This window comes from Cynocephalus volans, chromosome 1 (assembly GCF_027409185.1).
Source record: "Cynocephalus volans isolate mCynVol1 chromosome 1, mCynVol1.pri, whole genome shotgun sequence".
Taxonomy (NCBI): Eukaryota; Metazoa; Chordata; class Mammalia; order Dermoptera; family Cynocephalidae; genus Cynocephalus; species Cynocephalus volans.
In genome coordinates this window covers 185,122,155-185,266,333 of record NC_084460.1, presented here as the reverse complement: position 1 = coordinate 185,266,333, position 144,179 = coordinate 185,122,155, and the positions used below count along the sequence as shown (strand labels likewise).

At 41.3% G+C, this 144,179-nt stretch overlaps 2 protein-coding genes across 3 annotated transcripts; one reads left to right on the top strand and one right to left on the bottom strand.

Moving 5' to 3' along the window:
• The first annotated feature begins 26,143 nt into the window (after window positions 1-26,143).
• Window positions 26,144-139,529, top strand: ERG (ETS transcription factor ERG). 2 transcript variants are annotated; one of them, XR_010023359.1, is made up of 11 exons: window positions 26,144-26,222; window positions 74,972-75,189; window positions 91,672-91,823; window positions 117,530-117,733; window positions 118,576-118,656; window positions 120,646-120,717; window positions 128,124-128,192; window positions 128,837-128,893; window positions 129,566-129,613; window positions 136,838-138,033; window positions 139,337-139,529. XR_010023359.1 is itself a non-coding variant. In XM_063092840.1 (10 exons), exons 1-10 carry the CDS (start codon window positions 26,205-26,207, stop codon window positions 137,356-137,358), a joined length of 1,440 nt encoding a protein of 479 aa, XP_062948910.1. In that variant the 5' UTR covers window positions 26,144-26,204; the 3' UTR covers window positions 137,359-139,529. The 2 variants fall into 2 exon arrangements, 1 of the variants encoding a protein (XP_062948910.1); XM_063092840.1 differs by having other exon boundaries at window positions 136,838-139,529.
• LOC134387528 (melanoma inhibitory activity protein 2-like) lies at window positions 106,979-116,729 on the bottom strand (the record flags this gene model as incomplete). Its single annotated transcript, XM_063109983.1, is given in 3 exon segments — window positions 106,979-107,011; window positions 107,013-108,062; window positions 116,667-116,729. Coding segments are annotated over 3 exon segments (1,146 nt in total), but the record flags the coding sequence as incomplete, so codon positions are not given.
• Window positions 139,530-144,179: the final 4,650 nt, after the last annotated feature.

The window sequence follows — 144,179 nt, the reverse complement described above, 5'->3', positions numbered from 1 at the left end:
TATCGTACATAACATGAATTTAATGCTTCATACTAAGAACTTTAGCTGATGGGAGGAATAACTGTCCAATTTACCCAGAGATATCTGAATTTCATTCACATTATGTTTTTAATATTCAAACTAAAAATAGCAAATATTTGACCGAGAATATCCCAAATAAAGGTGTCTGGATCTGCAAATGTAACCCAGGATCCCCTTTAATGCTTATTTTATGGAGGTCATAATTGCCAAGGTAAGTCCATTCACCTGGAATTTCAAGTAGCTTAGTTTCTGTCTGCTCTGAGGAGTTTTGTCATCATTGTGTGTAAACTGGGCTGCAAGTTCCTGAAACATTTCTTAAATTGTTTACTATTTTATCATTGTTTCCAAAATCCAAAACCTGAATTATGGTTTTTTGCAAACAAATTCAATGACCTTCCATCTCTCCCATGCTTCCCTCTCATTTTGGTCACACCGTGATGAGCCACCCTGTATCTGTATGGAGATGCCTTTCCCTGTAACCCTGAATATCACTCTTAATTTAAGTTCTACACTTTGTCTCTTTGTTCGTTTCCTTTTATGCACTTTTTCTGTACCTTTTTCTTTTTCTTTTTTGGAGATGGCATCACATAGAGTTTTAGGATGTGAAGCATGTGCTTAGAAAGACTTTGGTCTGAAGTCTTCCTTGCTGTGACTATGGGCAAGTTACCTCTCTGTGCCTCCATACCTGAAGCTATAAAATTTGGCTTAGTAATAGACATACCTAACAAAGTTTTGTGATGATTGGCCCTGGGCTTGGCTCCTTATATGGTAGCTGCACTTTGAACTGCTGAAAGTTGCTTGTAAAAACATATGGAACTGTGCTGGCTGATCTCGCTTTAAGTTTGTGACCACAAGTCTCCAACAGGCACTCACCAAAGCCTGGAAATCTTCCTTCTCTACCCTGGCTTCTCTGCTGGGCTCTTAATGGACATGATGGACGGTCTCAAGGCCCTGCTTTAATTGCTGTTTCTTGGTTACCTACACTCACCTCTCCCTCTGAGAAATGAGATCCAATCACATGGCTTAAAAACTATCCACATACGTATTCCCAATCTTACGTCCCTGTTTACCGCCAGCTTCGAACTGACAAGTCAACATGCATATCTGTGAGCACCACAGACTTAATGTACACATCCTGCTCTGTTCTCCCTAACCCTGTCCTTCAGGTCTCCCTCATCTCTGTGAAGAGGAAACACTATCTTCTCAGTTGTTAAGACCATAAATTAAACAACAGCAATCACCATCCCCAGTCATCACTGATTCTTCTTTTTCTTTCTCGGTACCTCCATTCTGTCACTGGTCCTGTCAGTTCTTCCTCCAGGAGCTTCTGCTCCATCATCTGTCACCTGGATTGATGCATCTTAGCTGGGGTCTCCCAGCTTCCCTTTGTGTGCACTGACAATCCTTTCCTGTACATGGCAACTGGAGAATCTTTAGAACATCTCACCAGATCAGACAATCCCTGATTAATTTCCAGCCTCAGTGGCTTCCCGCCATGCTGGGGATATTTTCAGACTCCTCAGTATGATCTGGCTCTTGCCCACCTTGTGGACATCTGTTCCTCTGATGTCCCCAAGCCTAGGAATATTGAAGCAGCTGGTCTTTCAGCCTAGGGGGCTGTTTTTCTGGTCCTGTAATTGGCCAGCTCCTACTTGCTGTGCAGGTTTTAACTCAACGCCACCTCCTCAGTGCAGGTACTTCTCAGCGAGGGCCACCCCCTCCAGACCCTGGCCCTCCCTGGGAAGTGATGAGGGTCTTGACGAGAACTTGGTGTGCTTCATGTGGCTGCTTTCCACTCCTTCCCACCCAGAGAAAGTGAATTGATACGTTACTGCAAGGCAAGATTATCTCTTCTCAAAGGCCAGGAGAAAAATTTTGATCTGCTGACCTTAGGAGAAAACTGGCCCTGGAGGGTTTGTCTGTGTGTGTTTTTGTTTTGAAAGCGGGGAGCATCATGCAAAGAGTATTATACAAAGTCCTTTTAACGACCTGGTCTGAGTTTCCCTTATTTGGAAGCTAATCAGAGGGCAAAGTGCTCCTCCTCTGCTCCTTTCTCCCTGTGTGGCCACGGTCTCGTTCCTAATCTACTCATGTAGCAGATACGGGGTTGAACTGAGAGAAAAGAGAATGCATTCCTAATGTCTAATATCTCCTGGCTACACACACCTTTTTATCAATTTTTTTAAATTCACAAGATAGCATATATAGAGGAGTACCTAAAAAAAATCTATGCCATAATTAATTATAATACAGGAAACAGCCCCCCCATGCACTTCCCCAATTCTGACCCCTTCTTTTCTCCAAAGGTAAATATTATCTTCATTTTTATGATCTTTGCTTCTTTGCTGTTGTTCATAGTTTTCTCTACTAAACATGTATACCTTGTCATTCTAGTTAATTAAGCTTGGCCTCCTTTTTGATCTTTATACAAATGCAACCATACGTTATCTTCTGTTGTGTGGATTCTTTCCCTCAGTTTTATGTTTGTGAGATTCATCCACCTTGTTGCGTGTAGCTGTATTTCCTTCATTTTCATGGCTGTGCAGTTCACCAAGATACAGATATGCCACAGTTTATTGATTCATTCTACTATTGAAGGGCATGTAGATGTTTCCAGTGTCAAGCTGTGGCAGATAACTCTGCTGTGAACATTCCTGTAGGTGTCTTTTGATGTACATATGCACACATTTGTACTGTGAACATATATATATATATATATTTTTTTTTTTTTTTGTCTTTTTTGTGACTGGCTGCACCGCACTCAGCCAGTGAGCGCACCGGCCATCCCTATATAGGATCCGAACCCGCGGTGGGAGCACTGCTACGCTCCCAGCGCCGCACTCTCCCGAGTGCGCCACAGGGCCAGCCCGTACTGTGAACATATTAAATAATGGAATCACAGAGTCTTGAATGATGGTGGATGTGCTGGATTTCCCCTGTTTGCTTTGTCAGTCCAGTGTCCATCCTTCTCTGTTTCGTGCCCCAGGAGTTTGACTTTTGTGGATTACGTCACATGGGCCCCCTTGTCCTCTGTCTTCCATTGGGTCAGCTGTTGAGAGGCATTGGAAGGAAGGCAGAGGGTAGGAAGAGAGAGAGGCCAGAGACATGTCATCCCTTTCTCCCTGTGGCCATGGGCTGGCAGCTGTCCTTTAGTTATGGTTACTGCAGCATCACCCCTGCCTCTCTTGCCCTCTGTGCTATGATAGCTATGGCTTCCCATTCTTGGTAGTCCTGGGGACTTCATCACACTCCAATTTTTACTAATTTCTGCATTCACTATCGAAGTCCTTTCATTACGTTCCCTGAGTTACTGTGTTGAATATGCTGTTTCCTGTCAGAACCCTGAGTGACAGATAAAACCATTTTTCCAACTCCAGCTGTGTGCGAAAGTTCCTCTTGCTCCACATCTTTGCCAAAGAGTGCAGTCCGTCTTGTTTATTATAGACATTCTGACATATATGTAGCTGTATTAGTCCATTTCTGTTGCTTATAACAAAACACGCAGAACTGGGTAATTTGTAAGAAAATGAAATTTATTGCTTACAGTTTCAGAGGCTGGGAAGTCCAAAGTCCAGGGAACACTCAAGGTGAAGGCCTTCTTTGGTGGTGGCTCTACAGCAACAGTGGGGTCTCACATGGTAAAAAATGGTGGAGCAAAGACCAACCTCCTCATTCACTCTTCTTCAAAAGCCGTCCAAACCATGCCCATGACCACCATTATTAATCCATTCATTATGGCATGGGATGGTCCTACAATCCAATCACCTCTTCAAGGCCCCACCTTTCAATAACCATAAAAGGATTTCTCACTCTACTCACAGGTAGAGTGCAGATTAAGTTTTGGGGGGACAGTCAACCCAAGGCAGTAGTGTTACCTCATTGTGATTTTATTTTTTTCTTTATTTTTTATTTTGTCAATATACAATGTGGTTGATTATTGTGGTCAGTTACCGAAACCTCTCTCCATCCTCCCTCTCCCCCCTCCCTCCCAACAATGTCCTTTCTGTTTGCTTGTCATTTCAACTTCAAGGAATTATAATTGTTATGTCTTCTTCCCTCCCCCACCCACGATTTTGGGGTATTTATTTATTTATTTTTAGCTCCCACAAATAAGTGAGAACGTGTTATATTTCTTTCTGCACCTGACCTGTTTCACTTAATATAATTCTCTCTAGGTCCATCCATGTTGCTGCAAATGGCAGTATTTCATTCTTTTTTATACCAGAGTAGTATTCCATTGTGCAGATATAACACATTTTTTGTATCCACTCATCTGATGATGGACATTTGGGCTGGTTCCAACTCTTAGATTGTAAAGAGTTCTGCGATGAACATTGGGGAACAGGTATGCCTTCGACTTGATGATTTCCATTCCTCTGGGTATATTTCCAGCAGTGGGATAGCTGGGTCATATCTATCTGCAAATGTTTGAGGAACCTCCATACCATTTTCCATAGAAGCTGCACTATTTTGCAGTCCCACCAACAATGTATGAGAGTTTCTTTTTCTCCACAACCTCACCAGAATTTATCATTCACAGTCATTTGGATATTAGCAATCCTAATTGGGGTGAGATGGTATCTCAGTGTGGTTATGATTTAAATTTCCTGAATGCTGAGTGATGTTGAGCATTTTTTCATATGTCTGTTGGCCATTCATATATCTTCCTTTGAGAAATGCCTTTTTAGCTCTTTTGCCCATTATTTAACTGGGTTCCTTGTTTTTTTCTTGTAAAGTTGTTAGAGTTCCTTGTATAATCTGGATATTAATCCTTTGTCAGATATATATTTTGCAAATATTTTCGCACACTCTGTTGGTTGTCTTTTAACTCTGTTAATTGTTTCTTTTGCTGTGCAGAAGCTTTTTAGTTTGATATAATCCCATTTGTTTATTTTTCCTTTAGTTGCCCGTGCTTTTGGGGTCTTATTCATGAAGTCTCTGTCCAGTCCTACTTCCTGAAGTGTTTCTCCTATGTTTTCTTTAAGAAGTTTTATTGTTTCAGGGTGTATATTTAATTCTTTAATCCATTTTGAGTTGACTTTAGTGTGTGGTGAAAGGTATGGGTCTAGTTTCATTCTCCTGCATATTGATATCCAGTTCTCCCAGCACCATTTGCTAAAGAGGCAGTCTCATCCCCAGTGTATTGGCTTGGTGCCTTTGTCAAAGATCAGATGGCTGTAGGTGTGTGGGTTGATTTCTGGATTCTCTATTCTATTCCATCGATCAGTGTGTCTGTTTTTATGCCAGTACCATACTGTTTTGGTTATTATAGCTTTGTAATATATTTTAAAGTCAGGTAGTGTTATGCCTTCAGCTTTAGTTTTTTTGCTCAGCATTGCTTTGGCTATGCGTGGTCTTTTATTATTCCATATAAGTGTCTGGATAGTTTTATCCTTTTCTGAGAAAAATGTCATTGGAATTTTGATAGGGATTGCATTGAATTTGTATATCACCTTGGGTAGTATGGACATTTTCAGAATGTTGATTCTTCCAATCCAAGAGCATGGGATATATTTCCTTCTTCTTGTATCCCTCTCTAATTTCTCTCAGCAGTGGTTTGTAGTTCTCATTATAGAGATTTTTCACATCCTTGGTTAATTCAATTCCTAAGTATTTTCTTTTTTTGGTGGCTATTATAAATGGGCAAGCTTTCTTGAAATCTCTTTCTGCATGTTTGCTATTGGAAAATAGAAATGCTACTGATTTTTGTGTGTTTATTTTTCATCCTGCTACTTTGCTGAAATCATTTATCAACTCCAAGAGTTTTTTTGTAGAGTGTTTAGGCTGTTTGATATATAGGATCATGTCATCTGCACACAGGGACAGTTTGACTTCATCTTTTTCAATCTGGATACCCTTTATTTCCTTCTCTTCTCTGATTGCTCTGGCTAGTACTGCCAACACTATGCTGAATAGGAGTGGTGACAGTGGGCATCCTTGTCTAGTTCCTGTTCTTAAAGGAAAAGCTCTCAGCTTTCCCCCATTCAGAATGATATTGGCAGTGGGTTTATCATATATGGCTTTAATGATGTTGAGATACTTTCCATCTATACCTAACTTGTAGAGAGTCTTTATCACGAACGAATGTTGAATTTTATCAAATGCTTTTCAGCACCTATAGAGATGATCATATGATCCTTGTGTTTGATTTTATTGATATGGTGTATCACATTTATTGATTTGCATATGTTGAACCAACCTTGCATCCTTGGGATGAATCCCACTTGATCACGGTGTATAAGTTTATGTCTGTGTTGCTGTATTCTGTTAGCTAGTATTTTATTGAGGATTTTGGCATCTATGGTCATCAAGGATATTGGCCTGTAGTTTTCTTTTTTAGTTATATCTCTACCTGGTTTTGGTATCAGGGCAATGTTTGCTTTATAGAATGAGTTTGGGAGATTTGCGTCTGTTTCAATCTTTTGGAATAGTTTGTAAAGAATCGGTGTCAATTCCTCTTTGAATGTTTGGTAAAATTCTGCTGTGAATCCATCTGGTCCTGGGCTTTTCTTTGTTGGGAGCTTTCTGATAACAGCTTCAATCTCCTTTATTGTTATTGGTCTGTCCGGATTTTCTACGTCTTCATGGCTCAGTTTTGGGAGCTTGTGTGTGTCCAGAAATTCATCCATTTCCTTCAGATTTTCAAATTTGTTGGCATATAGTTGTTTATAGTAGTCTCAAATGATTCCCTGTATTTTAGATGTATCAGTTGTAATATCACCTTTTTCATTTCTAATTTTTGTTATTTGGATCTTCTCTCTTCCTTTTTTAATTAACCTTGCTAATGGTTTGTCAATTTTATTTCTCTATTCAAAACACCAACTTTTTGATTCATTGATCTTTTGTATTGTTTCTCAGGTTTCAATTTCATTAAGTTCTGTTCTGATCTTAATGATTTCTTTCCATATGCTAACTCTGGGTTTGGATTGTTCTTGTTTCTCTAGTTCTGTAAGGTGAAGTGTTAGGTTGTTCACTTGTCATCTTTCTATTGTTCTGAAGTAAGCATTTAATGCAATAAATTTCCCCCTTAGTACTGCTTTTGCAGTATCCCACAGGTTTTGGTATGATGTATTATTGGTTTCATTAGTGTCAAGAAATTTTTTGATTTCCTATTTGATTTCTTCTTGGACCCATATGTCATTAAATAGAATGCTGTTTAATTTCCATGTGTTTCTATAGTTTCCAGAATTTTGTTTGTTATTGATTTCTAATTTTAATCCATTGTGGTTTGAAAAAATACACAGGAGAATTCCAATTTTTTTGAATTTGTTGAGACTTGATTTGTGACCTAACACATGATCTATCCTGGAGAATGATCCATGTGAGAAGAATGAATATTCTGAGGCTGTTGGATGGAATGTTCTGTAGATATCTGCCAAGTTTGGTTGGTCTAGTGTGTTGTTTAGGTCTTGTGCTTCTCTGCTAATTCTTTGCCTAGATGATCTGTCGAATATTGACAGTGGGGTGTTCAGGTCCCCTGCTATTATGGTATTAGTGTCTATTTCCTTCTTCAGGTCTAATAGCGTTTGTTTTATAAATATGGCTGCTTCAATATTGGGTGCGTGTATATTCATGATTGTTATGTCTTCTTGCTGGATCAATCCTTTTATCATTATGTAGTGGCCCTCTTTATCTCTTTTTTTGGTTTTTAGTTTAAAGTCTGTTTCATCAGATATAAGAATAGCTACTCCAGCTCGTTTTTCATTTCTGTTTGCATGGTAACCTTTTTCTATCCTTTCACTCTAAGTCTATATGAGTCTTTATGGGTGAGGTGGGTCTCTTGAAGGCAGCATATAGTTGGGTCCTCCTTTTTAATCCAGTCAGCCAGTCTGTGTCTTTTGATTGGGGAATGTCTTAAGTGTCTTTTGTTCCTTTCTTTCTGATTTACTGTTTGTTTTCTGTTTTTGTTGGTTCCTTGGGTTGTAGATAGCCTTTTGTTTGTTTGTTCATTTTCTCTTCATAGATGCCGTTTTTATTATACTAGTGGGTTTAGATTTTTCTTGGTTTTTTATGGCAGTGGTAGTTGTTTTTCAGGTACCAAACCCAGTTCTCCCTTGAGAATTTCTTGTAAGGGTGGTCATGTGCTAGTGAACTCCTGCAGTTTTTGTTTGTCTGAGATATATACTATTTGCCCTTCATTTTGGAAGGATAGCCTCATGGGGTATCATATTCTTGGCTGGCAATCTCTGTCTTTTAGTATTTTGAATATATCATCCCATTCCTTTCTGGCTTTTAGGGTTTGTGATGAAAAGTCTGATGTTAGTCCGATTGGGGCTCCCTTATAGGTGATTTGGCGCTTCTCTCTTGCAACTTTTCAGATTCTCTCTTTGTCTTTGAGTTTTGCCAGTTTGAGTATAACATGTCTTGGAGAAGACCTTTTTGGGTTGAATACATTTGGGGATCTTTGGGCTTCCTGAATCTGAAGATCTGTGTCTTTTCCAATAACTGGGAAGTTTTCTGCCACTATGTTGTTGAATATGTTTTCAATGCAATCTCCTTTTTTCTTCCCCTTCTGGAATACCCATGACTCAGATATTTGAGTGCTTAAGGTTGTCTGATATCTCTCTTAGATTTTCTTCAATGTTTTTAATTCTTTTGTCTTTATTTTTTGTCTGCCTGTGTTATTTCAAACAGCCCATCTTCAAGGTCAAAGTTCTCTCTTCTACTTCTGCAAGCCTGCTGGTTAAATTCTCTGTAGTGTTTTTTATTTTGTTGAATGAATTCTTCAGCTTGGCAAGCTCCCCTACATTCTTTTTCAGGGCATTGATTTCCTTGTACAGTTCTTTTCTCAGGTCCTGTATACCTTTCTTCATTTCCTCATGTTGTCTAGCTGAGTTTTCCTGTGTCTCATTCAGTTTCCGTAGAATTATCATTCAAAATTCCTTGTCAGACATTTCAAGGGCTTCTTGTACTATAGGATCTATATCTTGATAGTTATTACTCTTTGGTGGTGTGCTTTCTTGATTTTTCATATTTCTGGTATCTTTCCTTTGATGTTTAGTCATTGTGGCAGGGGTGTCACAGTCTATTGGTTTGACACGATTGTCTGGCTAGGATATTGCTGGGGTTGCCAATTTTGTATGGCTACCTCAGTGTCTGCTCGGTTGGCCACTAGTGCCTTGCATGCATGGTTGCCTCGGGTCTTGGGCCTCTCTAGGGAGCTGCCTGTCTGGTCAGCATGCACTCAGCTGGGCTGCTGGGTCATGCGCCAGCACCGCAGGGTGTGTGGTCTCTGCGGAGCTTCCACCTTCCCTGCTGGATGTCTCCCTGCTTTGCACACACTTGGCTGGTGGGTCACATGCCAGCACCGCAGAGCGTGTGGTCTCTGCAGAGCTCCCACCTCCCGTGCTGGATGGCTCCTTTCTCTGCATGCACTCAGCTAGACCGGGGGTGGAGTCATGTGGTGGATGTGAGGCCTACCTACTGGGTCGCGGGCCTACACCGCAGGGTTTGTGATCTCTGCAGAGCTTCCACCTCCCCTTTCTGAAGCAGTGGAGAGAGAATTGGAGGAGTTTCCAAGAGATTTAACTTTTCAGTTCTGTGTCTCAGCACTTCTGTACCTCATTGTGATTTTAATTTGCATGCCCGGGTTACTAATAAAGTGGAAGACCTTTTTATGTATTTAAAGGGCATTTGGATGTCCTTTTAAATGACTATTCAAGTTTGTTCCCTGTTTTTCAATTGGGTTGTATGTCTTATTGACTTATAGGATTTTGTTTTGTTTTGTTTCCATATTCTAAATATGAATCGTAGGTTAGATGTGTTCCAGATATCATCTTCACTCCATGGCTCACCTTTTTATTCTCATAATAGTGTCTTTTGATGAAAAGAATTTCTGATTTTTTTCCTTAATTTTAATGCTGTTCAATTTATCAATCTTTCCCTTTAGATTTACTGTTTTTGTGCCTTGTTTATAAAATCTCCCCCATCCCAATATCATGAACATATTCTTCTATACTATGTTTCAGAAACTTTATAGTTTTTGCCTGTTGTACAATTCACCTAGAATTGATTTTTGCGATGGTATGAGTTACTTGTTGAGTTTCTTTTCTGCATGTGCATATTCCATTTTACAGAATCATTTTCTAAGAATGTTCTCCTTTCTTAACTGCTCTGCTATGCTATCTTTGTCAAAAATCAGGTGTGTTCATTTATGTGTGGATCTATTTCTGGATTTTCTTTTATTTTCTGTTGTTTGTTTCTAGCTGTGTGAATACCACTCTGACCTAATCTCTGTGTCTTTATATAGTTGTGTTTAGTAGAGCAAATTGTCCTACCTTACTCTTATTTAGGAGCATATTGTCTACTTTTGACCCTACACATTTCTGTATAAATTTTGGAATAGGTTTTTCAAGTTTTGCAAACTAAGTCTTTCAATCCATGAATATGGAATATCTATTCATTTATTTAGGTCTTCTTTCAATAATATTTTGTAGTTTTCAGTGTAAAGATCCTATGTTAAACAAATCTATGTTAGATTTGTTTCCATATTGTAAGATATTTTTGATGCTATTGAAAATAGAATAATTTTAAAATTTCAGTTTCTATTGATGATGATATATAGAAATTAAATTGTATTTTTTGTATTAACCTTGTATCTAGCAAGCTTCCCAAACTCACTCATTAATTCTAATAATTTATTTTGAAATTCTTTTGGAATTTCTATGTAAAAAAATACATCATCTGCAAGTAGTTAAAGTTTTATTTATTTTTTTCTCAACCTTTGGCATTTCGTTTCATGTTCTTGACATATGTACCGACTAGGACCTCAAGTACAATTTGTGACAAACATGGTCATAAGTGGGCTTTCTTTGTCTTTGCTCCCAACTTCAAAGGATTAGATTTTATGTTTTGAAATTAGTGTATGTAGTTTACTGCAGGTTTTGGTAGATGCCATTCATCAATTTGTGAGATTCATAATGTTCCCTTTTATTTCTAAATTAGTAAGAATTTTTATCATAAATAGATATTGAATTTTATCAACTACTTCTTCCTCTTTTGTTTAAAATTATTATAAGAATTTTATTGTTTGTAATGTAAATTTGATTAATTATGTTAATTAAAACAACTTTGCATTCTTAGAATAAACCCAACATAATCACAGTGTATATTATTCTGTTTTACATACTGTTAGATTGGGTTTTCTAGGATTTTACTTAGAATTCTTGCATCTGTTTATGTTTGAGATCAGCCTATAATTTTCCTTTTTTCATAATATCCTAGTTACATTTTGATATCAAGCTTTTCTTTTTCTTTTTTGTTATCTAGAAAAGTTTGTGTTAGATTGGAATCAATTCTTCTTTAACTATATGTTGGAGTTTGCTGTTAAATTAATCTTGGCCAGGAATTTTCTTTCTTTCTTTTTTTAATCTTGAAGTTTTCCTTTAAGAAGGTTTCAGATTATTCAGTCAATGTCTTTAATAGTTACACAAGTTCAGATATTGTGTTTCTTCCTTTGACAGTTTTGGTAAATTATATTTTCCAAGGATTTTATCTATTTCAGCTAAATTTTCACATTTATTAGTAGGAAGTTGATGATAATGCACTTTTATCCTTATAATGTCTATAGGACCTTCAGTAATGTTCCCTTTTCATTCCTGATTTTGGTTATTTTAACCTTCTCTCTTTTCAATTGTACTCATCAGGGGTGTATAAATAACTAATCTTTTCAAAGTATCAGATTTGGATTAGTTAATCTTCTCCACCATATCCTCATTTTCTATTTCTTTAATTTTGTTCTTTATTATTTTCCTCCTCCTTTCTTTGGGTTTTTCTAACTTCTTGAGATTGATACCTTTGCCTACTTCCAAAGGGGAATTAACCATAAAAACAGTAGCATTGACGTGTATTTCACCTCATATTTACTGTTCTTTTTTATTTGCAGAACCAAGCCTTATTCAAGTTGAAATTAAAATATAAATGATTCCTACAGCCATCTCTTCATGAAATGCCATAAAATGTGCTCTAATCAGAAGCATTTTATGTCAAGTGATCTTTGAATTATTCATGTGAATCCTCATTGCCCAAATGAATCAACAGCAAATATTTGTTTGTAGATGTCAAGATAGTTCCTCATTTTAACACATTTTTCAGAATAACGTTACCTCCTGTTTTCTTGCCCCTTTTATGTTAAACCAAATCCTTTACTCAAGTTTTTTGATGCCTTATTCCTAAAAGATTTTGCCACTTTCCCCCTACAATCTGAATATGCCCTGTTTCTTTGGGACTCAATTCTTATTTTCCCCAGGAGTCTTTCATTAGCAAGTCTCACTTATTATTTTACTAACAGTATATTTAATAAAGTAGATAATAAATATGCCTTGTGTAAATGAATAAACCTCAATCTCTTTGTATCTACATTAATGTGTATTTGTGAATTATATAGTCTAAGTTGTAGCCTATTATATGTTTTTATTAATATATTTAAATTTTCTTAACATTTTAATATTTCTGTATTAGAATATGACTTAAAAAATTACTTTTTCTGATTACAAAAGTAACACATACTTGTTATAGTCCAACTTTTCCCAAATGTTTGACTTGAAAAGGGACAGTTATCCCATGATCCCAACCTCAAAACTGAAGTTTATATTTCAAAATATTTCCTATGCAGTGCATTTAGATCTATTTCATTCTTCTTAATACTGTGTAGTATATTTATCCAAACTCTGACTGATAGACATGCTGTTTTTTTTACTATTAATAAACAGTGTCATAGTGAATGTTCTTGTATCCATATCTTTGTCTATTGGGAGTATTTCAAAAAAATGGATTTCTAGAATAGAAATTGCTGAGTCAAAGAATAAATTACCATGTTTCCATATCCATGAGTGAGAGTGCCCTTTTCTTCACATTCCTGCCAATGCTGAAAAATATTAAGTTTTTTTCATTTTTGTCATCTGGATAGGTGCAGAATATGGTGTTGTAGTTACATTGTTTTTATTTTTTCGTTTATTGGATGGTTTATAGGTAGTGAACTCGTGATGGTGACTGTGTTCATCCCTGTTCTCTTATATCCTGTTGGTCAGGATGGCCAGCACACTCTTGTACCTGCGCTTCTGTTTGCTTATGTAGTGTCTTTCAGGTCAACATCTTGACATCTACAAACAAACAAGAATGGCGTGTGAGACACATTAATGCTTTCCATTCCTGATCCAACAATACACTTTCCAATTGGCTGACAGTTTGTTACACACACACACACACACACAAACACACACGTAGATATAGACACACAGACACATATACATATATAAATTTAGAGAGAGAGAGACTAATTATTGTGAGGGCTGATAAAACTGAATTGCTTTATTCCAATGGTTCACTGGTCCTCAACTGGGGAGATTTTGCCTCTACCCTCAGGGACAGTTGACAATGTCCAAAGACAGTTTTGGTTGCTATAACTGGGAGTGGGGGAAGTTCTACTGTTATCTAGTGGGTAGAGGCCAGGAATACTACCAACATACTGTGATGCACAGGGAAACCCCCCACAACAAAGAATTAACCAGCCCAAAATGTTGATAGTGCTAAGGTTGAGAAACCCTGCAGTCTATTCCAATTAACATTTTAGTGCTTTCATAATTTGTTCTTTCATCAGTATACCACATGCATCAATTCTAAGGTACAAATTTGCTCTCAAAATTGAGATAAATCTTATAATTGATAAGAAAGTATTATGGCTAAGTTTGGTTGGCAGAATTATTTTTTTTCCTGGTAGTATATTAAATCATGGTGTGCTTTACATCGTACCCCACAGTCTTAGATAGGATGAAATATGATAATATGACTGTCTATTACCTTTGATCTCTATATATGTGTAAATCTAATTTCAGTGTAGGAATAGTAGGTCCCATGTGTAGCATGACAGTGTAATTGCTGCATTTGAAGACATTAAAAAATGAATGTCTAGCCTTACATCTATAGGCATCCTAGTTTATGCCTACTTTAAGGTCAAAAGTAATATTTAATGTTGGAAACAATTTTATATTTGATTTTATGTTAAAGTAGTTTCTCTTGGATTTGGTCACTAGACGTAATATTGATAAAATGTTCAAATTTAGTGCAGAATGGTTGATTTCTTCATTTGGGAGGTTATGAGTCATTCCCATACCTATTGATTTTTCTCCTTCACTTATACTCATTATCTTAAAATTCAGGAAAATTATCAAAAATTAAAATGGCTTCAACATTATAGAAAAATTTGGGGGGTTGCTAGATTCATCACCCTATACCTTCTATGTTTCCTTATATTTATAAGCAGTCTAATCATCCAAGGAATGCTGTATTTCCTAAATTTTGGGAAAAGGTCACGACAGGAATTATACTTTTCAGTATAATTTTTTTCTTTTAGATCTTGGTTAGTTAAAGGTGATGATCACCTAAATGAAGGCATATTCAGATGACAGCCATACAATTTAGTGGAGCAAGCTTTTATTCCTGGCTCTTATCAGAGAAAATCTGTATGTGGTCAGAGAGAAATGCATACTGTCAAGTCCTTTTTTTTGCATTTGTAAGTGAGAAAAAAATTATGTGGTTAGAAGGTGGCAGTTTTGAGTTATTAAGAATGATCCGGATTAGCCTCAACTTCCATAGGTCGCTATGAGGTAGCCACTGATATTTCACATCTGTTTTTGGTTTGCGGCAACTGACAAAGAAGCACGATGTATGTATAGCCCATTGTTAGCGGTCTCCCCACTCTTTGAAGGGCAAACTTCTCCACTCCAAAGGTACAGATATACTTTTAACTCCAATTTACAGATTAGGACAAACATCTTTAGGTTAAGGGTCACTGAAGGCAGTTGAAAAATTTCTTTGTGAACTTCCCAGTTTTCTGGCTATTAAAGAAAATAATAAAATAAAAAGAGCTTCACAGTGCAAGAATTCCATAAAGCAGAGAGTGGCGTGTGAGACACATTAATGCTTTCCATTCCTGATGAAAAGTTCAGAACAGCTTTAAGTAATATAGAGTCAAATATCTCAAATCCTCTCTCAGTCTGGGAGGTGAGATATGGGTTCCCTAGCTATCTGGGATCGGAACAGCAACACTTCATTTACAAGAATTCAACACGTGAGTTTAAAAACAATAACTTCAGCTTCTTTAAAGAAACTTCCCAGATGTTTGGGGAGAATCCCACTCAGGACTGCTGTTATTTTCGTGCTCTCCTTGGGGAAGGAGTACACAGGACCATGGCTGTCAGAAATGGAGCCCTGCTGAGTGTCCCTGTGCATGTCACCTCTGCCCACAGTGAAGTTCCCATCCAGCGTGAGCCAGGCCCACCACTGCAGTCTTCCAGATGGCTCTCATTAGAGTCAAAATCGACCCATGGAAGCCCCCAGGGCACCCCGGGAGGCATAGAGACCATGCTAGGGACAGAGCCTCTGACTTCCAGGAGCTAATGTTTCAGAGAAAATAATAACAGCGCCTTCTAAACACAAGGGCTTTTCTTTTTCGTGACTCATGGTAATGAATCCTCATCCTTTCCCTCTGCTTCTCATTTATCACTCCATTTCTGTGGAAGTCACAGAGGGGAAATTGAAGGGTTCCCACGTCTCTTTGGAAAGTAATCTGAGATTGATGGGCAGAGATGTTTCTAGAGAATGGGAACAGGGTACCAACAACACGGAGCCTGGGGAGTGGGGGGCACTGGGCGGAGACTGAGGGCTCGAGTCGGGACAGAGCAGGAGGGTCTAGTCTAAGGGGTAAAGTGACCCTGAGACACGTGTACATTTAATGAGTAGAGGGAGGAAAAGGGCAGAAGAGGAGAGTGAAGAATTCGGTCAAGGTTCATTTCTTATGTCTTGGGTCAAAATGCTGTTTTAATTTTGGCATATTTTTCTCTCATATGTAAATTTTTGTTTGTTTGGCTGCAGACCACGTCTCTTCTTTTTTGCACCTTCAGTGCCTGACACAATGCTTAGATTATAGCCGATGCCAATAAGATTTGATGAATGGGTGAATAATCACATAGCAAGCATATTTTCTGCTGGAACAGTGTTGCAAAAGTTTCTTTTTAAAAGAGTAGGGAATCTTCTGATGGCATTCCAATGATCTATCACTGCATAACAAATCACTCCAAACTTCATGGCTTAAAATCACAGGGATCATTTTATTATTCATTATCACTCATGGTTCCAGGCATTGATTAGGCTGAGACAGTCTTTCTTTGCTCAGGGTCAAGTGGTGGATGGAACTCGAGCCATCTAGAAGGTTTCTTCACCCACACCTCTCTCTGAGGGTTGGTGCTGGCTGTTGGCTGGGATTGGTGACTGGGATCCCTATGAATGACCTCTCCATAAGCTTGGGTATCCTCCCAGCATGAGGGCTGAGGTTGAAGGGTGGCTTTTCCCAAGAAAACCAGGTGCAAGCTGTATCACCTTTATGAGGTAGCCTTGGAAGTCACACAGCTGAACTTCTGCCATAGTCACAGGCCCACCCAGATTGGAGGAGTTGGGAACATGGACCACACCTTTTGATGGGAACAAAGTCAGAGTCACCTTATAGAAGGGTATGTGTGATGGGAAACCTTATTGGGCCCTCTTGGGAAATACAGTTGCCCTGTGATATGGCAAGTGTCTAGAAAGGTAATGAATCTGCTATTCTGATGGTTTCTAGTAAGTGCATGTGAAACCAGCCCAGTTGCTGAAATAGTTCAGCCAGACGTAATTTTAGTCAGAGTTACTTTGAAAAATTCAAGGACTCAGTAGTATATAAATGGGAGCTATTGTTTTATGTTGAAATCCAGATTAATCTGCTATAAGTTCATCATGATGCAGGCAAAATAGGGGACATATACTCATTCATTCACTCATTCATTCATCCCTTTGTTCATTCATTCAATTTTTTTTTTTTTTTTTAGTGAATACTCACTCACTACCAGCTACTGTTAGGTCAGTCACTGAGATGGAAATCCCATAAGATGTAGAGTCAGAAGGCCTCTCAGACACCATTTGTCTTCCTCGCTTCCTAGTGCCTTTGTTTGGGGAAATTGCTCAAAAAAGCTGCTTCCAAAGTTACCCAGGGTGTGCAGCTGGACACCTGAGAGAAGAGCTGGCAGGTTATTGGGAGAAGGGAGATGGTGGTAGGGCAGACGCATCTATGTATCTGTCATTTACTGTGTGTACGTGTGTGAGAGGAAGGAGGCCTGGGTAACACGACCTAAATACCAGGTACTTAATTTTGAATGAAAATCATCTTGGGGACTGGTCAGCAGACAGTTGAAAGCCACACAACGGCACAGATGCTGGACACATTCTGTTCAGAAATGAGGAAGGGATGTTGTTTTGGCCACAGCTGGCCGCAGCCATCCCTTTCAGGTGAGCCACGGTTGGTTGCTGTGGAACCATGGCTGGGCCTGTCACAGGACTGCCCTCACTGTTGGGAGTAACTCACTCATCCTGTGCAGTCCCAGGTTCAATCCACACTCTGGGCCTCGAGGGCCCTTTCCTGGACTAGCTGCGGACACAGCCAGTACTGTCCTTCCCTGGTACTCCTGGGCTCTGTAGGACATGCTTCATTCATTCATTCATTCAGTCACTCCATTCATTTCTTCAGTCATTCATTCAGCAAATGCTTGAGGAGCATCATCCCTGTGACAGCACCAGGCCTCCAGGGGAGTTGCTGCTCTCCGTCTGTGGGGATAGGGCGGGGTGGGACAGAGGGTGACAATCAGTGCATGCTAACTCCTCCTTTGAACAAACCTGCTAAGTCATTCATTGATGTAAAATGGAAAATTGATGTACATGGATTAACTGACTCCATGGGGTCACTGAGCAGATGGAGAGGCAGCCACGCTGAAGCCTTGCTACCCGAGCCTAGGCCTCTGTGGTCAGCACGCTGCACGGGGCCCTGCCTTTCGAGGAGCGTCATGAACCTTTCTAGTGCATTGTGTCGACTTCACTTGCTGAGACTGAAGTTAGCTCTTGTATTAGTCTGTTTCTGTGGCTTATAACAGATTACCTGAAACTGGGTAATTTATAGAGAAATGGTATTTATTTCTTACAGTTTTGGAGGTTGGAAAGTCCATGGTCCAAAGGGTGCATTTGGTGAGGGCCTTCTTCTGGGTGGGAACTCTCTATAGGGTCCCGTGGCAATCAGGGTGTCACATGGTGAGAATGGGAAGAGCTCTCTCATGTGCTCCTTATATAGCCACCAGTCCACACCTATTCTCGAGGGCACAGTCCTCATGATCCAATCACCTCATAAAGGCCCCACTTTTTAAGTATCGTAATCAGATTTCCCCCCCTCTTAACACTCTTACAGTGGGGATCAGGTTTCCAATATGCGAACTTTTGGGGGCCCCCCTGACCCCTAGCAGCTCTGCAGGTTCCTCAGTTTCTACCTAGCCAGCCTGTAATCAGCAGCTAGCACCATGGATGCCTGCTGAGCTGAGCCTAGCATTGCTTTTCTCTTCTGCCAGTGTCTTTTATCTGCAGCTGCATCACAGCGAAGCCAGGCCCGGGGTCCACTGCTGTGACAGTGTTCAGACCTCGTTCCATCTACTCTGTGATGCCACTTACATGCAAAAGTCATGTTTGTTTCCTTTTAAAAATAGCAGTCGAACTGATGAAACACTGCCTTAATTATCCTTCTGTGGAGCACACTGAATATGAACCTCTCAGCTCTTCTGGCAAAGCGAGAGGAAAATCCATCGTAAACCTGTCACTGGAGGCTCTTCAGATGTGGGTCAGAGCCTGGCCCGCCTGCAACCCTGCCTCGGCCGGCCATGAGCGCACGCAGACAGCTTCAGCCACAGACCTCGCCATTTGCGGTGTGTGAACCGAAGTGGGAGGGGAGAAAAAGGAAACACGGCGGTATTTTTAAGTACAAGTGAGAAGAGAGAGAGGAAAGTTGCAAAACCACTTGTATTATTTGCAGATATTGCCAAGGCACTGTGTTTTGCTTAAGGGTTTAGCATTTTGAGGACCAAAAAGTCAGTGTAATTGTAAAAGATTATTTTTAAGAAAACTCACAGATTTGGTTTTAAAATTTAATTTATGTAATATATATTATACTATTTTAATAAGTGATACAGTATAAGTATATCCGAAAATATTACATTTTAAAAATTAATATTTTTTATTTTATTTTTTAATAAAGGAAGAGACCACAAGGTATCTTTCACATCTGACATATTATAGTGTAACCCATATTCTTCCCGCAACACTCAGTTCTTGAAAAAACCTACTAGTATCTGAGTTTAGGTGAGGTACTAGCACTGAAACCACTATTGTGTACAGAGAAAACATACGTACTCTAAATTTGCCTCTTAATTTGATACAATTTGCATGGGGAATATATTGAACTATCTAGAATTTTTGTGAAGTAGAATATTTTTCAGGGTTCAAAATTATTTAACAGTGATGTAGAACAATTACACAATTTCCATGATCACATCTCACCCAGAAAAATCATGCCTTTAGTCTTTCATGCAGATCTGTGTATTTATCTTTGTTCCTAAAGCAGGTGTATTTCCTTATGTTCTATAGTAATGAACAAAATTAGTGTCACAAAAAATGTTTCCTACATTATGAATGTTGGGTTTTAATTTTAATAGATGAAAATGAGATAGCTTTGTAGGATAATAGTATCAATTTAAGGAACTGACAGTCAGGAACTAGAACTAGATGTGGCATTCTCTCTAAGGGCCTTTTAGAGGGACATTTAGCACCCTCTAGTGACAACATTTCAAGCAGTTCAAAGGGAAAATCCCTGCAAGGCTCACGTCTGGTTTCTAGCTAGCAAATAAACAAAGCAGGGTAGTTCTTTGGGCAGTAGGTGGTTACTTCCTAAAATTCTTGAGGCAGAATTATTTTTGTAGCTGTAAATAAAGGTAGAATAATATCCACCAGGTAACTTCACAGTGGGAAAGCTGTGATTGTTCTTCTGGCTTATCATTGCCAATATGTTCAGAAAGAATGTTTCCAGTTGTCCCCGAACACTGTAGCCTTTCCCAAAACATGGGCTGAGATCTGTGTTGGGATCAGATGCCAACAAGAAATTAACTGACATCATAGTTTCAATTCAATTCAGTGTATTTAAACAGAATTAAACACATTTTCATATAGATGAATTGGAAGAGACCTGGCCTGCCTTGACTCCAATTATATCCCTGTATCTTCTACACTGCTTGCAGTAAGAGATGATACATATAGAGAGGGTACAGTGGAGAGAGGAAACAATGTAGAGAGGACACAGTATAGCAGCTACAGTAGTGAGACAGGCTCCCAGTGTTTCATGCACCTGACTTTAATCAAGCATAGGCGTAGGACTTAGTTAATTCTGCAGGTTGTCTACTGACACTCATGCAAATGTAAATGAATTTATAGCAAACATTTTGTGCCTTGGCTTCATTTTTTATTCCATTTGTGATATAAATTAGTTAGCAACTGATTAATCAAATTGAGTTGATGTCAAAATAAAGGCCATCTAAAACTAAAACTAAAAACTTTCTTTAGAAAGCAGCAGGAGCAATTATTTAATGGAAGCTTCTCCGTAAATTTCCAAATTGAGTGACACTATAGTGTCTTATAAGATTTATTATCTTTCTTTAAGAAGTAATCTCCATTTTCTTTTAAAGAATTTATAAAAGAATTACAGATCAAGACAAAAATAAATGCTCAGTATCTTTGAAATGAGACAGGCACACTTTAACAAAAGTTATTTAAAACTATGACCAGTGGCTAAAATCTAAGTTAATTTCAGCAGCCCAAGATAACTTCTCAGGGCGTCCAAGGATGATGACTGAGCACAGTGTGACAGGGTATGACAGCCTCTAGGCATAATGGCCAGATGCCTTTGTGTGTATCCTCAAATTGTGTGCCCTTTGGGCAGACCAAACTTCATGGTGACCAGTGGCAATCTGATGAATAAAGACCTTGAAATGCAGTTAATGGTTTATAAATTATATATAGAAGCATAATCATTGAAACAGGAAGTTAAAAAGTTCCTTTAAACTAAATTATTGTGTCAAAACAATTAGTCTTTTCTTAGTTTTTTTAATCACGAATAATAAATTGACATATTTAGCATCCCTGTTAATGGTTTAATATCCCTGCATTTAAAAAAATTTTATTTATTTATTTTTTATTTTCTAAAATAACTTTAATGATTTATATTTTTTCCAGAAAAATCCATTTGATAAAAATACTAATTTTAATTAGCATATATATGTAATATTCTAATATACCTTCACTCTTTACCTCTGCCACTATGTTCCTTTTTAAAATATTTTTAAAATAAAATAAGCTTTTGCTTTTCCATTCTCTTTCTTGATTGATGCCCAAGCATTTATCTATACTATCAGTAATGTTTACCCCCCCCAAATCACCTTCTGTACATTTCCACTATACTTAATATCCCTGCAATTTTAGAAGCATGAGAATAAGTTAAGTAAGAGCAAAGTTAGCATGAACTTGAGAGTGTGGGAGATGTTTATGAAATTATGCTTATTGAAATCATTGCTCCATTTGAGCCTGTAGAACTGAGTTGGTGTGTGCTTCAAAATTAAGGAAATTGCAACTTGGTGTTGAGAAGTTGAGGATTTAGTATGTGATAACAATTTCCTTGGTTTAGATTAGTTCAAATAAACCGAGAGGCTGAAGACTCTATTAACCATGTAGAGACAGTGTTGAAACTATAGTTACTTAGATCGTAATTGGATTATTTCATAATGTGCTGCCAGAGGATATGGCAAACACACACACACACACACACACACACACACACACACACACACACACAGAGTTTTACCCAATGGAGTGAAACTAATCATGAGGGATACTGTGAGCAGATAAAGGGTCTTCGAGCAGGGTGGAATGGGTGACCTTGAGGGTTGCATGTGTTCTCAGGCAAATCCTCCAATTGATATAGGCGGAAAAGTTCCATTGAGTGATGTAGTTTTCCATTGTGGGGGCAGCTCCAGATGCTTGATTCTTATCTACAATTTCAGGCATGTTCCTGGCAAATCCTTGGGACATCCTTCTTGCAGCGCTCTCATGAATAATCCAAACATTATGCATTTTAAGATTCATGTGTCACCTTAGGGACAATATACAGTACTTTTGTTGTATTGTTTTGCCCTTGCAAAGCCTGTATTTCATGGGTCAATTCCAGGCTCTACAGTTTTATATGTGGAATTTGAGTAAATGACATAGGCTTCCCGAATGCCAAGACACCCGGTGACTGGACAGAGCCCTGTCATCCTTGCTTCCTGAGTGCCTGCCAGAGTTCCCGGCGTGGAAAAGGCACATCATTAATACTGACTTAACGAATTAATGTTGGATGGATGATTGCTACAAAATGCATGCATGTCTCCTGGGTTTTCTTATTAAAATTAATCAAAAAACAGCTACTCTATTCTTGCTGTAGACATTTAAAAAGAAGTATGTGTTTTGGTACGCACACATAAAGGGTTTGACAACTGTAGGTATTGTGTCCTGCTTGTTATACAGAACATGCCTGTGTTTTTCAGATATTTACAAAAACATAGACCATTATATATTATATATCTTTTACATTAAAATGTAATTTATGTTTATTATGAATGTTTTGAAAATACAGATGAACCAAAAGAGAAGGGGTAAGATACAAAAAAGAAAAGATTCTCTACCATGAGTATCATAGTTTATAGCCTGCAAATATTTTTATTTTGCCTTATCATTTTTAACAAAATGGGTCTGTGATAAAATTCTTCTTTATTACCAGGCAGCATGTCAGAACAGTTTTCCATATCACTAATTATTCATCTACTATGTCATCCTTCTAAAATGTTTTCAATGGTGATAAACATTTCATTGTTATGGATGTTTAATACAAGGATAAATAAAATAAGTCATGAATGAATCTTCTATTGTGTGGTCAATTACGGTGTGCCTCATTATTCCCGTTGCTAGGCTTATATATAATTTTTAGGCTACATTGTTCTTACCTTCTGACCTTCTTCCACATATTCCATTTAGGGAAGCTGGCAAGAGGACCAGGATGCGAACTTGTCGAATCTTTATAGAACGTGAAAATGTGGTTTTAGGAAAAATAAGTGATGGTGCTTCTTTTATTGTTATAGTAAATTGTATGGTCTGTTTATTTTACATTATTTTCTTATTTTTCATTTGGAGCAAAATATGAACAGACTTAGGAAGGGTTTTGGTAGTTCATGGGTGGTGGGTTCCTGATGGATAACTACAAAACAGAAATGTGCAATTTATTCATAGATGCTGCTGTCCGCAGCTACTGTGCGGGACAAACTGGTCCAGTGTGGTGTTCCCTGTGTCTCAAGAAGGATGATGAAGGACCCTGTCCTCACAGGCTTTATGGCAGGATGTCCCCTGGTGCAGGACATCTGCCAGATTACCCCCTAACTGGGTCTGCTGGGGGACCTGAAGGGAAACTTTCCCCAAAGAGGGGTAGCATCAGGTTAGACAGGCAGCCCGGTCCTTAGACTGCTGAGTGGCCTAGGGCTGAAGCCAGTTAAGAGCATAGACTTGAGGCAGGGATGAGAGAAGGATAGCATGAAATTTATACCTTCAGATAATTTTCCCCTTGGATAATGTTTGGGAAATGGTTTTTGCACTACTCTCTTCTAATTAATAGGATATGCCTTACTCTATCAATAGCCAATCAAAGTTTTAAAAAACTTTGCATTAGATATTCAGAGATTACGAGATTTGGATGCTGTTATGTCATCCCAGACATCAGGAATGGGATTCCCGATTTCTTTCTTTCCTTCCTTCCTCTTTCTCCTCCTTTTACTTTATGCCCCCACCCCCCGCACCCCTGAAGACAATAGGAATCAATCAAACATTTTGTCATTAGAAATGAGAAAGATTTGCCTTTTTAAAATTTTGTAACAGGGCTTACAACTCATTATTCCCAAATTAACTCTTTATTAGACTACTTTTTATATTTTTATTCATTTTAAAAATTAGACCCAATCAAACTTATGGATAGAATTCTCAGGAAATAGATTAAATAATAGCATCTGGTTTTCTCTTGGTAAGTATCCAAGCAAAGAAATCAATCTCTAACAAAACAATATTTGTATTAGTTAAAGAAGAAAGAGTCAATATGTACACATACATATTACACATAAATAAATATGAGAGACAGAGATTGACAAAGAGATAGAGCAAAGCACATGATGTAAATTACCAACAGTTGGAGTGACTGGGCCAAGGGTATCAGAAGTTCTTTGTATTACCTTGTAACTTTTCTGTAAATTTGAAATAATTTCAAAATAAAGAATTTCACTGCTCACTGTTTGGTTTGAATTAAGCAAGAACCAAGGAGCTATAAGATCATCATTGAAGAATTAGATCTTCATAAAAATGTCAATTCTTTTCTGGGACAGAGAAGAAGGAAGGGCACTGGGTTAGAGACCAAGAGACAGGGTGAGGTAGGACCACACAGAATTTTCTTCCATGGCTCTTTCGTTAGCACAAAAAGGTCATCTTATTTAAAGCTGGTGTTTGGTAAATCCATAATAGAGTGCTGCTTTGGGGGGGACTACAGTTAGCTTTTTAAATGGATGCTTCTTAGAAGAGAACAAAAAGCAAGAAATCTCAGTGGAGCGGAGACAGCTTTTTTTCCCTCTGCACTCCTGAATTCTAGTGGAAGCTGCCCAGATCAAACAACTCAGTACTTTGAAATTTTAGGGGAAACACAGTTTTAATCAGCCTGCCATCTTATTCATTGTTCAGAGATGAAAAGTGCGGAAATCAACATCCCCTCAAAATGTGGGTGCCGAGAATGTATCAGGTTCCAATTTTTACGCAGAATGAGATTCTTATGGTGTATGTTTCTTTTTCTTTCTTTCCTTCTTTCTTTTTCTTTCTTTTTCCTTTCTTTCTTTGCTTCTCTCTCCTCCTTTTTCTCCTTCTCCTTCTTCTGTCATAACAAAGGGGCAAACGGGGGGCAATAAAAGACAGAGAAACTTGGGCTGGTGTATCAACGCTGACATCTGCAGACCTAAAGTCTGAGTGGAATCAATTCATTGAACATCCACCTCTGAGACCAAGAGTTGCCAATGACTCAGGATCTGGTCTATTGTGTTCTGTGGGTCCCCTACTGAGACCACACCTCTTTACTGCTCCAACTTTCGTGTAGCTAGATTCAAAGCAAAATGTTGTTTCTTCCAGAGAACAAGTAATTTCCTGAAAATGAGTAATTAAAGGCCTGAAATCCTCTGAGGAATGTTCAGGACTGCATTAGCTGTACTTCCTTGAGTAGAAAACAGACGTGTGGCCCTGAACTTACAGCTTAGATTTTAAACACTTAACGGGGTCTTCACGTGGCATCTCTGGGTAGCCAGGCGTTCTCTCAGGATATGTTGTCTGTAGCATTGACGTTCGTCAGAGTAGGACTGGCTTGCTGACATTCTAAAGCATTTGTGATAATTTTGGTTATTTGGATTTTAAGTAAATATTTGAAAATAAGGCTTTGACAGGTTTATTTTTTCCCTTTATTTTCTTGGTTGCTTTAATTCTACAGTCTTTGCATTTTCAACTCATTTGTTGCGGAGCAAATAAAAATTGCATATATTTGTAAGGGGAAAGTGAAACTGTTCTAGAATATTCATTTGAGATATTGAAGAAATGAAGGTTATTAAAAACCAGCTAGCAAATGGCTATTATTAAACATGATCATTTATTATCATGAAATAAGTTCCACCTGCAGAGTTTCTTTTTAGGAGAAAGTAGTTCAAATCCTAGTTGGGTGAAAGTTCTGGGGAGAAGCGGGCTGAGAAGGCCCAGCACCCAGGCTGTAGGGCACCCTCCACGCCTCGGCCCTAAGGTGCTTGCAGCCTGTGTGAAGCCAAGCAGAGTCCTACCACATCTGCATCCTGCCTTGGTCTTGGTGTGGTGTGTCACACCTGCTGTAGCAGTCACAGTCCCAGGCAATTGAAGCCTTTTTTTTTTTTTAATTAAAAAAAAATTCTCCTGGCTGCATATCATCAAGAAAAACAACATTGTTTTCAGGGTCTCTTATCTCTCCACTCCCAAATATCCTGTTTCTTCGGGCTGGGCAGCCAGGACCAATAGAAACCTCTTCCTGCCATTGGCTGACTTCATTTCCCAGACTTAGCACAATCTCATCCGCTCTAAACAACCTCATCAAAACTACTTTCTGGTCAGAGAGAAGCAATAATTATTATTAACATTTATTAACGATCAATAAACTTGGTTGCATTATGGCCAGCACTATTAAGGTAAGGAAAGGGTTCCTTTTAATTTGACAAAACCTTGTTCTTGTTACTCTTTTCTTTGGTTTCCTTTATCAACGCAGATAAGTTAGGGTTGGGCAACACCCCCACTGCCACAATAGAGGACAACAAGATTTCCTTTGCACTGCCTAGTAAATTTCCTTTTTCCTACTCCAACCATCCGCAAGGCTTAAAAACTTCAAACTCAGAAAAAAATTGGGGTTTCTAAATTCACTGTTGAGTGCTGTGGATTACTTTTGAAAGCCTTTTTGGAGCACTTCTGAATTTTCAGATTCTTTAACTATCCCTGATGGTGCCTGGATGAGTGTCTGATAGAAGGCCACAGACTTGGAGAGGTTGAAGGGCAGGGTCCAAGAAAAAATGGGCTGGTAGATGTTGAACTTTTGGATGCTCTTCAGTGACTTTTTAGCATCAGGGATGCAGAACCAGTCCCAGTGGAAATGAAGAGATACTCGGCAAGTGGCTGTTGGTAACGGGACATGCAAATGTTGACTTGACTTGCGGGACTTCTATGCTGAGAACTGAGCATTCTCTTAACTCAGATGGTGATATTTCGGTTTGTTCAGTTATGTGTTTATCTTTAATAAAATACCTATTCCTATATGCACTGTGAGTAAGATTTCTTCCTAGTGAAATTGGGTTTGTGGAGAAAGGTCTGTAGGTTCTCTGTAGGTTCTTGGGGTGTTTGGCTGATGTGTTGTCTTGTAAATGTGTCTCGTAGATAGCATATACAGATTAATATGGAGGTAAATCTGTTTAGCTGGAAACCTAAATGTTTCCTCATTCCTGGAAATGTAGCCAATTTAATGGTTAGTGCAAGCCAGTGTCAGTGAATCTATGAGATGGTCGTCTGTTAAAATATTTTCAAGGCAGCCTTGGTGACATTTGTAGAAATGAGAAAAATCCGCAGCAAAAGCAGATAATGAGAGGAGGAAAAAGAAAGTTTTATTAGTTGCCTGCTTTCCTTTTGCTGCATAAAGGTGAGAAGAATTTGGCTGTCTTTTTGTCAAGGGTTTTAGTTTGAAAGCTCATGAAAATGGAAGTTTGCCCAAAATTGGGCTAAGGCATTTTGAAAAATCCTCCTTGGTTTGGTATCTTTGTAATTTGAAATTTTTGTTTTAGAGGATTTGATTAACACATACCATATAAACTGTGCTTCAGAAGTTCTGTTTAGGTTTTATTTTTCAAGATATGTTTTATTTCTCAAGGTGTGTTCAGTAACATATTAAAATATTCATGCACCAAAGACTTTCACGTTGCAGAGATTTTATGTACCTATCATTGAAAGGAATTTTAAAATTGGGTTTTTTTTCTTGTGCTCCACTTTTAGCTACTGAGTAAAAATTGCTTGATTTCATAACCCAAAGTGCTACTCTTTTTTTCTAATTTTCACCCTTAATTATATCCATATTTTATAACAATAAAATCAAATATTCTTTATAAATCTAGAATAGTTTGAGTACAAACTTCTGTGGATTTTTTTTCCTAGAAAATCAGTGCATGAAGGACATTGAAAAAAACAGACCATCCTTTCGAAGGCAGAGTACATTTTGCAAAACATACAAATGTGTTATACTGTTTAATTTAAAATATATGCTTATGAATATATGAAGTTAATTTTTAAGTTTAAATGTTTTATAACTTTTGGGAAATAGTTTATACTTGTCTAGGATACTGTGCTTGATTACATTTTATTATACTGCATTATATGTGTATTATATATATCCCAAGTGAGCCTTTAAATTCACTTCAAGTGAATTTTTTTTAAAAAAACCTCGTTAAAATAAAATAGTCCCTCTTCATAGGTAACTTCCTTTAAGACATGTTTCCGTTAGGTTTCCTGGGGAAAGTAATGAGATGATTTTACAGCCTTGTTTATAGAGTGGAAAAAGAGGCCGTGAGTCTTTTGAATACAGTTTTAATTATGTCAGTGCAAAGCTCAAATCAGCATAGGGAAAATTACAGCCGGCCATTGAAATTAAGAAATAGTCCCTCCTACAGGCAATTTCCAGTCTCAAATGCACTTTGTGATCTGTTGTTTCAGTAAATCAATCAATCAGTCTATTAGATATCATCAGAAGCTCTGCATTTGTTAAATTGATACTCCACAACATCTGAGTGGGAGTTTTTTTCATTAATATTTATAAGACCGTACAAGGCTCTATGAAAAGCTAAATATTCTTCTCCAGTCTGTGTGATTCTCACCATCATTTTCCCTTGGTGATTTGAAACTGGGTACAAAATGTTTTAAGTGGAAGAAGTAAAGGAATTTTAAGAGCTTACGTGAGAGTGCCCATTTGTCTTTAAGTGTCTGCGGATTTTAAGATTAAGAGTTCTAATAAGAACGTGTAAGCAACAAAGCTGATGTCCCTGTATGTGAATGACTTATGGATCAGTTTGGTGTTTCCACTGGCTTCTGAGCCAGGTAACAGTCCTGAGATGCCTGACGCTACCTACCCCACCTGCCCCACAGAACAGTGCAGTACTCGCTTACAGATTCTGAGGAGCCTGCCGTTATCCTTGTAACTTGATTGCACTTTCAGTTAGCGGTTTTAATCCAGTCCCCCAAAGACTTTCCTGATCCTTTTTTAAATGCTATCTCCATTTGGAAAGTCTAATGAAGCCTGCAGTCTCTTCTCAGAATAATGCTTTTAAATGCATTTTTAAAAAAATACATGGAATGGGAAATATAATTCTATTCTTGGACCCCTAAGGGGATCCATGAACTCCAGGTTGCAAGCCCTGATCCTAGAATTTGAAGATCCTTAATCCTTAAAATGGAACTGGGGTGGGGGGGTTCCCTTGTCACGTAGGTTTGGCATTGAAGGACATAGAGAGAAGGCAGGCAGCAAACAACCCGTTCATTGGTGGAAAGCATCTTAAGAATCAGACACGATGTGGAAAGTTACTAACAAGTCTTGACAGGACTGGAGGGCACATTGTTGCTATTTCAATGACTTATTTAAAGAAGTTACCTTCTTTAACAGGTTGGAGGGTTTGATGATAATTTAAATGTGAAGTGATGGGAAGTAGATTTTATTCAAAAACATACAGCTTGTTTTATATATGTCACTTTGAATGTTTGCCATCGTATGTAAAAAAAACGTATTAAGACTAAGAGTTACATAAGGAAAGTTAATCTCCTCAGGGGATTTTGATGGATGGGATTAATGAATTTCATAGCTACAGATATGTGGTTTTTCATCAACCCACTGGCTCACATGGAATATGAATTGTTTCATTCCTTGTTACTTTGAGGGGATTCTGTGACAGTGGAAAGAATGTCAAGTGCAAAATGCTGCTGTCCTGCTATGTAAATGTCATACCCCAGAGCCGGCTCCAGTTTTCTGTCCTTGTCTAAAAGTGGATTTATAGGCCATTGTCTTAAAATGACTTGCTGCTTGCATTCATGTGCAGTTCTCTGACCCGGGCTGTCCTCCGCGGATACAGCACATCTCTCCCTGCCTCCTTCTGAGTGTGTACGTGTATGTGTGTGTGTGTGTGTGTGTGCACCTGTGCCCACCGGGTACCCTGACTCAGTGCTCATGGAAAGCAGCATTAGGAACGACTGAGCTTGTGGACATATTTTCCCCATTAAATACACTGTGGGACTTTAGTGCTCTTAGAGAATGTTTTGAAACCAAACCATTTCTTAATTATCTATATTTTCTTTAAAGTAAGAATTTCATTAGATTTTCGTTTTGCAAAACAGACCCTTATTTTAAAAAAAGACCCACAAATACATACACACACATACTTGTTAATGTCTTTTGAAAAAGCATATATAAAAAATAAAATAAATAAATAAGACAACCATTCCTGAGATCTTCAGGAAAATATTACTTCTGTATTTAAATCTTCAGGATAAGATTCCCTCTGTGGGGGTAGAGACCCCAAGAATCCCAATAACGGGCATTATTTAACAGCTGGTGCATAGAGAATCATAATACAAGAGGCCATGAGAAGGCCAGACCTATGAGAATTCCTCTGAAATGTAAAAATCTCAGGGAAGGGTATTTTTCAGGGACAGTCTCCAGGTCTCTCCGATGTCTGGGAGCATGCCCTGCTCTGGAGGATCTTTTATTTAGACCTAGCAAACGCCTCAGATGCTGCTAGGGAGACCTCCCTTCCTTTTGTCCCGATAAGATCAAGGAAAGCTGCTCCCCTCCTGAGACTTCTGTCAGATCATCCTGAGAGTTCTTCTCTTACTCGGTGTGGCCACAGACACTGCTGCATTCCAGTCCTTATTAATCTTGTGACTCTGGGAAAGGAGTCTAACTTGTCTGACCTCAGCTTCCTCACCTGTCCAGTGAGATCACAGTGGCGATCCTGTTTTGTGCGAGTTGATGTGCATGCGCCTCTCACAGAGGCTCAATAAATGGCAGGTGCCAGCAGACACCCCAGATTGACTTAGCCTTTCCTTACATGCTGCATTGTCTTTTGAGCCCTGCTGTTCACGTTTTCTACATTTTCCAGTACTCTGACTCAGTTGTGGAGCCTACAGCCACGAGCTCTGTTCTAACACTTTGTAAGAGACAGAGAGAACAACAGGTCACTTCACCATGTCGCTACACAGGCCTCCCGCACTCAGGGAAAGATACACCTGCTCAATCAGGAGGAAGGAGCTTGCAGGGGTCTTGGTGGAAAGGTGGGGTAGGGCAGGTACCAAACATGTGGGCAGGTGGAGCATCCAGAGGGTCGCACCAGGCGGTATTGGTCGGTGTGTGGGCTCGGCTCTGTGCTGAGGGCCCAGGCTGTCTGCTCTGTCATTGAAGAAGACCAGGACCTGCAGCCTCATCTTGTTCCTGGTTAGGCAGGAGCAGGGATACTGGAATACCTCCACTCTCCTGTTTTCTCAATCATTTTGAAAAATGCATTGTTGTTTTGTACGAATTGTAAACATAAAACATTCTCATAGTAGACAAAATGAAACAAAAAAAATTACAAAGTCAATATAAATTGCTCCAAATCACAACCAGCCAGAGGAAATAACTATTACCGTTTGGCTGTGCGTCTTTCCACTGTGTGTGTGTTTGTCCTGTCTACCTGACTGTCCTGCTTTGCTCTGTGAACATTGTTTACAAACATTTCCCCATGTCACTAAAAATTTGTGATAAGCAAAATTTTTATGCTTCATTATATTTCATCTAAACAAGTATTATCATTAAAAAATTTTTATAACTGATATTCTGTTGTAGGATAATACTGCTTTTAATTTTTTGCTAATTACATTGCAATGCATCTTCTATTTAATTTTTTTAAAATTCATTTTATTAGTATTGGTGCTTAGAAAAGGAATTATTGAGTCAAGGGCTATACATATTTTTAAGGTCTTTGCCAAGTTTAAAGACTTGCCAATTTCAAGAACAATTGCTAGTGTACTCTCTAGCAGGGTTGTAACAGTTTTTTCCCTTCTAGCCGTGTATGAGCCAGTTCCACTGCACCCATAACAACTCTGCCTATTTTATTCTGAATCTTTGCCATTCCAACAGGCAAAAAGGGAATCTCATTTTTGTCTGTATTTCCTTAATTTTAGTATCTCATTACTTTTCTTTCTTTCTATTTTTTATGTGAACTACTTTCAATTAGTGGCCCAGGGTGACCTCTGGATTTTTTTCTTTATCGTACTTTCATTCCCTGGTTGATCTAACTCATTTTTCACATATTTCCCCTACTGAGCTTTGCTGAGACATGTCACATAAAGTTTAAGGACAACGCTCATCCTGTTCACTCCCTTTTTAGTGCTGTCCTGTCTACCTCTTCTGTGTCCTCAGTAGTGACTGGTAAAGTGTAGGAGTTTAATAAATATTTGTTGAAAAATAAATTTTAATTAAAATTATTTGAAGTCATAAAGAGAGAGTTAAGATATCAGAGTAATATAATCATTATTGTTAGATTTCAAATAGAAGTCTTGTTTCTTTAGGGATAGGTCTCCTAGTAAAAGAAAATTAATAATAGAAAAATACTTTAAAAAACATAACTGTTGTATCTTGAATTCATAAACCAAATTAACATGTTCCTAACAACTGCTGTTCCGTATCCCACATTGTCTCAGGTGAAACTCACGGTGACTTGGATACTGTTGCTTTCTCACAGGTGAGGAAGGGATAGAGGGCTAGAGAGGTTAAGCTGCTTGTTCAAGTCAAATCTGTGTGTCTCCCTGTCTTTATTATCTTTTGATCTCTTTTCCCTGCTGTTTGCTCTAGCCCCAAATAATGAATTACTGTGCAAAGTATTGTATTAAGTGATATGGTGACACATTAAATAATTGAACAATGAAAATTATTATAACTGACTACTTTGTCATTCTTGTATGAAAAATTCCATAGGCAACAGTTATTATATGCTAGGCAGCTAATCAAAATAGAGTGCTAGAAAATTCATGAGCTAAAACTCTAGTGCCCAGTTCTATATTTGCTCGGCGACAAGAATTTTCTCCATATTTGGCTATCCAAGGGGCATTGGTTCCAGATTCCAGATCAGCTGCTGATTTAAATTTCCTCATCCCAAGTATCGACTTCCTTGCTCTCATCTTGGGCGTCAGTAATGAAAGTGCAGGTCAGAGTTTTCCTTAAGGCTTTACCAAGTCTTTCAGCCGGGTGTTCACGGAATTCAGCTCTGGGAAGAATGGTCATCTGCTGTCGTGCACAGATAAGTGCTGAGACTTTAGAAAAGAAGCGCTAAGGCCAGGCAAAATTATTTATTTGTAAAGTGCCACATCAGAATCCAATCATAACATCATAACATCAACATCAGGGCTATTATTCTCTCATATGCTTTTGTTAAAAACAGCACATGACAAATTCTGGAAAATAAAGAATACATGCAAAGATCTTGAGCTCTTGAATTTAATACATTCACTTTTAAGTCATTTCACCTCGATGATTCAACCTCTCACTTGAAGTTACAGTATTGCCAATAATGCATTCTTTTTTTTTTTAATTGAACAAGTATTGACGAAGAGTCAGCACTGAAGAGAGGACACCCCAGCCCCTACCACCTCCACATTCTCATTTCTCTCAGGGCCAATAATTCAAATTATCCACCAGCAGCAATCACCTCCATTCCCTTTGAGTCTCATTGGGTCCCACTGGGTCTTATTTTTTAAAGCTGGCAATGTGCCTGTGAGGCTCACCTTTGGGGAAGAAGAAACTTTTGAAAGAGCACCTCAGAATGTGTCCACACAGTTAGTCTGTGTCTCAATTTGAGGTGGATTTCCCAAGATGTTGCTCCAAGCTAAAAACAAAAAAAAAGTATGTGGTTTTATATTGCATAGTCCTCCCTGGATCCATATCATATGTATGTGTTACCCGATGTTCCAAAGGTAATCAAAAACACGAAGGCTAAGTAAGGAGAGCACAGCTCACATTTATCTTTTGCCCAGAGAGGCATTTGATACTCTGTTTCCTCATGGTATCCTTAAAATAACCTCTGTGGGGACAGGATGGATCTTATCTTCTGTGCAAGGGAGGGGAGGTGGAGAGGCAGGCCCGGAGCTTTAGTCTGATGCTGCAGGACCTCAGCCGGTGAATTCACCTGTCCTGCTCTGGTTCCTTTATGGGAAAATGGAGCTGTTGTGCACAGCCTTCCGCTCTTTGACACTGATGGCTTGATGCAGCCATTGGGACCACAGGGGCAGTTGACAGCAGTTCCACCATCGGATCTTGGAAGTGGAGAGGAGCCGCATCGGTGGCTGGGGGGAATGCCCGCGTGGCAGTCATCTTGGGGTCAAAGCCCAGCTGTTCTACTTCCTGGCCATTTCACCTCTGACAAGTCACAGCCTTTTCCATCTGCAAAATGGGATGCCAGTAGTTGCTACTTCATAAAGTTATGGTGAGATCAACTAAGCGCGAAGAGCTGAGAACTTTATTTGGCACATATGAGCTACTTAATCAATGTTAGCTAATTTTATTAGTCAGTCAAGTCAAATAAATTTTCCTTCTAGGACTAAAATCAGGGAAACCATAAGAGCTTTCCCCCCACCTTTTTTTTCAATTTCTATAACAGTATGAAAATTGATTTTTTTTCAAGTAGCCAATTTATCCTTTTTCCTCTGACCCACATGGTCTTTTCTCTTTATGGTGAAATAAAAACTCTGACAGCAACAGTGAGTTCCTAGTTATTCCCCAGCACTTTATCTGCATGAGAGGTTACTTTCAACAGTGCTAGGAAGTACTTGCTGTTGTTGGCCAGCAGGTGCACAGCAAGTCGCGGGAGGAGCATTCAGGCCCCGCTACCTTCTCTCTGTACGTTCCACTCTTCCCCTCTCTGTCCCTCTTTGCAATCACTAACAACTCAACAGGAGGTTTGAAAAACATAAAGGATGACAATAACGGTGAGGAGGAGCCTTCCTGAGTCTGTGGAACGCTCACATGTCCTTTTTGGACCTGTTTTCATTCACTCGGAGCTGCCTCTCATAGACTCTGATCAATGTCTCTCATCCCAGGAAATCTGGGACAGTGCAGGTTTGTAAACGCGTAATTCAGCATAAAGGAATAAAGAGAAGATCGACCAGGAGGCTCAGGCTGTGCCAGGTAGAAGTCACCAACACATCTACCTTTGAATTCTATCATTTCACTTTATCTTATGTGAACTAGAATTGGAAGCGTACTTATATTCACATAAAAAATAAGAATATTGTCCAAGGTCAAATATAAGTGATATCATGAGTTATCTGACTTTCTGAATTTTCCATTCCACCAATCTGAGTTAACATGGATAGCCTTCTTGACTTTACCTTCTTTTTAAGCCAAGGAATATGTAGCCGATTAAGGCTGTGTTAAGCTTAGAAGAAAAGAAATTAAATTGACTTTGCTAGGGGATCGTTCCAGCAAAGAAAAGCCCCTCTTTGTTTCTTGTGCACCCCTGAGCAGGTACCTTCTCTCCTGCCTGAAAAGCTGTTCTTACTCACTCACTATTAGAAGGACGAGCCTATTGCAACCCATTTTGATAAAAAGCTTGTTACATAATAAGTGCACATATATTTTTTAAGCCTTGTTCTCTGGAGATGGAAAACATCTTTTTTTAGATCACATGTTTACTGCTTTGGTAAACAGTAAAATGCTGCTACAGCAATTACCTTGAGGATAAAGGGTTTGTAGACAGATACTTCCTGCGTTCACTTCCTACACAGATAGCCAGCCCAACCAGAGCCGCACAGACGCAGGAAGGGCTCCCGGTGGAAACTTCCTTTCTGCAAATGGGTGGTTCGTTATTCATTATCTTCTCTCCAAGGGGAATAAGCCAGTCGCTCTGGATTTTCTGAGTGAATTCTCAGTCTTGAAACAGGTGAAAATATTTTCTAAAGTAATAATTTTAGTCCCTTGTTCTCATCTTTGGTGTTAACTGCTTGCTGTTTTTTAAGGAAACATGTAAGATTAGACGTGTGCATGAATAATAGTGTGCTCTGTATGCACCTCAGTCCCGTTTGAATCATAGAAAATGATACATGAGTCTAATGTTTTTATATTTGGTGAAAAATAAGCCTCCTTGAGATTCAATTTTAGGCCTTTTCTGTGTTTACTTAGTGTAAAGATCATTTTAGATTTTGTTTCCTTTAGTCAAGCAGAGAACTGCAGATTTGGGTACAAAAATTTCAGCTCACAGATTGTTCTCTGTGCTGATTTTACACCAGTTATTAAATTCCAACAAATGCATTGTTTAGGTCCTTTGAATAAAAGCAAATAAAAACAATGCACACACATGAACAATAGGGAATCATCAATTACCCACCTACAGGATGTGTCCTTACTGACTGGCCCCTTTGTTGGAGGAAAAAAAATATATCAAGTCAACAAACAATAACACTGAACAATGAACTAAACAAAATAAATAGCACCTGAGAGCCCCTAAGCTCAAGCACTGGCAAAGCACCAAAGACTGATGTTTACAAACTCCAGACATGGAAACCTACAGCTCCACCCAGATCTCCTGCAGGTCCCTAAACAAATCTGAAAACTGAGCAGCCATTCTGTGCCCGGTCAAGTCATGGCGAAGCGCCTCCTTTGGTGATGAGAGAACACCTACATACAGCCTTGCGCTGCAGTGGAGAAGACAGAGTCTAACAGAGCATTCTGCCTGGTGCCTGTATTCCATGACTATTGGGCAGGGAGCAGAGATTGCATTTGATCCTAAGAAGCTGCCAGACATGGCTGCCAGACATGTCTAAATCTCATGAAGATGCTAATGTATTAATATACTCTAGAGATTTTATCTACACCATCAATATACGACGGTACTTCAAAAAGTTCATGGAAAGATTGTATTATGTTTTAATTCTATTTCTCCACAAACTCTTTGAAGTACCCTTGTACATATCTTGTTTTGGAAATGAAATCGAATTGAAATGAAATTATTCAGAGATATTTTCCTTTAGAAACACATTTGTTTACATTCTTTTGCTTATTTTGTTGGAAGACACAGTGGATAAAATCTCCATATCCTCCTGCCTCCATGAAGACTGCTTTCTTCTTCTGCACCTGTCCCCCCACCCCGACATTTATTGTGCAGCTTTATTACCTTTGAGTGAAACTCCATGAGGCATCTCCCAACAAGTGTCCTTGCAAATGCTACCTCCTGCCACTTCTGCATCTGCATCTTTGTACAATGACTTTCCTGACCTCCTGCATATCCATTGGTCCCAGTGCTTCCTGAATCGCGGTTGTGTGGTGCTGGTGCGAGACTGGACAGTAGGTGGATTCGGCTTTGTTGCCTGATGGATGGCTTCCCTGTTGGTATCCCCTCCAAAAATCACCCCTACTAGCCTAGGATTGCTTTTTGTCTGTTTGTTTTATTTTATTCTTTAGCTTGGAGTGAGCACAGTTTCAATATATCCATTGAATAATATATTGTTGAAATAACAAGAATAAAAACTTTGTTCTTTTCTCTCATTTCAAAAACAATTCTATGGGAGTTTAGAAAATAATGACTTTAAAAAGGAAATTAAAATAATTGATATTATACCATCAAAGCTCTGTTAATACTTAATTTTTTTCTGGGGGAGGGGGTCTTTTCCCCATGTATGCAGATGTGTTCTTTAAAAAGAATAATAAAATTTGAGAAATTGAACTCATTTTTAATAGTCCTTTTCTACTCCCTTTTTTTCCAAGATAGTGAAATGAACAGGAGTAAAGGCTGAACTTTTTATGATTTCCTTTTGAAAGTAAGGCCCCACATCCCTTCTTAAGGAGCCAGTTTCTTAATATGGAGCAAATCCAGACTGCCTGGGGGTAGATCCTTGTTCCTCTGTGCCCTGGCAAGGTGATTTCACTTCTTCGTGCCTCAGTTTCCTCATCTGTAGAATAGATTCGATAATGGTAATAACACCTGCTTCTTGGTAGTGTTGCAAGGATTGAACAGCTTAATACACGTATGTGCTTTGAACAGTAATGTGCTTTAGGGTGCAGACAATATCCTGTTCTCATTCTTATTATTTAATTCACTCTCATATCTTATCTGCTTCTCTGAAGTGATCAGTTATCTTTCTTGATTGTGTTTGTTTCAGTGTTTGTCTTTGGAAAGGAATTCTCCAATACACTTTGATATTTATAGCTTCCTCTAAAGGGATAAGAGTTTTTCTCTCTATGCATTGGGTTCCATCTCATGCTATTCCTTTGAGGACAGTAGAAAAAAACAATAGAGTCACAAGTGTGAGTCTATCTAGTGGCTCAAACAACATGTTAACCAAACTTTCAGCTGTGTTTTTGTAAGCCCAGAAAACCAATAGTTTTGATGATTTGAAGAAAAATTAAGATAGAGGACTGAAAGTGCTCATTGTTTCTTCCCTAGCCTGGTTCACTGGCCTTTGCCCTTGAATGAATGAATTTATTTCTGTGATGGGGAGGGGCAGCTGGTCTCTGTAGTGGTCCTAGGGCTTAAGGATTCAAGTGCTATTTTGAGCCAACTACTGGAGCTGGCCCATTCTTTACAGGAGGTGAGTAGGCATTAACTGAATTGTCACATTGCTGGTTAATGTCCATGATTAAGAATCCATGGAACCATCTTTAAGACCAGAAACCCTCAAAACATTGGTAATTAAAGTTCATTACTCTCTGCCTTAAGTTATATGGCTGTCATAGCGTAATCTTTAATTTGTGCTGATCGTGCCTGGTAAGAAGGAGGCCCTTGGTAAATGTCTATTCTGTAAATAAATAAATAACTGCCAGGATGATAAATGCATGACAGAGTGCATTAAACAGTGAGGTGGTGTCTTACAACATATCACAGAGAACTTTTTTTATATCATGCAAGATGGAGTCCTTGTTTATGTTTTTTCAGGTAGATATACAATTGTAATATAGCACATATTTTGACAAATCCATACTTTTCCCCCAAAATTGGTTTCAACTATGACTTACATCATTTATTTTTTAACTTTTATTGTATATATTTAAGGTATAAACATGATAATTTGATATAGATATAGGTTATTATAGTTGAGCAAATTACCATATCCATCATCTCACATAATTGATTCATTTTTGTGTGTGTTGCAAAAGCACCTAAAATCTACCTTTTTAGCAAAAATCCTGCATACAGTGCAGTATTATTAAATGTGGTCCTCCTGTTGTGCATTAGATCTCTAGAGTTGTTCATCCTTTATATCTACTACTTTGTATCCTCTGACCTATATCTCCCCTTTGCCTCCCCCTTACCCCCATTCCTGGCAACTGCTGTTTTATGCTCTATCTCTGTATGCACCTTTTTTTTTTTTTTGATTCCACATGTAAGTGAGATTATGCAGTATTTTTGTGTTTTTCTTTCTGTGTCTGGCTTACTTCACTTAGAATAATGTGCTCCACATCATCCATGTTGTGGCAAATAGCAGAATCTCCTTTTTCAAAGCTGAGTAATATTCCATTTTACATGTATAGCACAGTTTCTTTATTCATTTGTCTGTCAACAGATGAACAACAACTTAGGTTGTTTCTATATTTCGGCTATTGTGAACAGTGCTGCAATGAACATGGGTGTGCAGATATCTTTATGAGGTGGTGATTTCATTTTCTTTTTTGTCTATGCCCAGCAGAGGGATGGCTGGGTCATATGGTAGATCTATTTTTAATTTCTTTAGAAACTTCTATACTTTTTCCACCGTGTCTGTACCATCCTACATTCCCACCAGCAGCGTGCAAGGGTTTCTGTTACTCCACACCCTTGCAAACACTTATTTCTTGTCTTTTTGATAAAAGCCATCCTAATAGATGTGAGGTAGTTTCTCATTGTGGTTTTGATTTGCATTTGCCTGATGATTAGTGATGCTGAGCACCTTTTCACATACCTGCTGGCCATTTTTATGTCTTCTTTGGAAAAATGTCTATTCAGGTCCTTTGCCCTTGTTTGGAAAAGTGGGATGCTTCTGGGGCTTCCCAAAGTCTAATTGGGTTTTGAGCGTTTGTGGGTATATGTCTGATGAGTCCATACAGTCTCTTCTGGACCATAAATGGAAATGTTCCCACTTTAAAATTAAAAGCAGAAATAATGGTTCCGAGACAACTAATAGACTATTGCATTTTGTTACATGACACTTTAGGCCAAACTAAAAAAGCAGCACTTTCACTTGTATTGAGCAGTAACACCTACACCAGTGTTTATCCAGGGTTTGCACTGGGTCATCTAAATGTTCAGGTTTACAATCCATTATACAAAAAGTCTTTCAGGGCATGAACTAATGAAAAGCTATACTTAATGGGCTAGATGGGGACTATTCATTTTTCTTCTTTTGTTAATGTAGTCACTCCTTTGAAATTTCAGTGAAACTAACTTAATCTCTTAAACATGTATGCTGGTATCCAATGTACTGGTTCACATGGAATTTTTCCATATTCATTGGAATCTGGCAAATTGCAGCTCTGTACTTATATAACTGGCATCTGCAATGGATATGATGTAGCATAACATTTTCATCAATAGCTAAGTTTTTGTTATTTAATTGCAAGATGTTCTCTTTTATAATTTAGATTAATTTTAATAGTAATTAACAACCAGCTTATGTAAGCCAGATAATAAAATTGAATTCCCTACTGAAATTTTTACATTAACAAACATGTTATTTTGGTGTGCCTTACAGATAAAAATATTATATATAAGGCAACAAAAATGTGATTTTTCATAAAACCTGAAGTATTTTATTATCTTGATAAGATTTTTTTATGAAGTGCTTTTTCAATCTAATCTTTTAAGAACTCATCTCACTACTGTTTCCACAGTGTCTGGAACATAACGTGCTACCCCATGATATTTATGAACGAATGCATGAATAAATGATCAAGTACATATTGAAATCTCTCCTTGAGTGAAGCACGCACTTGGCAGTATATATGATTAAAAGAAATCTGACTTGATTCCTCTCCTAGCAGAAACTATGATCTGTTTTTTAAGGAGTCGAAAAAGAAATGACTCTTATTTCAGAGTCAAAATGTTGGAAGAAACTTGATTGGTCATTTAGGAGTCTATTGTTTCTCAACCTAATTATTCTTTGGATCGGTACACTCTTAATTGTTTTTAGGATGATAAAAGAACTCCTAAGAGAACTAGGATTTTGTTGGGGGAGTGAGTATTCATGAAGCAATCATAATTTGACTAATTTGCCCACGAATGTTGGCTGGAAAACATAAAAAAGAAATTAGATTTTAATTTCCATTAGTTGTTTTTTAACTTCTAACATTATTTTCGAACAAATAAAACTTTAAGAGATCTAAAGATGTTTGTCAAAACACCTACCCAAATGCTGGTGATTTCCAGTAGAATGTAAATTAGACACTTTCTCCCAGTGGTACAAGAGCCATATTTTCCTAACCAGAGAAATCAGGGCTTGGTCAGACAAAGGAGTTTACATGAACAATTGTGCAAAATTAGTATTATTCTGAAAAATTTAGTTTATCTGGTCACTGTAATCAGGGAGTAACTTGATTCTTGGCATAAACTCCAGCACTTTGGGAAGTTGTTCAAACTCTATAAGGCAAATTAATGGGCCATATAACGCCCGAAAATGGCAAAATCTTTGTTAAAAAAACAGCATCTATAGGTAGTGTATTAGTTTCCCAGGGCAGCTGTAACAAATTAACACAACCAGGTGGCTTAAGATGACAGAAAATTATTCTTTCACAGTTTAGGAGACCAGAAGTCCAAAATCAAGGCGTTAGCAGAGTTGGTTCCTTCTGGAGACTCTGAGAGAGGATCCATTCCAGGCCTCTCTCCTAGCTGCTTGGGGTTTCCTGCCATCCTTACATTCCTTGGCTTGTAGAACTATCACTCCAGTCTCTGTCTCTGTCATCACATGGCCTTCTGCTCTGTGTCTCTATGTGTAGTGTCCTGTTCTGTCTCTTATAAGGATGCTTTCACTGGATTTAGGATCTACCCCTTATCTAACAGGATCTCATTTTCGATAATTACTTTAATTACATCTGCAAAGACACTATTTCTAAATAAGGTCATATGCGGAGTTTCCAGGTGGGCATGAATTTGGTGGGGGGGACACTGTTCAACCCACTGCAGGTGGGAAGCAGACGAAGCGCATCTCAAGCGTGGCAGCTTTTCTGCACGTCGTTTGCTGATTGGAAGAGCAGGGCTCCTTTCATTGATAGTGCCTAACAGGTGACATGCTGATGTCAGGATTCTCATGTTCCTCCTAATGTATAAATCACTTAGATGCAAACAACATTTTAAAAGGTGTCCATGCAATTAGTTTTATTGATTAAAATATGAAACTTTATAGCAGGAATGTCAACCATTTTACATTGTTAAATCCAGTATGATAATCAAAATAAAATCACTGTAAGGCAAAGTATTTACTCTGCGACTGTTTCAGTTTCATAAGATACTGAGTATGGTGTTGTGGTTTCCCTTATCTCATCATTTTACTTGGTAAATGTCAAGAAGTGCAACAGACTCAGGGCGGCCCTCCCGCCGGCAGAAGCATGTGGGGATTTGCTACCAAGGCAGCTGATCCCTCCTGTTGTCCACCCGGTCTGCACTAATGGACACATGTGCTGCTTGTATCTTATAAAAGTGATCCAGTAGAGTACTTGAGTTGAACCTACAGTTTAAGATGACTGAGCTCATCAATCACTGTCATGCACTAACATTATTGTCAGGTGCTATGATGTCATCTTTGTCCTTTGCCTTTGATATCTGCTTAGGTTGTGTATAAAGAGGATTTGGGCTCAGAAACATGAACTGCCTCTAAATGTTTGGGTGTTATGCCTTGCAAAATGAATCAGATTCCAAGTAAAAACCTGAACTTACTGTTATCGCTGAAAATGAGGGCTCTGCAAGATTGTCTTGGGAAAGAAACAGAAATTTAAGTTAAGAACCAGGTCAAGAGCTCTTCTCATGTTCTCTGTTTGTGTCCCTATTTACTTCAAATGCACATGATGGTTACTCTGGGATGAAAAATTGACCAGCTAACGCCCATAGCCCATCTCCTCCTCACCTCAGAGTAAGACACCAAGAGGCTCCAAGTGGGACTGGGAAAATCAGACCAATGACATCCTTTGCTTACTTCTAGTTTGGATGCAGATACAGAGATGGTGAACCCCAGGGCTGTAGAAGTTAGTCCCACTTGTTTTCCTTTCCCAGCTCCTGCTCTGGAAGGGAAGTGTTTTCTTACCCTCATAAGACAGGAAAGGGCACTGTGAAGCGTATCAACGCCAACTGTGAAAGCAAGCCCCTGTTGCTGGCATATCGTGTCCCACCCAGGGCACAGCAGTTCTTACCCACGCGTTGCACCCCTGCAGCCATGCCATTCTCTGAGGTGGTTGTTGGGGCTGGTCTGGAGACCAGCATGAGTGAGATCCCCCATGGGAATGCAGCCTGGCTGTGTGCAAGCACATGGTGGGGCCTTGGATGTTGTGGCTTACCCACAGGAGAAAGAGAAACTGGGTCCAAGGAAGGAACAAGCCCTAATGTAGGGACAGACTATTTGAGAGCTGTTTTAGGCCATCATGAAAACTGGATTAAAACCCTGGGAGATAATTTTGCTTAGGACATGGCAAATGAATGTTTTCATTTTTTTCTTTTATTTTTTAAAATCCTATTTGCAGGGCCGACCCCGTGGCTCACTCGGGAGAGTGCAGTGCTGGGAGCGCAGCGGCATTCCTGCCGCGGGTTCAGATCCTATATAGGAATGGCCGGTGCGCTCACTGGCTGAGCGCGGTGCGGGCAACACCGAGCCAAGGGTTGCGATCCCCTTACCGGTCACAAAAGAAAAAAAAAAATCCTATTTGCAATTACACCAACAGACAGGCAAGTGACACAGAGCATCTGTTCATTCATATTACTTTGTATATGTACTTAAATATTTTTCTTGCTTAAATGCTAGGTACAGTTATGCACTTCACACTGGTTTGTAGCCACCTCCAAGTTTCAGGGGCCTCTCCTCTACCTTCTTATTGCTGGTATCATGTACATAAACATAACTCAGTGGCTTGGTATAAACTAATGCTCAAGAAAGCTACTGCCTGAATGATAAGTTAAATCACCTTAGATATTTCTTTTCGGTGTTGTAAAAGTTATTTTTAACTGTAGGTTTCCTAGTAGATTCCCTAACCACTCACTATTTCACATGGGCCACTTGGTTGGCTCAGTCATTTATGGCATATGCTGATAAAGGCACGAGCACAGGTTCATTCCTGTGAAAGCCAGTAATTTCTCAGAGATAAAACACACCAAAAATATGCCTTCTGCGACCACAGCTTGCTGCTCCCTCATGCAAGCGCCTACATGGTCAGAAGAGTGGAATTGAGTGTCAGTGAGTGCAAATATTCCTGCTACTGGAAAAGAAACAGAGAAGAAAAAGAAACACCTCCAGCCGTATTCCTATACTAGACATGGGTTCCTGCTTGGAGGCAACTACGTCCAATGCCCCTACAGCTAGAGATTTCATTTAAAGATGCCCCGAGTGATTTTTCATGCTACTAACTGCAGCTCACTCAGGCAGTGCTAGCAGTTACCTGAGTTGTCAACAGAGCCGTTGCCCACCTTGCCCCCTGAACTCTGATGCCGGTGCACATCTGCAGAGAGGCCGTTTACGTGGAATTCAAATCTGGTTGTTTAGTCTACAAGAAGGGGGCAAGGATCCTGTCTCTTTAATGTTTATAACGGTTGGACAGAGCTTGTCGGGTGAAGGTTAATTGCTCTCCAGTTTGAGCAGCTCTGTGCCCAGATGGGTTATCAGGGCTGAACACTCGTTACAAGATTAATCTCATTTCCGACAAGACTTCCCTTTCCTTCAACTGATTTTTGCCCAGCATTGGAGCTGTCATCATCTGCTAAGAGGAGGGTGGATTGCTCCGGGATATGAACGCTGGTATGCCGGGGAACAATGCAGAGCAGTGTCGTATCTCAGGGAACATCTTTAGGAGAACACATTTCAGCCATGTTACGAAGGCTGGGGCTCGTAAACAGTGGGGACAATTGGCCTCCTCAACCGACATGCTTAGAGAAAAGGCCTAAAGCCTCCTGCTGTGCAGGACCCTGTCCTTGTAACAGAGAACGACACTTAGGGTTCAGTTTGCTTTTAAAGATTTTTTAAAAAATTGGACTGTGCTCAGATTTTCATTCCTGAGAACCCCACGTCAGCAGCGGGAGTTTGTCCTCGACCTGCATCTCTACTGTGTGCCTTCTTTAATTTCTGTGAGCACATCAGGCTTCTGTTTAATTTCACAGATTTCAGAGATATCATCATGACATGTTTGCCTAAAAATAGAAGGCAGATTTTTCTTTATTTGATCAAGTAGCGTCATTTCTTTAGTTTGTCTCAAGAAATTCTTCTAAGACCATAGCAAAAGAGCAATGTCATTTATCCCTTTGGTGTGTGGGAATTAACTCATTCATTTATCCACTAACAATTTAGTGGGCACCCCCGTGGCCGTGGGTGCTGGGGGGCATGTGCAGTGGTGGGGGGCAGGCCCCCTGGGTGCTCTTGGTCCCGTGGGGCTGGGGGCTGGGGCAGACGGTAGGACAGGTAACACCAAGCTAGAGTATTCCAGAGGCCAGAAGTGTTAGAAAGAAACATGACGGAGACTGGTGGCTGGGGATTTTGGAGCTCTAGTTTTCATGTTGTGGGCAGGGAGGTCTGTCAGGCAGACACCTGAAGGAAAGAGACAAGATTTGGCTGTCCCATGGAAGTATTTGAGCTGGGGGAACAGCAAGGACAGAGGCCCGGAGGCAGGGACAGGGTTGGAGTGTCCAAGAAGAGCTTGTCCTCTGTGATTTCACAGAGGACGCTGGCAGAACAACCCTGCTCTAGTGAAGGAAGGGGACCTTCTGCTTCAGTTCTCTGTCAGGCACAGTCTCAGACACCAGGACCTCCCTGTTAGGTATGAGAAGATTGGAAAATGCACCTTGGCTATGGAATACCGGTGCCAGGGGGGTGATCTTTGCAGGAGACCAGAGTTAAAGGCAAAGAGAAAAAACTTCAGTGATTTGGGTTACCTTCCCTTCTCCTTTCATCTCATCTCCTATACTTTACCTCTTTTTTCTGTATTCCCTAATTTCCTGTATTTTGATGTGATTTTGCAGCCATTTCCATCCTAGGCCATTGGGTACAATATGTTCAGTGCTTACACCTGTGCACGTTGGAATCAGGCAGCTGGCTAAGAATTCTGGTGCTTACTATCAATCTGCTCTAGGCAACTTATTTAATTTGCAGAGCCTCAGTTTTCTCATCTTTAAAATGGGCATAATGGTAGCTCCTACTTTGAAATCTTGGCATGCAGCTCAGGTGTATTAATTCGCAGAGGCACTTCTCATAGAGCCTGTCCCATTGTGATCATGTTATTAATGGTAGCTGTTATTATTATAAAGGTCCTATGTCTTCTATGATGTTTCCCTTATTTAGATCCATTCATTTTGCTGAGAAGAGTGAAGTAAATGATCGTTAACCCTAGAGACATTTTTGTTGGTTAGAGGCTTTCTATCACAATATTTTCTTCAAAAAACAATTGAGCTAAGTCTTTCATGTCACCCCGTTTCTTGTCACAGCAAGTGCTTTGCCTGTTCCACAAGCCATCATGTGGCTTAACAAGATTTTTAAACCTAACAAAAAGCACATGGTTTTCAGGGCAAAAATCTGAGGAAGAGAAGGGAAGCAGAATTTTGATTCTTTGGTGCAGTGACTCCTCTGGGCCTCTGAGGCATTATGTCAACAAAGTGGGGAGGACAAGCCCCTCCAGAGGACCCCACGGGGCTCTGCTGCCTGAGATCACCTGAGATGAGAAGACTGTGCACAGCAGATGCTGTGCAGCTTCCGACCACCTGGTGGGATTCCGGTCTCCACGTACTGTCTCAGCTCTTAGCTTAGCTTTTGAGAAATTTGCCATTTCCCTTCCGAGGGCTCTTCCAGGGAATATACAAGTAGCAAGTGCTTTGGGGAGGTTGGGGCTGGGAGAGCCAGCAGGAAGTCCTCAGACGTGACCATTTTTGTTGGTGGAGTCAAGGACCAACAATGGCTCTTAACCTCTTACAGTTGCTCCACCAGTGACTCACGAGCTGGCAAGAACAGCCCCTCCCAGTTTCACTGCTGTTTCTGGGAAGTAAATCCTCCTTAAAAGAGAGATTTACCTATGAGTAGGCTTTTTGCCACTCTCACACTGAGAAGAAAAGCAGTTGGCTCATTTTTTCCAACTTACTTCCTCTTTTGATGATTGATATATACATATATACACACATATATATTATTTATTTTATTTATACTTTAGTTTTAAAACCACTCACTTTCAGTAGATAGAACTTAAGTGAACTTTAAAATAATATCTGTACCATCTACTTAAATACAATTTTATTTCACAAAATAATAGTAGTCCCAAAACATATCTTTCAAAAAAAAAATTTTCCCCCCGTTTCCTTCTAGGCATTTCCCAGAAGGATTTGTAAATGCTTCTTAATTTTTGACACTCCCAGATTTGAGTCAATTTCCCATACACCAAGATAGGATTAAGTTTGCATCATTACTATCTCACCACTTTCTGGTATCTACAATAATCATTTTGGTATTTAATGTTTTCTTCAAAAAAGAAAAAAAAGTGAACAGTTTATGTATAGAATTAAATGTATGATCATGTTAAGCTAGAAAATAATGAGCTCAATGTCCTAAAGAACAATGAAAAGCTGACCAGGTTACAGGAAAGGATTTACTAAGGGTAATTTACTGAAGGCTGATTCCGAGGACCCCTCCCCTGCCCAGCCAGAGCCCAGGACATCAAATGAGACTGAAGAAGCTGTCAGTCAAGTTTGGGAACTTCCTCGACGGCTCAGCTCAGGACAGAGTGTACTTGCTGTGTTTGCTCTGCTCTGTAACTTATAAAATCTGAGTCATAAACTCACATTTCTGAGGTAATTAGCACCCTCTTATGCAAACTGAGCAGGCTGAGGTGCCCACAATGGGAGAAAACTCGGCTTCCTGGGGGTGTCAGAGCCAGGGTTTGGACTCCTCACCTGCAAGCAGTGTCATTCTGAGCATCCTCTTGAGAAGGCTGCAGTCATAGCTCAGGGGTCAGGACCTTGGTCCTCCCCTTGAAAAAGGTTCAAGACCTTCTCTCTCCTGTCCTCTCACTTCCCAGGCTGTGGCCAAGATTATGGAGAAGGAATGAGCTGCATCATCCTGGCCAGACTCCTGGTCTCTGGCCTCAGGGTCTGGATGTCACAAGATCCAGCAAACTTCTCCTCTTCATTTACAGCCTTGAGGTTTTCCTTCAGTGGGTTGATCCCCACTTTTGGTGTCATCTTTCTAAAATGCAAACGCAGTCATCTCACTTACCTGCAGAAGAACATCTTCCAGCTGCCCATCACATGGCTTAATGCAGCAGACAGGTCCATTTGAGTCTCAGACCAAGGACTGCATGTGTCCCAACACCTGAAATCTGGAGCCACATTTAGGCTTCTCTAGCATGGTGGGGACTTTCAGAGTCTGGCTCACATGTGCCGACAAACTCCTACTCTCCTCTAAGACCCATCCCAATGTACCCCGTCTGAGAGACTGCTTGCTTTATACATTTAACTCCTGCCCAACAATGTGCTTGGAGAAAGTGTTCCATGACCCTGGGATGGTTTTGATACCACCGTTAAAGAAAGATGCATGCCCGGAGTTATGAATTCTAGTCCTGGTCGTTCTACTCGCTACGATGGCAAAGCGGTTCTCATCTTTATTAAGAGAAGTATGAAGTAGAAGTCGGAAAGCACAGTCAGTTTTGATATTCTGGGATTCTTGAAAATGGGTACCATGACCTAGGTTTCAGTGGGGTCTGTCCAGCCATTTTTATGCGCAGAGGCACAGGGGGGCCACCACTGTCCAAAGATGTGAAGCTGTCAAACTCACCCCAGTCAGCCCCCTATGGGGATCTCTTTTGGAGGCTTAGAAACCCTCATTCTCAGGAATCACATCCTGCTATATCTCCCAATTCTCATGTGATATTATGAGCCTGCCATCTCTCATTCTCTGCAAAGTAAACACAGGAAAGTTATTCATGGAACTGGCTATATCTGTGGGATGCAGTCTATATGTGTGGCCACCTCTCAAATAAATATAGTCACCAGGGGAAGAAGATTCAAAGTAGGGGTAACAGAAGCTGAAAAAAAAATGGCACGCAATCACCAAATTCTTTCTACTTCATTTTAAAAACTCTTTTGGAAATAATTTTAAATTTACAGAAGTGTTGCAAAGATGGTGCAAATAGAGTTCCTGTATTCCCTTCGCCCAGCTTCCCCTTGGGTTAACATCTTACATAACCATGGTATAATGATCAAAACTAAGAAATTAGCATTGGTGCAGGAGTTAGGAAACTCGGCACCCAGGCCAAATACAACCCACTGCCTGCAAATCAGAAGGTGTTGCTGGAATGCAGCCACACCCTCTGTCTGCCTTTGCACTGCCATGATGGAGTTGAGTAGATTCCAAGGAGATCACATGGCCTGCAAACCTGAAAATGTTTATTGTCTGGTTCTTCACAGAAAAAAATTGCCACCCTCTGCTTTTAGATAAACTGCAGACTTTATCCAAATTTCTTAAGTTTCCCATTGGTGTCCTTTTTCTGACGCAGGATAGCACATTACATTTAGTTGTCATGTGTCCTTAGTCCCCTCCAGTCTGGGACAGTTTCTCATTCTTTCCTTGTCTTTCATGACCTGGATGTTTTGAAGAGTATTGCTCAGGTGTTTTGTAGAATGTCTCTCATCTGGGCATTGTCATGCCTGGCCAGGTTTTTCAGAAAGAATATCTCAGAGGGCATGTGTCCTCTTGTTGCATCCTCTCAAATGGGACATGGTGTCAGTCTGTATTAGTGCCAGCCATGCTGACCTGGATTGCTTGGTTCAGGTGGGGTCTGCCAGTTTTCTCCACCAGAGTTATGGCTTTTCCCCTTTTCTGTCCTTCTTTTTCTTTGAAGCCATAACTAAGTGCTGACCACACTGAAGGGGAAGGGAATTAAGATCCGTCTCCTGGAAGGGGTAGCATCAAAGAATTTGTGTGTGTACATTAACGTAACAAGAATAATTAACAGATATTTTGAGGCAAAAACTTTGAAGGCGTGCAAATATACTATTTCTCCTTAAATTGTCTCTGACTAGCTTTAGTAGCCATCAGTAGATCATTAGCAGCCATCAGTAGATCCTGCTTACCGCACTTAGGACCGTGGGGTCTAATGGTGATTTTCCGTTGCCTTCGTTCCTTCTACGTTTATTATTTAGGACTCTTCTCTAAAGAAGAGTTGTTTCTTCTCCCTCCTTCATTTATTTAATTCCATCATTTATTTATATCAGCATGGACATCTGGATATCTCCTTCTTTGGGTTATAATCTAGTACTCTCGTTACTTATTTTGTTGTTCAACTTGTCCCAGCTTCAGCCGTTGGAAGCTACTGTGTCCTTTTTCTAAACCTTTTATGTTTTTTCTCTCCATTTTATTTTGAAGTACATATTTGAAGACTTTTATATTCTGAAAACTTGCTCCATTTCAAAATCTCAACTCAGAAGGAAGTGGGTTCGTCGGCAGGTCCTGGGCAGCCCTCCCTGCTGTGCCTGCTGCCGGCCTGGCGCAGGGTCTGCGGGCTGGGAGCTGAGGGTCTGCTAAGGACCCAAGTACAGCTGTGCAATGGGCTGCAAAAGCCATTTCCTTCGGCCCTCCTGGGGCTCCTGGAAATGGAAAAACAGGAAAGTGCAGCACCAGGTCCACCAAGACATGGCAAACTGAGAGAGTCTGCTGGTCCGAGCTCAAAGTGTACAGATTGCACCATGCAATTATTTCCTTCTTTTAAGGTCATGAAAAAGAGATGAAACTAACTTAGTAGCTGTGACTTCTTTCTTACCCCACCTCTTCAATTTGGGAGTGGTTTGTTTTCCAAAACGTTTGCTCTCTTTCCTTCTCCTTCTGACTCCCAGAGCTCCATGTCCCATGTCTTAAGACTGGGGCCATGCTGGGTAGCCCTGCACCATGTGCTGAGCTCAATGGGGGCAATGGCATGGGCACCTTCTGTGACAGCCCCGTCAACTTCACCACCACTATGACATGTTTCTGTGGGAGAGTTAGAGCGTTAGAAGTTACAAATACCGGACTCACAAGCAAACGTTAGAAATACAACCAATGTCTTTATCTCTAAACTAGTGATCGTAAAATATATCCTATATGCTGTATCGAGTGGTTAAGAGGATCACATGAGATAATGATTGAAAGGTGTTTATTAAACTGTAGGGGGCTCAACATATAATCCAGTAAATGGCTTTGCATAATTGCTAATGTAACATCCATTTCAGAGTGCTAGAATGTAACATTTTATATGAACACCTTAAGGTAGCACATGATAGTGAATCATGTCTGTCTGTCTGTCTTTCTTCTTCTTCTTCTCTCCTTCTTTCCTTCCTTCCTTCCAATATTCCATGTCTGGTATGTGCCAAGAGTTTTTCTAGGTTCTGGGGAAACAATCTCTGCCCTTGCAGATTTTCCATTCTGGTGTAGGTAGTGTTTCATATATTTATCAAATATACAAATGCCCATATGTATTCATTCAGGATAAGGGAACAGAACATGATAGAGAGCAGGCAGGTTTTGGAGGGAGGATCAAGTGATTTGTTATGTGCTCATTAGGTCGGAAGTGCAGTGGAGACATTGAAAAATGTAAAAGTAGTCCACCTTCCTAGCCCAATCCCTATTTTTCACAATAGGTTTGTTGAATACTAGTGTTTCCACATGCAGTTAGAAAAGGAGTTGCTTTCCACTGTTAAGAAATAGATGGGGCTTTGAATCCTGTTCACTTTTTTTAATCTACGAATTCTCAGACCTTCATTCTTAATGTTCAAGTTTAGGTAAAAGGAAATGAAACAAAAAATTAAACAATGATGCTGAACTCATTCTACTTTAGCAAGCTAATTATACTTTGGCCATTGAGTAATTTTATTATCTGCTTAGGATCTTTCTTTGGGTTTATTACTCACTATGAATGCGTAGCAGATTTACTTGGGGAAGTAGAGAGGGTATAAAAAATAAAGTACAGGAGTATTTATATAATGGGATATGTCCCAGAAAGAATGAGACTTGGTCTCAATAGCTATTCCAGCAATTCTCACTCTTTGATGAGCTCCGCAGGTGTTGCCCTTCTCAACAGCAGGTTCTGTGGGGATCTTAGGGGAACAGTCTTTCTTGATTAGGTGGATCTAGACCACATCTTGAAGGAGTCTCTGCTCTTCCCTTTGATTGCCAGACCTCCCCTCATCATCATAACAACCCAGGTCACCCCACCCTGCTTGGGAGGGAAGATGCATTTGCCTCTAGTTAAGAACCAAGAGGTAGTCATTTTGTTAAGAGCTTTCTTTATCTTTCCTTATTTTAATATTTAAATCAAGCCACAGAACTATTTATCCACTTTCATCACTGAACTCCATAATCCAATTTTAGTCTTCATACAAATTAACATATTTTCACAAAGTCTCAAATGCTTATGCACCATTCACTGGCAACTACTCTGGTGGACTAAACTGTAATGAATGTATAAGCCAGAGAGCCAATGTCAGGTAGACAGTGTCACCTGGAGCACAGAGGAGCCCAGGAACAAATTCTGCAGGTTTGCCAATGGTGCTGAGTCACCTTGACCCTGCCCTGGCTCAAAGACCAGTCTTACGAAATAATTTCAAGATGTCTTCCATGTTAGCCTTTCTTGTTAGCATCTGATTTAGACTCAAAATGCACATTACCCAACTAAATCTTCTGTTGTTACCATATGACAATTTTAATAGACTTTTAGAAAAATAAATGAAATAGAATTTAATGGTGCCAACTTTGATTATACTTTTAGTTTTCGTCATTGATATTCTGAAAGCCAGGTCAACTTCATTTGGTTCCTAGTACAGGGTTTTGATTGCTTGTGAAGCAGATTGATAAATGTAATTATAAAATGTAAATGTTGGAGGAAAAGAGACAGTGCTGGACTACGAGTCCAGGTTGGCTCATCACTGAGTGCCCTTGCCATCCAGAGTATATACGGTTGGTGTGTATTTGGTGAGGTAAATGCAATTACAACAGGAAAAGAAGCACAGGGAATCCTTACAAGTAAATGATTTTTTAAAAAACCGTATTAGTAGAAGTAATTTTGAAAACAAAACAAAACAAAAACAAAAAATAAAACTCTACAGCTTAGCTTGGTAGATTACACAAAGCTAGGACCAGGATATAGAATCCCTGATATTTCATTCTTTCAGGCAATTATCTGTTATATTCACTTCCATAAGCCAGCTCACCTTCATGAATTTTTAATTCAACCAACTATAAATAACATCAACAATGGTAACAATAATAATGGAAAACATTTATAGAGTATTTATTATATGCTGCATATTGTATTAGTGTTTTGTTGATGAAAACAGATAAAACAAGTAGGTGCAATATCATTAACCCCATTTTACAGGTAAGGAAAAGCAAGTACAGAGAAGTTAAATAACCAACTGCATTTATTCAGCCACTGTGCAGTAGGCCTTGGAGATGCAGAAATGAATCAGATGTATCCCTGCCCTCTGGGAGCTTACACTTTAGTGGCCTGAGACAGACACATAAACCATGGGAGTGCATAATGGCGTATACAAATTGTAGACAACTGTGTGCAATACAAATGATAAAATTCAAAAGACAAATCAGTGGGGAAATTGTTGTAACAAATACAGCAAGGGTTAATACCCATAATGTGTGAAGATTATATTAGAACCAAATAAGATGGTACATGTGAACACACTCTGAGCTGTAAACAGGAAGGAATGTGAGAAGTTATAATTCCTACTCCAACATTGCCTGGTCATTAACCTGGTCAGTAAGCCTGTAGGCTTATTATCTTTCACAAGTGATAGCAAGACTCGCTTAAGAGCCGCCTGTAAGTTCTGTGCTTTTGCTTCTGAGTTTATTTGAAAATAAAAATGAAAAATAATTTATTATGTCATCAGATGTGTTTCTTACCAATTAATATTGCCTGAAAGGAAAGAAGGAGAATAGCCCAAAGCAGTGAATAAATGATTCTAGGGGAAAGTGAGATACAGTTGATGATATCCACAGGTACTCATTTATTTTTCTGAGTAAGCAGGGTATTCCAAAGCATAGAGCCCAGGTCATGCTTATGAGCATTTGTGGCTGAATTTCTGTGAAATTCCCATCCAAAGAACTGGTAATTCTTCTTAAGATAATGGCGTGCAAATGGCAGGTGGCTAGACCCCTTGGGTTTTCTTTTAAGTGGTATTTACATCGTATCACAGGGTGATATACAGAGCACTCAGTCACCAGATGTTTGCTAAGTTAAATAAGGAAGTCATGGATGGATAGACATCATATTAAAAACAAGTGTATCCAGAGTTGTGAGGATGAGGTTGAACTTGAGCACAAGTTGCTTGGATTCTCTGGCTGAAACAATTATTAGAAATGCTTGTGCGATGGAAAATGAGAAGGGGACCCCCAGTGGGACATCCAGTTCCATCCTGAGCAGGGGTTCATTGGAGCTGTGGCTTCATTGGACGAGAGGCTGGAGGCCTGGCCTTGAAGCCACATTTTCATAGTGAGTGCACTGCTTTCTCCGAGATGGCAGGTTTATTTGGGGTGGCTTCAAGGAGTGTGTGGTGGACACTCCTCTCGGGTTTCTGTTGCCAGGGGGAAATTTAGAATGTTCCATTCTTGCCTCTGCTGTGACATTTGTTTTAGCCTCATCAACTGTTGTGACTGGGGCAGCCAGGCCTTCAAAGTCATCCCATGATTCTCATCAAGGAAAGAAATCTTTAGGGACCGAGGCCAGCACCACGGGAATTTTGAAAATCTTTGCTCATGTCAAGTTTAATTTTTGCTTTTAGAAAACAAACAAGTTCACAGTGTCCATGTTAGTACCAATTTCCCTTTTCGTATCCAGAGAAGTGCACAGCTCTTTTCCATTGCACAGAGCATCAGAACAGTTTAACAGGCCCCTGGCAGCCCAGGAGTGAGGCCGCTGGCCCTGCCCACTAGGAGATGAGCACTGTTGACTGATGAGCTGCAGGGTGAGGGAAAGGTGCAGATCAGGAGGAACCACGGGTCTCTCTCCACCAACGGGCTCTCCCTGGCTCTGCACCACCGGCCTTTCACCCAAAGTACGAATAAGTCACTGTGAGGACTAAGAGGAGTTTCACCTTTTCTCCCTTTCCGTGCCCAGCTTCGATCACTGGCTGACAGCCAGTGAAAGGTTTTAAGGCAGCAGGAAGCTGTAGGAAGAAAGACAACGGCTTAAATCATTCCCAGAATGGGCAACGGACCATGGCATGAATGACATGAGCTAGGTGTGCATGTAACCCACGGACATGAATGACACACTCAGACACACAGTGTAAATGTGCATGTACATTTTGTTGGGTAGGTTGATTTCTACATCATATGCCAGAAGAGTATTACTTTTTTTGTACTCAGACGTCACTTGGAATTCACCTGATTATGGGACTTGAATATGTATTGCCTTTCTGTTGTGTGGGCCCTGAGATACCAATACTAACTAATTCTTAGAAGGTCAAGGTACAAATGAATGGATTTCTCTCTGGCCTCAGATCTGCAACCTTTGAAATCAGTGACATGACAAGTGCACATGTACAATCACAGAATGCTTTGCTGGCTTTGGGGTTCCTGCTCCTATTTCCATGTCTGGGTACCCCAACACACTTCCCCCTGGCTCCCCCTCCACCCCTCCTCCTCCACACCGCAGGCATGCCTACCCCCACTGCACCTAACTTGTTAGTATAACACACTTGTTCTTTGAAAATGTGTGTTTCTGATTCACACTTTGGTTTCCAGATGCTTTTTGGGAAACTGTGTAATGTGTAAAAGATCTGGGGCTGATGAGGAGGAAAGAGATTTGTTGGGGGCAACAGTGCAAGAATACCAGCTCGTTCCCTCAAGTGCACATTTGGAAGTGTGTGTATGTTTCCTTCGAAGCACTTGCAGCACAAGAATTATACATTGACCTGCCTCTTGCCTTTGAACTTGAGATGTGGCATGTTGTTTCTGTTTTCATTTGTTGGATTTTTCTGCTGAACTTTAAGGTGGGATCTCATTCAGATAAAAAAACAAAGTTCTTGATCTTTGACTTAAATGCCAAGATTGGATCCTGATTCTCAGCACATCCAAACATTTCTTCAATTTGTAGAATAGGTGGGTTTTCCTGCAGTCAAAATGACGTAGGTCATCCGTTGCCAAATGAATCCACCTCTTTTGGTTGAGTGGAAATTATCTTCAAGTGACTACATGAGTAGTTAACAAAAGTATGAAGCTCAAGTCCCCTCTTTTCAGGACTTAAGAGTATCTGGGAGCCCTGAACATGTTGGGCCTCCTAGGCCAAGTTAAGGGATTTGGATTTTATTTGGGGGCAGAAGGAGGACATAGTAGGATTATCATTTCTGTAGAGGAGCCCTGTTTTTCAGTTTATACTTGACCTCACATGAACTCATAGTTTGGGGCTCCCAACCTGTTGTAAGTTGTCCCCCATTCAGAGGGAGACCAGAGTCCCAACCAATTAAGTCAGTTATCTGTAAAGTTGGTTTGTACCTGGATTCATGAGTTGATTTTCTATAGACGCTGTGCCGGTTTTGGTTGTCAGCACCATTTTACCATATGGAGAACTGACCATCTGTAGAAGGAATTTCCCAAACTTGACATTCTTTAAATTCCTAACTTTTATTTTTGCTTCCAACATATATCCTCTGTCTTTGAGAGTGCATCTTCCAGGATTGTGAGTCCATGAGAGTCCATCTTAACACACTATGTTAAGTGTGTTACCACTCCTGCTAATGTAAACACAGACTAATTGCACTTTTTAATTAATTAGAATTGTACTCAAGTGCGCCTCACCTAAATAAGAGTGATATTCTAAACAAGATGAGATGGTTATACATACACTTCATATGGTCTAAAATGTTTTAACACATAGACAACTATTATTGTAATGATGAATTTTCTTCAAGGTCCTAATTTCACAGGCACAGGAGTGTTGGTTGGTGGACCAGTGAGTGAAGGATATAAATTATTTACATTATATTATACATTACTTCAACATAGAATTAAAGTCTTTAACATTGGGGACAAATTTAAACAGTAGCTTTAAGAATGTAAATAATAAACATTTGACAGTAGTCCCCAGAGAGACAAAGTCTAGAACAATTCATCTCTCCCAAACTGTGCTAGTTGTAGGCAGAGAGTTTCACACTCAGTCTCAGGACTCCAGAAGAGGTGTCCGCTCCTCGTCCATTCCAGCCCACGCAGCTCTCTGAGAGGCATGAGGAAGTCAGGAGGAGAATGTTCACCTCCTTATTTCACCTTCTCTCTATCAAGAATAGAGAGTGGGGAGAGGATCAAGGAGGGTGATATCTTCACAATGACCTATTCGGTATTGATCAACCAAATTAAAATGGTTAAGGTTGTCATTACAAGTGTGGCAAAACTCATAAATTAATTGGAATGCTTTGTTTTTTAAACAGACTTTATTTTTTAGAGTTGTTTTAGCTTCACAGCAAAGTTGAGCAGTGGGTACAGAGATTTTCTAAATACCTCCTGCCCCCACACATGCACAGCCTTCCCCGCTATCCGCACCCTCCCCCAGAGTGGTCCATTTGTTATAATCAATGCACCTACTCTGACACATCATTATAACTCAGAATCTGTAGTTTACATTAGGGCTCACTCTTGGTGTTTCACGTTCTGTGGGTTTGAACAAATGTATAATGGCATGTGTCCACTGTTACAGTATCATACAGAGTAGTTTCACTGCCCTAAAAATCCTCTGTGCCCAGCCCGTTCCTCCCTTCCTCCTTGCTAACCCTTGGCAACCACTGATCTTTCACTGTATCTATAGTTCTGCCTTTCCCAGAATGTCATATAGTTGGAATCATACATTATAGCCTTTTCAGATTGGTTTCTTTAACTTGGAAAGCTTCATGCTTCAAAAAGTTTCTATGCCCAATCTCTTTGTGTAGTGAACTTAACTGGTGCATTTAAAGTATGATTCAACTAACAAAAATCTATTTACATAGAATACTTCAGGAACATAGTTGGGGGGGGGGTACACTTGTAACATTCCACAATCAAAAAAGAAAGAATTATTTTGAGTCTAGCCTTCCTGTTTAACTAATTCCCTCACCACTTCCTATAGTTGGATAATTGAAGTTTCCCTAGGGCTTGCTTTCCCAGGCAAGAGAGGCAGAGAAGGATGTATGTATAAGGTTGTTTGTAGCACTAGTGAGAAGATTGAGATTTTAAAATGCTAACCCACCCCAAAACATCTTCTCAAAAGTCCTGGCAATAAGATTTTCACGATTTGAGTCACTATCTTGGATTCAATGGAGAAAATCCTACTTAGATGTATTTTTGGTTCTTAGGGTTGGTTATTTACTAACCCATGATCTCATTAGCATCATAGATGGAAAGGATGTGAGAAAACACAGATTAGGAGCAAGAAGATACAGAAAAATGGGAATACCAAGCCTATACTGTGTGCAGAATGAAAGTCAAACTCGGGATGGGACATCCCAGGCCTTTGGAAACCAGGCCCAGGCTATAGATCCACTCTGAGCTACCACAGCTCTCCCACCCCACCCCAGGACCCTCCCCAGCTCACAGTGGACGGTCCTACTTCTGTGATTTTCCTCATGGATTCGCTATCTGGAAATGCTCCTTACTATCTGGACTTGCCCAGCTCCTCCCATTCTTCAAGGATTAGGCCAATGTACACCAATTCCTTCCTTCTCTCCTTCCTTCCTTCCTTCCTTCCTTCCTTCCTTCCTTCCTTCCTTCCTTCCTTCCTTCCTTCCTTCTTTCCTTCCTTCCTTCCTTCCTTCCTTCCTTCCTTCCTTCCTTCCTTCCTTCCTTCCTTCCTTCATCATCCAGCAACCAACAAACTTACCACCTACATACTAGGAATTCATGTAACAAATACTCACTGCTTGCACGTGATGGGTAGGCACTTTTCCTGGCACTAAAAAAAAAGAGAAAAAAAGTTTCTGCCCTCGTGCAGCCACTATTCCTCCAGTCCTAGTGAATCTTCTTTTCTCCCAGTCTGTTTTTGTCCTTGTAGTACAGTAATTATAGTCGGACTAGAATAACAGACTTGGAACATAAGCCATCTTTATGTCATTACCACCAGGCCTACCGCAGTTGCTTTGCACATGGTACATGCCCAACGACTTGTTATTTGTATGAAATAACTTTTAGAACTTGTTTTAAAATGAGACACGTAAGTGTGGTCCCTAGCAAGCATAAAAACAGGGGGAACCTTCCATTGTCAGGTACAGGATACAAGTTTAAAGATTACAACAACATGGTTATTGGAAAAAGTTAAGTGGTCTCTGACGTTAATTAGGGCGTGCCTACTGCCAGTCCAGAGCTGCACCAAGTGTATCAAGGTGGACACGCTGGGATATGGGCAGGGAGTCTGTGCCCAGGCTCTGCAGCCCCTCAGCCCGAAGACCAGTTTCTCAAGCTGCCTCTGATTTAAAAGCACAGCCAGCTTGGAAGTGGGAAGGTGGTCTGCAGTCTCTGCTCACTTCCTGCTGGTCTCTGGCCCACTCCACAGACCTGTCTCCCATTTTGCCACTTTTGAGAAGGCTCTGCTGGAAACAGATGTGTGTGCTTTATAGCTAATGGGGGTGGGCATCCTGCTATTTTTGTGCATTCTGTCCAGTGTTAGAGAGTCTGGGGTCAGCACTCATCAACTGGGATACAAAAAAATGCCCGTCTTCAACTAGCAGTTTTTTAAAATTACATAAGTTCCAAATTTAACACATCACTAAGTGTTATCTTGGAAGGCTCAATACTGGCTCACCCCCCGCCAAGAACTCTCTGTTGTCAACTTAAGGGAATGGCCAACAAACTTCCTTTTTTGTGGCACTTGGCTACGAAAGATATGTTCTTCATAAAGTGTCTTACTGCTGTGGGACTGTGGGTTGCTTCAGAAAGGATGCACTGTGTCCTTGCCTCATTTAAATCCCCTACTGCAGTGGTTCTCAAACTTTTGGTCTCAAGACCCCTTTCCACTCTTAAAAATGATTGAGGATTCTAAAGAAATACTGTTTATATGGGATATATCTATTGATATTACTAAATTAGAAATAAAAACAGGAATTTTCAAACATTTACTTACAAAACCATTAACAATAAGATTAATAACCCCCTTATTGCATATTAAAGCAAATAACATGTTTTTATGAAAAGTAATTATGTTTTCCAAAAAATATTTAGTGATAAAGTGGCATCGTTTTGCATTTTTTGCAAATCTCTTTAATATCTGGCTTAATAGAAAGCAACTGGATTCTTGTGTCTGCTTTTGCAGTCTGCTGTGATCGTACATATCATATGGCCTCTGGAAAATGTCATTGCACATCTGTGAGAGGGTGAGAGTGGAAAGGGCAAAAAATATGTTAGTATGTTATAAAAACAGTGTCAAGCAGCAAACTCCCTGGAGGGGATTTGAGACCCCCTGGACCACACTTTGAGAACCACTGACGTATAGAGCTTAGTGTGGTTCCTGGCACCGTGCTGGGCAAGGGGACAGAACAGTGAACAAAAGGGACACATCCTGTGCCCTCCTGGACCTTACAGACTGTTATGGGCTGAATTGTGTTCCCCAATGTTCTTATGTTGAAGTCATAACCACCATTACCTCAGAATGTGACCTTATTTGGAGGTAAGGCTTTTACAGAAGTAATCAATTTAAAATGGTTTCATTAGGGTGGTTCCTAATCCAATGTGACTGGTGTCCTTTTAAAAAGAAGCAATTGGAACACGGAGACAGACATACATAGAGGAAACACGATATGAAGTCACATGGAGAAAGTGTCATCTATACACCAAGGAGAGAGGCCTCAGGAGAACCAGCCTTGCCTGCACCTTGACCTTGAACTTCCAGCATCCAGAGCTGTGAGAGAATACCTTCCTTTTGCTTACACCACCTAGTGTGTGGTGTTTTGTTTTGGCAGCCCAAGAACACTGATACCCAGATTGTGTATTGAATATTGAAACTGGGTTCAAGGCAGTAACCAGGCCCCTGCTCCTGACTGGAAGAAAACTCAGCAGCCAAAAAAGAGCCAGCCTTTGTTAACAAGGGACACAATCTACAGAAAGAGCTCAGAGAACTGGAGTTCTCCATAGGCAGGCACAGCCCCTAATGGTTCTTCTAAAAGCCTCCTTCCCACAATATATTTATAATTTCATTTAAAGAGGAATTAGCCAGTCATTTGCATCACTGCTCCGGCTCAGCGCCCTCACTGCAGTGCAATGAGCAGAAGGGCTGATGCTATGGCCTCTGTTGCTACCCAGAGCTGCTCAGACCCGCAGCCCCATGCTGAGTGGCCATCCACAGGCTAACAGTGATTGACAGGTGGGGGAGTACTTTGGTTCTGTTATTCTTTGTGAGTGCCACAGGTCAGTTTCCCTGAGGGCTTCCCTTTTTAGGAGCTGAGTGCAAGAGAGGCTCAGGAAGGTACTTCCTAAATGTGCCACATCATACTATTTGCAGACAGAATGAAAAGCTCACTTTCTGAGCTCCCAGTTTTTATCTGTGATGGCGAAGAAACATTCCCATTGCATGGAGGTAAAGGATAGTATAACATATTATTAGGTGTGGCCTTTGGTATACACATGTCATGCATAATATATGCGTTCTGATCACATTTAGTTTTGAAAATAATAAAATTTAAAAGGTAGAAAGAATTTTCTTTGCAGAATCCTGATGAGGTGGAAAATATTAGTGCAACTCAGGAAGAAAACAATTCCTGGGCTTTTAGCCAAGACAGCGAGAGAGGCTCCCATTTGTCTCTGAGTCGACACCCAGGTCCTTGCAAGGCTCTGCCCGCCAGGCTTGCCTGACCCACCTCCTTGCCCTCTAATAACACTTCCTCCCTAGCTGTCCCTGTTTCCATTGTTCCACCCTCCACCCCCAGTGCCCACCTCTGGCCTGGAAGGCTTAATTCCCAGGAACCCACTGATCATGCCCTCACCTCCACAAGGACCGCCCTGAGCAGTCTCTGTTATCAACACCTCTCCACTCCTCGTCTCCTAAACCTGCTCACCTGCTCTGCCTTCTTTCCTTGCACTTACCACTTTCTAACCCAGCTCTCAGAACTCAACATGCATTCACTTCACCTTGTTGATCCTGTTAAATGTGGATTCTGATTGAGTAGCTCTGGGGTGGGGACTGGGATTCTGCACATCCAGCCAGGTTCCAGGTGATGCTGCTGCTGCTAGTCCGGAGTCAGATTGAAAAACAAGGTTCTAATTTACTCTATAAGTTATTGATGGATTGACTGATTGATTTTAAAAGTTGTCTATTGCCTGCACTTGCTAGAATCTAAGCCTTAGGTAGATAGGGATCCTTGTGTCTTTTTGGTCACTCGTGTAGCCTAGAAGCACCTGGAAGAGTTCCTGGAATACAAAAGGTGTTTAGTGCGTATTGTTGAACCTAGAGTAAGTGAATGTTCTCATTCCTGACAGGCACGTGTGATTAGAGTGGAGACTAGAAATGACCTTCCTGTGAGGCAGACTTCTGAACCTCTTTGAGTAAAGGTATCTCAAACCCACCTGACTTATCCCACACTCTGTGGTGTGGAGTGGCCAGTCTTTAGGGTAATGGAAAGGGTTCTGCTGGCATGGAAATTCTAACTCCAGGTTTTCAGAGTAATGGAAGCAAAAGTGATTACTGTGTTGTCTGGGAAGGTATGATATAAAACTGTCCCCAAAGTAAACCCTCATGGTGGCCATCTCCTTGGATTGTTCTGGAGTATGTGGGCAGGAAGTTAGGCACCACCTTAAAAGCTAAGTCAGAGGTAAAGCTTGCATTTGAAAACAGCACCTCATCTGTCTTAGAACTTTCCCTCTTGAGTTTGTCTTTATCCTCCAGGAATTACACATATGAGGCCTTGTGTCACTCTGGAAAGAAGTTGGAAAAAACCTAACAAGTTATTAAACAGCCACCCTGACCTCTCTAAGGCAGTTTCATGCTTGAAATGAAACGGGCTGTGCTTGGAGAGAGTGCCGAGGTCACTGGGTGGCTCATGTCTGGTGGCTTGGATGAAACGGTACCTGGTGAGAGAGGTGGCCAAGGAGAGCCCACGGAGGAAAACAGACATTTAGGGAATGAGAGAAACAGGAGGGTGGTGAAGGGATGGGAGATGGAGTTGTCAGTGAAAGAGGAGGAACAGTAAGGATGTTGAGGCCAAAGAAAAGAGCGTTAGAGAAGGAGAGAGGGGCCAATTGCATTGGCTGCCTTGAGTCGGTATCAAAGGGACCAGCTGGGAGTATAGATCCCATGGAGCTGCAGAGAGCTCATGGTGGGCTTGGTGGGGTGGTGTCAGAACCAGACTGCAAGGTTTGAGGAGCAAGTGGGAGATAAGAATTCAGTAATGATTCATAAGATATTTACTTAAGTATGGCCATCCTTTGGTCTCATGCGTTACCAGCTACCACCCCCACCCACTGGCACCCAGACCAACACGCATATACTCTTTTTCTTGAAAGCAAAGTATGAAGGTTAGAGACATTGATGTGAATGAAAATAAAGCAAACAGTTGAGAGATCTTGGATAAATACTGGATATTTTTATTGGATAAATATTGCGGAAGTGCATTGTTATTGTAGAAATACTGAATCAGCTTCGGATTCATTAATAAAAATCCAGCCTCAGATGTCAGGGCCCATGGGAACCTGTGTGGCCACCACTTCATGGAGGCTTTTAGAGAAGCCAGAGAGTTAGGTGGTTTGGTCTTCTTGTTTTTTGATCAGGAGCTTACAGTTAAGATTCTACCATGGCTTCCCAATTTCCAGGTGCACAGTTCTTTACACCTTGTTGTGATTTTAAAATTAATTTAAAGTGCATCTGTGTTTACAAATACATAGTGACAAGTACAAGCCCACTAGATTGGAAGACAGGGAATGCACATTATCTTCCATTTGGGCTCAGCTGCTCTTTTAAGTAGATGTAGCCCCACATGACACCCCCAGAGAGCTCACTGTGCAAGTTGGATTGGTGGACAAATTAGACCCCCACCTGCTCTGAAAGTAGGTAGCCCTGCTCAGGCCACAGAGCCTGGCGGGCACGGGTCACTGCTCACCTCTCCACCTCAGCAGCAGGCATATTTCTGCAGCACAGGACCTGCACAGTGATGCACAACAGCACTGAGCCCTTGAAACTTCCTCCACCTCCTGGGAAAGATGGGTAGACATGGGCATCCACAGCTCTGCTGCCTCCACAGGGATAAAGTGTCATAAGAAAAGAGGTCCCTAATAAGGAGACAGTCTACAGACTAAGGTTTAGACTGTATGTGGGCATCATTAAGATTTCAGGCCACTAAGCTGTTCTGCAGGTCAGAGTGGTTTGGGTATGAATGATTCTACAGATTTTTAGAGAGTATTTTGGACTTCCAAAGTAGACACATTTACAGAGGGGTTCAAGCCAGATGCAAAGAGAGCCTCTGTTGAGTATGATATATGTATGTGTAGTTTGAAAATGTTGGACAAGTTTACAGTGTATAATTCAAATGTATTAGGCTTTGAGGTCAACGCTGCAAGAGTCATAAAAGTCAAGTCTCGCTGGCAACCGGCGTGTTGGTGCTTTAAAAGTGTTACGATGTCGGGTGCACCCCAGTGCTCATCTGCATCATAGGAGAAGGATGAACTCAGCGTGTAGCACTAACAAAGGGCTGTGACACCCTGGCTCCTTGGTCCCCTTCCTGTGCAGCAACCAGGGCAGATTTATGTGCTGGAAAGTCTTCTGCAAAGCACAGGCTTAGCCTCCCAGCCCCAGGGAGAAAGGCATCATCACTCACTGAGCCGAAGTGTGAGCTTGGCAAGGAACAGACCCTCGCAGTGGGTGAACCATGGCAGCATCTAAGAGAACAAAAATGTCTGTGTTCATGTCTGCTTTATACAGTGTGTGCCAATAATTATTTGGGGATGGGGCTGACAAGGAAAGGAAAGAGGCTCCCAGAGCACCATGTGAATAGTGGGGATTTTATCCATTTGCTCCTCTCTCTGCCAGAGTGCTAGTGTCTGTAAGACTTTTAGTGAGTAGAACCATCTTTTATTATTCTGATGTGCTTTATGTACAGAACAGCCAACATGTTTCTGCAGGAGATTATATCCTAGCTACACTTGAAGATGTGAAACCAACTCTCAGGGCATTGACTAACTTCTCACCATCAGCACGGAAGAAGATGTCCACAGGGACAAGGGAAATTAAAATCTGGGGCAGCATGGAAAGAGGCTACAGCTAACATCTAACCAGTGCACAAAGGAGATTTTCAGTAACACTATCTGTGATAGATTTCTATCTTAGCCATACATCTGCTTAAAGATTGAGAAGGTACAGCTTGCAAGCTGGCCATGGCTGGAAGAGAATACCACAGTTAAAGAAAGTAGATTTCATTTTGGTGCAAGAAGGGACCTTATGAAACATCAGTAGAGCAGACCCTCATTTAACAGATAAGGAGACTGAAGCCTGGACCATGTGGGATGCTGAGTGGCTGAGCTGGGTGAGGAGCTGGATCTGGACCCAGTGATCTCTGCTGTTGTGGCAATTTCTTAATGTGCCATCCTGACACTTGGATGTGGAATCTGGTAGGACACACCCATCTGGGGGAACACGTGAATTCTTTTAAAAAATTAAGGCTCTTTTAACACCCCCTTCTTTGGGGAAATTTTGGATTGAAAGTTCGAAGGCAGGAGATCGATACCTGATGAAAATTAGCCAAACTAGAGACAGAATTATAGGTGGAGGCCAGGACATCTGCTGCTCCTGTCCTCTGCTTGCCAGTGCTTTCCATTGTGTAAGAATTTTCTCATGAATAAAATTCCTGGAATTTTATTGAAAACAATGAATCCATGTGTCAGAGATTCACAAATGAGACACATTCCAGATGTGCAGCACACTGTATTTTTAGCGTCTAAGTGGGTTTAGAAAGGCCAAACCTAAAGCTGCCTGTTTTTCATGGAGCTTCCTCTGAAGATGAGAGGAATGATGTGCCATCCCTCCCTGGGTGTTGAGAAGGACTGTTCCAATAGAGGGAAATGCAAATGACCTTGTTCTTCCGTGAGCTTCGGGGTGCTATCTGAGCAGCCTTCATGCCTCCTGAAACCTGAATCATCTAAATCCCTACCTAGATTGTAAACTTCAAAAATCAGAAGGGTAGAATGGTCCCGTGAGCTTCTTAGTAAGGCCACTATAGAAACACTTTCTTGTACAAGTTTATTGAAAACCCCAACAAGTTTTAGGGAAAGTTAAAATAAAAAACTTCATGATTCCCACATCCAGGAAGAGAAGACTTTTCTCCAGGAATTTGAGGAATCACCGGAATCAGTTGTGTGCCATGTGCTATTCTAGGGGAAAAAATAGAGATTATCAGAACATGGTATATTCATTCATTCATTCATTCATTCATTCGTTGGCTTATTAGATAGATATATCCAATAGCAGGTCAGAGACTATACCAGGGTCAATCTCTTCCTGTGCATAGCTTTTATTTAATCGACATCAAACTCATGTAAGAATTACAACCATAAACTCACAAAAGAACTGGACCAGGAACCAAAAAGGCTAAATCACATGGAACCAAAGTGATAGATGTGTTCTTAAAAATGAAAAAAAAAGGTGCTAGATTGCCAGATTATCCTTCTCCTCCTCACATTAGGTAGATGTAGGATTTTAAAATTCGGTTACTTAAAAAGAATAAGTGACTCATTTGCTTGCAGGAGGCTATGTAATTTTCCTGGCATCTTGCTTGTAAGAGTAATATGCCTAGAAATGGATAATTCTGCCTTGAGCCATGTGGAGACTTTGAGTCATGTCAACTTTCTATAATGTGATAATAATTTAAATGCAGTGTTAAGGTGTATAAAACCTTTTACATGCACAAGCTCATCTGGCCCATTTAACCACCCCAGTGGGAGCTGAGCAGCAGTTATCAGCACCACCTTTATAGTAACTGAGACTCCACAAGGAAGAGGCAGCACTTATTGAACTTGAACATGTACCCAGCTCACCTGAGGATGTTGTTATACAGTGGATTCTGATTCGGGGGAGGTGGGACGCCCAGAATCTGCATTTCTAACAAGTTCAATCTTGGAACTGGAAGGGGTTACAGAGGTGATACAGAGATCAAGCGCAGACTCCAGCTTCAGACGCAGATCTTCTGATCCCCAGTCCACTGCTCCTGGTCTCCACCAGGCTGCCTCCTGCCTTGTGGTGTGTTTCCATGTTTATCCTAAATTTAGTGATAAAATGTAAAAATAAAATATACCATTTCTCATCTCAAATGAATTACTTGAAACTAGATACATATAAGGAAAAGGCTTTGGATGAGTGTTCTCTTAGTATTGTGTAACAATAATTAGACAAAAACATGCGTCTAATGTCAAAAGTGGAGACGGTCCTCCACGCAGAAAGATCTAAAAGAATGTGATTGCATTCTTTAACCTCACTCGCATCTGAAACACACAAACAGGGTGTTTTCACACGTTTTACACTTTTTGTTCATCTCCAAAGGAGGAAAATGAACTGTTGGAAGAGGGGGTAAAGTGTTTCTTTGCAGGAGAAGAAAAGAAGCTGTAACATCATAGACACATTGTTTCTTAAATTAATTACTAATGATCAAAATGACCTTTGCCAAGCTAAATAGTCCCAGCTCATTCTTCTTTGAAATGCATTTGAAGAACATTCTGTGTAGCACCAAGAAAGTAAAGAGAAGAGTTGTTTTAAAATTATATTGGTTGGGTTTCTTAATTTCCCAAGGTTCATTTAAATATAGCTTTCATTATGTGGAACATAACTATTTTTTCTTTGAAAATTTTCTACAAAGCTCCAATGTTTCACAATACTTCTAGGGTTTCTGCTTCCCAGTTGAATGCTTCTCTCTTCACTTTGGAAAAATTCATTTTCTAGTAAGACTTATTTTTTTCATAGGTTGCCTAGCCCTATAGCATCCCTAGGTTAAGCCTACATGGATTTAAGGTAAATCCCTGCAGTAATGTACACCGTGATAATATGACTGCAGACATATATCATCAATGGCAATTAGCTCTCAAACTCCTGGAACTACTGGTTCAGCCCATTCATTTCACAGAGAAATGTGTCCCTTCATTTGGATGTGATAGAAGTTTCTAGACCCCACTGACAGCATTATGATGTGGCTGTAATATCACTTCATGACTTAGTTGTATGGTTCATATGAGCATCAACAAACATGTGATGTTAAGAAACTATTTTGAAGCTAGGAACACACGTAGAGAGGAGCCTGCCCTGAAAATGGTTGTATTTTCACAGAGGCTGGGTCAAGGGAGAGGTCTGTGAGCAGAGAGAGTTGCCTTGGCCAGCTAGGCCTGCTCAGTGCCCATGAAAGATCCAGTGAGTTCAGAGCAGGGAGATGGGCCTGAAGGTCACAAAGGGCAGGGTCTCCGGCTAAGTCTGTTCTGACAGATGTGCTGAGGGGAGGGCAAGACACCCTCTAGGACGAGAAAGGAATAAGCAGAGGCAAAGAGGCAAGAATTCAGGTTCTCTGTGTTATGTAGGCAATACCTGCCCTAGTGGGTATGCTCAAAGATAGGAATTGTGAAAGTCCTCTAAATGTATAGGATGCACTTAAGAATATTTAGAATAGAATATGTATCTTTTTATTATCTATTACAATATGTGTGTATTTTTATATATGCATGTATACATGTCTGTGTGTATATTACACATGCATGAATGTATTTGTATATGTGTGCACATGTGTATGTATGTATTTGCATACATGTGTGTATATGCACATGTGTGTGTTTGCATGTATAAGTGTATCTCCACACCAGACCTGGGTCTCAATCTCTCAGCATCGGGCTGGTATTAAGAGTTGTAAGTTGATACTGAAGTGATACCATATTGGAGAAATACGGTCTTTAGATGGACTTCATTTGCCTATATCCATTTTTCCTTTGAGGTTAATCCAAGATTTTTTATATTTTTGAAGGACTAAAATAGCAATGTGTTAAATTGGAAAAATGTGAAGACAAAGCTAGATGGTGCATTTAAAATATGATGTAAATGTTTCCTCCTCTGAAGAATTAAGGAAAGAAACGAAACTAATATCAAGAAGGGGCAGAAATGATCACACTCAGCTTGACCAGGCATCTTTAACTCACAGCGTTTGACTTTTTGTGTGTGTTATAATGAAAAGACACACTGGTCAGATGAAAGTTCTTGTTGCATGGCTATAGCAGAACTGCAAAGGTACACATTTAGAATAAAAACTCCTGAAGGACTGGTGCATTGCTGTTGGGCAAATGGTGATGGTGGTAAAGCCTTCTCTGGGCACATTGGTCATTTTGTATTGCTTTTTCCTCTCCCAAATGTGATTAGGCACTAGACTTTCCAGAAGCATCTATTGCATGTGCTCTGCCTTGAAGAGAAGCTATAAACAATAGGGCTTGAGACAGCCTAATAGTCTTTCAATATCATTAGGTCTGTAGACATCCATTAAAGGCCACCAAAGTGTCACAGCTCCATCCTATTTATAAGTGGTGTTCCTACCTGCCCTATTTTTCCTGTGTATTATTCGTTAATAGGAGACAGATGTCCACCTGCAGTAAGCACACCCCACTACATGGCCATATCTTTGGGCCTGAATAATTTGATCAACTAAAGAAGAGAACAGGTTCGTTGATTTAAACCATTGTGTAAGAAATAATTAAATGTATCTGGGACCCATCACTGCAGACCCCTTAGGCTCACAGAAGAGCATGTTGTGCTTAGAAGTTTCCTTACTGGTTTCCAGCAGGCTCTCTGCTGAACCTTCTGGTCCTTTATTCCATTCTGGATCCTGGGGTTCTGGACATTTATCCCCTCATTCTTCTTGCACCTCTTCTCTCTGCCAGCCTCTCTCATTCTAAGTGGTTCCATCTCTTATCTATGAAAACATCTCTGTTATTTCCAAGCCATGACAACACAGGGCATTGAAGGACTCTGCCATGTGACCTACCTTAATCCAACTTCTCACTTCTAATAACACCAGATAGTGACTCATGTGCAGCCTTGGGGAATGATTCCATCAGAAGCACAAACCGTTCTCTCACCTGGTCCTAAATGTTGATGTGACTTCCCTAATCCTGCATTCTCATCTATGGGTGGGAATGACAACTAACCTATGGGACTATTGTAAAGATTAAATGGCCATATTTCATAATATTTAGGATGCCATTGGTGGTAAAACATACTATTATTGTATCTGCCAGAGGAGAAGAAACACTACCAATAAACTAGGATATGCCATTGATTATAAGATGCACCCAGATTTCAGAGCTGGTAAAATGTGAAAAATGGTGTATCTTAGAATCAGCAAAGTAGGATTTTAGAGGATACTGAATGCAAAGTGTTCAACAAGGTAAACTGGTTAATTATATGATGTATGAGCTGTTTATGAAAGTGGCTAAAAGATATCTCACCCTTCACAGTGTGAGGAGCTACATGTGTACCAAGATGTGCTTAGTTATGTGTAAGAGAAACTTACAGAAGAATTTTGTACTGGATTGTAACAGGATGAGAACTCTGAGTGAAAAGGCATCTGTTGATTTAAGGTGACATTGCCTTCCTGAAGTGGACAGTCTCCACAATGTGTCATGAAAGCAAGGACTTCATTGAGATTTTTTTAAAGCATGACCATGATTCTAAAATGCTTGTTCCACTTAGTTTTCCATTTGTTGTTCATAATTGTATTAGTCTGTGTTTGTGTTGCTGTAACAGAATACCTGAGACTGGGTAATGCATAAGGAAAAGAGCTTATTTGGCTCACAATTCTGGGACAGCTGCATCTGGCATGGGCCTCAGGCTGCTTCTACTTACAGCAGAAAGCAGCAGGCAGTAGAGGGTACAAGCAGATCACATGGCAAGAGGAAGCAAGGGAAAGAGGGGAGGTGCCAGGGTCTTGTAAACAACCTGCTCTCGTGGGAACTAATAGAGTGAGAACTCACTCCTTACCCCCATGCCCCAGGGTGAGCATTAATCCATTCATGAGGGATCTGCCCCCATAACCCAAACTGTTCCCAACACTGTCACATTGGGGAGCAAATTTCCACAAGAGTATTGGGGGGACAACACATCCAAACTCTATCAATAATTAACAAGTAATTGTGACACATAAGACTTGAGGAAACTGAAGGTTGATCTGGTACCCCAGTTCCTCGGAGTTCCTAGTTCTGGCTGTCTTGCTAATTTTTGAAAACCATGTGAATACCATTTCCCTCTGGGCCTTTCACTTGCTCCAGCTGTGAAAGAAATCTGGTCATTCTTTAAGACTTTCTCATTTTCAACACTTTCCCACTCCCAGATTTTTAAGAAACTTTAAGTATGATAGATGCTCTGTATTAACAATGTAATATTTTTATGAACGTTGGGGATCACAAATTAGAAGCAAGGAATGGTCTTCATATGTTACTAGTGTGTTCAGTATTCAAATGAAGTAATACACACCATAGTCCTAATACAACAGTACCTTTTGTTTGGGGGCAATTTGCTTAAAATTATTTGTTTCTCATAAGTTCATAAAAAATGGCCTTGGTAGACTGCCACTCGCCACATGGGAATATCCCAACTTTCCTGGAGCTGCAGGAAAAACACCCACACACTGGCAAACACCGATCTAAAGTTCAGGTCTTTTTATAGTAACATAGAGGCAGGCATATTAAATTATTATGCCACATTTCTGCCAGGTTTTGACTTTTCAAAAATTCTGTTATAAAACAACCAAAGTAGTTCTCAAGCCCTGCAGCTTGCTGAAGAGTCTGAAAGCATAATCTATATGTGTTAACTAAGGCATCTGCCAACACCTTGAGCAGGCAGGCAGGTAGCAAGGTGAGAGATTGCCACACTACATAGGAGAGCAGTCAGGCATCAGGGAGACAGGGACTTTATCAGTCAAGGCCAGGAAGAGTCTCTCCCGGAGCTGGAGCTGAGGATCTCATGTGTTCCTGGTTACCAGCCTGCGTTCAACACTCCTTTCTGGTTTTAATCCGATTGGGCTAGATCCTCTCTCTCCTTTGAAGTTCCAGGGCTGCTGGGCAGGGAGAATCCTATGCCTTAGCCTTTGTCATTCATACTTTAACCAAAGAGATGATGAAACCTGCCTGTAGCTAAGTCAAGTGGGGAAACAAAGACTCGCTGTGGGTCTGTAGCTTGGTTTTCTTCTGAAGAAAAGTGTTTAGTGATCATTCTTACTGAAGTAGGTCTCTGAAAACTATCTTTCAGCTTCTTTTTTACTCCCCCTGATTGTTAAAATGTGTTACGTTGTCATGCGTGCGCACGTGTGTGTGTGTGTGTGTGTGTGTGTGTGATTTTGTTTGTTTCCTTTTCCTGAGCTGTACTTAATTCTAGGTGTTTGGCAGCCTTTGTTTAGTTAGAATCATCTGGGGGCATTTTTTTTTTTTTTTTTTGCTGCTCTGTCTTTTCACAATGTGGACTGTACTTCACTCCTTTTGAAATGTTTATCCTGAAGCTTCCTCATTTTTAGGATTTTTTCTCTCTCATGAACTGAGTGGTTGCTTTTGATATTCTGAATTATATCACCTTCCTCATTTTTGTGCAATATTAACTTTGAGAAGAATTTTTAGATATAAAGATAGAATACGTACCTTCCCTATCTCTAGCACTTGTAAGGTTTTTTTCCCCCCTCGATTGATCTCAATTAACTAATTCTTTTTCTTTAGAAAACCATGTGCTAAAATAATACTTTGCCAGATGTGAGAATGTATTCCTTCCCCTACAACCTCACACTTAAGCCTCATTTTAGTTCTAATATTTTGATTTTTTTTTTTTCAATCTTATGCTATATTCACTTGGTCACTGGCTTTGTTTGCAAGAATATCTTACTTTATCTTGGGGAGATAGTAATATTATAAAGTTATTGCTTTTTTCTTGTTGTAGTTCTTTTATTTTGTAATTTAAAATTTAGCCTGTTCCATGCACATAACCTGTTTTTGCCAGTTTCTGATATAAATCACACATTTGTTCGTGTTTCTCATCATCAGTGAGCCAAAGCTAACATTACATAGTATGTTATTTCCCTCCAACCCTTGGTTGAGTCTGCAGGCCCAGGAAGGGAGGAGGGACCGCCGTCTGCCTTGTTTTCTGTTCTGAGTGTGTAAGACCATTCTACTCAGTGCCGCTATGGGAAGGGAGTATCTGTTGTGCAAAAATTATTTAAGAAGCTGTCATTTTGGACTTCGTTAATTAGCATGACTACACTTAGTCTATGGTGCTGATTTTCCTTTCAAACCCAATGTCTGTGAGTGTAAAGTTCTTAGATTTGCTCACTCAGTCGTGGCTGGAAGAAAGCCATGGAGTTCAGGTTCCCCGACATCTGGGATGCCCGTTTCTACACATTCAGCTTCTGCGCTGCTGCCTCGTGTTAGTTGTTTGTTGATATGCTGATTTTGCTGTATATTCAGGATGCCTTTCCCCTCTTGTGCCTGATTCCGGATCTCTGGCAGGCCCAGCTCATCCTTCTGTAGATTTTGCATCCCTGTTTAAACTCCAGGTGTAGTCTTTCCCGAAGTGTCACGGGCCATAGTTCTAGGGATGCTGAAGATGTTGGCGGGGGGTTCTATATGCACAGACACCTGGCCACCACTTGAGAGCCGAAGCACTGAGGTTGTTCCTTTTGACTCTTCCTTCTCACCGATTCACAGTACAAAGCAGTAAAGAAGCCATGCACAGGAAGCCAGGAAAAGATGTGGTCCTTGGTTAGGTGGGGCAGAGTGTGGCAGAGGATAGACTGGCTTGGGAGGGGTGCTTTGTGCAATTACATGTGTTTCCTAAACGTTCTGATACTTCTGGGGAGGGAGGGAGGCCTCCACCTCAGAAAGGCTGCTTTGTAAGGCTCTAGGACAGATGGGGAGCATACTTCCTTACTGAAAAGTCAACTCAAACAACGAGAAGGGAGTGCTAACTGAAACACTTACCTCAAACCAAAAAATGTGAGAAGGGCATCATAGGGCTGTGGAGGCAGGGGGCAGAGGATAAAACACAAGTCAGTTCCGTCACTAATTCCCTGGTGGCTCTTGGCCAGCTTATTCAAGATTAGATCTGGACCTTTTTGGATCTCAGACTTCTCATTTGGAAATGAGAAGTTCGGACTGGAAAGTTTCCATGGTACCCCACCCCCCGCACCCCCAACTCAGGCTCCAAAGATCCATTTCTTAAAAAATTTGTGGCCCAACCAGCATTTGCTTCTCCCTAGTTCACTAGTTGATAGTGATACTAAGGATGCCAAAGGACTGAAATGAAGACGAGCTCTCACACAGACTTTTTTTTCTTTCTGCTATAGAAACCAATCTTGGATTGTCTCACAGTCACTCTGTGTGGTTGTGGCACAATGTATTATTCAAGTAGTTGAAATTTCCAAATCACATCTGCCTTTGCTGATTTGGCTATAGAATATAAACACAGCCATAAGCTAACCACTTGTTTCACTTAAAACCACAGAAAAACCACCCACCAATGACAAACTCTTATTTCTTCTCACCAAATCATTCAAAAAAGCAAAGGTATTAATAGAAAGTAGGTGCAGGGAGAACTAGTCGGTAATCCAGATATTTTAAACATCCTGGTATTTGGAGGCATCTGGATAATTCACAGCTTTTTTTTTTTTTTTTTTGGTTCATTTATCATCCAGATGTTTGCCATCATGGAAGCACCATTTGAAGCTCTATTTCAGCTAATAACTTAGAGTGGAAAAATTCGTGTCTCTGTCTGCTTGTCCTTTGGTGCTCCATTTCCCGTGCTCTCTTCTTCTAAGTGCCTCTTCCTCAGAATCTCCTGGGAATGTGGCAATTTTGCCAGATGCGTAGGTGCTAGCCTTCACGTTTCTTTTTTTAATCTTCATGACCGTTCTGTACCCCATCTGCTTGAATTATAGATTGCATTTGTCAAATAATGACATATGCAATTGGATGTCTTCTAAAACCTTTGAAATTCAACTTCCTTGAGTTGAGATTAAAGTGGGTATTAACTGCCCTGTTGCAGTCAAGCCTGGTATGCTTTGAGACCTGCATAAAAGTTTTTCTAGGCCGGCCAGTTCCAACTCTTATGGTCTGGGAGGAAGAAAACAAGGTACTTTTTTCTTCTGAAAGGTAAAAATGGATGCCATAAAAACTACCTAAAATCTGGTCACATTTAGAAATGACTCTGAAGTTAGCAACTTTTAAAAACATGACTGTCATTGGAGTGTCCTGAATATGTGTTTCTTTGGGCATTCAGGAAGCATTATCAGTTGTGAGTGAGGATCAGTCATTGTTTGAGTGCGCCTACGGAACACCACACCTGGCCAAGACAGAGATGACTGCCTCCTCCTCCAGCGACTATGGACAGACATCCAAGATGAGCCCACGTGTCCCTCAGCAGGACTGGCTGTCTCAACCTCCAGCCAGAGTCACCATCAAGATGGAATGTAACCCTAGCCAGGTGAATGGCTCCAGGTAAGGAGACTGCTGCCCCCATTCTCCCTGCCCTCCTGTCTCCTATCCCTTGAAAAGGCACAGTGGAAGTGAGGTACGGTCCTCCAAAGGTTGTGTAAGAAGCAAGGCCATCGAACGGTAAAACTGGGCAACGCTGAGAAAATGTGTTCTCCAGTGGTTTGTGTTGAGGATAGAGGTTGTAAAACCGGTAGTATATTTACCAAGAACTCTCTTTGAAGATGTGGTGTTCATTTCCATTTCCCAGGCTTGAGGGCTCTGTACGAGGGGGGCCTTACTCACATATGGCAGAATTCATCTCTGAGGTTTTATTGCCTGGAAAATAATGCTGTGTTATGTTTTTATGGAGGGAGAGTGTCAGCTAGTGGCCAGGCAGTGCAGCATATGTCCAAGCCATTTGGATTTGTTAATGGAGCTCCTTCATAAGCTGCCCATGTCCACCCCATTCTTCTATCCCTCCTGTCCCCTTTTCTTAATGCATGCTGTTTTCTTCTTAACTTACACTTAAAGCCAAGCTCCAATGCCTCTCATAATCATTAACTTTCCTGAGTTTGTCATGAAAATGCAGCTGTCATGTAGAATGTATTACCACAGGCAGAACTATCCTGGGCACTCAAAAGCATTTTATTAGAGGTAGTTTTGAAACATAAAATTACTTTCAATTGTGATATAATATCTCATGTGTATTCAGAAAAAAGAATATAAAATACCAGGACAAATTTCTTTTCTATGTTGCATAATCTACATTTCTACATAGAGTCAAAGAACAGCTCCCATTTTCTAATGCTTTACTGTACACAGATCCTTTTCACATCTGACAGCTGTCAGTCCTCCAAGCAGCTCTGGGAGCAATGCTTGTCCCTGTTTGATGGATGAGGAAACTGATGATCAGGCATTTTCTGGCTAACCCAAAATCACCACTTAAAGGGACTCAGAATTTGGATTTAAACCAGGGGTGTTTGACTGCACACCCAGAACATTTTCCACTCCTTTGCAGCTATCACAGGGCCTTTTTGTTATATGTAAGTTTTAATGCTAAATGCATGTATTGTAAGTGTCATGTTTTATAAGCACTGGGAACCATTGCATCAACCCCTAGTTTGGAGTTAATGAAGGTGCCAAGTCACAGTGCCTTAGTGGGAACGTCAACAAAGAGGCTGGATGTGCCAAATAGGGAGATGAGAGATGCCAGAACTTTCCTTGACTCTAAAAAGTCAGTTTATATGTGTGTATCTAGCTTTTTGTTAAATATGAGAATAACCCTGATGTCAAATATTGCTATGACATAGGTTCTTTAAGTGGAATTCAAGGTGTCTTAGAGCTCATCAAGAGATGAACTCCTCAAGTTCTGAAAAGACCTCAATAGAAAATGCAATCATAGGGTCCCATAACGAAGTTGTGCGAGGTTAATAATTACGTGTACATATTTTACCCGTAAATCCTGTCCATCCCATAGAATGTTTCTACTGATCATTAACTGTAGACATTTCTGAGACTTAGAAGCATGCAATGTAATCACGTTCTGAAGAATGCAACAGTATTTATGTAGAAGAGTAGTTGGTGGGGCTAAGCTGGAAACACTGAATGGATTCTACTTTGGATGGAGTCATGCAATCCCGTTATGTGATCCCATTCATGCCAGCATGGTCCTGGTAGAGAGGCAAAGAGCAAGATACATTTCCAAAGCTTTTCTTCCTAAGAGGCTAATTTCTACCTATAGGAAATACACGTGTATGTGGGGATTATGACAGAGAGAGAGAGAGAAACACCTCAAGCAAAGGATCACTGAGATGATATCCAGCCAGCAGTCAGCAGAGTGAGCTGTACCCTGTCTGGACTTAGCAAGCCTCAGAAGGGGGCTGATGAGGAGATGAGACAGTGAGGCAGAAACAAAAGTTTCTTTTGTTCTCCCTGTGCTACTCCTGAATTTTAAAAGTAAAATAAGCGTTCTGCTAGCAGAAGAGGGAACGTGTTTTCCCTGCCAGGAGCCTTTGGCTCCCTTCGGTAGCTGATGTGCTGTCCCCTACCTGTACTGGCTACCCCGGGCCTTGGGACAAGGCGCAGGGCAAATCTGAACCCCGGCCAAAGGGCTGCAGACCCAAGAAAAACATGAGGGCAACAGGGGAAGGGAGACTCTTGGTGGTTCTTCTCTCAGGTAGGTGCTGAGAATCACGCAGGGCCGAGGTTCTTTCTGGAAATGGAATCTTCTTCAGGAGAACCGGACATCTCCCTGCAAGGGAACAAGGGGCACTTGAAGCTCTTCCTCCTCAGGCCTTGCAGAGTCCTGACATCACTCAAAATGCTCCCACTGTAGACTTTCAGTACAGTTCCATGGGGTTTTGGCCAGCGAGAACCAGGTAAAGTCAGCCGTGCTATCCTCCTCATCTTTCCAGAGGATTCTAGGGGTGTCGGTTTGGCAAGTGCTGTCCACGAAGAAAGCAAGCATGACTCCATCCACCTTAGATCCAGGTGCATGTGCATCCAGGATGGAGAATGACAGGCCCTGTGGGAAAGAGGCCCCCTGCCAAGCTTTGAGGTGCCCAGTGACGATGCAGGTGTCACCCGTCACCAAGTGTCACCATTCCTCACCCCCAGGAACATTCCAGGGAGACAGGGGGTGGCAAGTATCAATCCCCTTTGTAGAAGAGGCGAATACAGTGCTCAGGCCTGTGTCTCCAGAGTTCAGTGTGTCTGTTGCAGTCGTGTGTGGGGCCTAGCACGGTGTGGCAGACGGGCTCCTCCAGAGAGGCAGACCTGTACGATATGTTAATAGTTTGAGTTTTATTTTAAGAAATTGACTCATGCAATTGTAGGGGACTGGCAAGTCTGAGATCTGTAGGGCAGGCCAGTGGCTGGGAACACAGGCAGAATTTCTATGTTGCAGTCTTGAGGCAGAATTTCTTCTCTGGGAAACCTGTTTTTGCTCTTAAGGCCTCCAACTGATTGGACAAGCCTCATCCACAACATCCAGGGTCATCTCCTTTAGCTACAGCTTCACCAATTGTAGATGTTAATCGTCTCTACAAAATACTTTCTATAGCAGCACCTGAGTTAGCATTTGGTTAAGTCACTGGGTGCTATAATCTGGCCAAGTTGGCAAGGAAACTGACCACCACACCTGACACTACCAGGGCCCGTAGACCAGTCAGGGGCTAGAGGAGCCATTCCAGTGTTCAAGTTCCCATCACACCCAGAGGATCAGAGGCGGCTGAAGTGCAGACCGAGCCCTGGGTCCAATCCACAGGCATTGCCAGCTCACCAGTGCTCTTCGCCCATGCCAGGTCCAGCTCCATAAAAAGGGACATGGCTGTGCATTCACTCTGCTTCACTCTGTAGTCCTTGAGCAGGCTGCTGGTTGTGCCAGCCCTGTCTGAGGTACGGGGCACGGAGGTAAGGATCATGAGATGTGGGTCCTGCATGGAGGGGCTCAGGGCAGAGATGCTGCGGAGCTGGACATGGCTAACCTCCCTGTGCAGAACACCAACAGGACACAGCTCCCGAACACTCTGCCTTCCTGCATCCTTCCAGAATCGGAAGCTCCAGGCTAGGGGGAGTTAGAGGGGCAGGGAGTTAGCCTGTCTCCTGGCCCCTGACCTAGTAGCTTCTAACTGTCCCTGCTCTGAGCTTATGTGTAGCACAGTGGGCTTTCCTGTGGCGCACACACCTCTTAAAGTCAAGTCCAAGGGGAATTTACATAAGTCCAAGTTTGGATTTTGGCTGGAACATGTGGGCTGTTACCCTAGTTGCCCCTGCTGCTCTTTTGCAAATGTCTGCATGGGAGAAGTGCCCTTGCGACAGCTTCAGTATTGCCAGAACACAACCCACCTCCTTCCGCATAGAATGTCGTTCTTGGAATGGCCCCCTCCATCTGTCCCTATCCATTCACTACCTGTGGAGGAAAAGGCAAAGTGCTTTGGGAGGAGGGAGGGACTTAGTTCCTAACCAAATAGAGGAATTCTACAAAACCTCAGCTCTAACGTGCTTACAAGCTTCTGAAATGAAATACAAGTGGTGAAATGAGATCTGTTGCCATTGTAATAGAGTTTCTATAAAAAATAATAAAAGTAAAACAGGAGAGAAAGGAAACACTGCTTTGTGAGCCAACAGGGAAGTCATTGCGGTTTTAGCTTGGCCACTGCCGGATCAGATGGCAGAATTCTTGCAGACGCTAATCTAATTGCATGTTGTGTAGACACAGGACATTAGTTCTCAGCTCCAGTGGCCACAACCACCTTGCCTCCTCTTTCTCCACTCCAGCCTCACACACCAGAAACCCCAAGTATGCACACAGTGGAGAACTGCAGAACTGTCAGTGTGTGGCTGAACGCAAAGCAGCTGTTTTCCCGCGTGGCACACACAAAGCACCCTGCGGAGGGTCAGCGCCTGCCGGGCCTCTAGCGAGCCCCCTGCTGATGCCCTTAATTTGCTGTGACCGTTCTAAGGCTCCAGCCACTATAGACTGGCAAGATGAGCGAAGAGGTAACACACACACACACACACACACAGTCTGCAACAGAAGTGTCCTCCCACGAGCAGGCGGGCAGGACTGTGTGCAGGGCAGGGCTGCATTTATCAGTGCCTTTGTCTCTCCATAGGTGATGACAATTCCCTGTAGCCCACCTGGAATAACAACATTCCATGCAGCCCACCTGGAGGCTCTCTGCAGGTGGAACTTAATGAATCTGTGCTTCATGCTGTCAGTCTTAACCCTAGCCCAAGCCCCAAACCATAAACTTGTTTGGTTCTGTTGGATGAGGGCTCCCCTGGTGTGGTTCTCAAAGTGAGGTCCCAGGCCCAGCAGCATCAGCACCCCCTGGGAGCTTGTTCGAGATGCAGAGTCTCAGGCCCTGCCCCAGACCTAGTGAATCAGAAGAGAATGAGTCCTTCAGAGTCCAGCACTTTGTGTTTAGCAAGCCGTTGGGGGATTCTGACGCTTGGTGATCTGAGATCACTGCTCTGATGCATGACCCAGGGAGATGAAAAATGGGGATGCCAGCAGCTGGGTGAAGGTGGCCTTTGAGGGAATAATCCGGGAGAATACAACACGTAGAGGAGGGTTTGTTCCCAGGAAGTCTGTCTGCCTGATTGAGGACCACCTCTCTTACCTCTGACCACATGGGTACTTTGGCTGGCTGATCCTGTACAGTGAGAGGCGATGTCATCTGGGCTCTGCGTCTCTCTGTGCTGGGAAAGGGATTCACTGTGTGATGTGCATAACTCCAGCACAGGGCCAGATAACAAGATGCTCTTGACACATAATTTTTAAAGCATGCCACCTGCAGTGGGATGCAGATGATAGAAAATGGGGATTAGCTAATTGATCCATCTTGGCCTCAGATATACTGGTTATGCCAAGTCATTCATTCATGCAACAAATATGAGTATTTATCAGACACTTGCTATGTGCAGTCAATGTTCTAGGCACTTTGGATACAGTAATAAAATATACAAAATTTCTGCTTGCTAAGTTCACTTTCTAGTTGGGATGAAGGCCGTTTAAACTATGTAGCAGACTGGATTGTGGTGAATGCCAAGGAGAAGAATAAAGCAGGAAAGGGGGTGGCAGTTCTAGATGGGGGCACCTGAGAAGGTGATCTGTGAGATGGTGACATTCGAGTAAAACTCCAAAGGTGGTGAGGGATAGGGTCATGTGGCTAAGCAGTGGAAAACATTTTGGGTGAAGGGAATGGCAGGTGTAAAGGCCCTGAGGTCAGCCTGAAGTATTCAGAACAGCAAGGAGTCCATCGTGCTGATGTTGAGTAACTGAGGGGGTGAGTAAGAGGGGATGGGTTTGGAGAGATCATGGGTCTATTGGGGACTCTACGTAAAGGAGGGGTGTAATGTTACTCAGATTTTACAGTGTCTTCCGGCTCCTGGGCTGAAGCCAAGACCCAGGGACCCTGCCTCAGGACTCTGACTCAGATTGGCATAAACAATGTCTCCTAATTAAGCTTGGCCACTTTCCAAGCTTTGTGGGGCACAGTTGGACACTTCCATTTTAGGGATTTTTCCAAACTGTCAGAGTGAATATCTTAGTCTTCTCAGGCTGCTGTAACAAAAATACCATAGGGTGGGTGGCTTCTACACAACAGACATTGCATTCTCACAGTTCTGGAAGCTGCAAGTCCAAGATCAAGGCACCAGCAGATCTGGTGTCTGGTGAGGACTTGTTTCCTGGTTCATACATGGCACCTTCTGGCTGCATCCTCACATGATGGGAGGGACAAGGGAGCTCTTTGGAGTCCCCTTAAAAGGGCACTAATCCCATTGATGAGGGCTTCACTGTCGTGACCTAATCACCTCCCAAAGGCCCCACCTCCAAATACCATTACATTGGGGGTTAGGGTTTCAACATATACATTTTGGGGGGGACAAACATTCAGGCTGTAGCAGTGAGGTCAGTTAGGAACAACTTTTTCTATTTGTCAGGGGCCTTGGGTCTTCACAGGTGTCAATTCATTGTGCTGCAGAACTGAGACGTGGATCGAGAAGGCAGAGTTAGGAGGGGACACCAAGGCTCTGCCACTTCCTCTCTGTCCAGAGCAGACTTTTTCTCGTCCCTTCTCCTAGTGGTCACTCATCACCATCTTTGTTATCTCTTGGGACATCAAGTGGATGGGCACCGTTTTGTAGAAGAGGAGAACATAAGATCTGTGGTCTTCGTTGTGATACAAGTGAATGCCTTCGGGTCACTGTGGTGCTGGCGTCAGGAAGATGGGGGGACTGCTTTGACATTTTTTATTTTGAGAGTGAAATCATTTTGGTTATGTACATAGCCCGTTATGAAATAAACACCTGAAGCACTGTAGTGGCTACTGGGCTTAATTCTTTTCTCTCTGAAAATGAAAGTGTTTCAAACAAACAAACAAAAGGAATTTACAAAACAGACATTGCGTCTGATCTTTATCATGTAACTGCTGTAGAAATCTTATTCTGTAGAACATTTTATTCCCAAATGATGACTCCCAAAATGATGCTTCTCCCTCCACCCCCCAGTTTTCAAGATCTAAATGCAACATAGTCTCAATTGTAAAGAGAAATATACAATTAAATAAGGAAATTTTCTCAGGGAAACCTCAAGCCCCTTTCAGGGACAAAGAACTAACTGTTGTTGAGCTGGCGGGAGCTGGTGGTGACTTTTAATTAATTTTGTCTTCAACTGCTTCGGAGAAGGGTGAAGGAACAGGACTGTTGGGAAGAGGCTGAAATTCCAGGTGTAAGAGAGAATATTTAGTAAGGGTAAAAATAACACGCAGCTGTGAAGACAAACATCTACGGTTTCAGTTTGAGCCCCAAGTTCTGCATGAATCACTGCCGAGCTCCACCCGCCGCTCGGGACGTGGGGTCTGAAGCAGCTTTTCCACTGCCTCTGATTCAGAAATAAAACAGACCCGCAAATTACCCTGGAGCTCTCCAGACAATCCCTTCCTTGTCTGAGGTCCTGAAAATACCTTTTGTGGTGACTTACCTCGATTCATGCTATGAAACTTGATTAGGAGCTTGTTTGGTCGATTAAGACCAAGTATGTGCTTTTAGGATCCTTATGAAGAAAATCACCTGAGAAGCGTTATTTGTATTCAGGTTGGAGACAGGCCTGGGCTGCTTGTCCCCAGCCAGCCTCCTTGTGGGGGTCCTCTTGCAGAACTGACCTCTCTGGCCTTTTAGGGTAGAGCTGCCGAAGAAAGCCTTTACATTTCTTCCATGTGGCTTCATCACCAAGTTCTTCTCAATAAGAAATAATCTAATAAACAAAAAAGAGCATTCAGGAAGACAGTGACTTTCTAATAAGTGGTCTCGAGCTGAAGACGGTACTACAGTGAATATTATCTTGCTGACCCACAGGAGAGTTTACTGAGGTGCTATTAGGAACCAGTTGCCAACAAAAAACCACACACATGTGCATGCACATGCGCACACACACGCATGCATGCGTATGCGCAGACAGTATGCTGCTGTGTTAATTTGTATAATGCTTCACAGTCTGCAAAGCATATTCACACGTATCACCTCAGGGTGTTCTAACAGCAACCTCAAGGAAGCATTCAGTCCTTTCTGTGAATCTTCACACAGTTGAGCCTCAAGATGTTAAATGACTCATCCAAGGTCAACCAAGGTCAGCATTGGTTTCCTGATTCCAAGATAGGGGGCTTTCTATTGTACCACAGGTAGAAGGTGAGGAACTCAATGATTAGTTGGAGAGACTTGTTTATAAATTCACTCATTGACTCATTCATTACACAGACACTTACTGAGAAAATACAGAGAACAATGGAGGTAGAAAAGAGATGTTCCTCCCTGGAGGCCCAGGAAAGACTTACAGAGATGGTGACCCTAGAGGTGAGCTTGGACAGGTGGATACAGCAGGTGCCAGGTGGACATGGGCAGGGCACCAGCACTAAAGACAGAGGGAACAGCAAAAGCGAAGGCCCAAGGGGAGAGAATGGTTGGGGTGCTGTGGGATGTGGTCTTTGAGGACAGGGTATATGGAGTTGGGGAGAGGGGCTTCAGGCACTGGAATGCTGGCCTCATGAGAATGGAAACTCATGTTTCCCCAGCACCTGGGACAGTGCCTTGTGTAAAGAGATGCTCCATAAATATTCATTAAACAAATGAGTGAATTGAGGAGCCCTGGGGCTGGATGGCTGAGTAGAATCCAGGGCACTTGGATTTATCCTAAGTGCTATGGGCCATGGAAAGGGTTAGGTGGACATGGTGTAATGGATTGAATTTATGTCCCACCAAGACTAATTGAAGCTTGAATTGTGTTCCCAAGCTTTATGTATTGGAAACTTAGCCCCCTCTGTGACTGTTAAGAGGGGGGGAAATCCTATTGTGGTAATTGAAAGGTGGGGCCTTGAAGAGGTGATTGGATTGTAGGACCATGCAGTAGTGAGTGGATTAAAAATGGTGGTCAGGGGCATGGTTCTGAGGGCTTTAAAAGAAGAAGAGAGTCTGTCTCTGCTCTCTGCTTCCACCGTCTTGCAATGTGAGACTCCTGGGTCACTGTCCCCACCACCAGATGGACTTTAGACTTCCCAGTCTCAGAAACTGTAAGCAATAAATTTCATTTTCTTTATAAATCAACCCAGTTCCATGTATTCTGTTATAAGCAACACAAATGGACTAATACACATGGACAGGTTGGATTTGCATTTGGGGAAGAGCATTCTGATAGCAAGAGAGAGGAAGCTTTGGAAGTAAAGCTGGGGAGCACTCCAACATGTGATGGAGAGCAAGGTCCTGGGAAGTTGTCTCTGGATGCAAGAGGAATTCTGAGGAATGAGAAGCAGAATGGGTCTTGAAGGACAGGTAGATTTTCCATAGGATTGGTGGATTTGCCTCTACCGACTTGGAGATTTATTGATTTCTCCAATTCTGAGTTGACTTGCCTTGGACTTTCTCTAAGGCTGAGTGTCTCACTAACTGTTCTGAAGCAAAGGTGAATCACAGATTTGGTGTGGCTAGTGAGCTTGGGGCTGCCACCCGGGGCTGTGTTCAGTGACATCTTTGGATAAATGAGTTCTGTTCACGCTCACAGGGGTCGTACTATGCCAGCGTGAGGCTGAGGCTCCATGCTCTTCAAGCTGATGCCACCGCTGTGCCATTTCACTACGGGCTCTTCCATGACGGAATCCGCCCTGACTTAAGTAGACCCTGATGTGAGAAAACTCAAGTCAGACGCCAAGTGTATTTTGTTTTTCAAAGACCTAATTTTATAATTCTCGGTATGTTTTTACAGTCATATTAGCCCCCATCTTAAAAAAGTTATTAGGTATGGAAACAGCTAATGAGGCTTTAGTCTTGGGGATGTCCCACTTAATCTTAAAAAATTAGATTGACAGCTTTCCCAGTGGCCCAGCTTCTGTCCTGGTCCTCAGTTCTATCTTTCCAGGCCCATTATCTGAGTCAGATTCATCCCCACTCTGCTGTCTTAGCATGGGGGCTTCTTGTCTGCTTTCCTTTCACAATTGCAAATGTTGCCCATCATCCAGGTAGAACATACACTGTGCTCAGTGCCTCAGTGAAGATTTCGGGTGGTGCATATGACACTTGGCTGCACAATGAGGTGATTGATTTTCTTTTTTAACCAAACTTAGCAAACTCATATGTATGTCCAAGTAAACATTGTCATGTTCAGAGTCTCTCATGTGGCTGCCCCTACTCAGTTCAAGTCTGTAACACTCTTCTGTGACTGTCTTCAGGGCCACTCCGAGGATGTTCTTTTGAAAATACTCAACAGTGATGAAACTGAGTCTCCTGAGGGTCCATTCAATTATGTTTTATGTCTGGGAAAGAGCCAACTTACGTGAATTGACCAGATGACGTCATACAGCGTGGTGGTCAAGTACTTCAGCTCAGGACCCCACCTATCTAGGTTTAAATCCCCATTCCTCTGCCTCCTCTGCCACTGCTTGTGTAATCTTGGCACGTTGTCCGCCCTCTCTGCTTCATTTGTAAACTGCAGCTGCTGAAGAGTGTTTACTTCATGGAGCTATCGTATGGATGGAATGACTTAGTAACAACTAACATGTAACATTTTTCATGTGCTGGGTGTGGTTTTAAGTGATTTACCCACATTTATTATGATATAAATACTGAAGAGTCTGGAGCTATCTCTAGTGTGAGTAAATAATCAAATACTGTTAGAAGATGAGCCAACTAAAGTCTGTAAAGATCTGGTTACCCATAATGTATTAGGCGCTCTCAGAGATGCAATTATTACCTTATTTCATGCTAACAAATTTGAATTTAAAATCTAGAAGTTAGGGGAGTATGGAAACCAGAGGGATATATATCACTGCATCTCTCAAGGGATTTTTTTTTCATTTTTGATTGTTTATTTAATTTTTATATTTCTGCAATGATTTCCCTGATTGGTCAATTCTTTCCAGAAGCAGTGTCAAAAAGCCAGTATGGGGGACTGGCTGAGGACACGTAGTCTCTGGATTTCTGTAGGTGAATCACCTGCGAGCTCTGTGCTTGGAGTGTCTGCTCTGTCACTGGTCCCTAATGACACTGCATGGAATGCTCGTAGATTTGTTATGGGATGCTGGGAAGGATATTGTTTACTATATCACCCAATTATCTTCATGAGAAGCCCTGAGAGAAACTTCTCTCAAGTCTCAGCCCAGGAAAGGCTTTGCTTCTGCTGAATAACTGGTTTGTGTTTATCTCGTTGACACCTTGAACCTTGTGATCGGACCCACTTCCCTCTTGGCCTTGGCCAGTAGAACGCTCTGAGATAAACTGGTGTGCTGCTTCTAGCAACTATAAATTGTAAGCTTGCTCATTGGGCTGCTTTTATCCCCTGGTTACTCCTCTGCCTTTTTTTTCCCACTCATGTATGTTTTCTTAATTATTTACATTCTTATTTTGCCTTGTACGCATTTTTATAATCCACCTCAGACTTCACGTACTTTGAGGATAAGCAGGGGCATAAAATGTATTCAAAACCATCACACACATGCATAAGTGGAACTCTAGAATTGCAGAGGAAAATTCTGGAGTCCCTCCCCTAGAAAACTGTTAATGTAAGATAAACATTTGTTCATTCAAGTTCTGCTTGGGAAAGGAATTTCTTTCAGTCTTCTGATTTTATAACCCTTTGAGAACCCAACAAGGCTCAGCAACACATCTGCCTTCTCACCTCAATTTAAATTGAGCAAAATTTCCAATTTATTTGATATTCTTTGCCATGTCCTTTTATTATTAATTCAAAATACTAGGGTGTTTAAAGAAGTCAGTTCTTATGGTCAGAGTATAATGATTATGATCAGAACTTAATCTCCATGTGCTATTTAACAGGGATTTATTATTAGAGGCTCAACAGGCCAATTTAATAGGGCACAGGTCTCTGGTCATCAGGAGAAAGGCACTAATAACCCTATAGTTTTCATCATGAAGGTTGAGGCATCTTTCTACAGTATTTATGTACCTCATGGAGTGACCACGGTTGTGCCCAAATGCCATGGGGAAGTGTGAGATTGCTGCAGAGGCTAAACTCAAGTTGTGTGGCCCCAAGGGTGTTGTCAGGGAGTTGGGAAGTGATACAGCTGACTTTTGAGCACCCTGGCCTTCGTTCCTTTCCTCCTCAGAATTCATTCTAAACAGCCTTCCACTCTTGGGCCGACCCTCTCCAGATAGGGAATTTCTCCTGCTGTGAGCAGAGTGAAGCATGTGTCCTCCCCACTCCTATTCCCTCTCACCAATGCCACATATTGTATAGGACCAGTGTTTTGTGGGTCACCAATAGAACCCAGACCTGAAAACGTGGACTTGAGAGTACAGTTAAGACAGTGATTTCTGTGTGTCCCTAGAGGAAAGAGTCTTTGAGAGCAACATCTTGAACTGTGCTTATTTGCAATAAAGACATTTATGCCTGAAACAATAAGACAGACATTTCATATTCACCAAATGATTATTTGGCAGGCATCTAGTGAACAGCCTTAGAATTTTTAAAGAAACTGCTGCAGCACACACGTACAGGTACCAAGAATGCATGTTCACGGGGATGCACTTTGCTGTGTGCATGTTAAAAGCAATGCATCGAATGTCCAAATCCCTATCACGTCAGAATGGGGAACATGTGGTCCTCTGTTCAGGACAGTGCTTGGTGTAGGTAGGGTACCAAGCTGTCTGGGGAAAGGTTTTCCCTGGTTACATGTAAGCCACGGAATGCACAGTGAAGAGTAGCTGCAGTGCGGCAGCAAGGGGCAGCTCTCTGCAGGGCAGATCTTTTCTCACTGCAGTGGGGCAAAGAGCTGCAAATATATTTATAGTGGGAATTTTAAGTGAACAATTTTCAGTTCTCTGAATTGTGATAAGATTTCCTTTTCTTAAATAAAGCAGTGTCTAAATAGATGCCTCTGAAAAATTCTTTTCTTCTCCAGGAATTACCCCTATTGATGTCTTTTATACATGTCCAGGTTGTGTCATGCACACACCTGCTGCGCTGGTAATGAATAGTCTCTGGGCTAGCACGGTGTGTCAGGACTAGTGCTGCAGTGCACACATTAAATCAGTCACATGTGGGCCAGGGAGTTCTTGGAGCCTTCCTGAAATTAAGATCTATGTTACCTTTTAAAGGACGGCCTTTTTTTCATGGAGGCATTCTGTGCAGGGGCTGGAAGCATGGATGGCAAGTTCAGGCTGCCCAGCTTCAAGTTGCAGTTCTGCATCCCCCTGGCTCTGAGACTTGGAGCCAGTCCCTTATCTGTGTAGTCGGCACACACCTCTGTGAAATGGAGATGGTGCCAGCACCTGCCGTGCTCCCTGGCTCTCAGCAGGGCCCACGTGTGTGAATGCCACTCTTATGCTGTTAAAATCTCCAAGAGAACTAACAAGGGGAAATGACTGAAAAGTGAGGATAGAACAACTGGGACCTGCTTAAGCACTATTTGTGGAATACCTGCTTTGGGTCCCGCACATTCATGACTCTGTGGGGTGACCCTCCCCCTCTTTGGGGTTGAAGTTCCCTTAGATTTATTACAAAAACTATTTGAAATGGCCAAAACCGTGGCTTCATCCTATCTTCCTCTGAAGCTAAAGCAAAATACATTGGAAAAAAACCTTATTTTTTCATTGCCCCAAAGGTGCAAGTTTAGAAAACAGGGTCAGATGGTCTCATTTAGTTGTTTTCTTCAGTGGAAGATGGAATGGTAAAACTTAATGAGTTATGTTTTGTGGTTGTAAAGTGAAAACAAAGTCATCTTATTAAACATTTCCCCTATTTTAAATATTCACACATAATTTTGCAAAGCTCTGGTGAAACCATTTTAATAATTCATTATATCCAGATTTGTTGAGGGATCTATTTTATGCCATAGGAAAACTCTTGTGAAATGTGCCTAGAGTTCTTGTCCTCGGATACGGAAATTAGACTTTTAAAATTAAAAGAAAATGAAAGACAGTTTGATCTGAAGAGTTCATAATCCCCAGTGTCCCCTGTTTCTATAATTGTATACATCTCTTCGATCTTTAACATTTCAGGTGGTTAACTGACTCTCGAGAAGAAGGAATTGATGATCCCTGGTATACAGTAGGCACTCAAGAAGAATGGTCTAAATGGACAAAGGAAGGGCTGAATCTGAACAAAGTTCGTCCTAGACCTGACAGGTCTTACCTGAGTCACTCCTATCACCTGGGCAGCATCTAAAGTCTTTTTTTAAAAATTGAAACATAATTGATACATAATTGATTTCTGTGGGGTACAGAGTTGCCTATCAATACCTGCTTGTAATACGTGTTGCTCAAATCAGGATAATTCGTATATTCAATATTATGCAATGTTACTGTTTTTCATGGCCTCCGTCGTTTTATCGATTCCTAAAGAACCAAATCCTTCTACCTTCTCTTCCCTAGTAACTTCTTTCCTTGAGACAAATATACCAAAACATACACACTCCACTCAACTAATGGAATTTTCCAAAAGAATGGGAAACTAAGTTTCAAGTGAAGACATTCTGTGTTTTGATATTAGGATGGGTCTTCTACAGATAAATCTTTGAAGCCAGGAAAAAATAGCATCAAGAGGAAATAATGCATGTGTAGGCAGTGTTGGAAATATTCAGGATCCGCTCCATGGGAACTTAGGCCATTATTATTTTAAAATTCCCTTTGTGTTGGCACAGCCGCCAGGACACCATCAGGCAGGCTGTGTACTTCCAGGTCCATAGGGCTTGATACTGTGTGACTCTGCCTGTGACCTCCATCCACACATGGTAACAGTTCCTTCCCCATTGTCAACATATTTGCAGGTGATGCTGAGAACAAACCTATATTTTCAGAGTTCCCAGACTCTGAATGGGCTCTTTCCAGGGTCCTGGGCCCTGGGTCAGCCCTTCCTGTCCACACCCTGGCCCCAGCCTTTGGGTGTGGAATGACCTTCTCGATCCCTCTTCAGCTCTGTCCCACCCAAACTGTGCCCTCCTGCCTCAGATGGTTTTGACCTTCTCAGACTTGAAGTTCGAGGCTGCACCAGGCCTGTAGTTCTCTGCAGAGCTCCAATGAGCCAGGAGTGGAGGAGAAAAACAGGGCTGACAGGAGGGGAAGCCATGGCCTTGAACAGTGGGGTAGGTATCTAAAATCCAGAGAGTGCAGACTTGCAGATGCCCAAGAATACAAACAAACAAACAAACAAAAAATGGTTTGGACAGAGCTTAAGAGGCATTTCCAGACATCCGCCTTAGATGATATAACCTCAGTATCAAAGCCCTCAGCTGCAATGACCCTGTGTTAACCATCTAAGAAGGCGTTGGCATATTTTTTCTGTTTTCTAGTTAAGTTGGATTGTTTATTTGGCATTTCCCTATTAGATATGATTTTACCATATCCTATGGCTTTCAAATCTCACTTTTTTTAAAATAAATTTTTCCTTTCGTCTTTTTCTAGAAAAGCAGGTTTATCTTTATCCAAATGACAGCAGCTGCCTTACTAACAGCAGCTCTGTGACATGCTGTCTGAGGTCTGTCGCTGGCTCCTCTCGGCATCTCACAACTAGTTTGCCATCCCTTTACTTGAGGTCCTTGGGGGCTGCTGGGGTCCCCTCTCATGCCACCTCCCCAAGTGTCAACCCCGCCCTTCTCTGCCCCACCCACTGTGCCTAAGCTTGGAACGCTGCGAGCCTTCAAAGCTCCATATCTAAAGATTGGCTTCAGGGATTTGCAATTCAACACAATAATTTCATTCTGAGGTTTTGGAGAGAAACATCGCTCTAGGATAAAACTCCCTGAGCAGCGAGTGTCCCTGGTGCTACCTCCCAGCATCTGTCTATGTGGCCTGTTTACTGTCACATATGAGAACAAGCAGCAGTTCACTGTTATTGCAAGTGCTCCCAGGAAGTTGTCACAGATGGAGTTTTGACATGACAGCTTCAGAAGGAGCTGGCTTAACAAAGAGAAGCCAGGTGGCAGCTTGGCTTCCCACGTGCCTGCTGTGTGCTTCTGCCAAGCATGGGTGCAGGCTGAAAACAAAACACCCTGGCCTGGGTGGCTGAGACAAACAGGAACTTACTTCTCACAGTTCTGAAGACTGGATGTCTCAGATCAAGGTCAGGGTCTGCTGAGGGCTGTCTTCTTGATTGCAGATGGCCTGGCTGCCTTCTTGCTGTGTTCTAACATGGCAGAAAGAGAGGAAGAAAGAGAGAGAATGAACCCTCTGGTTTCTTCCTCTTCTTATAAGGGCACTAGTCCCATCATGGGTGCTCCACCCTCATAACCTAATGTAATACTAATCACCTCCCAAAGGCCCCACCTCCCAATACCATCACATTGGGGGTTAGAGCTTCAACATGTGAATTTCAGGGGGACACAAACACTCAGCTCCTGCCAGGCACTGCATTTGCCTTTTCACACGTCTCTCCTCCTTTCTCCCTCAGCTTCTGCCTCCTCGCCCTTCCTGGGCTCTAGCTGTGGATCATGAGAAGAACACGGAGGCGTGCTCTTTCTTTGCCCTAATAATAGCAGACTTTATCTTCTTCTCCTGCAGGAACTCCCCTGATGAATGCAGCGTGGCGAAAGGCGGGAAGATGGTGGGCAGCCCAGACACTGTCGGGATGAACTACGGCAGCTACATGGAGGAGAAGCACATGCCACCCCCAAACATGACCACGAACGAGCGCAGGGTCATCGTTCCAGCAGGTCAGAGGTTCACAGGCTTCCCCCTGCTCAGTCAGCAAACTACGCCTCCCCAAAAGGGTGGGCTGAGCGTCGCCGAGCGTTCTTCCTCCTCCCTGTGGCCGTGGGTGACCTCAGTTGTCTAGAGCAGTGATTGTCAATGGGAACCCACAGAAGGCTGTCTATGGATGTTGAAATGTTTGCTGATATGTGGCAAAGTGGGAAAAATAAGGGTAAAGACACATGCACACTCACACACACCTATGCACATGTGTGTGAGAGTATGTCTGTGTATTAAATTTTAGAACATGTGACAGAGCTATATATGACTCCCGACTCTGTATTTTGCCAGAGAAGAAAACACACACACACACACACACACACACACACACACACAGAGAGAGAGAGGGAGAGAGCAGGCAAAAACACACATGCTAATGCACACACATGCTAATGCACACACACACACATGCACACACGTGTGTATATGTCCATGAAAGGTGACCTTTCTAGGAAGAAATTGCCCTTTCTGTAAGATTATTTGATGTCAAATATCCTGTCTTTTATGGAATGCTATTTATAATACATGGTAGGCTTATTTGTTTTTTAAATGTTTTTATCTGGCAAAATAAAAAGTTGAGAGCCATATATTGCTCTCTCCCATGTTCTTAAAAATCTAAATTCCAGCTATCACTGGCCTGTAATATAGATTCTAATAACCAGAGTAATTCTTCCCTGCAGAAGTAATTCAAACCCAACGCAAGGGATAGCTCCCTTGAATTTGAGGGAAATGCCAAGAACTCATTTATTTAACAAAACTAAAGGAAATAGAAGGAATGACTTAAAGCTCCTCAGAGGATATGTGCTACATAAAAATGATAATATAACAACAGCATCAACAACGGTCCCAACTTGGTGAGCCTTTACTCTACACTCAGTAAACACTTTAAAGACATTATCTCATGCAATCTGGGGAAATAGGTAAGCTTATCCTAACTTCCCCAATGAGGAAAATGAAGCTCAGAGAGGCCCACTGACTTCTCCAAGGGCACACAGCCAGTAAGAGGCCAAGGTAGAATTCAGACAGCTCGGACTCCTTTCCTCTTTTCCTGTTGGCACTAGATGAAATCTCAGCTCCTTACAGTGGTCTCTGTGGGTTCCCTCTTGCCACCTATTCCAGCCATGAGGTCAACCTGAGGTTCTGCCTCAGGGACTTGAACTTGCTGTCACCTCAGCCTGAAAACCTTGACTCCAGGTAGACCCACTTCTCTATCCTTCATCGAGGCTCGGTGCAAACATTGCCTCCCCAGAGAGGCCTTTCCCAAGCCCCCTTCCCAGAGCTGCTACCCACTGCACCCTGTGACTCTCCATCCCATGTCTGCCGAATGTTTCCTTGTTTCCTTTATTCCCATCTGTCATTATATTGTATATTTATGTAAAAGTTTCCTTATTGTCTTCCTCAATAGAATGGAAGCCCAACAGGGCCCTATCTGCAGAGCTGAGTGTGGTGCCCGGTGTAGAGGAGGTGCCCAATGCATGTTAACAGCCAGGCAGCTAGCCCTGGGCTGCACTGCATGAGATATTCCTCACTGTCAAAGTAGGAGATTGTGTGCATGGTGAAGCTTGCACAGACTCGGTTTTCCCTTGCTCTGGGGTCACCTAAATTCCTCTCTGCAAAATGTCGACGTGTGACGGCAAACAGGTTCAGATCCTGTGATATAGAAACGATACAATTTCCCCCCTTACACTGCATAGGGTCGTGGCCAGTGGGCTTGTCACTTTCCAAATGGGAACATTCCAAGTGCAGAGTACTTGGCAAAACATCTGATGTGGATTTGTAAATAGGGTTTCTTCCCAGGTCTGTCCCTGTGTGGCTTTCAGCAAACCACATGAACCAGATTCGATGCCATTAGGTGTGAAAGGGGTCGTCTTCTGGGGTCATGCCTGACTTGGAAGCACATAGTAAGACTTTTATAGGAGATCGCAATGGTAAAGTTCCATGTGTGCCCATGTATAAGGGGGACAACACTGTTCTTAATATTTATTGAAAGGCAGTTGACACATATACAGAGGCCATACATTTGGTCATGGAAATTGACCTATAAACCTGAGATGACCTCATTTGAGGCCGTGTCTTAGAGCATGGAGAAGTTCCCACTGGGCAGAAAAAAACTGGAAATGCAAATGTCCCCAGTGCCCATTCTCCATGTGTGGTACCTAAAAAAAGCTTTATGACAGGGATGTACCTGGGGCGGGGGGAGGGCAGGGACACTGTTGTCCCAAATACTAGCTGGACATGAACAGATGAGTTAGAAACTGAAAAGAAGCCCCCCACCCTTTGCCTTCCTCCTTAAGAATGTGATTTCTTCAACTGAGGCAAGGCAAAGTTTTTAGCTCTCTAAGATGAGAGAATCAACCTGAGGAGAGGCCTGCATCAAACAGTCTTTTCTCGGTTTCTCATAGAATCACAGATGCGGGAGAGAATAGCTGTTACCATCTTTTAACTGGTGAAGTTGTATTTCTGTGATGTCATCAATATCCATTTTAAAGGGCCAGACTTGAGTCCTTCTACATTAAGGAAAGTATTTAGAAGACAGGAGAGATGTTTATGGGGGAAAGAGGCAAAGAGCCAATTTAATCTAGTCTGAGCATCCAGCATTTCTTCATAGGTGCTCATTAAATATTGGTTGGATGGATGGAAGGATGGTTATGCAGATTGGCTCATGTTAAGTTTTGGTGTAAGGGCTGTTGCTTTTACTCCTAAAGAAAGCACTTTTTCAGCTGTCCCCTCCTTCAGTTGCTTCATGCCAACGCAGGCAGTTATTCAGTTAATAGTGTTTGTAAAAGAGCTAGTTGTGGCTGGTTTTGCAAGTTGTGAGTCTTTCAGTTATTGGTCAAGCTTCACGTACTTGGGCTCGTGCACACACACAGATGAACACACATACACACACCCGGGTTCATTGCACAATCTGGAGAGTTCTCCAGTGTGGCTGTGAGATCACAGGACTCCGGGCAGTTCTAGGAGCTGTCGTGTCTGGCCTATCTGGCATTTTGAACATGGAGCACTCTACATACGGCTAGAACTCTCCAGACCTGGTTCCGACTGGCTCATGTAGTTCTGACTAATTAGACACATTGCTTGGCATCCATAAATGCAAATCACAAAGATAGCTGAATGTAAAGCAACTAATTAAACCATTATTCATAAGCATTGGTACCATTTATCAACTACATACTAGCGTTCATATCCTACACATAAAAATGGTCCTAATATATGCTGATGGATAAATTGGTACGTAGACTGAGAGGTGACGACACAGAGGACTTGGGGGCATTGTCTATGCTCAGACTGGGTTCTTATACTCTGAATTCAGTTTTGAGAAGTGATTCCCCTCAACCCTGGTTTTGAGACTTACTGTCTTTAATTAACTCAAGAGTTTTTAAGAACCCATAAAACATCCCTAATGAATGTGTACCATCATTTGCTATATTTACATTGACTCTTATTTCAGAATGGATTTAAGAAAGCTCATGTAAATCTTCACAAAAGAGCAACATGGAATCAACTTTAAAAATGAATGGATTAGGAGCATTGTTTAATGTAAGAATTTAACAGAGAATAAAACCAGGAGTGAGGTTCACATATATTTACACACACACACACATACACACACACACACACAAACACACACACCCCTGTATATGCATTTGTGTGTATATATATATATATATTTTTTTTTTAATTGAAAACTTTTAAATCCTGCAGAATTGCAAATGGTGAGTGTTATTTGGACCCAGGGTATCAGCAGGCAATGCAAAGAGGATGTCTTGCTCAGTTCCATGATTCAATGTCCATATGAGAAAAAGAAAGTTAATGTGGCCCAGCTCTTAATTCTGAGTCTAGAGAAAGATATGTTTCTTTGTTTGTCATCAGGAGGATAAGAAGGAGAATAATTAGAAAAGCCTTCAACCAGGAGGGCCACCAGACGTCCTAGGTAGTCTGGTTTAAGCCCGTTGTCCTGGAAAGATTGCTGGTTGTGCCCTCTCAAAGTATTGTTTAGACAGTTAAGTCCCATCTCTACTTTTCATCCATCTATTTGCTGTACATATCTGTGTACCTAGATTAACATCTTATAGGGCTGGCCGAACTGTTGTAGATCCGAGTGTCATTCAGTCTTAAGGGAGGGGCCTGAGCAGTGCCACCCAGTTAAATGGCTCTTTGTCGGCCCAGCTGGTAATTTGGAGGTGGTCTGGAAAGTGTTTTTTGAAGTGTGGTCAGAACCACTTGCATCAGGATTACCTGGATAACATATACGTTGATTGAAGACACACATTTTAAATGTTCTGAATCCGGGTGTGAGCTTGGGGATTCCACATTGTGAACGTGCTCCTCTGGTGATTTTCATGCAGGATAGGTTTGAGAAGTTCTAGTCTGGACAGAAGACATCAAATAAATTTAGTTTTAATACACTTGAATTATTTTTAATAAAGGCATGGCATATGTCACTTTTAGAAGAGGGGAGTGGACAAAAGGAAGGGTAGGAGTGACTAACAGTATCACATTAACTTTCCAAAAAATGAAAAAAAACAACAAAAAGAAGAGTCACCCATTCAATAGGAAGGAACTTTTCTCTTCTTAAAACTTCTCCAGTAAGATGTATTCTGGGGGCCTGTCATTAGTTGGCATGATTAATGATGTAACAGCTGGGTGTCCAAGCACCCGAGGGAGAACCTAGGACCATTAAAGGCACAACACATAGAGTGAGAGCTGATCAAGCCCCTCAGCTCCATTTGTTTGGTGTCAGCTCTGGGCTCCATTCTGACAAATTGGATCTATCTGAGTACTAGGCCAGTAGCCAAAGACAGGTTGGTACCACTCAGGAATCTGACTTGCAGGTGTTTTCAGTTCTGCCTCACCAAGGCTATGAACTTAGATCAATGTGTAGAAACAATGGGTTCCCATTGTGCAATGGAACTAATAAGTTCTAAAGAACTTAAGCTTCATGATGTCTCATAAAACACCTGCTGTCGGGGATGGTGTCCCTCGTGTGCTGGGCATGCCTCTGTACTTGATGAAAACTTGCAATAGTTACTGTGACCTTTCAGGTCTCAACAGAGTGCGTGCTGATGTGCCAACCAAGCAGGCTAACAAAGAGGAAAGCCCAGTCTTCATCCACTTCTCTCAAAGTTGCAAAATGCTGACCAAAATGCAATAGGACTCTGGTTATAGCAGCTTATAGCATTTTGAAAGATTTCTTTTGTTTGTTTTTATTCTCTTAAATAGGTGCTCAAGTATTTAGCTTCTCAAATACTTCTGCTTTTAATTTTAAAGTAATCCACTCTGAGCATAGCCCCTGTAGTAGTCAGTGGTCTCAGAGACGGAGAGCGGCCACGTTCATCTCTTCTCCTGTTTACTGCCTTTGCTCACTTATTTACTGAACACTTCCATGTGCTAGTCACCATGAATAAAATCTCTCGTGAGATTTCCAATCCCTTCTTCTTGGCTTCCAAACACTTGTGGCTGAAACTGCTGGGATGGTGTCTTACGCAGACCTTCATGTTTGGTCACTTCTACTCAGTTCATGAGGTATTCACTGAATACCTACTGCTCTTATACTAGTCACTGAGGAGATGCCCTAAGCCTGGTAGGAGTAGATAAGACCCACCCACATGAAGTAAGTAGGTTGTGACAGACAAGAGAGCCTGTGATTAAGAGCTCAAGGAGCGATTCAGACAAATGCTTCAGAACACCCGAGGAATGGAGATCAGTACAAACAAATGGGTCACCAAGAGATTCGTTTGTGCCTGTCCTGATGCGATTCTTACATCCCTTTGCAGCCTCCACCATTTTCCGCTTCGAGAATGGCTTTGAGCTTCCCGGCAGCCAAAATAAAAAGAGTGATTTGGGGAAATGATTCCTGTTTTCAAAAAGAAGTTTCAAAGGGAAGGCGATGTTTATCTCAGTGCAGAATGGTAACAGCAAGATCCCTGGACTTTCTGCACGGGCTGCACAGAGGCCGTGGTCCTGAATGCCTTCCCACCGCTGTTGCGGCACTGTGTTTCAACAGCCTGTTTGATTATTGGGACATCCTCTGAGAACACTCAGTGAGTTACATTAGAAAACATCTCGGTGCAGGCAGACAGCAGATGCCCAGAGTGAGTCTTTGGTGGTCTGCTTTCGTGTGAAGACAGGGCCTAGTTCTCAGAGCAGTAGAAGACTGCAGATGCCTCAGTAGGACACCCCGAGCTGGACTTTGAAAGCAAAATGACAAGTGTTAGAAGAACATACCCTCTGACCAAGCCCAGATGGCTGACATATTATGCTTTTATCTTATGAGTGTTCGTTATTTATAAATAAGCCTGTCTATTCTGTTATATTGTAAGCTTTGTGAGATGGCGATTGTGTCTTTTGCACTCTGAGTTACCAGAAGCAGAGAGCACATGGCCTATGTGCAAGGAACAGTAAATATGATTTTCTGAGTTAATGGTAGTCTAGATCTACTGAGCAGGAATTACAGAATCAAAGGAGATGCACGATTCCAGAATTCTTGGTGATCTTTGTTCAGTGTCTTCCTTTAGACATGAGAACATCAAGACGGAGAGGTGAAATGACTCTCCCAGGGACACATGCACAGCTAGGTGAAGCCAGAGCTGGCCCCCAGGCCTGGTGAGAACCTACTGGTGAAACCACATGTTTTACCTCTTCCTTTCTCATATCCCTGAACACTCTGAGAATCCTTCCTGCTCTGTCAGCATTGTGGAATGTGTTTCAATATGCTTCAGTTTAAATTCCTGCTGTGCTAAGTCAAAAAACTAAACAACCAAACCAACTAAAACTGAAAGGCTAGTGTAAAAGTTAACCACGTTTTTGAAGTTATCAGCGGGATTGTGGTTGAGGAAACTGCCATCACATTGTATATGAGACTGAAATCATGAAGGGATGACAGCTACTGTCTGTTGAGTACACACTGTTGTCAGGCTCTTGGAAATGCACTTTGTAGAAAAGATATTATCTCATTTAAATCCTACAACTACCCTATGGCGCAGGTACTATTTATTATTCTCACTTTACAGATAATGAAACTAAAACTAGGGATGCCAAGAGAGTTGCCCAAGATGTCCCATCCAGTTATTTGGAGAGCCAGGGTTTTAATCCAGTTCCGTCTGACTCCAGAGTCTGAGCTCTTATTCCTATACTAAACTGACATACATACTGAGGGAGGAACACAGGAAATGGGGTGACGGAGTAAGTTTTTTAAATTATCATGGAGATTCTGCGGTGACCTTTTCAAAGGAGATTTAACTCAAGAAGGGAGTGGTAGAGGGAATGTTCACAATAGTCTACTGAGTTGCTCAGTACTAACCTTTACATTTGCACAATGGTCATGATGTTATCTGTGAGAATGGAATCAAAAACAGCTTAGATGGGTAGATGTTAATGAATGTCCAAAAAAAAAAAAGTTTAAGATGAATGATTTCAGTTTGGTTCATTCTGTGCTTAAGATGCTTCAGGAATACCCGTGAGACAGTCCAGTGAGCCTGAGCTTGGGGTGGACAGTCCTTTATCAGGGGTACAACACTTGAGTCCTAAACTCTGCCATTCACTAGTTCTGGGATCTGGGAATTACTTAATCTTGCTGTTCCTCGGTTATTTCATCACCAAAATAGGGATGATAATAATCCCTACTTCATATGATGCAGTGTGGATTAAACATGACACTATGTGTAAGGTGCTAAACAGTGCCTGCAGTGTAGTAATACCTCAAAAAATTGCAGCTCTTTTTATATTTAGGTCTGGCTTTTGGGAGAGAGCCCTGGACTGAAGAGAGAGATTGACAGACACATCTGTTATTGGTTGAATCGTGTCTCCCCCAAAATGACATTATTTAGAAATAGGGTCTTTGCACATTTAATCAGGTTAAGATGAAGTCTTTAGGGTGGGCCTAATTAAATTACTGGTGTCTTTACAAAAAGAGAAAACGTGGACATAGACACACACAGAAGGAAGACGATGTGAAAACACACAGGGAGAATGCCAGGTGAAGACAGGCAGAGACTGGACTGATGCAGCTGTAGGGAATGCCAGGGAACACCAAGGACTGGCGGCCACCACCCAAAGCTGGGGAGAGGCCAGGAAGGACCCTATCCAGAGTCTCACAGGGAGTGTGGCTTTGCCAACACCTTGATTTCAGACTTCTAGCCTCCAGAACTGTACAAAGACTGTACATTTCTGTTGTTTTAAGCCACCCAGCTTGTGGTACTTTGTTACAGAAGCTGTAGGAAACTCACACAGCATGCATGTTGCAGGTAAAGCATGACAGGAGATAGGAATGCCCAAAGATATATATGCAGTAAGGAGAGCAGTAAACCAAGCACAAAGCTCTTGGGGACACCAGCATTTAAAGAGGGGACAAGGAAAGAAAACCCAGGCAGGAAGGAACTTCTAAGTGGGACAGGTCATTCCATTTCTAAAACATAATGAACGTAAGCAATGTTGTCATAACTAAGGGCAGACAAGAGGGAAAAAAAACAAAAACAACGAAGGTCTAGATTATTCAAAAACTAGATAATTAGCCCCAGCAAAGTTGAAAATGGCTCCATTCAGAGAAATATGTTGGTGTTTCAAAATCTCAATGACATGCTTAGAGCCCAACAAAATTAATTTAGTCATTTATTTTTGAAATAAAATACACAATAGAATTGTACATTCTCAAGCAAGTAGAGGACAGGCACTCTTTTTTACAGTTTTTGACTTCACGGGGTGTTGCACAATTCATATGTATAATTAATTTTTTGACAGTTGATCAATGAATGAAATAGAGCATAGCATGAGCTAGGTTGATGGCTGCATTAAAAACGGAAAATATTCAAAGTGAAGAGGTAAAATGTGTGCATAGAGCACTCTTGGTTCTAGTAAAATAGAGAACTTGGAAGGACCTAAAAACCATTCCTCTTGCAAAACACCTGGAAATGCTGCATAGAATTTAACATCCTTTTAAATACATAGCCAAACTGGGAGGAAAGTCGATGAACTCCCCAGGGACTAAAATAAGGAGGGAACTGAGAAGAAAAACGCCCATTCTCATGTTGGCACTTGGTTGTCCTAGGTGGCACGGATGGGGGTGGGGGTATCAGCATCTATAATGCAGAATTGGGGTTTTGAAAGTCAACTAAGGGCAAGAGATGAGGTCTTGGGCCTGTGCAAAGCAGAGAGTTAGAAACAAGCCCCTTCAGACATCAACTTTGCCAGCACCCTAACCTTGGCTTTCCAGCCTCCAGAACCAGGAATGATGTATTTCTATTGTTTATGCATTGCCCAGTCTGTGGCATTTTTTTATAGCATCACAAATGAAATAAGACACTCTTCCAATCTATTCGTCACATCACAGCCTAGAAAAAATTTGCAAAAATGTAAATTTTATCATATCAACCTCCTGCTTAGAACACTTTGTGGTTCTTTTTCTCTTCAAGACAGGGTTGAAACTCCTTAATGTGGCTTAAGTGATTGGTTCTTGTGGCTTCATCTCTCCTCAACCTTCTCTTAAACTCTTTGTTCCAGAATTTAATTAATTAATTAATTAATTAATTATATTTAAATTTTTATTGTTAAATTTTAATTAAAAATTTAAAATTATTAAAAATTAAAAAATTAAAAATTTACTAAAACTAAAAATTAATTTAAAATTTTAATTTAATTATTATTCAATCAATCAATTAATTAATTGATTAATTATTAATTTTATTTTAAAATTCTAACTATTAATTTTATTTCCTTGAATATGCCATGCCTTTTCTTTCCACAAGACCTTTGCACTCTCTACCCAAATTCTTCTTAGAGGATTCATCAAAGATTATTTGGTAATGTATATTATCAAGTGATCTCATGTGTAATAGTTCACCAATGGATTATCTCTAAATAGGCCCAATGTTACTTCTCTGATTTCTTAATATTGACCCTTATGACAGGGGTCTGTCTTGGTTATGTGGGACCTGATTATTAAATCTTTTGAGGAGACATCTTTAAGAAAAGGTATACAAATCATGAATACAAAATTAGTATGAAAATGAATATTTATTTAGAAAAAGAAATCACAACTAATGTATTGGTGCCTCGGAAATTCAGGCACCTTTCCTCTGAGATTTCTTTAGGTCATTTCTCAGATACACGTACATCGAAAGTTTCTGTTTGCAACCTGGCTTCCCCTCCCAACTCAGGGCACTACCACTCCCAACAGTAGTCACTCAGAGTGGCCCATGCACGTGAGTGGCTCTGGAACTTAAACTTCATTAGCTTCATAAAAAATTTACCTCCTCTCTGAAGTTTTGATATTTTTAATAATTCCTGAGTGTCCCAGCTAACACAAATGCTTACTGGCTTCTTTAGTTATAATTCTGCCTAAAACTTGGGAAATAGGAAGATATGGGCATCTAGTAATATTTTCTCAATGTCCTTTCCTGGGGTGTTAAGTAAATTAACCAGGAAACTATTTACTCTGTGTGACATCACAGCTCTGTCTTCATTTTCTAGTATCTTCTAAGCCAGTGGTTCCCAAATCTGGCTAAATATCAGAATTAGAGAATTCTTTGTAAATATAAATTCTTGGTTCCAATTCTAAACCTGCTAAGTTAGAATCTCCCAAAGTTGGGACTGTAAATCTATATTTTAACAAGCTCTGCTGGTGATTCTTAAGTTGTCAGTTCAGAACCAATCTAAGACAAGCATTTGAAAACAACTGGTCTAAAGAATTGAAGAAGCTGGGTTGTAGACCTGGATTCTTGAAGAACAAATAGTCTCAATCAGTACATTTAACTTTATAATACAGAGAATTAGGGGTTCTAAGAACCTAGATCCCCTGTTACAGATCCCTCGTACTGCCACATTAGGACACTCATTTTTTTTTGAAACCCTAACAATTTCTGATAAAGGATATAAAAAAGCACCCCATATTGGCTCAAATTATAACAACAAAAAATGACAGTTTTTACCCTGTGAAATAAAAAGTATACATTTGTGCATATGATTGTTCTATCCACTGCACAAATAACTAATGTAATTAAGGGCAAAATCCAGAAAAATTTTAAATGCAAATATTTTAGTAATTCCATTAATTGAAAAGGCACTATCAACCATGTTACAGAGAAACAGGTAGATTTTATTAGTACAAGAACTTTTATATATGTGTGCTATTCTCTTCCCAGCAATAAGAAGGCTAGTTGAATATGCCATTTTCACATTCACAGGACTCATTTCCTCTGAAGGAAAGTGGTTAATTTCTGAAGAGTGTGTATATGGGTAATGTTCTATGTGGAACAGCAGTATTCTCCTCTTTGGAGATCCAATAATATCACTAGAATTTTCAGATAATTTTTTCTGAAGAATCTTTGTAAATATATTTTAAAATATATTTTTTTATCTGTCTGTGTAGTCATGAAACATACAATGACTACTGAGAGAATTCGGTGTCACTACCTTGATTCATGTTAAAGTGCTAGTGGTTTTACTAATTATTGCCTTACATCATCAGTGAAAATGTCAACACAGCGAAAATGGCAAATAAAGCCTTAGTAGTACTATGAAAATAGTTTTGACCATACAGACCCCCTGAAACTGTTTGCAAAAAGGGGACGGCAGACCTCATTTTGAGAACCACTACTTCAGACCACTTCTTGCCAAAATGGAGTCGACAGCCAGAATTCTCAAGATGTTTTCATGCAACTTCTTACTCTGCAACTACTTATGGAAATAGCTGAATCTTTTGTTTCCGTTTGTGGCCACCACTCCTAGAAGCTTATGCATGATACTAAATCCTTTATTTATTTGGCTGCTGCTAGTGAATCTATGGCTGCTCTCTTTTCCTTATTCTAATGGATGATTGGACTACATTCTACCACCTTTATATCCATAAGCATATTTGGGTTTTTGAATTAATTAAAAATCATCTTTTTCTATTATTATTGTAGTTGGCATTTCTCTTTCATTGAATAAGAGTTTGTATCAGTCAAGGTTTAATCAAGGAAGCAAATCACTAAGTGTTATAAGAGATTTATCTTAGAATTGTAGGAACAGGTGGGGAAGTAAAGGTCTTGAAGAGAAGTTGGAGGATCGGAGTCTGAGTTACCAATCGGTCCATCAGAAAGGCCAAGTATGCCTAACTACCAAAGGGGGGCCGTGGAGGGGCAGTTTATGCAGAGGTCTATGAAAAACTGTTGCCTCTGAATAACCACAACTTCCACTGGTCAACAGTGCAAGTAGTGAGGGAAAAAAGCTAGATGTGGAGCAGAAGAGAGTGATGACAGGCTGACACCTGCCAGGGACCTCTTCTGTCTATCTCTGAATCTGCCTGAGAAAAGATCTGCAGATGGTTATGGCCACTGCCTTATTTCCACTTTTCAAATATTGTGCAAGTTTCTTTCTTGGCCAATTCTAATCTGGAAGAATAGAAGGAAGGGAATTGTGGAAAATGTAATTAATTCCCAGCTTAGCTACACTGACAGAGTACAAACCACCAGAGTGTAATGCCACATATTATCTTTTTTCTAAGGCATAAATATGAAACTTACCAAATTATTTTCTAGATAAGAAGTATCAAAGAGTTTTCTAGAGAATTTTCCCCTATTTTACAAAAAAAATTTTTTTTCCAAAAAAATGAGAAGAAAATCTCATTTATTTAGTTAATGCATACCACCCATATAGGCTCTATAGAGTTGAATGATTTTTTTTTTCCCAAGGATTAAAATTCTTAACGTTACAGTCACATGGAAATCATCCTTCATTTTAACCTAAAGATTGCTTGGTGCATATTCTTCAGATATTTCAAGCAAAAATTAGCAGTAATGTATTATTTTTATCATCAGAAGAAGGTTAACTGTAAATTATACACACACATGCATAAATATATAATACACACATATCCATGTATGAGGGCAATTCAAAAAGCTCATGGCAGATTCATATTATCTTTCAATTCTATTTTTCCACAAACATTTTGAAGTCCTCATATACCCATATATGCAGGATTTCATATGTTTTTTTACGTGTATACAGTGCTTACTGTTTTCTATTCATAAAAAGTTTAAATTAGAACCATATAAGCATCATTATACCCTCCTTACAGGTTTCTTTCTAGATAGTAAAGGTCTATGAAGCACATAAACACTGGTTAATAATATGCTTCATTTTCTTATATCTTCTCACCACAGACTTTTTAATTGCAGTATGTATAGAGACTTAGCTTTCATGTTTTAAGAGCATAAAAACATCCATCAACAGCAAGTCTTTATAAATAGGGGGTCTTGAAGGGTCTTAGATCCATAATTTCTTTTGGTAAGTTAAAAAATTTATTATTATTTTTAACTGACACATAATAATTGAACGTATTTATGGGGTACATCGTGATTTTTTTTATTAAAAAACTAGCTGATTTTATTATTATTATCAATACCAAACAAGTCTTTAAATCAATTAAAATTTAATTAAGCATAAAGTTACTTTCACATTTGTCTACAACCATAGTAAATACAGTTCTTGGCATAAAGACACAGCCCTTGGAGTTTAAAACATCCCCAACTGCAAGATTACCTATATAAAATTCCCGTTATTGTTTATGTAATAGTGGATTAGTTAACCAAATTTAAATAATTATACAATCTAGGATAAAATAAAATGGAAATAATTTACTCATAAAATTCATATTTAAATCATCTTTATTTACAAAATACTATCCTGAGAATTATACTTCCATTAAGCTTCAATTTGAGCAAAAAACGTAGTTACTTAAACTGAAAATGAGGGACAAGTCAAAACTATTTATGAAGAGAAACCAAAAATACTGTCAGGTTTCTTGCTGTGGTTCTGGATCTCAGGAGCAGGCTCATTTGAGCACAGAATCGACCCTGAAGGGAACTCACTCCTACTTTCAGAATGTAGGGGTGGAGGTTAAAATCCAGCTCTCAGAGGAACATAGGAGGAAAATCCCTCCATTAATAGACATTTCTCATTGCAAATGGAGGTGGTGGCTGGACAGGGAAAACCCTTGGTAGAAAGTAATTTCGAGGAGCTCCATACATGCTTCCTGGAGGAGGTGGAGGAGAAGGAGGTTCTCTTCTCATGAATGGACCCCTTAGATCCACTGGAAACAATGGACCTCTGATTGCAGGAAAAGGTGAAGGAACAAAGCCAGGGCCAGTTGCTTCACTTTCTGCAGGTACAGATGAATTAGGCACATTTACATTACCAAGATCGTCTTTGGTATCATTTCTACTGGATTTCATTTGTGAAGACTTTGGCCCATCCACTTTATCCAAAGGCGAGATATTAAAACTTCTGAGTTCTGCTGGTCCAGACGGTCTACCAGAATGAGAATAACGTCTGTCTTGCCTTCGTGGAAGAAGAACTGGATCAGAATATGGTTGGCCTGGTGGAGGGATCGTCATCCCCCGGTGCTGTTCCCATGGAGGTGACAGGAACCCAGAAGGTGCTCCATGAGAATCAGTTAACCTATCACAGCCTGGTTCTACTCTTTCATTGGTCATCTGATGGTCCAGAGTATTCTCTGGGCCTCTCGAGCCTCTTGCTCCTCCTTGCCCTGGAGTCAAAGGTGAGAGTCTGAGTGGAGAGAGAAAAGCTCTCGTTTGGGATGAAGGTCGACCCAATGGTGAGGGACCATATGGGGAATGCTCTCCACCAAATGCTGTATTTGGAACATCAAGTGCATAAGGATCTTTTTTGAAAAGTTCAAATTTAAACTCTCTTTCCGTTAATTTTTGTCTCTTGTAAACATTTCCTTTTCTTAAATAACTGAGGTGTCTTTCAGCAGTCTCAGCTGCCAACCAATTATCATGCACTTCTTTCTCATGGGAAGTCATCTGCCCTTGATAAGAACAAATGGTTCTCTCCAATTCTTCTTCAACATCTTTGGCTCACCTTCTATAGGTCTCCAGTTCTTCAGCTGGATGGCTCATCTTTTCTTCTACTTTGGAAAGTTTCTCCTCCTTCTCTAACCAGTAATTTTCCTCTACTATTAATTTCCTGTGGAGTTCCATTCCATTTTCTTGATACAGTTCAGTCATTACTTTAAGTTTCTGCTGAAGCTTCTGATTTTCACTTTCCAACTGTGTGATTTCTGACTGTAAAGATCCTTGTTCAGTCTGGAGATTTTTAATATTCTCTGTAAGCTCTTCCTTTGTTTTATCTACTTCAGATAGCTGAGTGTGGATTTGGTTTCTTTCTTCTTCTGGGGTTTTTAAAGAAGCATTTAACTTAGCAGCGTGAATCAGTTTCTTCAAAGCTCCTTTTGGCAGATCATCTAAGCGAGCACCATTTTGTGATTCACTCTTCATTTGCAATTCCAAGTCATCATCCATTATGTCTTCTCCAAGCACAGCAGCCCAGTCTTTCATCTTGAGCAAGCGTTCAGTCAGAGACTTGATGTGATTTTCTTTATCCCTTACAACTTGTTCTGCGTGTACTTTGGAGTCTTCAAATGTTATTTTCTGTTTATTAAGTTCACTCACTTGTTCTTTCAATACTTCAGCCTCTTGTAAAAGCTGTTTCTGGCTTTCCTGAAGTTGGGAATTTTCATTCAAGGCATCTTTTATTGCCACCTTCAGACGTTCTTCATTCATTTGAAATATTTTGGAGATTATTTTGGCTTCAGCTACTTGTGACTTGATGGATTTTGATTCATCTTCTAGGGACTGTATCCTTTTTGAAATATCTGCCATCAGTTCATCTTGCTCAGAATGTTTAGATTTCTGTTCCTTTAATTCTTTTGCTAGAAAGACTATTTCATCCTCAAGTTTAGATTTGGACCTGTTCAGCTTTTCATAGGTTGCCTCCAAACTTTGTGCTTCTGTTGACTCCTTCTCAAAGCTGGCATCCTTCAAAGCTGACTCTAAGCTTTCATACTCCTCTTGAACAATGCTAAATTTTTTGAGAAGTTTACATTTTTCTTCAATTAGTCCAGAAAACTTTTCAGCAAGCTTTTTCTCTCTTCCTACATAAAGCTGGCTTCTAACCGATTGAACGCTTCTCCACAAAAGCAAGAGAATAAAAAATCCAGTAATAGCCACACATATCACCAATTCCGACGGAAAACCAGGTCCCGGTCTCAGATCTTCAGGCAATGCTGCCACAGTCCTGTGCAGCTTTTCCAGGACCAGCCCCAGGTATGGCTGAGGGGCAGCCCCAGGCACCTCCACGGCGCCGAGGCTGCTCTGGCTGTGGCCGCAGTAGCCATGGCCCGGCCGGGCCACAACCAGCAGCTGAGACAGCTCGGCGTTCTGTCGGGAACGCGAACCGGCCCGGCGACAGCAGCAGACCACGGCGCAGCCAGCCGTGCGGGGAGCCGGGGAGCACTGGCGCCCACCGGCCTCAGGTGTCCCCCACGCGCACCCTGGTAACCAGGGCCCTTTGTGACGTTTCACTTCCGCAACGCGGGCCCAAGCCCGCCCTGCACGAGCCTGTGACACACGCTGTTCTCGCCACCCCCCACCTCGGCTCGGTTTCAGCCGGGCCACTGCCGTGTTTGAATACATGTTTATAATGTGTAATGATCAAATGTGGGTAAGTAGCATACTCATCGCTCAAATGTTTGTCATTTTTTCAAATATTAAGGACATAAAAGAAGAAACCATAAAAAAGAGGAACAAGACATGGGAAAGAACAGATGATTTTGAAGAAGAAGCAATAGAACTTCTAGAAATAAAAAAGGATTGATATAAAAACAGTTGATCTGAAAAAGCCAAAGAGTGAATTAGAGAAGGTTGACATGAGGACGTTACTTGGAGTATAAACAGTGACAAAGAGATGGAAAATATGAAAAAAAAGTCAAGAATTAGGAAGGTCAGGATAATAATATCCTATGTAGATCTAATAGAACTTCCAGAAAAGGAGGAAATAGGATAAAGGAAGAGATGAAATATTTGAAGAGATAAAAGCTAAGATTTTTCTAAAGTTGATGAACAAAACCAATCCAAATACAGGAAGTTCAACAAGTCAGAGCATGATATTGATTTAATTGTGCCCCCCAAGTTTTATGTATTGAAGCTTAATCCCCCTTGTAACTCCTGAGGATAAGAACTCCTATTATGGTAATTGAAGCGTGGGGTCTTGAAGAGGTGATTAGACTGTAGGACCCTGCCATAAGGAATGGATTAATCATGGTGGTCAGGGGCGTGGTTCTGAGGGCTTTAAAAGGAGAGCACGTGAGAGTCTCTCTCTCTCTGCTCCGCCATTCTTACCATGTGAGACCCTGTATTGCCAAAGTTACCACCAAAGAAGGCCCTCATCAAAAGTATTCCTTTGACTTTGGGCTTCTGAGCCTCCAAAATTGTAAGCAATAAATTACGTTTTCTTATAAATTACCCAGTTCCAGTTATTTTGTTATAAGCAACAGGAACTGACTAATACAGAGCAAGATACAAAGAAGTCCACACTAATCATGTTATGGTGGGACTGCAGAACACCAAAGACAAAGACAGTTAAAAAGAACTAGAGAAAAAAATAGACTACATGAAAGGAATGGCAGTGTTATAAGGACAGAGCACTACTCAACCGTAAAACAGAAAGAACACAGAGGGCAGTAGAAGAAAGTGTTCAGTGGTCGGGGAGAAACTGGCATAGAGATCTGTAGCAATTCGCTGGGCCCTTAACCTTTCTGTTCTTCCACAGACCCATTTGGCATCCTGGTGAAATTGATGTATCCTTTAGAACAACGTCTTTAAATGAATAAAATAAAATTCATAGGAATGCAAAGGAAACTGGTTACATTAATAGTCTATTCTAATTTATTATGTAAATTGAGGGTGAAATAAAGATACTTTAAATAAAGGGTGAGAGTTTTGGGGTAACTGATCCTCACGTCTGGGAATAACAAAAGATTTAATAAACAAAGAAAAAATGGATCCTAGAAGAAGAGAGTGAGGTATAAGAAGGGAAAAAGAGCCATGAAATTGGTTAAGATGAGGACAGACCTAAAGAGAAATGGCTATAAAATGACAATCACAGCCTGCTAAATAGGGAGAGGAAGAGTGAGGTGGGATAAAAATAGTGGAACACATTGTCATGTGAGATTAGAGATGGACGTTTAGAGCTGGGGCGTTCTAAATTTCCTACATTATTTGGGGAAAAAATAAATTTGGTGATTGAATTTAGATTTCTTTTAAAAGATTAGCAAGTAAAAAAAGAGAACTAGAATGTTAAATAGCCAAACCAGTAGAGAAAGGAAGGAAAAAAAAATGAAGAAAAACAGATCAATTCAATTGGACACTTGTAAAGGAGAAATAAGAAAGACCAGACAAAGCAAGGTCAACAGAAAGCCCAAAATAAGATGGTAAAAATCAGATAGATCAGTAACATAAGTGTAAGTAGACCAAACTTGCTTTAAAAGACAGAGAGTGATAGACCAGATTTTACAAAAACATCTTACACAGCAAACATATGGAATAAGATGTACTAATCAAAATATAATCAAAAGAAAGCTAACAAAAATGGAAATAGAAAGCAGATGAAATAGACTTTCAGGCAGAAACCATTATTGGAGATAACTGAGAATCATTATATCATGAAAGAAGGATAAATTCATGAAAAATATGTAATGATGATAAACATATATACACCTAATAGCATAGCCTTGAAATACATAAGAACTACAAGGGCAAATGGACAAATCCACTTTAGTGAGAGATTTTAATTTGCCTTTCTCAGTAATTGGTTGATCAATGACATTAAAATTAAATATACATTACCAATTTTGATCCAATGGGTACTTACAGAACTCGGCACCCAACAGTTAGAGAATGTTCATTTTTTAAGCACTCATTTACAAAATTTACATTTACAAAAATTGATCATGCACCATGCAACCAAAAAATTAACAAACCAGAATAAAAAAGAAATCAATTTCATATAGAACCCATTCACTGGCAAAAGTACAAAATTAGGAATCAGTAAGAAACTGGTAAATGAACACCATCCATAAGTTAGAAATTTAAAAGACTCAGAAACAGCTTTGAGGTAGGCTCCTTACTTGAGATCAAATTTCAATTTGCAGTGGAATGAGCATTGTTCAAATTCAAGCCAGTTATTTCTATTGGGCCTGCTTTATAAATGTGAGTTTTGTCCTCATGAGGGGGTGAAATGTTAAATCTTATTTTTGTAGGCTTATGACACAGCAGATTGGCCGACTTGCCCAAGGCCTGATTTTACAAAGATCTCACTAGGCTTGCAATATGGCTTAGAGGTAAATTTTATTTGATTTGATGTTTTTTTCATAACCAAGGGTGGTTTTTCTACCAGGAAGCCAATATTTTTCATTGATATTGTTCAGGAAAAGTGACATTCAAGACTTACATTATCACCAATTTGGTTCTTGTTTAGTCTTGCTTGTTTTCATTTCTCTGGAGGGGCCTTCAAGACAGGACGTTTGCCTATTCGAGGCATTTTGTTGCATAAAGGTACAGCATATCTTTGGCAATGTGATACCCTTTTGCCTGATTTAAATGTCTACTTAATATTTTCCTGGCAGCAGCAGAACTCTACAGGGTCATAATCTTATTTCATATTTTTTTTAAAAAAAAAAAACCTGTTTCAAGTATAAAAAAAGAAAATTCAACCCTCGTCCCACTCACGGCTTACCCCCCACCCCCACCCCACATACATAATGCATTAAGAAGTATGCCTCCAGAACTCTGTGTATGATGGTTCTTTCATTTATTTGTTTTAATTCCAATTTACTGAAATAGAATGCATAAACCTTTGGATATTAACCATGTAATCTAAGATACAAATGAGAGGTTTCAGAGGGGGATGCCTTCTCTCTTTTCCCCTGTGCCATGAGAATTTACCATTTTGGTGTCCATGAAACATGGAAGGATGACACTGATGCTTTCAAAACAATTGGAGTGAAGGGCTGGAAACAGAACAACTTATCTTCAATGGCTCATGATTCATTTGGCAGAGCATCTCCAAAAGCTTCTTAAAATAAAGTGATAAATCAGACCTTTGTGTTTAAAGGAAGAGGCTGCCTCCCTCAGCGATAATAGATTGTTTATTTCATTTTGCCAGAGTTTGCCATGCAAAATCCAGTGTGTTAGTGCATTCCTTTTGGCAAAGTGCTTTCACATACATTATCTCATTTACTTTTTTATTCCTCTGACATTTTATTTAATTACCCACAGAAAAACAAAACTAATTCCAGAGAGGTTAATGTTTACTTCTAGAAAATATTGACTCAGAGCTCAAACATGGATATTCTGACTCTCAATAAAGCCCTTTCTTTTCATGAACAAGTTTTCTGTGCTTGGTGTAATTGAAGATATTTTTTGATTCCTTAGACATTTTCAATGACTCTGAAATTCCTAGAAAATCAGGTCCACTTTCCTCTACATTTTCGTTTGTAGCTGTGTGCTCTGTGAAACCTCCACCACAGCCACACCAAATTTCTCCTTTTTTCCTCAACATACTAGACCTTTCATTCCTCCATGGGCATGAAGCTGGGCTCAAGCTGTTCCCCCAAATGAAAAAACTTCTCTACTTCTGTCAAGGTTCTTGCTGTGAATCTAGGCTCAACCCAATCCCCCCCGGTAAGCCTTTGCCTCTTTTCCTGGTTGGGATCAGCTGTTCCTTCTCTGTACTTCCACATCCTGCATTGAAAACATGGATTTAATTCTGTTTTGTGGGTTTTGGTCATAGCTGCCTTTCTCTGCCAATTCTTAGCATCTCTCTTTGTTGGCCACTTCTCAGTCTCCATAGTACTTGTGCATGTAGTAAATGCCCAATAACTCTTTCTTGAGTTAAATTAATCTTAGCTCTTATACTATTCCAGTCATTCCTCCATTCCTCAGGTCCTGGAATTCTACACATTTTCATGTAGATGAGGAGAAGGAGGCCCAGTCTTAAGGTTAGGTGACAAGGCTCTGAGCCACACCCCTACCTAGAGGCAGAAAGTGTTGAGGAGAGGCACACCTACACATAGGCAAAGGTGACTTCTCAGCCTGGGCTCCTTATGTTGACCCCTCCCCTTTCTCTTTCACATGTATTGTTGGGAGTCAGGGGAAAAGGTAGGGTCTGGTGAATCTTTTGAGACCTGTGGGCCCCTTTCTGTGATGGTAAGGTGGGACAGAAACAGGAAAGCTTTGCTGAGATATTATGGGTCACAGAGGAGACCAGAGAATTTCTACTAGGGCTCTCTATGGAGTTAAAAGGTGAGTAAGGACAAAAAGATGACAGCCAGGACTCAACACAGTAACCTGAACCCTAGAAACCTCCACTTGCAGCTGCAGTGGCCATGCACAGTCCAGGTAGCTGGGCGGAGTTCATTGTGGGCTGTGTCCTTGGGGCAGAGACTAGGTCTTGGGTCTAGTTTTCAATTCCCTGCTCAGAGACTCATCATAAGTGTTTACACCATGAGAGGATCAAAGAGGCAGGTGCCTGAAAGAGGTGGTGAGTGTCGATGAGGATAAGAGGGTATGTGCAGGAAGGGGCTAGTCCTCCAAGCAGTGGGTGGCCTGTGGGCACAGGCACAGGGGCATCAGTTCAGGAGATGGCAGGTGGCTGTAGGATGAAAGGGGGATGGTTGGGAATGACACCCATGAAGACAGTGGAGCCCATCAAACTAAGGAAGAGTTTGGGCTTTTCTCTTGCGAAAAATCTTCATTGTGGCACCTCTAGATAGGCCTGGAATCGTGGTGCCCCATAGACGGTCAGAAGGGAACGCCTTCACTTCCTCTACCAAGTGGCCTTTTTTTGTTGGTAACATTGTTTGCTTATAAATGTATTGGGCAAGGATGTGGAGATCAAATACCAAAAGGATATAGGATGACTCAATTTATGTGATTTTATTCTTTTCAAATGAATCAATCTCCATTAACAAAATGTAAAAGAAAATGAGGCTAATTTTCATACTCTTGAAAGAAGTTTTATAAAAATACTTAAATGTGTGTGTGTGTGTGTGTGTGTGTGTGTGTGTATTTCTTTGTAAGACCTTGTTTTGATTTAGAAAAATAGAGAATACATCTTTTACAAGTAATTTTTAACTCAAGTATTACATGTTTATTGTAGAAAAAAGAGAAAATATACTTTAGTAAAAGAGAAAAACCTAAAATTACGAAGAGACAGCAGTTGACATTTTGCTACACATCCCTGCAGACTTTTTTCCATGCAGACATTTATACATCTTTGCAAAATGCAATTATATTGCAATAATATTTTGAAACTTTTAAATTTAATTCACTTTGAACATTTTCCGTATTAATAAATATATTTCAGCAGTGTAATTTTTAGTTTCTAAGTATCACAGGAAGTTTCCTAAATCTACCTCAACTTAACTAGTCCTCTTTTTGCTGGAGATTTAGGGTGTTTCCAATGTTTTGTTATTATAAACAACACTACAAAGGACATCCTTGAAAATAAATCATTGCGCACATCCTCTATTATTTCCTTAGGACAAATTTCTAGAAGTGGAATTTCTAAGCCAGGGACTATGCACATTTCTAAAGGCACTTGAAATGTACTGTCAAGTTGCTCATCAGAAAGGCTGCCGTGGTTATAGTCACATCTGCAGTACTCAGGGATGGCCTTTCCACAACTCGAAGTGAGAATTTTAGAGAAAAGGACAAGACAGGTTGAGGAATCAGTCTCCGGGGCCTTGTGCAGGGTTCCCTTAAAGGAAAATCGAATGAGCCATGACAACCCTCGGTTTAGCAAGGAAACCAATTAAGGAACACACCGGGTACGATGGAGAGACTGGACTTCTCTTTTCAGCTGTCATACTACGATGTCATTTCACCTTTTTAATATGAATCTAGTGACTCTCAGGCAAGATGTTTATCATTTTGAGAATATCTGGTTTCACCATTAAGAAAACGTATTCCCAGAATGAACTGATTTCTAGAAGTAGTTACACCAAAAAATAGTCTTTCCACATTGATGAGAGCAGAATGAAACAAAACAAAAAGATGGCGTGCCTAACAGTGGAACTTATCAGAAGGACTCGGGCAGGACTGTGGAAGTCAGGGCCTTCCATATGTGTGGGCGTTCTAACTGTCCTCTGCACAGAACAGTGCATAAAGAACTTGAATTAAAGGTGCCCTAAGACCTCAACATGATCCATTTTTGCATAATGAGGAATCCTGATGTGCCATGAAAAGAATAACAACCTTCTACGAAAACGGTCTGGGGTTTTGAGCATGGTATCCCTGAAAGCAAAAGCCTGAGCCAATGGCAGAAGCCAGACAGCATTAACCTCCATGACACATGTAGTTTTCACCAACTAACTAGATGTTTCCATGTGTTTACGTGACAGAGGCGTGCATGCCCCTTTCTGTCTACACTGCATTGGAGTTTTTGTAGATGTTCTCTTTGCAGCAAAACCAGAGGCCCCTTTAGATTTCAGTCCCCATGCACTGATTGTTGACTGAGAGTTTGAGTGTTACAGTATTGGTTGAAACCCATTTCTGACCGGTCAAGTTGAAGATGCCTGTGCCCTATGACCCTGCAATTCCAAGTCTAAGTGCTCTCCCTAGGCCAGCGCTTCCCCAGATTTAACGTGAGAATCTCGTGAAATTGCAACCTCTGGTTCAGCGGGTCTGGGGTAAGGCCTGAAATTTTATATTCCTAATGGGCTCCCAGGTGGTGGAATGCTGCTAGGATGGAGGACCACACTTTGAGTGGCGAGGCCCTGGGCAGGTGGGCTGACCCTTTGCTGCACACTGGAGTCACCTGGGGGAGCTTCTAAACTTCCACATCCAGGCTTCCCTCCAGCCAAATTAAATCAGAGGTCTCTGGGTGAGACCAGGCATCCGTAGTTTATCAATCTCCCTAGGTGATTCCAACGTGGAGCACAGGCTATGGACCAATGCAGACGCCTTTACACGTGTGCAGGGTAATAGACATGGGCTTATTCCCCAAGTAAATTGGGTGTATTCATACTGCAGAGGCCCAAGAGCTGCTTAGTGATTGAATACAGTATAGCTACATGAGTTAACTTGGCTTCATCCTGAAAATATAGTGCTGAGCACCAAAAGCAAATCAGAAATCATTTGTTAACTTTAAAAACACAAAACAGTGTATGTAGTTGATATGACAAAAGTATTAAAATATGTGTAGGAATGATACATGTAATAACTTCAGGATAGTAGTTACTTCTGGGGTATCCAGGATGAAAATGGATTGGAGGTGGAAGATTCTTCTGGATTTTAAATAATTTCTTTCTTTTTTCTTTCTCTTTTTTTTTTTTTGGTGGCTGGCCGGTGCAGGGGTCCAAACCCATGGCCTTGGTGTTATAACACCAAACTCTAACCATCTGAGCTAGCCAGCCAGCCCCATGGATTTGAAATAATTTATCTAAGAAGATATGAAGCAGAAGGGAAGGAAAGAGAGAGGAAGGAGGAGGAAGAGGAAAGGAGAGATGGGAGGAGAGAAGGGAACTCTGATGGTATTTCTTACTAGGTATTACCATAATTATTTCTCACTATTATTTACTCACTATTATTATTATACTTCTGTAAACCTGGAATCTATTCCAACAGCACACTATGTGCTCTGTGCTTGAGTAGCCTGAAACATTAGTGGGACCAACCATGTTCTAAAAATATTAGCTAAAAAGTGACTGAAAAGGATGAGTTAGTCCCACACCGGATACTTTTACTCAAGACCATCAAGAACATCATGGCAATGGCTGACATCCAAGGAAGGACCTGTCCAGAGAACCTCATCTAAGCTGTCATTTCCCATGTGAAACAGACACAGAAAGGAGCAGCAGCCTCCCTGAGTGAGGTCCAGCAAGTTGAGACAGTGGGATTAGAACTCAGGGCTCCTGCTCCCAGCCCCGGTGTCTTCATCGCCCAGGGACCTGCCACCCTGTTTACCCCTCGAGATGTTGTGAAGACCCCTCCACTGAGGGTGTTCACTGTGGGGGCTCCAGCCTGCATGTCCGTTGGGGATCACCTGCCTCCTTCTCCCTGGGGTCCTACCCTGCTTGTCCTATGCCCCTGTGTCAGCATCCCCTCCTATATATGGCAGTGGAGCGTGACAGTGACCCTGCCTGCATCCTGTGCAGTGTTTGTGCTCTGCAGCTGTGGAATGCAAGGGCCCCTCACCCAACCCACCTCCTGCAGGTGCCTGTTAGTTGCAAGACCAAGTTCTGTGCAGGAAAAGACTGTAACTGACAGCTGTCTGTTAGGAGCACTAGCTCACAGGAGGGGCTAGGTTTGGGTTGACCTACACTTTATTTCCAATCCTGTGGTCAGTATTTTTCAGTATTTTGTACAAATACTGTTATTATTTTTTTTGTAATCTATCATTAGCCCTTTCCTGATATGTGCTGCTAACTCTTATTTCCACATAAATATACCAGTAGTTTTTTAAGGAAAGTTTCTTTTTATTTTTATTCATTTTTAAATGAAAATAAATGAAAAAATAATTAAAACCCCCTCCCTACAGGAAACTTTAGATGATCTGAGCAACAAAGGGGACCAGGGGGTAAATAATCCTAAACTTCCAGAATGATTCACTTTACAGACATAATCTATGGATGTGAGTGAGCTTTTGTCTTTCCCCAAGACATCCTCTTTGGAGTGGTCACCGAGCCTGGCTGGAGGCCACACCTGTGGAGCCGTGGGAGGAGACTGCTCTGGGAAGTGGTGGCCGGTGGGAAGTCCCTTCTGGGGTGGGGACTGGGCCCAGAGATGTGTCTTCGGGAGTTGATCGAACGTGTTTCCACCCCTTGCAGATCCTACGCTATGGAGCACAGACCACGTCCGGCAGTGGCTGGAGTGGGCGGTGAAAGAATACGGCCTTCCCGATGTTGACATCTTATTATTCCAGAATATCGATGGGAAGGAACTGTGCAAGATGACCAAGGACGACTTCCAGAGGCTTACCCCCAGCTACAACGCAGAGATCCTGCTCTCGCACCTCCACTACCTCAGAGAGAGTAAGCGGCTCCCACCCTCAGAACGCAGACGGCTCCTGCCATGGCTCTTACACACCGCAGCTCCGGAGGGTTCAGACACTTGTGTCGATGGCATCTTCCTGCCCTTGCTCAAGTCCCATTTAGGATCCACTGCTTAGTGCAGTGACTTAGGGGAACAACTCACTGGCAGTATCTCCTGGTGAGAAGCCAAAAAGTCCCCTAAGCAATCAGCTGCCTCTTCCAGGGTCCCTGTCACCAAGTTCGAATGTCAAAAGGAAAGGACTCTTCATCTGGTCACACGTTAATTAGCCTCCATTCGTTAGTGCCCCATATCGAAATAGAAACACGACAGAGAGGCTCCTACTTGATGAGAATGATGGGGTTGGTCTTCCCTAAAGGTAAACCAAGCCCCCTACATACCCAACTTGAACACAAAACGAGGGAGGTGTCACTTCGTGTCATGAGATTTGGCTTACCCTGACAGAGTGGGATGGCATATTGGCGATAGAGGCATGAATCCACCACGTTTGCTGCATGCTTTGATTTTTGAAATGTCCAGCATGGTTAGAAGGAACGGTAGAAGTAGTGGCTCAGCGGGGTAGAGGAATTCCCCTTGATGCTTTGCCTGGCATCCCACCCCTTCCTCCCTGAATTAGAGACAACCCCTATTTAGGTTTTAACACGCTAACAAGTAGCAGGGCCATGGACTATTTCCACACGGCCCGCGATGTTAGGGTGGGGGTGGGGGGACGTTTTCTTTGTTTCTTTTTTTTCTTTCTTTTCCCCTTTTCTTTCTTTAAATTTTTTAAGAAAGGTAATTCTCTCTCTTTCATTTTCATGTTGCTTTTTGTTTTGTTTTGTAGCTCCTCTTCCACATTTGACTTCAGATGATGTTGATAAAGCCTTACAAAACTCTCCACGGTTAATGCATGCTAGAAACACAGGTAATGCTGACCCCGCCCCTGCACCCCATGACAAGCGCGGGGTCTTGTCTGCAGGTCGCATGCTTTTAGTTTGAAACACAGGACCAGTAGGTGCATCAGGAAGGCAGGACAGGGACACTTGACATACTCCTTGATACATATGAGGTACCACAGCCTCAAGGGCGATGAAAGAAACCCTTTGGTTTTTGAGCTCTTCCTGCCCCTGCCTTTGATCATCAATGGATTTCTTTTAACCAGGAGACGTGCAGAATTAGCCTCTAGCCATAACTTCAGCTCACATATGATGGATTAGGATCTTCACTTTTAGTCCCAATATGTTCTCTGTGCTGACTCTGTAGAAACTAAAAGCATGTTCCCTATAAAGGAGCCCTTAGCAGTCTCCATTCCAAACACACACACACACACACACACACACACACACACACACACACACACACACACACACACACACACACACCCCACACACACTTTTATTCTTAAAGGAATGTTTACTAGGATAAGTTGGAGTTTTATTTTTTCCTTCCTGATATAATTCAGGTCATTTGACTTGTCTTGATTTTAATCTTTTTGTACAGACTTTGTACATTTGCAAAAGGCAATAGAAGGGAATGTCTGTTACTTTTTGTGAACTTTTGTTCAAAGGACAATCTATTGTAATTTCAGAGAATATGAAACAGTCACTAACCGAATGCCTACTTTCTATCTCTAACCATTGATTCTACATTTCATTGATTTATTTGCTTATTTTGCCTGAGCCTAAGCAGGGCTTAACACAATGCTTCATCCAGATGAACTAACCTTCCTCCCTCTCCTCCAACTCATAGTCGAGGCTGGGTTTTCTGTGGATAAATGTGCTCTTGGTTCACGTCCATTTCCTCCCACCCCATGGAGACAGACTCAGAAGCAAGGCATGGGCTGCTCACCTCACGTTATCAGCCTGCAGGCAGCCTCCACCACCACCCAGGCTACCGATGAAACAGCAAGTGCTGGAAGGCTTAGGTAACCCCTGCCAGCAAGCCAGCCCACTCACAGCCGGTCCTCACATGAAATACAGCAGCTTTCTAAATATTCACCATTTTATTTTAAAATGTAAAAAGTGTGAATCCCAGTTTGAGCACTACAATGAAATAGCTAGTTTGTCTTAGTCTTCTATATTCAAAACACTGTGCTTTTAATCTGAAGTTTAAAAAAGGTGCTTTGAGTTGGTAGTACACCTTGTCGATTTAGGGTACACTTATCAACCTGCTAATAACCTTGTGGCCAGAAATAACAAATAACTTAGACAAAGTAATTTTCCCCTCTTAGGAAGCTCCTTTGGACTACACACATTTTCTGATCATTTCACATTTATTTAGGAATGCTTTAACAGTGAGTGAGTGTTTCAAGAAAGCTCTGAATTTACCAATTTCATTATTCTTAAATATAGAAGTAGTTGAAGAACAGGACAACAAATTCCAAATGAACTGAACTACAAACAGGGAATTTTTTCAGCTAACATTAAGAACATTGAAAGAGAGAAAGGGAAAATGTGCATTTGGATATAGATGTGGATTCGTTTTTAATAAGACCCATATACTCTTAGGCAAAATATTTGTAATTCTTTGGTACTACTTTCCAAGAGCTCTGTAAAATATTTTATGGGTTTTTATACAACTTGAAAAATAAAGCATGTACCATAGAATTGTTTTTAATAAAATGAGATGACTGGGGGTGGAGGTGGGACCACAAATGGACCTTCAGCAAGAAGCTGTAAAATCAAAACACATAGCACTTTATAACAAATGAGGCACAGGAGAGCTCCGCGTCCACTCTGTCTTCAGAGTCTGCTTCTAACCTGGGCGCTGGTCCATTGTTCCTGGGTCTGTTATGGCAGGTTCAAGGAGGTCTCGTCCTTTGTTGTCACAGGGCAAAGTAGATTTGGCGCCGATGCTGAGATCAACAACCACAACAAAAGGCCTTCACATGTTTTGTCTTTCCTTTTGTCTGCAGGGGGTGCAGCTTTTATTTTTCCAAATACTTCAGTATATCCTGAAGCTACGCAAAGAATTACAACTAGGCCAGGTACGAAAACACCCCTGTGTGATCTCTTCATTGAGAGACATCGCAGATGTCCTGCTAAGACCCCTGACCTAAGTCATGTGATACAAAGGGAGCTGGTCCTGGATCCAAAGCAAGTCCCTTGCAGTCTTATTCTGCCTCTGTTAATTTGAAAATTAAATTCAGTCAAACCGTTTCATTCAGAGACCACACTAAAGGTCTCTGAACTGCTGAATTAAAAAATAGATTAGCCCTTTAACTAGCTGCTCTGAAAGACAGACAGGCAAGGAAGGCATCCTGCATGCCTGACAATAAGGAGTATTGTTTTAGAGTTATTGACGGGTTTGTGTGTAATCTATCCTTCCTCAGAGGGACAGCCCAAAGCAAGAGGAATCCCCCTGTCAGTAGTGACCAATCCCCAGCATGTCACAAGGCCAGTCTTCCAGAGCAGAGGCCTGTAATAGACAGTATTTACATCTGAATCTTACTTAATGTCTTTCCAGATGGTTTAATTAGGTAATTAATCTTCATGTCATACATGCAAAAATAGACATTTATCAAATGCCTATTAGTGCAAGCATGTTCAACTCCAGGAATATAAAGGTGAACCAGACTTCAGAAATTTTCCTGTCTTGAAGGCTTGCCTGTTCATTCATTGAGTGCCTTCTCGGTACCAGCCATGGAGGGATGACGGTGAACAAGCTGAAATGTTTAGCCTAGAGTTTTAGATGTTTCTGTAGAGTGTCCTAGAGCCAGAGACAGACATGCACAAACAAATGTTTAACCTAAAGTGCTAGATTTTACAGTAAAGGCACCACCTCTACAAAACAGGCTGTAAGAACAGGAAGGAGATGGAATTCAACCCTCCATGAAAGGAGGTAACAAGTTTTCCAGAGGAATGCCATATGCTAGAGAAGGATTCGATGTTGGCAGCTGAATGATGAGGTTGCGGGGGAGGCGCATTTCAGACTAAGGGTATAGCATGCACGCCTTAGACATCTGTCCCCTTATGGGACTTACAGCCCTGGAGACTGGATATCATAATGCCGGCCTGCATGCAGAGGAAATGGTGATTCCAGGCAGTGGGATGGTTTTTCCATATTCATACATAGATCTAGAACCCATGCCTTCCTAGACCCAGGCTATTCCTCTTTGACCTTTATCCCATGTGCGGGCTCCACAAGTCTCAGTGTAAACTGGTCCAAGATATTAGGCCTGGCAACTACTATTTCTTCACTTTGAGGAAGACTCGGCGCTAGTGAGCTAGACGGCATGGATAAGGAAGCTTCTCTTGGCTGTTTTTATCCTGACACTGCCCGGTCACTGCCATAGTGATTGAGGCTGGAATTTTTCTCTTTTCTAATCTCAGAGAAAAATTTTGCTTGCCCATTCCTGGAAGCTTAGACAGAGCACTTAGCTACCTCTGTCATGGTAGAGATTTCACAGGCCATTGAAATGTGGGCACGACCCAGCATCTAAATTAACGAGTTGGGCCCTAAAGAAATCCACCGTGTGTTGAAAATGGAAACTAGAAACACACATTTGGCCCTAGCTCTAAACATTTCTGAGTTTACTGCTAGTAAATGCATCTTTGGGAAAACATAAGGAGGTGTAGGAATGGGGGTGCTGATTTTGTGAGCATTTTAAGAACATTTCCATCCATACTTAAAAAAATAAAAGCTATCTGCAAAACACTTGGCTGGGGTTTTCAAAAATTGTATTTATTGATTTGTGCTTGCATTTGCTTGTTCGTTTCAGCTGAATCATAGATGCCCCTGACTGAGTTGCAAAGCCAGGGTTTGTGAGCTAGTGCTGTAAGCTGTCTTAAAAGATCACACCATGGGCAAAATCTGTTGGTACAAGCCGTTGATCAGGCCAGCCAGTGGGCTGCTTGATGCCACCTGATAGAACACTGGATCCTGGAGCCACTATTTTCGTAGTTTAGGATATGGCGGATTTGGAAGGGAAGGCCTGTCCAGGTGTATGGAGAGGGTGGCTGCAAGTGACAGCTGGACTCTCTCACAGGGGTGGTGAACTTAGACACCCCACATGTCGCTCCAGTGATGTTCTCCTGTGGGTCAATCGTTTGGGAGTGACCTGGAAGAGAACATGCTTCCATTTCTTCATTACCAACAAAGTATATTTCTGAGACTCAGTTTGTATTGGAAATACCTGTTTTGATTACTGCTACTGTGATTGTGAAAGGAAATACAGATATTGGTATCTGACCTGTAAAGAATTTAAATCAAGATTAACAAGCCAGAGGAGTATTTACTGTAGGTCAGATTTAGAGATTTGACCTAGGAGAAGAGAATTATTTATATACATCTTGGCTCGTCCATTGCTAAGGTGGACCAGTGTTCAGCCTCAAAGGAATGGTCATGCAGACACAGAACCCTGAGATGGCTCAGGGGTATGGGCTTTGCTTCGCTGGTTCCCAGGGCTGTGTGAGTCACGGGGGTGGGGGGGGCATCACTGGGAATTTGACTCTGTCCCTGTGGTCAGTGGGTATCTGCTTTCAGAAAAGGTAGTTTTCACTCTGTCTTTGAGGATCCTTGGGGATGGAAACCCAGGTTCCTGCCCTTCTTCTCTTGGTGGCTATATCATGATCATCATGTCCACTCTATTTCTCTAATCCCACATCCATGGACACAGAGGCCTCTGGTCAGCATCTGTGCCGACCCTGACACAAACCGGATGCCTGGGTAACAACTCCATTTGGAACAGGATCTGCCCCTTGTCTGCACTGCAGCTGTTTCATTGTAGAGTTCCTGATATAAGAAACATAATGGGTTTCGAGTTTAACTAGTATAAATGAGCTGGCGTGCCTCCTGCTTTCTGTAAGACTCCTCCCAGCTGCCAGGTCATCCTGCAGAGCCCACTGCCCAGTACTGTGTCCCTCCTCTCCTGCTGGCCTTCAGCCACCCATCCCCAGGCTGCTGCCCCGGTCCTCCTTTTCCTCTTCTCATGGCCAAACTTCCCACATGGTTTGCTTATTCCAGAGTGCTCTTACTGCTGACCCTGCCACATCAGCCTGACCACTGCCATGTCATTTCTCAGTGGGCCAAGACTGTCTAGTGTCCCTACACGCAACCACAAATGGATACGCTTTCCCTCCTCTGTTCATGCCTCATCCCCTCTCTTCCCATGCTTCTTCCTAGTAATTCTCCCACATTTTCCTGATTCAAAATGTACCTTCTCTCAAGACCCCTTTGCTGAATTTGCATTTAGATCAATCTCTCCTTTATAAGAGTGCAGTGTTAGCACAGAGGCACCTCACTGTGCATTGTGTGGTTTTTTGATCATTACTGAAGTATGTTTCATGCATTTCTCAGGTTGTTGCAGTTATTACTCCCAGAAACCCTTCCCCCACCTCCTCTATAAGCACCTTTTCCTTTGCTGAATCCACTCCTTTTGGAGCCACCGCCCCTGAGATCTCAGGGCAAAGTGGCAAAAACAGAGAGATGGTCTGACTCACAGAATCTGGCAAGCCAGTAAGTAGTCCACCTCGGTATGCACCAGCCTGCCTGGTCTCTTAAGAGCAGGTTATGTGAAAGCTCTGTTCAGTCCCAAGGAGGATGTTCTGCAACCCTACCTTTTTCTTCTCCATCACCATGACAACCCATATATCATGATGTGCATCTGGGATGTTATCAAAAGAGGTTAGAGAGATAAGCCCACAAATGCAGCCTTGACTTCTCCTTTGAAGCTGGTGCCCTTCGGGTCTTTCTCAGAATCTTAAATTATTTCTCGACTGGAGCTCGCAGCTTAGAGCTGCTGTTCCTCATGACCAGGCATAGCGAGACAATGCAGCTACTGCACTGTGCTCCTCGGTTAGGTGCCACGTACAGCCTGTATCTTAACAAATGGCTAAGAATGTATTCTTTGCTTCCTCCGACCTCTAATATAACCACTGAGACCTGAAAACCTAGGCAAGGAGGGAATGCAAAATGTCCCCACCTCTCCATGCCTTTGATGTAGGATTTTGGAAGACTTTGGGAAGATTTGGAGGAAAACAAGGGAGAGTGATTTAATTATGTTAGGGTTGAGTCTAAAAATTCCTTCCTTTTAATAGGAGTTTATAGGTTGGTTCCGGGAAGTAGCTCTTGGTCTTCCTAATTTGTCTTCCCTGTTATCATCTAAATCGATTAAGAGTGGGCAAATCTTATCCTTTCCCATCCAGCCCAGCCAGAGGACCACCAGAGTCACTTTGTACATGTCGCATGGACCCCACAGAATGAGGATGAGCTCTTCTGTGATCCAAGTTCTGTCCCCTTTTGATGCGGGCGGGTGGAGAGCAAGAGGGCTAGAGGGTCACTCTTCAGTGAGTTTGATGAAAGGAGAATATAAAACTTGGCTGAACTTAACCCTCATGGGAAGGGCAGCCAGAATGTCGTTTTGGTTCATTGATGTCTTGGGAGGGGTGTGGTCAAAGAGGCGTCTCATTCAGAATTAGGAACTGATCCCAGCTCTTGGTAACTTAATGAATGCTGGTCTGGAGGAGCAAACACCAGTCAAGCTCTCATTTGTAGCTTCATGTTGTGTTTTGTCTGGATCAGGACATATAATGTGCTTCTGTAGCCACCCCACGCTGCCGGTGAAATAGCGTTTATAAAGTTAAGCTTTTAAACACAGTCTTTTACAGATAAAATAGCAGAACCAGTGCCAGAAAGCAGTCTTCCCCTCCCCAGGAATTTTTCTGCCAAGTGTATGAGTTAATTACTTTGGAGATCAAAGTTGAAGAGAAATGAAGAGATTGTTGACATGATCACCATAAATCAAGTGTAAAATCTACTCTCACCAGAAGTCCTATGCTCTGCTATCAATAAAGGATAAATAGCAAAGGTATTTGGAGTAGGAATTTTTCAAGCAGCCAAGAGTAGAACTACTCAAAACTGGCTCTGCTTTGAGGTGGGAAGCCTCAGTGGTCACCTCTGGTTGTCCCCTATCTCGGCAAAGTTCAGTTTAGCATTTCTTAGTATCTCACTCCAAAGGAGGGGGCGTAGTGCCCACAGCATGTGATCAGTAGCTGATCAGGAAGCATTGGACCAGAATGTCATGGAGAAAACAAAAGCCCTCTTATCTTCCATGGCAGTATGTTTATGGACATGTTAATCATTTGTTCATATAAACATCTCGAATACTTGGCTGAAAAGTAGACTTAATTTGGTGTTGTTTAGGTCTTCACTTATTTTCAGTAGAGGCTGGGACATGGTTATACATCCTAGATAGGATTTTATGAATAAAGAGTTTCAAAATATTTTTATAGTAGTAACCAAGTGTTTATTTTTTTCTAGTTACATTTCATGAACAATACTTTTCTGTTTAAGGTAGTGTCTGACTAACCTACTGATGCTTGCTCTTAGTTACATTAGCTTTCTTATACCTCAGATAGAAGCAGTCGATCTCAAACTCTTTCAACCATCTTTTATTTGTATCGGTATTCTCCAGATAGCATTTCTGAAATTTTTATCTGCAGGAACACAGATTCCTAAAAAAGAACAATGGAAATTTCTAAAATAGGCTTTCTTAAACTTCAATGTGAGTCCCCTGGGATCATGTTACAATGTTGATTCTGATTCAGTAGGTCTGGGGTAAGACTCTGCATTTCTAATAAGCTCCCAGGTGTTGCTGATGTTGCTGGTTCAGGGACCACACTTTGAGAAACAAGGATCTAGAATGTATTTCTGTATTTCCTTGCTTCTTCATTTAGTAAATAGAAGCCGTTTGTTGGTGTGCCTGTCTGCTCCTGAATTAGGCCTGATGTTGTTAGCATTGCCTTGCTAGTAGATTTTTCTTTCTGAGACAATTCTCAAATTGAAACTCTGGCTAACCATTTTTTAGACAAGATGTAACTGGCTGAGAATTCGTGTGCAAAATGGCTCCCAGAGACTTAAGTTAAAATTTAGTTGTAAATTGATAGTAGCTGCAGATTTAGTTCCCATGTGCAACCCCAACACCAGGAAAGTGAAAATCCTTGAGAAGCTGGGTGGGAAAAGCTTAAGGTCCCAAAATGTGAAAATGCCAGCTGAAAGGGAGGAGTGAGCAATAGCCCAGTTTAAAAAGGAAAATTATCTAACTCTCCAAAGCTCTGGGAGGTAGGATTTCACAGACCACACCAGCCACAATGCTTGTAGCCAAACAGACCAAATAAATTAAGGCAGTTCTGTGCTGAATTTCATGTTGCCTATCATTTCTTTTCTCTTTGGCATGTGAAAATAGACCCATCTTCTGCAACATAGTCAAGATCTTTGAAGACTGACCCATCAGATTTCTAGCTTTAAACTAGGTTAAATGATTTGTTTAAAGAGAGCCTTAAAAATAATTACATTGCCCTGCTCTATTTTATAGCTATCTCTGGGTGTCTGGAAGCAGAACACCTGCTGAAGTATTTGACTGTGGCCTTCAGTTTGCCCAGAATGACACACAACATTGAAGTGAGACCTATCAATTCAAGAAGACAAAGTTCTGAAATGGTTCTGTAATAAGATTGTATGTAGAAATAGCTTTACATAAGCATAGTTAGTAGGAGCATGCATGATAATGTTTCTGCAATATATGTTTGAGAGAAACTTGAAATGACTTAGAGTCTTTGTAATCATGAATAGAACTCACATTGGGGACACAGAGTATAGTTATTAGATTTGCATATGCAAAGTGCAATGAAGGTTTATGGGATAAGTGATATTATGTTAGAAATACAAAGAAATCATTGTAAATATTTAAGCTCTGAAGGTCATTGTGATGTGTTTTGGGGGCAATACTATTTCAGTACTGTAAATCATTTTATGCAATTCATTTAGGAGAAATTCTAAATTCATTTAGAAAAGGAGAAAGAGTAGACATTTGCCTAGGAAAATAACTAGACCAGTTAAGATTGACTATAAATAGATGAGATTATAACCAGGAAACTAAGCTGGCAAATAAGAGGGAAGACAGTGGTCATTTCTAAGGAAAAGGGAGAAGAAAAAGGAGGATGAATTTGATGGATTTAGGGACAGACCTCGAACAAGAATTGATTGATTCATCCAAGTTGTGGGGCTCTGTTTTGGATGGATCATGAAGATGATAAAAGGATAGGTTTAGATCAGTCAGAGTTAGAAGCAGGAGAAATTAGATTGTAAGAAACTTTTACTATGGTCTTCACCTGTGATTGTAGGTAATTACTTTAAAAAATTCAGCAAGCTCTGGGAGAATCTGTCAATGGGAGTTTTCAGATAAATGAGTGAGAATTTCAGATCAATAAAATATACACAATTGTAATTTGTATTTAAAACCCAAATTTAGTGGAATCAAGATTGAATATTTCTTTGGATTACTAGATTTTTGCACAATATTTATTCTAATAAACACAAAATAAAGTAAAAAACAAAACATCTGTTATAAGAATTATATTATTGATCTTTTAGTCAATTTATATGTCTTTACAGATTTACCTTATGAGCCCCCCAGGAGATCAGCCTGGACCGGTCATGGCCACCCCACCCCCCCAACGAAAGGTACAGTGTTGGCTCCCACTGCCTGGAATCTGCATGTTACAAGGCAGTGGATAACTATTGGAGTAAATAATAATTTCTGTAGTTAACCTGTCGTTTTTCAACATGTGGCAGGTTGTTCCATTGGGAACAAAGCACAACTGATCTTTAAATGCAGTGATTCTTTCTCTATTTGGGTAATATCTACTTTCAAAACAAAAAGAAATGAATCATGTCCTGTATTTCAGCATGGACAAATGCATGTTTCATAGGATGTTTGAGTACAGATTAAATAATTGGTGATTTCTCTAATCTTGACCCTGTTTAAAAGTATCCCTGGCTTTATTTTGTTTTCCTGGTAGCATTCTCTTTTCTTTAGACTATGATTCATTTTAATGTTTTATAAACCATCTTGATTTTTTTTAACTTTTGGAAAAAGTGGGGTATAAATAAATGTTTTAAATGGGAAATGTCCTCCTTTGTTACAGTGTTGACATTTGGTTTTGTTAGAAAGGAAAATTTTTGCTAACCAGAAGATGCTTCGTATTATAAGAATAAAACTATTGTTAATAACTAAAATAATTGACACAATGATTATACAACAGCATCAAAGACTAGTGGCCAAATATAAGTTGTAGCTAATTATCTTTTTTATTTTTGAATTTCAGCTGCTCAACCATCTCCTTCCACAGTGCCCAAAACTGAAGACCAACGTCCTCAGTTAGGTATGTTTGAGGAACAATCTCAATAGTCATAAGAGAAAATATAGGCTCAGCAGAGTATTTCTAAAATGTGTCACTTTTTAAATGAAATTAATGCTATTTTTTCTTCTTTATAACTGCTCCATATATAAGGTGGGGGCCAAATCATCAATCTACTCAATTGGGATGACCTGACATTTTGCTAAAGCATGTCCAAAACCTATGCAATAAATATGGGAAAACATACTGCTTGCACATAGACTGCTGCTTTGTGATCTATGAATTCCTTTAATTTTACCTTTCATGTCATATGCACCAAAATCAGCTTCTGTGTTAAGTCGAGTGTGGAAATGCAGTGAAAGGCTGATAGTGGTAGTGGGTTGAACAACACAGCCAATATGGCACCAGGGCCAACTGGGAACTTAGCACACATTTGTCCTATTTATATCCTGGGTTGAAGTGGGCTGTAGCCCACTTCTAGCTCACCACCGACTAGAAAGCTTCTAACACGAAGCTTCTCTGAGATCCGATGTCACATCTTATCACATACAGGAGGTGGAAGCAGTGATTTTGGGGGTAGGGGACATTTTCAGCTCTGACATATGGAAACACTCGAGTCAGCATTATGCCCAAAATCACATCATACCAAGTCACGATGATGTCTTTGGGATTTGACTTCTTTTGTTTTTGCTCTAGATCCTTATCAGATTCTTGGACCAACAAGTAGCCGCCTTGCAAATCCAGGTGAGATACTGCTGATTTTTTGTGCTTACGAAGTTATCTTTTTGACAGTGGCTATTTTGAAAGGTAAACTTGTATTGGTGGGAAATTCCTTCAACAGAATGAATTTTAGTTTTAGGTGTCACTAGATGATTTGCCTAAGTGGAAAAAATGGGTTGGGTTATAAATTAAGATTTTAGTTTCAGCAAAGAGCATTATAAGCAAATACACGCTGTAATAGTGTTCTAGGACTGCTGTAACACAGTACCACAGAACGGGATGGCTTAGGCAGCAGAAGTGTATTGTCTCATGGTTCCAGAGGCGGGAAGTCTGAGATCATGGGTTACGGTGACAGGCTTCGTTCCTTCTGAGGGCTGGGAAGGAAGGATCCGTCCTGGGACTCTCCTTGACTTGTACCTGGCCAAATTCTCTCTGTGTCTCTTCCCATTATCTTCCCTCTCTACGTGTCTTTCTCTGTATCCAAATTCCCCCCTTCGATAAGAACACTGGTCATATCAGAACAGGGCTCAGCCCAGTGACCTCAGTTTAACGTGACTACCTCTGTAAAGACCCCATCTCCAAGTTAGATCACATTCCGAGGTACTGGGGATCAGGACTTAAACATATGAATTTGAGGGGGACACAAGTCAGCCCATAACACAAGCAGATAAAATAACAAATATTTTTAAAAAGAGAACCTTGATATTTTTTACAACCCAAAAATATCAAATTTAGGATCTTCTTGGATGGTCTGTTTCTGAACTTAGATTATAGAAGAAAGTGCAGATTCTTCATTGGCCCATTTGTCACCAGTCCCTTGTGAAGGATGATCACCTGTCCTCACATTTCAGTGCCAACCAAATTGTTTTATTTGTTTGTATTCAGATCAGAACCAGCTGTGCTGGCATCAGCTTCAGAAATTCATAGCACATGCTACATATTCTCAGCTGCAAATTCAAATGATGCCAAGATGTCACAGGCATGTTGCAAGCACAAGCTGGAATGTATATTTTCTAAACACTGAGGCCAAAATAGGGTTGAAAACGGAAAAATTTAAATTCAATCAGTGTACATCCCCACTAGAGAGGACACAAAATATCATCATTGTTGAGCATCTGCATCTTTGACATTAAATTTTGGTTAACATTAATAAATTCAGTAAATATTTTTTAAGCAGCCAAGCAGTTAAAGGAGACTTTTATTTGCTGCTCTAGCCCGGGGCCCAGACCAGGTGCTCAATAATTATGTGTTGACTACATGAGTGCCAGGAATAACAAGATATAGTTCTTGGCCTCAGGGCACTTCTGGTCGGTGGAGAGAAAGACACAGGTAGCTACAGCAATGTCCAGATCATGGAGCCACGGGCTGTCTTCTCTTACGTCAGCATCAACTGTGCCTATGTGTCCTGCGTCTGTGGTCCCTCCTCACATGTCTGCTCAGCTTTCCATTTGCAACTGACACATAACCATTCAAATAAAAATAATGACTCTGTTTTGAGACGATTATTATCAGTCGTGCTTCAGGAAGACTGATCTGGCAGCAATGCTTAGGATAGATTAGAAAGAAGAAAAGGTTGGAAGCTGCCGCACTCTGGGAATGTTCATACAATGATGTGAAATAACAATCAAACTGCTCCCACCCCATAAAATGCCCCACCCCCATATAATGTGCTTATGGCTGTGGTCCCTTCCGTGCCTCCTAACAGCCCTGGGAGGTTATTATCTCCATCCTACAGATGAGGAATCAGAGGTCCAGAGACGTTAAGTGACTTCTGAGTCACACAGCCAATATGAAGGGAGACCAGACTTGAAACCTGCCTGTCTCCATAGTCTGTTACTGTATTCTTGACCCACACTGTCCCCAGCTAAGTATGAAGGTAAGAGGGAGATCATGGGAAAACGGGGATTGTGAGAATAGAAAGGAAGGATTTCCATTCAGCACAACAGCTGTTTAGGTTCAGCAGATGAATCTGAGATCAGGAAAGAAGAGGAGCCAAGAGTCAAGCTGCACCAAACATGACCAAACTGGCCTTTTCACTCCCACAAATTGGCTACATGAAATATATATCCACATGCCCGTGATTTCCCAGCTCAAAGGTACTGCTTGGCTTATTTGGAAAATGAGGCCAAAAAGAGTCACTTGCCCCTATGCAGAGCACCAGCTCTCACAGGGCCGCACAGCTTCTCCTGTGCCCAGCAACCTGGGGGTGCTCGCTGTATGCAGAGCAACCTGAACTCAGAGCAAGGAGACTGGAAACCTACTACAGGCCTGGGAAAAAGGTTCTGGAACATCACAGGCCAGCAACACTGGCATCGTGAGCAAAGGACTGCATTTACCACTAAGACCATTCTTATTGGGCCTGGGGAAAATGGCAGCACCCAACCTTTGATTTGCAGTACAGTGACATAAAGATTTATTTTACTTAGTTTATAATGAATTATTTTATTATGAATTATTTCTCTCTATCTGTCCATAGGCCTGTGTCAGTTGCATTTGTGTGGCCTTTCCCCCTGAAACCAGAATGTCTTGTATCTTTCTATTAATAAGAATGCTTCCTGTTTGATTCTATTTTTCCATTCTCTGATAAATAAATCCTTCATCGCTTAAAAATTGCTGCCTTTGCTCTTCGTATGATACAAACACTATGTAATCATTTTCAATGGGAAGAGTCCATCATGTAGTATGAACGTCCAAGTTGGTATCAGCATCCCAAAGTCTCAATCCCAAATATCTATTTGATGTGCACCTTGGACATCATTTCTCCTGCTGAGAAAAGTGTGTTCCCACAGTCTCATGTCATGGATCAGTTATAAGCAACACAGCTGCTTTATGTCCCATTGGAATGACTAGGAATTTAACATGGCTCCTCTAATGAATTTAAATGATCTTCCCATGAAAGAGGTTTCTCGGGTTATATTCAGTGGCTCCCTTGAAGCTAGCTGGATATTCTTTCATGGTGGGCATGAAAATGCATCCAGTTTCATGCAAAACTACAGACCAGTGTTAGGGATGTTTTGCCATTTATCAAGAGATGGAAGCATGCAGTCTTCCGGTGCGATCCCACCAAGTTTCAGGTACAGGGAGGGGACAACCTGGAAAGGACCTGAGGAGGCTGTGCAGGTGTGTGCAGAAACCAGGCCTGGAAGCAATGGTTTGTGCAGTGGTCGAGCGTGGCAGCCTGCAATCTGGGTTCTGACGCCTGCTGACCTTGGGCGACACAAGTCATCCTACCTCCTTAAGCTCCAGTTTCCTCATCTCTACAGTGAGCTAACCACATAATTCTTGTGGGGATTAAATAAAGTAACACATGTAAAGTGTTTAGAATGGTACCTTGTACATAGTAGGCTTTCAAAGGCTATCAGACAGCCCTGAGAACACCACCGTTGCAAGTTTTGCACGGCCACCATGGTGTTCCCTGGGTTAGTCGTCTTCCTTTTGGCATTTCCCGGCTATAGGTGAGGAGTACTTATATATTTTTCCTTAAACTCTGGTTTTCAGCCCCCCAAAATCATGACAAGAGCGTTCACATACTGAGTTCATCCTCACAGTGATCCTTCAGGGTAGTACTATTATCAGTCCCCGTTCTACAGATAGGGACCCAATGGCAGAGAGAGTAGGGACCCAATGGGGGAGTTGTCCAGTAAGCAGCAGAGCCAGGATTCCACCGACCGAGGCAGTGCCAACTCCACAGTTGGGGCTCCCCACAACCCACCACATTTTCCTGCCCCTCCAACAAGTGGTGTCTGAGCCATGCCGAGCCTCAGGCAGAGACTTCTACTGAGGACACACCTGCCACCTTGCAAAGGGTCTCCTCTGTGCACACAGATCTTCTGCACCTGCCCCAGCTACTGTAGCAAGTGGCTCCAAACCACTGACTGCCACCTTGGTGCTTGCTGGGCCCCTCGCCACTTTATTTACTGCCCTTGTTCCTCTGTCAGCTGATGGCTGCTGTGCGCTGCATGGGGACACTGTTTCGACCAAGCCCACAGCTGCTGAGTCACTCTGCAGCTCTCTGCTTTTCTCTGTGGTTTGTAAACGGTTTTGTTGTTTTGCCCTTTTTTGCTCAGTCTGTACTTCCTTGCGACTGTGTTTCTCTTTTCCTTTTAACTATATCAGGAGACCCCTTTTCTCCTAAAAGTGGAAGAATTGCCTTCTGTTCTCTTCTAAGCCACACCCACTGCCTTCCATCCATAGGGCTGTCCTGTAGGTTGGCAAATACATGCCACCTTTTCATGTTTACCCCAAATCCTCGTATTTTAGTTAATTACCCTAGGACAAAACTAGCTACTCCTTAATGACCTTGCAAGGATGTTATCAAGATAGAGTGAGAAAATGGGTCTGAAGGGTTTTACCAAAGAAAGATGACTCATGAGGTGGAGGTGGCAATGCTGGCTAAATGAAAAATCTTGTCTTTAAAGAGATTCTGTTTTTAATTGTTGGTTTGGCCAGTGAGTGACCCAAGCTGCTTTTAGGTTTTCCTGAATCCTAGGCATTCTTGTTTCGGAATCCCTATTCTGTACTCCGCATTGTACATTAATTGTTATTGTTTTGTCAGTAAAATAATAATTTAATAAATTGCTTTTGGAATTCTGTGACAGAGTAACATTTAACTTACCATTGACAATGATTTCTCAGCAACCATTGTACATCCTTGAGAATTCTTGCACAGTGAGAAAATCTGCCCTACACACTGCAAATGCAGTAAATTTTGTTATGAATATCATATTTAAACATTATACTAAAAAAACAATGAATTTGACATAATGTTACATTTTATATACCATTTACTTAAACATTCATTGATTTTGCATTTACAGTTTTATTCTTAGATTTGGAAGCTGATAAATTTTGCTGACAGATCTCTTATTTCCATAGACCTTTGAAATGCTCACAGGCCTGGGCCCTGTGTCTTCACAGCTAATGGGTAAAATAGTCTAGTGAGAAATTAGCTGGTCCATCCTTTGGGCTTTGAGTTTCCAGCCATGCATTTAGGGCCCCGACTTTCTCATTCGTCAGAAGCAGGAGAAACATGAAATCGCTGTTCTCCACTGGTTCTCTCCTACACACATTTGTAGGGAGGTGGGCGGGAGACAAATTCCTAAGAGGCACTGCCAGTGCTTGAGTAGACACCAAGAGTTATTTTGGCTATTTAGGCAGGTCTGTGTATGTATACAAAATCTGTGGAATTGCTCTCTCTATGGGAGGAAGTTGACACTGAATATTTATTTTCAAACAACTGTATGCATTTATAGTGAAACATACGTGAGACTGTTACATCAAAAATCCATGCTCTTCCCTGTTCCCTGGTCATACATGGAATTTTGTTTCAAGTTGTAATCCTTTGGTTACAATATGTATACTAAAACCACATGGTTTTCTCATACCATTCTTTGTGTTTTCTAAATGCATGCTAATGAAATGTTGGAGGCAACAAAACTTGATTGACAACAGTCTGTATGTGTGGTTCCGAAAAAGCAAAGGCTTCCACCACGATGAACTACAAGCTGTTAATACATTTCAAATGTGCTGCTAGACTGAAAGTGGTCGTTTTCCAGAACATTTTCAGAAAAGGCTGACCTTTCTCACGATTCTATTGTATGGGTGAATTCACAAACATATCCATTTCCATGTAGCCAACATGGAAACAAGGATTTATGAGTTGAGCAATTTACATAGGGAGCTAGTAGGAAGAATTTAGAGAAAAACGAATTCAGAATTGATTTTTACGTTATATCAGTTCCTTGAATAGTTGCCAGTTAAAGTTTCCTTAATAATTTTATTATACCTATTGATATTACTCATAACATAAGAAAAGGTAATCTTTTAGGTAGTAAGCCAAGGCAGGGCTATAGCTGGAGTTTGAGAAGAAAGACCTATCTCCAATCCATTTTAAAAGCTTCTAAAATATGTTCAACCCATCTTAGCGTCTCCTGGTTCTCAACATTACTGTCAATATTTACATGCTTCTCTCCTTTAGGTAACCACAAATCATCTTAAAGTATTGTAACATAGTGCCTAGGATGACCTAGATTTTTCTCTAAATTTAATACATTATAAAAGCCATATCTATATGCTTGCACTGGGATCAAGGAAATTCTGATTTTGTACACCCAACTAAATGAGATTTCTTTGACTAAGTCCGAGTCCCACTCTGCTTTCCAAGAGAATTCGCAATTGTTCATTGTCGAGTTTTTCTTTTGGAAATGCTGCCTAGCACAATTGGCATTGCAACGCGGGGGCGATGCATGGACTTCCGTTAGGATGCCTTTGCCTAAATACTGGAACTGGGTGATCTGCTTTGAAAAGGGGCCAACTTTTTTCTAAACTTCCTCATTTTGAGTGGGTTAATTCTGTTCTAGGAAAAGTTTTGACAGAATTGCTTTCTGAGCGCCAGCAAAATGTTATGTTAGAAATAACGGTGTTTACTTCCATTCTCTATTTTTTCCATAAACTTTTAGAAGTTCATTTCCTAAATGTAACTTTTATTATTTTGCTTGACCTAGCCAATATAAATGGTATTAAGTCATTATTGCCATCCACATAATGGCTCTTTCTGCCTCACAAAATAGGAAAAATTAGCTCTTCCAACCCCCAAACATCAGGTTGGCCTGGCTGTTCTTTTAAGGAAGTCAGAAATGGACACGACCAACCTGAATTTTGCCCTGTATGAATTCTCTGCATTCCATAAAGCACTTGGATCTGTTACATCAGCCTGATGGTTACCAAAGATCATTCTCTTAGGAGAGGTTCCCTAGATGCAGAGCTTGGGATAAAGATACTTGTGCACGTGAGTAATTAAGGGTATGTCCTCAGGAGAGGGGGAGTGAGGAAGCAGGACAGGGCAGGGCGGGGCAAGGAGAGGAAGCTTCTGGCCTCGTTAAAGCCTCCCTGAAGCTGGACCCTTGCTTCAGCCTGATCCCACAGGGAGCTGTGGAGCGTGACTGGCATCATTGTGCTGGTCCTTCCTGGAGGCAAGGGGACTGGCCTGTGGTGCCCTGTGTCAGTCTGTCTGGCTGTGGGATACCTGGGGGTGGGTGAAGCAGCTCCTGTCCTGCCAAGGGCAGTTCTCTGGAGACGAGGCAGCTGTGGAGCAGGAGCAGCCCACACCCCTGAGCTGAGGAATGGGTGGACAGGCCGGGTAAAGGTGGTCTGGGTGCACACCAGTAGCACCCACTCCTGTCACTGCTGAGAGAATGTCTTTACCTCAGAAGGTGTCCTCACTGGTGTTTTGTCCCTTTCCTTTGCTAGGGAGTGGCCAGATCCAGCTCTGGCAGTTTCTCCTGGAGCTCCTGTCAGACAGCTCCAACTCCAACTGCATCACATGGGAAGGCACCAACGGGGAGTTCAAGATGACAGACCCCGACGAGGTTGCCCGGCGTTGGGGAGAACGAAAAAGCAAACCCAATATGAACTACGATAAGCTCAGCCGTGCCCTGCGTTACTACTATGACAAAAACATCATGACCAAAGTCCACGGCAAGCGCTACGCCTACAAGTTTGACTTCCATGGAATTGCCCAGGCCCTCCAGCCCCACCCTCCAGAGTCATCTCTGTACAAGTACCCCTCAGACCTCCCGTACATGGGCTCCTACCATGCCCACCCACAGAAGATGAACTTTGTGGCCCCCCACCCGCCAGCCCTCCCCGTGACATCTTCTAGTTTTTTTGCTGCCCCAAACCCATACTGGAATTCACCAACTGGGGGTATATACCCTAACACTAGGCTTCCAGCCAGCCATATGCCTTCCCACCTTGGCACTTACTACTAAAGACCTGACAGAGGCCTTTCCCACAGCATACAATCTCCAATAACTTGCCACAAACTCTATCAGAGAACATGAATCAAAAGTGCCTCAAGAGGAATGAAAAAGCTTGACTGGGGCCGGGGAAGGAAGCCAGGGAAGAGATCCAGAGACTCTTAGCGGGAGGCAGTGACTACAGTATTACTACAGAAAAGAAGAGGAGCTAAAAATGCAGTGTATATGGACATATAATCTGTGGACCAAGCTTGTAACAGACATTGTATGTAGAAGTACGAAGTCATAAGAACAAAGTGCCAAAGAAAGTGGTCTTAAGAAGTGTATAAACTTTAGAGTAGAGTTTGGGATCCTGCTAGTGCGAACTGATACTAAACTAAAGCAATAGAGATAACACAGTTTTGACCTAACATACCATTTGCAATGTCATTTTAAGGAAAACTACCTGTATTTAAAAATAGAAACATATCAAAACCAAAAAAAGAAAAGACGAGAGAAACTATGACCCATCCACGGACGTCGATATGGAACACATTGGCTTTCGCTGTTTTGGTTGAAATCAGATACAGCTCATCTGACGGAGAGCTATCTGCCCTTGCAAACTGTGATGATGACCCAAAGTTTCCAACTTCTTTACAGTGTTGCAGGAGCTATGAGCCAAATGGTGGGACTGAGAAGGTGCAGAGAGTGAGTGTGTGATTGTAGACAGAGGGCTAGAGGAGGAGGGATGGGAGAAAGCAGAGGAGGGATGGGAGAAAGCAGAGCAGGAGGAGACAGGACTGGGGAGGAAACTTCTCAAGCAGTGAAGACTGGATTTAGGACACTTGGGGACTGTGGAAAACAAGTCACAGAGACTTGAGGTTTAATATGGTCAGTGTTATACCAAACCCAGTGTTACGAGAAAGGACATAGCGTAATGGAGGAAGGGGAAGTAGTTAGAATTCAGAAACAAAAATATATATCTCTTTGTTTGTTTGTCAAAAGAAAACTTTAACTGGAATTGTTTGATATTCAGGACCTCGTCATTATGTGGGGGCTTTGCTCTCCACAGGGTCAGGTAAGAGATGGCCTTGTTGGCTTCCGTCATCAGAAATCACATAGGCATTCGGGGTGGGCGGGCTCCAGTTTTCCTTTTTGAGTCGCAAACGCTGTGCGTTTGTCAGAATGAAGTATACAAGCCCATTTTTTTCCTTTTTATATAATAATTATATAACTTATGCATTTATACACTACGAGTTGATCTCGGCCAGCCAAAGACACAGGACAAAAGAGACAATCAATGATAGAATGTGGCCTTGAATTTTAACTCTGTATGCTTAATGTTTACAATATGAAGTTATTAGTTTTTAGGATGCAGAATGTATGTAATAAAATAAGCTTGGCCCAGCATGGCAAATCAGATTTACGCAGGAGTCTGCATCTGCACTTTTTTAGTGACTAAAACTGCCTAATAGAAACATGCGCTGAATGTTGTGGGTTTTGTGTGATAATTTCACTTTGTCCAGGAACTTGTGCACGTGAGAGCCAAGCAAATGGGATGTTTAGCACCTAACCAGTGCTGGCCTCTTTAGGCCTTCTTGCCCACTCTCTTATTCCTAGCCTCTTCTGGAACAGAAGGACCAAAGGGTTCCATATTTATGCCCAGCTTAAAAGAGGCATCTAAAGCTGAGGTTGTAATCGAGAAATTCTAGGTCAGCGCCTCATCATAAATCACCCTTAATTCCTACAGTGATCAGAAAACATTTGTTAAATGGCAGACAAGCTATTGCTCTTAATGCAAACTGTATTGTTAGTGGTTTTAAAAGAAAGCATCAGGGATAGCTGCAGTTTCTTACTTTATAGGGAAGGTTCTAAATTTGCCTGTTGGCTTCTCTTTCAGAAGATCTCACCAGGCAGACTGTTTCTTTTGTCTGCCTATAGAGTATAAACTGGGCACCATGGTTTGGGGGTCACCAGCCCTGAGCCTGACGTTCTCACTTCTTCCTCATAGGCACTGTTTATTTCTGTGGCCTAAAGTCAATTTCCCTGGACATCTTTTCTCTTCTGTGTGTCACAAACGCTGCCAACCTTGGCCAAGGAGGAGGCAATTCGAGGGGCGTAACACAAAGCAACTGTAAGAAGGAGCGAGTCTATGCAACTTCTTGGCCTGAGTCAGTTTTTGAACTGGCCCATTTCATAGCTGTTTCAGGGCTTGTTTTGCACTTTGTAATCCTTTTGCTATGATTAAATGAAGTTGCCAAACCTCTGTGCTGTGGATATTTTGGCAATGGTCTTAAAAGTCGTTAGATACGATTACCAAAGCTTCAGACGCCCCACATTGCTTGGGTTGAAAGGAGCCTAACCATCAATAATTCAGTAGCAGCTTGGAAAAGGCCCACAAAGTGCCTATATCTCCTTAGGAAAAAAATAAGTAAATAAAATCATAAAAGCTGGCAGCTAGGGTGACCCATACTGTTCTAATGGAAAAGATCAGTCATATCTGTCCTGGAATGCAAGGTCAAGGCACACCTACATTCTGTATATAAATACGAACTTATGCAGATAATCACTCAATTTTCTCTTTCGAGATTGCATCAAGAGCAGAATAATAAAAACAAGACATGATTATCATATTCAATTTAACAGATGTTTCCAGTTAGATTCCTGAAGCCCTCTCCCCCATCCAGGTTATTAGCAAGTCTTATGAAAAGCGTGAAGAACTGGGATAATTTTGGAAAACATGATAATACTGAGTTCCTCCAAATAAATAATTCTTAAACTGTTTTGAAATAACGTTAACTCTCTGCTCCTGGTGTAATCTAATTCCAAAACTCTCTCCAGGTCATATTCATAAAAATTACATGAACCTTTTCTCTCTGCTTCTCCCCGTCTCTTGGCTTACCCTGATCTATGCTCCAGAGCCCTGCATAACCCACACCTGCTGGCAAGAGATTTGTCTTCTTGTTTTAATCTTTTGGGCTTTGTACTTGGTAAAATCCCCAAATCTCAGTCAAGACTTCATTTTTGCTCATTTGATGCCCTTGTTACATCTGGGAGGGATTCACGATGAAGTGATTTGTCGGGATTGATGTGCTTAGAAGACTCTCTGTTTCTCCTAAGCACCTCCTGCAGGGTTGCAGCACCTGCCACCTGGGAGCAAGGGCCCCACGAGCCACCTCGGATGGCAGATGCAGCTTGACCACCAACACTCCAGAACTGGGAGTGTGACCAAGAACAGGGAAAGCACAGGCATCCTGCAGGCTCCATAAACTGGCCCTTCACCTGTGGGAGAACAACATAATTTTTTTAAAACCTATTCCAATCAGTTTCCTATCACTCCACCAAAGTAAAGTTGTGAGACAACTAATCACAGAATAAAAAGTACTTTGGACTACTCAAAGGTATGTCAAGTTCTGTGCCTTCTCTTTACCCTAACCTTGTTTTAAAACATCTTGCCAAAATATTTTCACATAAATGGAAAAGGTTGGAAACAGAAATAAAATACTAAAAATAACTAGAACTTCTTATTTATAATACAGCAGTGGTTTTCAAAGTGAGGTCCCTGGGCCGGCATTATCAGCACCACCTGGGAACTTTTTAGACAAATTGTCAGGCACTGCCCCAGAACTGTGAATCACATACTGGGGTGGGGCCCAGCATCAGTTTTAACAAGGCTTACAAGTGATTCTGATGTATGCTAATGTTTGAGAACCTCTGCCTTAAAAAAAAAAGAAAATATCTGTCTCTACTCGTGAAATGTTCAGTATGAAATCTCCATCTAGTGAAGTTTCTTCTGTGGCCACGTGAAAATTAACCACCAGGAAAACCATTGTATTCTCTGAGCATCTGGTCTCCTTACTGTTAACTTCTCCCTGTGAGAATCAGTGCCGTATGCTGCATGACAATTTACCACAATCTCAGCGGCTTGAGATAACATATACTACCTCTCAGGGTCCATGGGTCCAGAGTCCAAGCCTGGGTTGGCTGGCTCCTCTGTTCAGTCTTAGGCTGAAATCAAGGAATCAACCAGAGCTGCTATCTCACATGAGGCTCGGGGTCCTTACCAAGTTCTCCAGGTCTTGGGGGAATTGAGTTCTTTGCAATGGTAGCACTGAAGTCCCATTCCCTTACTGGCTGTCAGCCAGGGACTGCCGATAGGATACCTAGGGTCCTTGCCATGTGGCACTCTCCCCAACAAGGTAGTTTGCTCCTTCTGGGACAGAAAGAGAACCTGTCTCATTCTGAATCTCTGATCTTAAAAAAAGGGATTACCTGATTAGATCAGGCCCACCCAGGATAATCACCATTTTTGCTGCTGTTGTTACATCTGCAAAATTCCTTTTGCCTCCTAACCATCCTAGGAGTGATAACCCATCCTATTCACAGGTCCCACACACACTCCAGTGGAGGGGATCATAAAGGACATCTGTATAGGGGACAGGATTCTTGGGGCCATCTTAGAATTTGGCCTACCACACCATGGATATCCATCCCATCTTTCTAGCATTTCTAAAGCACTCTGGCTAATCAAACATCCTTAAAATGCGTGTTGTCTAAAAGGCCAGCCATGACTCAACAGCACGATGGACTGAAGCCCTGTGTTCTCCAACCTCCTCTCCTGCTGGCAAAATGGCCCTCTTTGAGCAAATCTGATGGTCTTCATCTGACCAATCTGAAACTGTTTATGTCAGGAATGTAAAGCTAAGTTTTCATAAGTAGTTCCATGTTCTTTTCTTTTGACTCAATGAAAAAAAAAGCATCCCACGTTAATATTATATAGAAACAACTAGGCAAACTTTTTAAACTTGTAGAATATCTTTATTTTCTCACAAAAATTTTCTATGAACTGTTATTCTGGTGAAAGAAACCATATAATTGATTATAATTTGTGCTAGAACATGTTGAATTACAGATTTCTGCAGGAAGCATGTTTTATGTAGGAACTTTATAAAAAAATAAATGGGTTTTTTTTATGTTTTAAAGCAACATAGCATGTTCCCTAAAGAAAATAATACAGAAATGGCAGCCAGAATTTTATTCTGAGATGACTTCATTAAAGAATTGGAGATTTTACAAGATTATGACTGGTCAAATAATCAGGGCCAGGGAATGCCAATTAAGAAATCAATGCCCACCTAGAAGGGAGGTCCCAACATCAAACCCCAGGCCTCTGTCTTGAACTTATTCATACCTCCCATGGACAAGGATGCAGATAGTGCACTGAAGATGGCTGTAGATGCTTGGGGCCGAGATGATAATAGGTCACATGACAAATTCAGGATCCCAAAGAACAGGCTAATGTGATGGGCTACATCTTAAAGATGTTAGGACTTCTATCCATGTCCAAAACACCTGGGAGCTGGGCTGAGCAGCAACACATGTAAAAAGGACTTCAGTGCTGGCCCAATGATATGTCAAACAGCTAGCATCCATTGCACTGTGTGTGGGTCAGACACTCCACACCCACTCTCTCTTCACTCCTTCCAACTGCCCCCATGACAGATTTTTTAAAAATTCTGACAGATTAGATAATTCACCTAGCTTGCCCAAGATAAGAGGTGAAACTAATGCTTGTTCCCATACTGTGTGACTCCTAAGCCTCTACTCTTAAGCTATTTTGCTTTGTATTGACAGAAAATTCAATGGAAGGGTGACGTGACTGCCCATTCCTAGGTTTCGCTTTCTAAAATACATTGCAAAAGAGGACTTATTTATTTTGCATTGAACAGATCCTGATAGCAGTTCTGGGCCTACATTTGAAGAGTGGTGTAGGTCAGTTAGTGCAAGTTTGAAGGAGAGAGGCAGGGGTGTTGGGGGAACTCAAGACCACACTGTGGAGGGATACCAGGAGGGACTATTCGCTGTCTCTACTGGAAGCGGGATTACATTATCATCAATTGATTCAGGCCCCCACACATTGTGTGACAATATTGAGCTGTCAGGAAATGCTGACAGCCATATGCATAAACAAACATCCAGAAAGGTAATGTCTGGACTAAATGTGGGCTCAGCAGGATGCCCTTTGGAAGAACAGAGGGGCTTCCAATGGAATGGCCAACATTTGTCCAGGAGTTCCTGGATATGGGATGTGCTCAGGTAAGGACCACATGATAATTTGTCAGGTGTTTAGCAGCACATGGACCATATGGCTAGTTAGGTCTCTTTCAGTCCTTTATAACTTGGGTTCTGCAAAATGATTAACGTCATATATACACATACATAGAAGGTTGGGGAAGAGGGTCTAAAATGAATGATGGCTTAGTAGTTTCACTCTTGATCGGTACCATTTAGTCCTAAGGGACAGGAGCACATTGGCAGTTTAGACATTCCAGAGGCCACTAGAACCTACCCAAATTTGCTTATGGTGTGGCTCTGTGCCTGCAGATTGACTTGCGCTCAGTCTGCTTGGAGATTCAAACACATCATATCTGTTCAGCACTGCGGGTCCCCAAGGAATGGCGAGAAGCAGCCAGCTCATGGGACTGCTGAACTGTCCTACATTTTCTCGCTTAGGATAAAGACTGCCCCACTGCAGCACACTTGCGTAAAGGCACACATCCTGGGGGTTGTTGGTCACAGCCTGCTCAGCATTAGACATGGCTTAGCTGTGAGAGTGACAGCCTGCCTCAGGGACATTCAACCAAACCCCAGATGAACCATTTCCACCTCCGAGCAAGCACGGGAGACTGGGAGCCAAGGCGGTTTTCCATCTGAGCTCATGAGGTAGAGGCTAAGGAAGGGGTAGGGGAATAGGCTCAGTGTGTAAGAAAGAATTGGGGCTAGAAGTTATGAAACCACGCAGTCAAGTCTCTTGACTAGAAAGCCAGGCTATTTCAAGATGTTGACAACTTTTT

Coding starts and splice junctions, on each gene's coding strand:
- ERG (XM_063092840.1), top strand. Junction 75,190..91,671: donor AGCCAGGTGAATGGCTCCAG/GTAAGGAGACTG, acceptor CTTCTCCTGCAG/GAACTCCCCTGATGAATGCA. Junction 117,734..118,575: donor CCTCCACTACCTCAGAGAGA/GTAAGCGGCTCC, acceptor TTTGTTTTGTAG/CTCCTCTTCCACATTTGACT.